Here is a 144,179-nt window from a genome sequence, read left to right on the forward strand (position 1 = left end):
GGAATTCTGACCCCAAGTCCAGGACTTAATCCACTATTCTACCTAGCTGTGCAAAGGGAAAGTAATGCAACATTTAAAAAATCTGAGAGACATTATTTCTGGTTAATTTAATGATTCTATTAATAATCCCAGTATTTTTAATAAAAGGTCAGTGACACTCTCAAATACTAAACACAATCATGGTGGTGAGTTAATAGTGGGATTTCTGGAGGGTGGCAATTAACTCTGATTGGTTAATAAGTAATAAGAGAGTGAATGTTACAATGAGGAACTAGACTTATATTAATGAACTTTGATTATGTCATTTATTTCCAGCTACTCCCAGCTTCCAACAATCCAACAAAGAATCTACATTTTCCTCCCAGTCTGAACAGAAGAGAGTTGCATCTTAGAAGTCTGATCTAGTTGTAGAATGTTAATCCTATCTTCTATCAATCTTGTCCTTAAGAAATTAAACAAAGAAACAGGACCTGTAAAAAACAAAAACTTGCAACTCCCCAATTTTAATCATTGGCTATTAATATAAAAATAAATAATCATTTCTATCAGTAAAGGTAATACAAATTACAAAGTTCACCTGGGTTGTATATGTCTTTGTCTTTTTTCAATAATATCATTATTTGTCAAAAAAGTTTTGGCATCCATTGCAAAATTGGAAAACCTCAAAAAAAATAATGAAGATATATACAATTCTATCAGTTATCTCCCCAAATAGACTTATAAACCAGGAATGTCCTCTTAACTAGTAATCAAGAACAAAATATAATCATGTTTTAGTTTAATTCAATTAATAAACATTTATTAAATTGTATGTTTATATATAATGGTCATTTCATATATTAATCTGAATAGTGGCTTGTAAATTTATATCAAGAACTCACTATTTCTTAGTAATCGAAATTCTTTAAAAAGACAGCCAACAAAGTAACATTTCAATCTCATTAACTATAGTCACAATTTTCTCTGATTGTTTATGAATGTAGCTATATATAATGTTGCAATTTGGAGTAAATTCAATTTTAGTATGAGACTATATATTTAAATTTTTGTAATTTTTATTACAAAAACAAACCATCTAATACTTTGTGAAAATAAAACTTATTTTTAAAATTATATTCATAACTCAATTCTCTCTCACATTTTCAAGTAGTCTTGTGTTAAAATTAAATTTTTTTAAATTTAATATTCTAATAAAAAGCAAAAAGTCAATTGCATATTATAAGTAGCTCATTTTAAATAGTACCTTTTATTATACAAGTGTTTCAATTTCTGAAAAATTATAATTTATAAAATTGAATTTTGTATTTACTGTAATGTAAATTACAATATAAACTGTCATTATAAAAATGAAAAACAAAATGCTATTTTAGTTTTTTTGTTCCTTAAATTTTTTTATGTTTTTGAAGAATAAATGTTTTTCCCTATTCTGTGTTTCATCTGTATAATAGTAAAAGGTATATGTATGTGTGTTTGTATGTGTCCATATATATGTGTGTGTGTGTGCATGTGTGTATGTAAGTATATCTATATAAATACATACATTTGCATATCAGTACATATCCTGGGAAATTATTTTTAGCCTCTCTGTCTCTTTGTATCTCTCTGTCTCTATGTGTCTCCCATCTTCCCTTCCTCCTTTCTCTCTTCTCTTGTCTATCCTTGCTAACTGCCCCCTAACAGATATAGATATAAATTCTGATACTGATATATATCACTGGGACCCATGGCGTCTTGGTGGCCCTGTCAAAACCTCCAGATTCAGGCTATATTTGTTTTTGTAAGCGACTTCCCACACACTGAGCTGATTCTTCTCATATCTGGTTCTTATAATCTCACTTAAGTCAACTTTTCTCAACTTTAGTTTTTGATTAGCTCAATTTTTCTTTCTCTGACCTTCAAATTATCTCTATCCTTGATCCTAGAAAGATTTCATTTCTAGACATCCCAGTTATCCAGGATCACCCCATCTGTTTCACTATTGATGTGTTTCCCCTCCATTCATTGCATGGGGTTTACTCATCCTACATGAATTCCCACTTTTAGAAATATGCACAAAATAACTGAACTAAGGCCCCAAAGGGGAACAATCATATTTCTACAACAAAAACATGTATTTTCCTAGACATTCCAATTTCACTCACACACACAAAAAGCAAGTTTATATTTGTAAAAGCGTTAACTTTTGTCATAGCATGGTTCCTAGATTTTGGTTTTGAAAATCTGGCCAGCATAACTGGTATGCTGTATATATACATACTTCCTGTATAAATGCAGAAAAATCATTGTCAATCTTATTTTAAATTTCTATCTTCTCATCTCTACCCCAAAGCACCAAGAATATAATAGCCTCTTGATAAATCCCATTAAGTTAAAATTAAAAATGGGTTAAAGCACTAAAGAAGGAATACCAATCCATTATTGATACCCAAAATCTTTCCATAATAGCACACTGTCTCTTTGAGTAACATCAGCATGAGTCAGGGTTCTCTCACAGAATTCCCAAGAGAGAACCAATTTGAGGATTATAATGTAGAGAGTAAGTAAGAACAAATGCAAACACATAGAGTCACACAAAAACACACATTACATGTGTTCTGAGGCTCCCATTCAGCCTGATTAATCAAATCCCTAGAGCTCAGAAACAGTACTCTTTTATGGCTTTAGGGCTAACCCTGAAGTGTTGGAGGGATTTTCACTCGAACTCTAGGTTGGTGCCCCCATTTTAGTGTTCCTTAATATCAATCATTAATGATTAGTTCCAAATTTAATTTAATTAATTAGTTTTTACAATCGTATATTTACTAAAAAGATAGCATGATAGCAGAAGTATTTTCCTTATCTGGGGAATATTTTTCTACAGGTATATACAAATTCTGAAAGAATGTAGGTTCAAGATTATAGAGTGCATGTGTCAGAGTATCAACTCACAGTGTGTTTTTCCATTCTTCTTTGCTGAGATGTCTCTTATTTCCTGGAAATAAATCCAGACTGCCAAGCAGAAATTGCCATAAACTGATTTGTCACTGAGGACACTGCTCCAATACTAACAAGACATGAAGTTCAAAATCTGTTAAGGGACAGGTCGATTCTCCAAGAGCCTCCACAGCTGTGGATCATAACATCTGAAGGAGTTGCAAGGCAGCCTTTGCTGACACAGGTGTTGCAGACTGGAACCAAGATAAATTGGAGGCAGAGGGAAGAGGAGAGAGGTCAGGCAATGCAAAGGCCTCTCAGTCAGAGAAATCAGAGAAACAACAATGGTCTCTCAGTAACCACAAGAAGAGATCCATTCTGGGTTGGATTTTCAGCAACCACTGTCAAGTGGCTCCCGTGTATTCCAACAGCTCTCCCATATAGTCCAACAAAAATCCTCCCAAGCCTTTTAGACTTCACAAGCTTCTTTTTCCAGAAAATTGAGGTTGGGAGAGAATTAGGTCAAGGTCAAAGCTAAGACATCCCCTCCCCCTCTCCCTAAAAGCAGTTCCTCCTAAAGGGTTTTACTAGAATATCACACTTGCTTCAATCTCTGGAATGACTTTTCATTTCTTAACCAACTTTTGATTTTCTAGACAATGGGTAGGGCAGGACCATGTTTCTCAGCAAATTTGAACATTATTTCTATGCAAAATATGCCCCCTTCCAATGACTTTATAAATTTAGGCTAAAATCTATGGTTAATTAATTGGAACTTGTCTATGATTAATAATGATTGAGACTTTTCTTATTGTTTTAAATAGGATTGAGGGACTCAATTGATTTATTCTACTCAGAACATACACTTATACACATGAACATATCAATTTTTGGATCCTGAATCCCAGTAGAGATCCCATTGAAATCCACCTCTCCCAATTGTGTTATTGTCTATTTCTACTAGGTATCTGTTCATTGGCTGAGCACATCACTAGGAACATAATGTTTACACACCAGACCATTCACTTCCCTTCCTGATCCAGTAATAAACTCCTAGTCAAAAAAGAGAAATAGCTAAGTAGCACAGTGAAGAGAAGACTGGGCCTGAAGTTGGGAAGTACCTCAGATAATTATTCTGTATGACTCCAGGAAATTCATTTAATCACTGATTGCCTCAGTTTTCTCATCCATCAAATGAGAGAAATAATAGCACCTACCTCATAGAATTGTTGTGAATATAAAATGAAATCATATGTGTGAAGTGCTTTGCACAGAGTGGGTGCTATATAAATGTTATCTATTATTATTACTTGGTTGCAAAAGTGAAGGAGATCTGAGAAGTCACTGGAGAGACAAAATGAAAATAAAATAAAGTGGAATATATCTTTGAAAAAGAAATTCTGTTCATTTCTTCATGAAATAATGAAATTTAATTTCCCTGAGACTCAGTTTCCTCATCTGGAAAAAAGTGAATTTGCTTCTGAGACCCTTTTCTTTCAAATCTTGTGTTTTCTCCTTTTTAAAAAATCTCTTTGCAAAATATTCTCCTGAAAAATGTCAATGATAGCATATCAGCAAGATCTCATTCCAATGAAATTATTTTCTGTGATTCTCTGGGAATTGGAGTAAATAGCATATGAATCCCATTAACTGGAGAGGTGTTACAAATCCCAGTGAGTACAGAAATATAGCATAAAAAGATCCTGAGATGTTAGTACTATTGGTAAAAGATAAAATGAGCTGTTACTTGGAATTAGAACAATTCAGCAAAGGGAGATTGATCTGAACCAAATGTTAAAAGAACATAGAAATCAAGGAGTAGGTCAGATTTGGAATAAATCTCCCATGAAACATGGCAGTGAAAAGACCTTCCTTCAGAATAAGAACATCATTGATGTTTATGTTTAGTATTTATGAGGTTCCCACAATGAGTGATATGACATTTGTAACAAGAACACCACATGCTCCCTGTTCTCTCCCTGTTCTTGATTCAGTCTCAGGCCTTCGATTCCAAAGCAATGTCTCTGCCACTAGAGGAATGACCTCTGGTGAGGAAGGCACAAGAATAAGGACAGTTTGAAAATATAGAATCACAAAATCTTTGAGTTACAAGGTAATCCATTCAGCAGCATCCCTACAACATGGTGATTCACTATTTCTTGAAATATTTCATAAAGAGCAAATAGAGATACAGTGGATAGAGTAGTACCTGAAATCAGGAAAACCTGAGTTCAAATCTTGCCTCATACAATTATTAGTCCTATCTTCCTAGTCAAGTCTTTTAACCTCAGTTTTCTAATCTGTGAAAATAAGGATAATAACGTCTACTTTCTAGGATTGTTGTAGGAATCAAATGAAATAATATTTATAGAGCATTTTGCAACATTAAAATGTTTTATAAATACAAGCTATTGTCATTAATAAGCCCATTCCACTTTAGGCCAGTTCTAATGACAATGAAAGTTAATTTTTCCCTCCTTAAATTGAGACAAAATTGAACTTCCTTTAAAAAAGATTTTTTTAAAAATATTATTGCATATTCATTTTGATAAGGACTTAGGTAATATAACTTATCAACTGATAAGTAGCTTCATGTACTCTTTTGGGCCAAAAGGATGCAATCCTTGGTAGAAAAGAGGAAAAAACCAGTAGGGGAGAGGTTTTCTCCACTGGTGTGATAGGCAGGGATATACTGGAAGGATCACCGAAAGTGAAACCCATCTGAATTCACACCAGAGGCAACCAGATGGCATAATAGGTAGATCATTGGACCTAGACTCAAGAAGACCTGAGTACAAAGTTTTGAACACATAGAAGTTGTGTAACCCTAAGCAAATCAGTTTAACTCTGTCTCCTTCATTTTTCATGGGTAAATTGGGAATAATAACAGCACTTATCTCCTGGCGTTGTTGTGAAGCACCAATAATATTTATAAAATATTTTGAAAACCTCAAATCACTACATAAATTCTATCTATCATTATTAATATAATTGAATAGTATGTACATTCAGGTAAGATGTTCGTGTTATTTTATCATATTAGTAACCCATCATCATGGAATCCTGATTGGAAGCTTACATCCCATCAATGTGAGAAGATACAGGCAAAGAAATGCCCTCCATCACTGCAGATCATCAATTGTTCTGCAATTTAATCACAATAATATTTTGGTAAGATTAAAAATAATTAAAACATTATGATGGAAAATGTTTTGATACATAAATCACTTCACACATTATTTTATTTAATTCTCACAACAATCTTATGAGATACATGCTACTATCCCCATTTTACAGATATAGAATCTGAGTTCAAAGAATTTAAATGACTTATCCAGGACTTACACAACTAGAAATTATTTGAAACATAATTTGAACTCAGGTCTTCTTGCCTCTGAGATCCGCCTTCTCTTCATCATGTCATGCTTTCTCCCCATGGAACACTGAGATCACTTGGATTAATTTTCTGATTGTTAGCCTGGCTTTTGAGAAGTAAGGCGCAGAGAGTAATAATTGTAGGGAAGTAGCCTGAAGTAAAAACATATTTCATGAATTCAAACCTTTATCCAGATTTAAAGGGGCTCAAAAGAATAGCTCTAACAATAAAAGATCAGTTAGTTTACAGCAAAAAGCTGGCAAGATACAACCCAAAGAGTGTCCCTCATTTCCTTCCCTGAATATACCATGGTCCTTGATCTGAAATAAGCCTTAGTGCCAAACACTTCTTTGCCTGAGTATTTAAAAGGCAAAATAGGGAGTCTGAAATAGACTATACAATCAAATGAAGCATAAGTTTAAAAGAAATCTGTGAATAAGGGACCTTGCAGATAGCAACAGAAATCATGAGAACATTTTGCAAAAGCAGGAAGAAATAGAGAAAGAGAGAAATGGGCTCAAGACCAAAACACTGAATAATCAAAGAAATAAGAACAAAGCACTTCTATCAGTTTTCTCCTTTCCAGAGGGATGATATTGTACCACATAAACTTGAAGTTCCTTTTCAGCTCCAAACTTATCATTCTGCAGAAGCACACAATAGTAAGACACAGATGTTTACCCCTTGGGATGATGGGACAAACCCTATGCATAGAGAAGAGGACATTGTTATTTCCTATATAGTTTGATACAAGAATTCAATCTGTTAACCAGGGAAGAAATAGTTTTAGAAGGATGACTTGAGATTAACCCTAAACATAAGAGTCTAGGGACAGGAGCTTTTAGGAGAGAGAAAATAATTTTTTGAACTTTATATTTTTGGGAGAAAGGATAATTGAGGAATCAAATACAAGTTCCCTGAAGTGAAAACCAATTTTTTTCTTTGAATTCCCATTTCAGTACTCTTTTTTTGAGTATTCATGAGCATAGAAAAAGTCACCCAAGTCTCTTTACACATAGGAAGACTGTAATGTCTACAGCTGGGACTATCTCCAGAAGACACATAATGGTATCTGAGGAGCCTAGTCACTAATTCTACTTTTCAATTCAAGAAGTTCAAAGTTTTTTTTCTCCATTGTCTTCTAATCCAAATCATTAAAAAAAGAGATTGAGCCACAATGATTATAGGAGATAACATGCAATTATAAGTTCTGATGAACTCAAGAAATGGAATGAATTTAACCTGTGCAATTGATTGTTCATGCTTTTTGAATATGTCAAGTTTTTTGAAAAGAAGGGAGGTTATGTTAGTAGAATCCTGCCAAGAAGACAAGTACATCACTGATGGAGAAGTAAGTAAAAGACTTGTCTTGGAATCTCTGGGTCACTTCACAAAATACAGTGTTAACCCCAGGGAAGGAACATTTTGTCAATTCACTCTTCTGTGCTTTCACTCATTCACATCTGGGATTCCACCTTTGCCCTCCAGCATCCTGGTCCAATGCGTGCACTTTTGCCTGTTCATTTATTCTCCTTGAGCTACATCATTTGGCTCCTACTACTGCAAAGGCATTAGTACTTTCTGTACATTTTTTCAAGCACATTTTCCCCAAGAGAGTCTCAGGGAATGACAGGGTTGAAAAATCCAGTCACCTTAATATACCCTGTACATAGACATACCCTGCAGAGTTGAAAGTGGACATTGGACCTTCAGTGAATCTCTGGCTGAATTTATACAATACAATAGCTACCAAGGGTGGAAGACTGAAAGGAAATACTGTGAAATGAGGAAAATAAATTTATTTCCAGGTCTCTTGATCTATGTTGACCTGATAACCATAAACACCTGTTATTACAACAGTAAAGAGCACAGTGCCTTGTACTTAGTAGATGCTCAATAAGCGTGTGATGATTGATCTTCCAAATACACAAATTTGACCATGTCACTCTCACTTCACTCAAGAATTTTCAAAGAACTCTATTGTCTCTAGTATAAGATATAAAATTCTCATTCTGGCCTTCAAAACCCTTTATAAGGGGACTCCCATGTATATCCTTTCCATCATTATTTATTGTACTATTCCACACTCACTCTCTTTTCCAATTTTTCCCCATTGATGATATATCTCTATACTCTTGCTCTCTGTACAGCTTATCCCAAAATTGGGCACTCACTTTCTCCTCATCTCTGTTAAGCAGAATCCCTTGTTGTTCACTCATTTCTTCATGTCTGACTCTTTATGATCCATTTAATATTTTCTAGGCAAAGACCTGGAGTGGCTCATCATTTCTTTCTTCAGTTGATTTTACAGAATAGAAACTGAGGCAGATATGGTTGTGACTTACCTAGGGTCACAAAACTAGTAAGTGTCTAAGACTAGATTTAAGTTGTGGAATTTTTGACTCCAGACCCAGGGCTCTATCCACTGAACAGCCTAGCTGTCCCAAAGAATGCCTAGTTTCCTTGAAAACCCAAATCAGGTGGAACCTCCTCCATGAATCCTTTCCTGACCTCACTCCTCATTATTAGATCCTTATTTGCTTTTTAATTATCTTTCACTAACATATAGCTAGGATTTACTTATTTGGGGGAATGTTTTATGCTCCCTGTCCCAAGTTCTTTAAGAGCAAGAATTTTTGTTTTTATATCACCAGCACCTTCTATGGAGCTTATCACATAGTAAGTGCTTAATAAATACTTTCTGAATTAAATTAAATGCCACAATGATTTTGTACCATATCTTCATCTTCCTCAAAAGTGTTTATTAAATCCCCTGGAAATTGTGTTTTGAGAGGAGCTAATAATGATAATCAATCCTCTTATGACTTTTTCTAAGTGATGACAGCTTGCCTATATTCCCAAACCCATTATTTTCACCTTTTTATTGCTTCCTGAATTCTAATTCTTTCATTACCCTTTTTTCCTAATGCTATTTGCTACTAAGCAGCTAACAAGATTTTCTTTCATGCTATCAAAGCTTTCTACTTTGGAGTTGAGCATATAAAAGTTACAACCCCCCCCAAAAAAAAAAAAAACAGTCCAATCAATAGTGGTAATCTGAAATGGGAATTGCTTGAGAACTCCAGTGACATCACTCACAAAAGTGATAACAGATAACCTGATATCCCAGCTATGATTTGTTTTTAATTGTTGTCATATTCCCCCAATAAGAGCTAAAGAAAAATGTTAAGTGAAGCCAGGGAGTTGCTTTCATAAGCTATCATGGTTATCACTCTTTCAATGTTTTGAAGTCACTGGATGGAATGGAACATCTGTTTCTCGGCATAGTAGTGGAATTCCATTTTCCAGGATTACTATAATTTCCTTATCCATGAGAAATTCTCAATTGAAAGAATGCATCAAACCAGGAATATATGAAAATTCCATTTGCTGGAGAGTGAAACATTCTTTTAGAAAATTTCCAAATCAAAGTTAATTTAGTAATACTCAAATTTCCTTGTCTAGAAAATCTACTAAAAGAATAAAAAAAGGAATAGCATAGACACGATGATTAAAAGATTTTTAATTCATCAGAATGGTCAACAGATTTTATAATTTAGAAAAAAATCAGAATTACAAAGACCCTGACTAGCCCCCATTTTCATAGAATATGACAAGGAACCTCCTCTTTCACAAAACTGATAATTCCAATCTTTGTTTAAAGACTTAAAATGAGGGGCAATTCACTACCTCTTTGGCAGCTCCATTACACATTTGCACACCTTTGATTGTTAGGGAATTTTACACATATCAAAGTTAAATTTGTCTTTGAAATTTCTAAGTCCTCTGGGTTTTGTTCTTTTCGTTGAAATTGAATTATTCTAATCCATCTTCCATATAATCTTTTAATGAATGGAAGTAAGTTATTATGTATGCTCTAAATCTTCTCTTTTATTGAGAGAATATGTCCCATTTATTCAACCAATTCTTAAATGGCTTCATCTTGGGAGCATTCACCATTCTGGTTTTCCTTTTCTATACTTTCTTCAGCTTCTCAATTTTCTTTTTAAAATGTGTCCCTCAGGACTGAACATAGTACCCCATATGTGGTATGACCAGGGTATAGGGATGAATTATCACCTCCTTATGCTATGACTCATTGAAGCTCACAATGATCTTAGCTTCTTCCCCCAACAAAGACTCCTCCCAGATTTTCCTCAATGAAAATTGAGAAAATGAAATTATGATATCAGAGCAATAATACTGAGAGTTGAATGTTTCCCTTATGCTCAGCACATTTTCAGTCTTTATAAGATCTGTAAGATTCTGTAACTCTCTAAATCAATGTGATATTTTTGTTTTTGTAACCTAAATCATAATCATACAGAGCAGGGCTTCTTAATCTGAAAGTTTGTGTATCCTTGGATACATTTCAGATGGTCCAAGAAGTTAAATGTGGAAAAGTATACCTTTATTTGTACTAATAGCTTATTATATTGTTGCTGTTCAGTCACTTGACTTATATCTGACTCTTCATGTCCCCATATGGGGTTTTCTTGGCAAATTATAGAGTGGGTTTCATTTTCTTCTCTAGTTCACTTTACAAATGAGGAAAGCTAAGCAAATAGGTCTAAGTGATTTGTCCAGGGTCACACAAGTAGTAAATGTTTGAGGCTGGATTTGAACTCAAGCCTAGAGCTCTATTCACTTCCTTGATACCACAGTCCTCTTAGAGAACAAAATACAAATAACCTCCTCTGTGAATAGCAGTAGGACTGCCCCACTGTGAATTCAATTGGAACTGACCATTTGGGCAACAACTCTGAATATGTGCATGTATCTCTGTCTGTCTCTATCTTTGTCTCTGTCAGACACGTACAAGCTGTGTCATCTAAGACAAGTCACTTGATCCTTGCTGACCCCAGTTTCTTCAATTAAAAAATGGGGATAATTGTTCCTAATTTCCATTGTTGTTGTAAAGATAAAGTAAGTAAATATTTGTAAGTCACTTAGTAAACCTTAATGTTCTATAGAAATGCTATACATATATGTGTGTCCATATGTGTGCATACATATATATACATACACACATGACTAAAAATTAATTCTGGACTCAGAGGCTGTAATCAATTGCATATATATGCCAATAAGATCAAACCAAAAATAAGACCTTAAAATAGCTTTATCTTTTAAAACAGCAAAAAACTTCAAAACAAAGTGAATGTCCATTTATTACAGACTGTCTGAACACATTGTGGTCCATCAATGCAATATTGTGCCACAGACACACACACACACACACACACACACACACACACTATATATATATATATATATATATATATATATATAAATGTGAGGAAATTTGTAAGAATTATAGCAGAATGAAATATACTAGGAAAAGCAACATATACAATAATTATAATCACATAAGGGTAGCTAATTGGCAAAGGCCTTGAGTGAGAAAGATTCATCTTGCTAAGTTCAAATCTGGCCCCAGACACTTATTAGCTATGTGACTATGAGCAAGTTACTTAACCTTGTTTAAAAACTGAAGTTTCCTCATCTGCAAAATGAACTAGAGAAGAAAATGGCAAACCAGCCCAGTATCTTTGCTAAGAAAACCTCAAATGGGGTCCCAAAGACCCAAAGAACAACAATGACAATCAAATAAATGAAAATAAATGGCAGCTGAACTTAGATTAATTGCAATGGTCATTATTAGTCAGATTTCAAAATTTCTTTCCCTTCTTAATTGACATATGGAGGCTTTAATTATGGGTAGCTTTCTAATTCATTGATAGATTTTAGTTTTTTGACTTTTTACATAATTATGCATATATGTGTGTGTACATATATAGAGAGTATGTATGTATGTATATATATATAAAGATATATATAGTGCATGTGAACAAAAATATCAATAAAATTTTAAAAGAAAAAATGTTCTAAAAGGACCTGTCTCAAACCCATTGTTTTACATGTGACTACCTTCTAAATTTCTACTGACTTCTAAATCTCAGTTCAAGTTACTGAATTTCTTGGACCAACCTGGTCCCTGATCTTACTTGACTACCTGGGTTCTGTAAAGGATGAACTCTGGAAAGGTATACTTGAATCAAGGCAGCAGGTTGCTTATGGTTAAGCACTTGCTAAGTGTGATTGATGAGCTAATGGTTCTCTACTTAACATATACTTAATGTGATATGGTGATGTAATAGTTCTTCCATTGGCACATGCTCAGCTGCTGTAGTGGCATAATCATACTGAAGTATTTAAGAGCTCAGAGACTGGGATGTGGGAGTCTCTCAACCACAAACACAAAGAAGACTTTGGACTCTATATTTGACTATCTTCCTCATGAGTCTTCTGCCTTCATCACTTCTCTACCTAAAGACCAAGGCCTGTCAGAGATCTTCCACAAAGATAGCCCAGACACTACAGGGTTCAGAAAACCATTGCACCCAACCAGTGATTTCTTGTGCTTTCTTCCAGAACTCCCTCCATATCTTAGTAGCAGTTCCATCATGAACTTTCTTCTTCTATTTCTTAACTTAGCAATTATATATCCTAGGATAGACAAATTTAAAATAGTAGAATATGAACAAGAGTTTACAAAAAATAAAAAAAAATTCTTTTTTGGAAACAAATGTCATGAAAGTTATAATAGGATTTAACTGAGAAATTCCATTAGTTTAGTGCAAGGGCTGATGAGGAAACTTGTAATTTTTTTAGCCTAATTTCACTAGTATAACTTTTTTTTAGTCTACATTTTCCACCAGAGTGATAATTCAGACTAAAACAGGCTCAAGCCTTCACCTAGAATCTCTTGGACTTAAACTCTACCAGATTGCCTAATAGAGAATTATTATTCTTCCTTACCCCCATTCAACTCACTTCCTAGAAATGCATAAGGATTACAAAAGTCAAACCTTTTCCCTCCAGGGAGGAGTAGAAACCTTCAGATTCTCACTATTTAAGCATCTCTCTAAGGCAATCCCAATAAACTTTGGATAGAAAACACCATCTGCATCCAGAAAAAGAACTATGGTGATTGAATGTAAATCAACACATGCTATTTTCAATTCTTTTTTCTGACTTTTTTCTCCTCCTTTTCCCTTTTGTTCTGATTTTTGTCTCCCAACATGATTCATAAAGAAATGTGTACTAAATGAATAAATAAATGTAAATTTAAAAAAATATTTGAGGATCTCTAGGCTTTTCACCTATTCCAACAGGTCTAAGGATCCCAGGACCATCTGGTACTTTCATAAAATATCTGTGTGAGTCTCTGAGGTCTCTCCTCCAACTGCTTCTGATGTCCCTGGTCTGTTTTCCCCTACAGATTCTTGACAATTTCTGCCTCCTTGAACATTTCCCAAGTTGAGAGGAAGTTCGATAGCCCAATGCTCTTCTCTTAGCACTTCTCAACTGAAAAGAGGATTTTGAGAGGGGGAAAAACAGTTGTGTTTTAGAGCTTTCCCACTCTATACTTAGACAATTGTTTTGTTGTTCTTGCTTGTTTTCAGGGCATAAAGGGACCTTCTCCTATGTCACTTAGTATCACATTAACAACTGGAACTTCTTACCTTTCTACTGAGTCCTGGGTTAAGAAATAGCTAGCTCTCTTGACTTGGGGGGAGGGAGGGGGTGATCCCATACAAAAAATAATATTATCTTGAATACAACCACACCTGTCATTCTCCACCAACATTCCATTTCTTTACCTCCTCTCTTTTTTACAGAAGCTCCCAATGTCTCCTTTTCTGGAGACGTCACTTATAGTAGCAGCTCTGTAGGAGCCACTAGGAAAACAAACCCTTTTCCCCAACATATCTACCCTGGGTTCTATATCACATCTTACCTGTATATTAGAACTATTTTTTCTGGAGTAAGAAATCTTAACTCTTCACCCCGATTCTTTTCATTTTGGGTGGCACAGTGAACAGCCCCAGTGAGCAGGTATGGATGGGATATATCAAATTACAGATTGAAATTCATTATCTTTCCTTCTGAAATCATACAACTTCCAACTTCCTTAATAAAATCAAGAAAACTATCACCCACAATTCTTTCAATCATTCAAGTTCACCACTTTGATGGCATCTTTACCTCTTCCTTCTCATTCACTTCATGAAACCAGTCAGCTGCTAAATATTATCTTTTCTGCTGCCATATCTGTCCCATCTATCTCTTCCTCTCTATCCTCACAACTACCACTTTATTCAAAAAGATCAGCACCTTTTTTCCCAGGTGGACTATTGTAGTTATATCCTAACTGGTTTTTCTACCTTATCCTTCCCATCTCCAACCTATCACTTACACATCAGTCAAAAAGATACTCCAGTGACTCTCTATGACTTGGGGATCAAATACAATTGGGGGGGATCATATACAATTTTTACTTTATCTCATTCTTTCTTAATTTCTACTTTGTGTTTTATTAAAAATTACAAATGAGAAAATATAAATGTTATGTGAATATGCTTTTTTCAAAATTATATAGGACTGTTTAAAACATTTTGGAGACAACTGACTTCAATCTATATGATATTTTGTTTAATTGTATGTCATATCCTTATCAGTAAAACAACATTCTAGCATTTGATTATATGACTTATTAGATCCCTCATTTACGCAGAGTTAAAAGTCTGGACCAGATGATCTCAAAGGTTTCTTCTATCTCTGAGTCTATGATCCTATGACTTTGATTTGAATCTTGGCTTTGATACATGTCATATGTCCCTAAGAGCTTCCTCATCTGCCACAATGGGATAACAGTTCTTATACCATCTACTTTAAAGAGGAAAGGAACTTTCTGTTGCTTTTTTTCATCACAAAATCCCCTATAAATATCATTACTACTAATGATAATATATATGATGAATGTGATAGTTCAGTGTAATGTAATGCAATGCCTATTATAGCAAGGACTTGTTCACATGTGGTGAGCAGGGCATAGTTAGGGTCCCATTGAAAGATAAAACTGGGGAATGATATGAGCACCCACCCTCCATGCTTTCTATATCCAATTCCACTTTCTCAGTTTCACTCTCCCCTTGCCCTGTACTTATCCAGATCCTTAATTTTTTTCCAATTCTTTGTTGGCAAAGTTCCCCCACTGCTACTCTCTATCTAGGTCTGTCTGTCCCATTATTAACATATGCTCAAGACCAGAGATTTTAAACCTGGGGTTCAAGGATTTATGGACACATATCAGAAGGGCCAAGAACTTGGTTTGGAAAAAATATATCTATCTTTATTATCACTAACCTGTAACTAAAATTTTCAGTTTCCTTCAATTGTGAATGGTGGTACAAGCCACAGAAGAAAAACCATCAGCCCGCATCTGATTAGCAAGTATTTGTCCTTTAAGTGATTCAACAAACTCAGGCAAGTGGATTTGTTTTCTCTAGGGCAAACATGTTGTGCTGCCATAGAAGAGGGGAACAATGAATAAAATTCAATCATTTTTCTTGTTTTGGTCACTTTGAAAAAAAAATTGTATAAAACCTTTAGAATATAGTGTAGATTTGACCTCAGTTTTTTCAGAATAGGAGCAGGTTAATTGTATAATGCCTTCATATACTCTTACTGAAGAAAAGATTCAAAGTTGAAGTTACATATAAATGTCAAACACTTCTATAGTCACAGAGTAAGGAAGGAGGCATCTTATGTTTTGTGCTTCATAATTATATTTATATCCTCTTAGGCTATAGAGAATCTCTGTTCTACAAATGTTCTCTGGTTAAAAAAAAAGATACATAGCTCATGAAATCCTGGTCAATACATATCTGTATTTCTTTCAATAGTTATTTGGTCCTTAGTATTAATCCTTATCTCATTCCTAATCATGACTACTCAAAATTTAAAACGCTTTTAACAATATTGAAATGAAAAACTTTTTGTGAAATCCCTGAACACAACTTTAAGTCCTTCTTCCAATTTCCATGCTGTAGTCAGTGCTTCCAACATGTGAACTTCAAGTCATTCATCTATTGAATCACCACATTTGATGGCTTTATCTCCTAAAATATCTCTGCTTACTCTAAATTTCTTACTTGAGTTGCTTGAAAACTTTCCAAGTAAATAACTTTGGTGATGTGGGAGAGGGGGAGTTGACCAACTAGAAAAGGAGATAGAGTCTCAAAATTAAAAATAATTCTTTGAAAATTAAATTTTAGCAAGGGGAAGCTGGTGAAGCTATGAGAGACCAAGAAATAACAAAACAGATTGTAAAGAATGAGAAAATTGAACAGAATATGAAACATAAGAAAAAGGACATATTTGGAGAATATATCATAAAGAGAATACATAAGAATAATTGAATTGCCAGAAAGTTGTGACCAAAAAAAGAATTTTGCACAATAAGGAAATAATCCAAAAAATTGTCCCAAAATGATAGAGGGAAAAGTAAAAATAGAAAAAATTCTACTGACCACCACCTGAAAGAAATCCTTTATGGAAAACACACAGGAATATTATTGCCAAATTTCAAAACTCCTAGATAAAAGAGAAAACTTTGCAAGAAACAAGGGAAAAAAAAACAATTGAAATAGGCTGGAGCTACAATTAGAATTGTACAAGACTTATCAGCAACTATCATAAAAGACTGCAAGTCCTGGAAATGGAGTCATATTTACCAACAATCAAAAGAACTAGGCCTGTAGCCAAAAATATTACATCCAGCAAAATTATCAATAATTTTGAATGAAAAAAAATGGACCCTCAGTGAACTTGTAGCTGTTCAAGATTTTTTATCAACCAAACCCAAACCTAATAGAAAATTTAACATATAAGAGTAAATATCAAAGTTCAATTTTAAGAAACTCAACATGGACTAATTGTTTATGATTTTTTACACAGGAAATATAAAGTATATTCTTAAAATTCATATCAACAATAGGGTAGGTCAAAAGAAAGACTGGCAGAGTTAAAGTAAAAATAATAAGCATGTTATGCAAATGAGATGCAGAGGAAGAATAAACAGAGAGGCATTGGTGGGGAAGAAGGCTTATAGTTATGAAAACCTACTCACATTAGGAATGGGTTCAATAGGCAACACTTCACATATACCATGAAGAGAACCCTCAAAAATTTATAAATAAATAAGGAGGGAGGGATTGGTACATGGGGAAGTAAAGGGTGAGGAAAGAAGACAAGGAAAGATTCTTGGGTGGGGGGAGGTCAAGTAATAACAAGGCAAGTTATGGAGCAGAATTTAATTTATGAGTCATCAGGGATGGAGAAATATGTATGTGTATGTTTATGTGGTGTATATGTGTGTATGTATATATTGTCTACATACATATATATAAGTATATATTTTCCAAACTATAGCTTGGTTGAGGGTAGTGGAGGGGGTAAAAGAGTAAAAATGAATAAAGGGAATAAAGTGTTCAGCAGAGCACCAAAAAAAATTACAAGAAAGTAATGTAAAATGGACATTCATGAACATAATTTCTTCTATTTATATATATTTTCTTGATCTGGTAATTTGTTGTTATATAGTTTGAATCTTCCCTAATGTTCTGCTGGGCACATGGCAATGTTTGCTTTTATTTTCCTTTATTTTGTTTTATATTTTTGTTTTTCTTTTTTTCTTATTATGTTTTTTCAAATAAAATATTTTTGAAAAGGAATTCATTATTTAAATGAGATTAACAAAATAAGCTTCATACTTGAGTATTAATGACATACAGTTACATAATCTGCTGCAAAGCTATTTCCTAAATATAATAGATTGATGTCTGAAATATATATATAAAATGCCTTAACCTTAGTAAAATTCCAGGCACTATAACAATTTGTATGGGGACATACTTTGGAATAGGAGGACTTTTATAGTGTTTATAAATCAGTCATCTATTCCAGTTTCTGTTAAGAGCAGCCCTGGTAGTGAACCAAACAGTGGTTCCCATGATTCATCAGTTATTTTCCTACTCTCTCCCTCCTATCTTTCCCTTGACTTGATACCTGCCATTTCCTTTGCTAGCAGGTAGATGTGTGGGTAAAGAGGCACTCAGGCAGGTAGGTAATTTGTCATGTGGCTGGACCACTTCCCAAGAAGGTCATTATAAGGATTCCTGGGATGAGGACTCAAAGGTATGTTCTAATGCTAAAGGGGGGAAAAAGATCTAAAGATATATAGTAGAAGTCAGATGAATTTAAAGCATATGTTTCCTATTAGTTCACAAGTAAACTATTAAAATATGTTCCTCCAAAAGCTGTTTGATGTCCCAAGAGCTTCTGAATGTTTTATAAGGCATTTTCTCCATTTAAAAGGATGTTTAACCCATTGAGCAGAATTGAAACTCTAAATCTAGAGAATGAGTGCACCCTCAAATTTCTCTGATCCAACAAATCATTTTGCTCTCACTTCCTTCATTAGAGGAAATTGTTTGGTTTCAAAGAAAATCTGGTTGATTGGCTGTGCAGTGGAGAAAACAAGAGTTAGAAGAGTCAAGAAATTGTCAAAAATGTTATCTCAACAAAGTACTTGCTTTTTTTTAAGGTGAGTACTTTATCTCACTTTAGAACATCTCCTCCATGATGCTTTCATTCATGACTTCACAAAATCCTCATCTTAGGCTAAATGCTTGAAAAGGTACTACTAGTGGTGTAAGAGTTCACAGAATTATATGAATTATAATGATATTTATATTACAATTACATATGTAATTATCTCAAACTGGGAGGAAAAAAAATACTAGAAAATTAGAAATACTAGAAATCATATACTCCAATCTCTTTAATTCACAGATTAGAAAATTAGATCAAGAAGTTACAAATCTAAAGCTGGAAGAGATTATAGAGTCTATCTGAATTAACCCACTCATTTTGCTGATGAGGAAACAGTTCTTTTGAAGTAAAGAGATTTGACCAAGGTCATCAAGATAATAAATATATGGGAATTTGAACTGTCATCTTCTAACTTGAGAGTCAGTGTCCTTTCCATTATACTATGCTTGAGACCTGAAAAGATAGAGTGATTTGGTCAACGTCACATAGAAAATAAAATGTAAAGCCATAAAAGCCATAAAATGAACCCAGGGAGGAGGAAGGTCTAAGAAGAGTAGAAAAGGAAGAAGGAACCATGCTGGTAATGACTTTGAACTCATCATTTGATATTTCATCTGCGAGGTGATTTTTTGAGTCAATTGCAGCAATGATATGTCCTGCACATTAGGAAGATCACTTTGTCATTTGCATAGAGGATGTACTACAGTGAGGAGATACTTGCAGCAAGAAGGCCATTATAAATGGGTCAGATATGAGATTATGATAGCCTGTGCCAAGATGACAGTGGTACTGAAGGAGAAAAGGAGGAATGTACAAGAAATGTGATCGGAGAATGGGAAATCAGTTTTCGTATGTGAATGTAGCGTAATAATTCTGTGCAGTAGGAAATGACAAGTATGAAGAATTTCATGAAATATAGTGAGACTTACATGAATTAATGGAGACTGAAATAAGCAGAACCAGATTAATACACACAAGGCCTATGATAACATAAAGGAGAGGAACATTAAAGGAGAGAGAACTCTGAGTAACCATAATGACTTAATCTTGATCTCAAAGCATAGATAATGAAAAGCATCTCTGCTATAGTCAGAGAAATGAGAGGCTAAGGGAGCAGATTATTTCACATTGTTAGTTGTGGTTACTAGAATATCGAGGAGTTTCTTTTTGGACTGTTTTTCTTTGTTAATAGAGTTGGCTCATTTCTGGAGTATGGTTGGTATGTCTAGAAGTCCCTATGATATAAAAACAAAAAGTACTAATAAACATTTAAAATGAAAACACACTAGAAATAATTACAAAAAATTAGTGTGTTAAAAAATACTTCCTGAAAATTTTTTTTCCATTACTTCCTAATCAAATAAAGATGTGTAATTATTTTTTCATAAAAGTGTCATTATTAAAAGGTATCACTGCCAGAAAATCAGAGATCAGAACTGTAAAGTCCACATAATTTTATTTCATTTAGTGTGGGTGTGAGTAGCTATTGGAGAGAAAAAGTGGATTCTCATACAGTTTTTTTATTCTATGTTAATTTAAAAATAGTAATGCTTAACAAATATCACTATTTTATAATTTTCATAATCACTATACCTATCAAGGAAAATACAATATTCTGGCTTTCATTCCCATTCTAAATTTGCTGCTGACCTCTGTCTCCTTTTAGACCCGTTAGGGAAATCTGACTAATAGATTAGTGATGACAATGCCTAACATCTTAATCATAGGACTTGAAGTGACCTCATCCAGCACCAGGCCAAAAAACAGCTGCAACATTAGAACAGTACAATTATGTTTGAAAATACTGATTTCAGTAACCCTGGAGGATTCTGTTCTATATACTTCTGCTAAAGATTCTTTCCATGGACCCATAAATATTTGGAATGGGCTTGTTGGAACAAGAACTCTAGAAATGAATAGTATTAATTTTCATTGCATGTATGTGTGCACATGTGTGTGTGCATTTGCCCCCAACCACAAAAGACCATGCATTTAGGAACTATTGGATAGGAGCAAGAAGATACAATCTGAGCTTATTTACTTTTTTTCTCTTTTTCTAGAGATCCAGGGGATACTCAAGTGACCCTGAGAAGCAAGGGAACAATAGCCAGCTCTACCTAGGGTCAATAAAAGATAAACAATTACAACAATTTTCACATGCCCACCAAAAGCATAAGCAATGAATGAGATTGAGGGAAACTAGCATAACTAAGAGGTTTTTTTTTTCCAAATGGTAAACAGATACTATACCATAGTCTAGTGTCCCCCAGAATCATGGAGGACTGTGGTTAACAGAATTCTTTTAGATTATGAGCTATGGAGAATTTCCTTTGTCCTAAGGTTCTTTAATCCAAGAGCCTTAAATGAAAGGACATGAAGGTCTTTTCCCATCCTTCTTTATATGCCATTGGTGTGCCTCATAAGAAAGCTTTCTGATTAACATAAAAGATCGTGGTAAAAAAAAAAAACAAAAAACAGAAGCAATATCTCACTTTTCTTCTATGTAAACTAAATTGGACTAAATAAATAAAACAGATTAAACTGGAACTCAATAAGGGCTAACATAAAAGCTGTTTCCATTTACATTTTTTTGAGTTCCAATTTCTCTACTTCCTCACTCTCCTAGTCCCTTACTAGGACTCCTAGTCCTAGTAAATTGATATTGTTTATATATATACAATAGTACAAAATATATATCCACATTAGTCATTATAAAAAACATGAAAAAGTATAAATAGTATGCCTCAGTCTGAAATCACATGTCATTAGTTATTTTTTTTTTAAATGGATAACATTTTTTTAAGTTGAGGACTTTGTAAATGTCTTGGATAACTGTATTGCTAAGAATAGCTGTCATTCACAATTGATCATTGTATAATATTTCTCTTCCCATATACAATATTCTCCTGTTTCTGCTAACTTCACTCAGCCTCAGTTCATGTAAGTTTTTACAGGTTTTCCTAAAATTGTACTGCTCATCTTTTCTTACAGTACAATACTATTCCTTTACAATTATATGCCATAACTTGTATAGCCATCTCCTCAATTTTCAATTCTTAGACCCCATAAAAAGAACTTCTGTGATTTTTTTTTCTACAAATGGCTCCTTCCTCCCCTTTTTTTATCTTTTTGGGATACAAATCTAATAGTTGTGTTGCTGGTTCAAAGAGTATGCACAGTCTGCTTATCCTGTGGTCACAGCTTCAAATTGCTCTCCAGAATTGTTGGAACAGTTCACAACTTCATCAACAGCTCCTTAATTTCTTCTATTTTCCACATCCCCTCCAACATTTATCATTCTCATTTTGTGTCATATTAGTCAATCTGTTAGGCATGAGCTAGTACCTCAAATTTATCTTAATTTGCATCTTGCCAATGGTGATTTAGAGCACTTTATAGAAGTATTGATAACTTTGATTTCTTCATGTGAAAACTGAAACTGTTTAGTTCAAAAACTTCTCAGTTTTCCCAGTTTTCCAGCAGTTTTTATCAAATAGTAACAGAAGCATAGATCTTTGGATTTGTCAAAAACTAGATTAATTGATCATTTATCATTATATATTATGTATCTAATCTATTCCATTGATCTACCACTCTATTTCTTAACCACTACCAGATTGTTTTTGATGATTATTATTTTCCAATCTGATCACAGTTATCAGTGCTAATTATCCAGCCATTAACTCTGTCTAATATCTGAATTAGCCAAAGAGGATTGTTGATGTTTATTCTTCATTCTGAAAGATGGCTTATGACATCATAAGGTTGATATCTTGGTTTGCATGTGGTTTTGATATAAGTGAAACATTTATATGAGATCATACCCTCTCTTTTCCCTCCAGTCATTAAAGTCCAGTGTGAAGACAAAAATCAAGACAATTGTCAGTGATCTGGGATGCAGTATATGACTTTGACTTTTTAAAAATAATGTCCATTTATATTCTAGACCAACGCATTGTGTTTCAAATGGAACTACTCCACTAAGCCTTCAACCCCAAATTACTCTGGGAGCAAGCTCTAATTGAGCTTTTAGCTCCAATCCTTTGATATTTCTGGTGTTCTCTCTTGCCTTGATAATCAGGTCTTCTATAAAACCAAACAGGTAAGTTGTCTACAAAGTAAGAATTCTGTATTTGAAAAACAAATGTTATTAAAATTGCAATATAGTAAAAATTAGGTTTAAACTAGCATCATATGCCATTTACTATGTACCACAAGAAAAGAAAAATGGATATATGATGTAAAGGGCTGGAACTCTGAAAAGGTGTACTTGAATCTAGGTCAGCGAGGTACCTATAGTCAAACATATATTTAGTACTTAGTATGGTGATGTAATGGTTCTGTATGCTGTGTGTTGTAGTGATGTAATCGTACTAAGGTATTTAAGGGAGTCTCAGACACAGATCCTCTCTCAGCCACAAACACAAGAAAAGATGCCAGACTCCAGATTCCAGACTCTGGACTCCATCTTTGACCATCCTCATGGCCCTCCTGCCTCCTTCACTCCCCCACTAAGACCAAGGACTCGGTCTGATCCTAAGGTCCTCCAGAGAGCTAGTCCAGACATTACATATGAACTGATCATTAAAGATAATGCCATAAAAATTAGACCAGAAACACAACATTTTTCATTTATAGATATATGGGAAATACAAAAAAAAAAGGGGGGGAATACATGTTATCATAATAGAGAATTATAATTTCATGAAATTGAAGGTTTTTTTGCATAAGCAAAATTAATATAACTAGGCTAAGAAAATTATCAGCTAACTGAATAAAAGCTCTCTAATAAGGCTCTGATAATCAAGAAATAGACCAAAATTAACAGAAATTTATAATCATAAGTCATTTGTCAATATATGTAGTTAAAGAATATGAATGAATAGTTCTCATGAGAATTTAAAACTACTATACTTCTCCAAAACACCAATAAAAAGAGAAATGCACATCAAAACAACTGTAAGATTTTACCTCACATACTGCGAGTTGACAAAGATGAAAAAAAATGGGATTAGTCAATGCAAGAGACATTCTGGAAACTTGGGCACAATTTTGTATTTTTGGTGGAGATAGGGTGTTACCATTCTGGAAAGAAATCTGGAATTAAATGGAAAAAATGTCTAAAATGTCCACTTTTTTTACCCTGAGATTCCATTGTTAGACATACAACTCAAGGAGGTTCAGCCAACAAAGAAAAGATACACTTCACAAAAATATTTGTAGTAGCATTTTTGTGATACAAATTAGATACAAATTGATAGGTATGTAACTAATATTTGTATAGTTCTTTACAAATTCTTAATGCTGTTTCTATCTTTAGATACTTTTGTGATTTTACATTTTATATCTCCCAATGAAATGTGAAATCCTTGAGGACGGGGAGTATTTTTGCCCTTTATCTTTGAACTCCAGAACACAGTGCCTTGCATGTATTAAGTACTTAATGAATATCTGTGTTGAATTGGTAAAATAAGAGCTAAAAGGGTCCTTAGCAGTAATCTATTCCAACCTCCTCATTTAGTTTCTTTGAGTTGTCTAATGTATACAGGTTTTAAAGAGCAAAAGCATTGCTACATATTATAAGAAGGGATTTTAAAGCTTTTTTGAGCAAAAAAGAAAGAAAAATAGACCAAATTTGTGGGTGGAGTGGAAGAGAGGAGAAAGGAGAGAGAGACACACAGAGAGAAACAGACAGAGATAGAAACAGACAGACAGAAACACAAACTGCTCAATTCCAATTTTACTTCTATCTTCTCTATAAAGGAAATAGTGAAAGGATACAGCAATAAAAAGTAAATTGGAAGGCTCCATTATCAAAATGGTAGAGTCCAGATCAATCAATATAATAGTATCACTATTTTCTCTTCTGGTCAAACTAAATTTGGATCACTGTGATCATTGACAGCGTGGACACCATGCCATAAGACTATCACTTGGACACTTCACAAAATTCCCAATTCTTTTATTTTTGTCCACCTGCATTTTTGATTTCCTTCAAAGATTAATTGTATACTATTTCAAAGTTCGAGTCTTTTTGTACAGCAAAATAACTGTATGGACATGTATTCATATATTGTATTTAATTTATACTTTAATATATTTAACACGTATTGGTTAACCTGCCATCTGGGCGAGGGGATAGGGGGAAGGAGGGGAAAAATTGAAACAAAAGATTTTGGAATTGTCAATGCTGAAAAATTACCCATGCATACACCTTGCAAATAAAAAGCTATAAAAAAAACTATATATTCTGATGTTCCAAGAGGAAGTCCTGGATTTATTCATAAGTAAGAATAAACAAGCATTTTCAGTCTTGGAAAAAAAAATATCAGTTGGAGAAACCAGCTTGCAGAAGAGAAGATTGTAAGAGAGCAGGGAGGGATGCGATGAACAGGTTGAAGAGCAATGAAATAATCTAATTGATAAAAGACAGAATTAGGATAGTGGATGCAAACTTTGTTCAGTTATTCAGTCCTATCCAAATCTTCATAACCCTATAAACCAGAACATACCAGTTTAGTCCATTTAGTCTTCTTGGCAAAAAAAAAAAATAGTTTGCTATTTCCTTCTCCAGTGGATTGAGACAAACAGATTAAATGACTTGCTCAGAATCACATAGTAAATAAGTGTTTGAGGCCAGTTTGAGCTCTGGCCTTCATGACTTCAATGCTCTATCCACTGAGCCATCTAGCAGTCTTAAGGTAAAAACTAGACAAAGAATCACTAATTTTAGCTCACCATAAAGAAATGTTTTCTAATAATTTGTTATTGTTTAGCTGTTTCTCAGTCATGGACAATTATGTATTGTTGTATTTAAATTTTTTTGATGATGATACTAGAATAGTTTGCTATTTCCTTCCCCACCTCATTTTACAAATGAGGAAATTGTGGCAAACAAGGTTAAGTGATTTGCGAAGGACCAGATAGCTAGTGAGGGTCTAGGACTAGATTTGAACTCATAAAGAGAAGGCTTTCTGATTCCAGGTTCTTCACTCTATCCACCCGGCCACTTAGTTCCACTTCTAACATATAAAACTATTCAAAAGTGAAATGTGCAACCTCACAAAGGTCTTAGTCATTGTATGTCTTTAAGCAGATGGTGGATAACCACGTGTTAAGAATGTTATATGAAGTGGATCTGGAATGTATGATCTTGGGGATCCCTTTGAATTTTGAGTTAATATGAATCTCTGAAAATTTCCATCAGTATAGTAGTGTTAAAAGGATATATATATATATATATATATATATATATACATATATATATAATACACACACACATATATATGTATGTATGCATATTTTAAAATACTGAACATGACAGTATAACCTTATGGAAATATCACTGAATTTCCAATGAGAAGACTTCAGCGCTAGCCTTACTATTGATTTTTTTTAAAAATAACTATTTGTCCTTGAACAAGTTATTTAATTTCTTTGACTCTAAGAGTTTCCGCATTGGTAAAATAAGAATTGGTCTCTTTCCTGTTCCAAAATTCTATACCATGATTCCTGCTACACTAAAATAGGAGCAAAATATTTTGTTAACTCGAAAAACATACTTCTTCTAGAATCAGAAAAATAGATAGGAATAAAGAAATGGTTCTTTGCGTTTAATACCTCTGACAAGATACTGACACCAAAATCTATTAGAGAATTGTCAAAAATATTAATCATTCTTCAATAGACAAGTGATCAAAAGCACACAGTTTTGAAAAGAAGCAACATAGAGCTTCAATAATCAGTTGGAAAATGTTAGAACTTACTAATAAAATAAGAAATGCAAAATAAAATGTAGTCTTACACTCATTAACAGAATGTATAAAAGATGGGAAAACCCATTGTTAGAGATATTATGGGGAGAGACACATTAATTCACTGCTGGAACAGCTAAGAAATGTTTCATCTATTCTGGAAAACATTTTGAAATTATGCTCGAAAAGTTACTGAATTGTTTTTCATCCCCTTTGACCCAGAAATCCCACTACCGGGACTGTACTCTGAGAAGATTATGTATAGCAAGAAAAGACCCAAATGTACAAAAATGCTCTTAGCAGCATGATTTATGATGACCAAAATCTAGAAAAGCATGTGCCCAGTAGATGATGGATGAAATACAAACTACATTGAAGTATATGAAGGTTAAAAAGTGTTACCATGCCCTAAAAAGTAATGAAAATAAATTCAGGGAAAAAGGGAAGACTCATAAAAAGAGTTACTGCTTTAAAAAAGCAGAGCCAACAGAATGGTATACACAATGAATGAAGCAATGTGAATAAAGTCAATAAGGGAAAACAACAAAGTTCTGGTCAATTATCATGTTCAATGTTGAAAATGTACTGCTAAAACTAGCGGTTACATCCCTACTTTTTGTTAGTAACCCATAATCAAATTATTTTCTAAGAGAATGTACTTTGTAAATATATATATATATATATATATGTAAAAAGATATATAATGTATATATTTAGTATATATAAACCTGCACATTTATCTGAAAGCATCTTTGTTTCAAATATAAATATATCAACAAATTTAATTTGTAAAAGAAAAATATATTCTGTTTCTTTATGCTGACTATAATTTTAAAATAAAACTGGCTTTAAAAATATGTTATCCTATTCAGATAAAGATTTATTTCTTTCATATAATTTTCACATATATCATCTTATTTAATTCTCATGAATGTGAAAAAAAAGAAGACTAGGTCCTACTACACATGGGTATTAAACCCAAATTTCCTGTTTTGGTCAAATATTCTTTAAATTCATGCCTTTCAGGAACTGAATGAATAAATAAAGAATCTATTAGTATTTACCATATGAAAACCATATGAAAATACTAGAAATCCAAACAGAAAAGCAAAAAGAGAAGAAAAATAAAATCTGCTCAAAAGGGGTTCACATTTCTAATGGGGAAAACAACACATATGGATGGTCAGAATTTCAAGCCAGGAAAGAATCTTCTGTTCTCAAGGTGCAACAGCAAAACAGATAGTGATGTCTCTTCTTTAATGTCAGTAAATATTAGTTAGTAATGTTAGTAATATCATTCCAGTTTCTGACATTGAATCATTTGCAGTACTTTTGTGGAAAAAAAAAATCTTTCTTTTCAGGGCCTTCAGTAGCTATAGTGTAAGCACCTGTAGTATCAATTTCCAGAATGCTTCTTTACAGGCATTACTTCCAAGAAAGTCATCTTAGAAGGCTGCATCAGAATGTTAGAATATTTCTATTCCAAAGGTTTTTGGATTCAAAATCCTGGGTTGTGTCTGAGAGAAGAGAGTTGTCAAGGAGGTGGTAATGGTTTCCCTTGCCTGACACATGATGCCTCCTCTTCAGGGAGCACAGCTGCTTTAGTTAGGTTGGCTTTCCTACCGGGCAAGTAACAGTTGGTTGTTTATTGATGGAGAGATGTGTTCCAAGATTCTGAAGAAGTTGAGATTTCCTGACCTCAGTTATACTTCATTTTGGCAGATTCTACCCAGTAATTAACATAGAAACATAACTTGAAAGCAGGGGTGTAAATTTATTGAAATTTATTATTTAAAGGAAATTTTAGCTTAAAAATAACTGCACTGATCTATCTTATAGATTCCTTTCCATGGTAGAATTTATTAAAGACATAAAAGTTTCTAATACATTATGATGATAGCATACATATTGAATGGAAATTAGCAGAGCTATTCCTTTTCCAGAAAACCTCTGGGATTTGGGAAGCATCAAACAATGTCTCCCAAGCCATCCAAAAAAAAAAAAAAAACCCATCCAAGAGAAATACCCAAAAGGTCTCAACCCTCCTCAAAGAGGAAGCTTCACTTCTCTCCAGTTTTATGTTTTTACATAAAATATGTTATAATAATAATAATAATAAAAATAAAATGTTATACATTTTAATTGGATCTGTGATATGGGATATTCCTGGTGAAGAGATGCGCTCCTCAGTGCAAATCAATGCCTTCTCTGCAATTGCTGGTCTTAGAGAATCATCCCCACTGATTCAGTGATAGACACTGAATCGAGTTAAGTGATAACAAGGAAGTATAAGATCATACATCTCAAGCTGGAAGGCCATTGAGGTCACATATAATCCAAACCTTCATTTTATGGTATAGACATCAAGGCTCAGAAGATTTGCTTCTTGTCAAAACCAGCAGAATCAAGAGGGAGAATTTGAACATGTCCTTATGCCACAATCAATTGTCTTTCCATTGTCCCACACACAGGCAGCATTTTTACCCAAGTTTTCCTCATTCCAAGGCTGGTTCTCTACCCATTATATCATGGTATCTCTTATTCTTCTTTTAACCCAGTAAAGGAGTACTTCCCAAATATACCCCTGTGAATGTACATATCAGTAAAACAGGACATAGCAGATACAAAATGAGATTGTAGTGTTTACAATTGTCAGTGTCAATGCTAAATATTGCCACAATTGCTTCCTGGGCAGAAAAGCTCTTGGGTTCACAAGATTTGAGTTTCAAACTTGGCTATCCTACTTAATTAATTGTGTGACCTTAGACATATTACTCACCCCTCTGATCTTTACTTTCCTTAGCTGTAAAATGAAGATATTATGCTACATGGTTTCTCGAGTGTCTTCAAACAATAATGGTCTGTTTGGTGATCTTTTCCTCTCCCCTTTCCCTATAAAGTGTTAAGTATTACAGTCACAAAGCATAAATAATGGGCTTACCTGACATTCCTCCATTCCTATTGATAGCTGTGTCCAAAAATTCTATGCCTTCCATTGGAGTCCTTGGAGAACTCACACTATTTGGAAGCCAGAGAAACACCAACACCAAGATTTCCAAGAATATTCCAAATGAAGGTACAGTGTAGAAGATACAGTGGAAAAATGCTTTTCCAATTTGTCAGTTTAAAAACTAGTTGTTGGGCATTTTCTGCATGTACATAACTCTGTCCATGTCAGTACATAATTCTTAAACTTCTTCAAAAAATTCTGGTCACCCCCCCCCAAAAGGTTATAAACCCCACAAGGAAGATCAACCAGGAAAAGAATATCAGATTAGATAAATAGAGGGGTTACAATATGCCCTGTGATTTCACTGTAGTAAGAAACCTCACAGATTTGTCTAGAGTAAGTGAATCAGCAATTGGTTTTGAATCAGTTTTCAGTTGTATCTTACTCTTTATGACTCTACTTGGGGTTTTCTTGGCAGATACTGGACTGATTTGCCATTCCTTTCTCCAGCTCATTTTTCAGATGAGGAAACTGAGGAAAAAAGGGTCACGTGACTTGCTTAAGGTCACACAGCTAGTAAACATCTGAGGATGGATCTGAACTCACAAAAAAACTTTCTCCCTCTCTCCTTCCCCCCAACTCTTAAGAAAAGAGAAAAAACAGGGGGATGAATAAATCTATATAATTTTTGTGTATTTCAAAAGAATGGCAGGTTGTACAAGGTAGATTTCCAGTTTCATGCACAATCATCTTGTTAATTCTACTGTATTATCGGAATGCTTGTTTTGTTCAATGAATAGAACATCAAATAAAATTTTAAAAGATACATAGACACAAAACAGAAATACATAGCAGGCATGAAGGTCAACCCATGCAAAGGTATTGAAGCTGGATATGGAAATAGTTGTGTTAGAAAAACAGCAAATAGGCCAATGTGTTGAGACCTTAAAGCATGTAAAGGGAAATAAAGTATAAAAATGAAAATTATTTCATTAATGTCATTACTAGTTTAGATTGTGACACCTCTGATCCTTACTGTATATTCTTTTTTCCCTTTGTTGTAGCAAGTGTATTTATTTTTAATAAATATTGCTTTATGAATCATATTGGGAGAAAAAAATCAGAACAAAAGGGAAAAATATAATTGTAAATGGCTTCAATTTCCTCCTCTGAAAATTGTCTGTTCATATCCTTTGACTATTTATCAATTGGAAAATGGCTTGTATTCATATAAATTTGACATAGTTCTTTATATATTTTAGAAATGAGACCTTTATCAAAAATACTGGCTTAAAAACTTTTTCCCAGCTTTGTATTTCCTTCTTAATCTTTTTCTATTGGTTTTGTTTGTTCAAAAAATTTTACATTTAATATAACCAAAGTTGTCCATTTTGCTTTTCATAATGTTCCCTAGTTCTCTTTTGGTCATAAATTCCACCATTCTTCAAAGATCTGATAGGTAAATTATCCCTTGTTCTCCTAATTTGTTTATGATATCATCCTTTATGCTCAATTCATGTATCATTCTGACCTTATTTTGGTATGAGGTGTGAGAATTAGGTATATGTCAATTTTCTGATATATTATTTTCTAGTTTCCCCATCATTTTTGTCAAATAGTGAGTTCTTCCAGAAGCTAGAGTTTGGGAATTATAAAATACTGGATTGCTATATGTCTTGATTATTGTGTTGTGTGTATCTAATCTATTCCACTATCCACTACTCTATTTCTTAGATGATATGAAATGGTTTTGATGACTGCTGCTTTATAATATAATTTTAGGTCTGGTACTGCTAAATCACCCATCTTTTGTATTTTGTTCCCATTAAGTCCCTTGATATTCTTGACCTTTTGTTCTTCCAGATGAATTCTGTTCTTATTTTTTTCTAATTCTATAAACTAATGTTTTGGCAGTTCGACTGGTATGACACTGAACTAGTAGACCAATTTAGACAGAGTTACCATTTTTATTATATTAGCTCAGCCTAGCCATGAACAATTAATATTTTCCCAATTGTTTAGATCTTATTTTATTTGTGTGATAATTCTTTTCTAATTGGGTCCTTAATTATGTTCTTACTATATACTCTTTATGAATTTCTGTAAAAAAAAGTACGCAAAAACACATACATTTAATGATGGATACTTTCTTTTCTCCATCCTATCTTCGACCTCCTTGATGTCCTTCAAGTCCCAAATAAATCCCACTTTCGTTAGGAAGCCTTCCCCAACTCCACCTAATTCCACCATTGTCCAGTCAATTGTTTTTGATTTATCCTGTACATAGCTTGTTTTGTATATATTTGTTTGCATGTTGTCTCTCACATTAGATTATAAGCTCCTGAAAGACAGATGCTGTTATTTTCCTCTTTTTGTATCTCCAGTCCTCAGCACAGCTCCTGTTACATAGCACCTGCCAAATAAACATTTATTCAATGAATGAATGATTCAGCTCCTGATGTTAAGCTTCTTTGAACTTCACTAGGCTGATTTACATGTTCTTTCTCCAAGTTCATACTCTAATTTTCTCCACAACAGAAAAAACTAGAAGAGCATAAGTTATAGTGCTATAATTTGTAAGAAGTGTAGAACAGTGTGAAGGGCACAGGAGCTGGAGTCAGAAGACCTATATTTAAATCCCTACTCTGACCTTTATTAACTGTCCAATCTTGAGGCAGTCACATTAAATGCCCAGGATTCAATTTGCTTATAAGTATAATTAAGGGGTTGAGATACCTTGCAGCTCTTAATTATGATCTATGAACTCAGATATTGCTCTGCCACAGTGGAAGGGTTTTCTGAGTAGAATAGTGGATCCCATATCATCAGATATTAGCATGAACAAAGAACTGGAACTGATGCCATCTTTATGACCCTTCATTGACTCTTGAAGATGGAGGGAATGTAGAAAACAGACCTTGCTATGACTTATCTGTCTAATTTATGTGAGTTTATAGTCACCCAATACTCACTCAGGTACATTTCAACTGTAAGTTCATGTTCCAAGTGAAAGCTTTTAAAAGGAAAACATCATAAACATTTCATTTTCACTGTGTTGTCCCTCCCTCTAACCCTGCTTAGTGATTCAACCACAAAATCCAAACTTCTGGTCCAGCCCCTGCCTACAAAGCAGAGTAATGTAGAAACCATAAAAATGAAATGATTGTTGACACTTCTTTTTAACATCTGCAGGATTCATACTCCACAGCTCTCCCTTGGAAACTCATTCTAGTGTTTACTTGCCCTTAAACTAAAGTTGTTCTTCCTCACATCCAAGTACACTCTCCCAGTATAGAGGGAACTCATTGTCTAGACTTTCACGTAGCTAGAAGATTTCTGAAAAATATTCACTTTATTATTCTTTCATATATATTTTATTTTTTTTTATTTAATAGCCTTTTATTTACAGGATATATACATGGGTAACTTTACAGCATTAACAATTGCCAAACCTCTTGTTCCAATTTTTCACCATATATTTAATATACATGCTTCACTAAATTCATTGGTAACATCTCATCAAAGCATAATATGACCCTGGGTTCTTGAAGGTGTTAATAAACCATTAAATATATAAGGTATTATCTATTTGGAAAGATTTCTAATAAAGTCTTGGAGAGAGACTGTATATTTATAATTTGTAAAATAGCCTGCTTAATTTCAAGAAAGTTAAACATCTGAAGTTATAAGACAAAGGGATGGTTTGCTGTGATTCACAACAATGACTAAGACTTGGGAAGCCTGCAATCTACTTTCATGGAAAAAGATTCACTGCAACAAAATCTCAAATCTTTTGATGAATTGAACCATACTCGAAGCTGGTTTTTAAAATATCAATATGCTAATTGTAAATTGATCAAACTATTCTGGAAATAAAGCTAAGAAAATGGTTATAAACCTGGACCCAGAGATTCTATTGTTAAGTATGTATTGCAAGGAAATTAAAGGCAGAAAGACCCAGAGACAATAAAATAGCCAGAGCGATACTGATTCTGAGGGCAAAAGAAAAATTGGGAACAAATATATGACCATGATTTGGAGAATAGATGAACAAATTGTGGTATATAAATATGATGAAATATTACTGTCTTATTAAAGGAATGCATTGGAGAATTCAAAGAAGTACAGAAAGATTAATACAAACTGATACATGTAAAATTGGCAAAGCCAAGAAAATAATATACACAATGACTATGATCATGAAAATACAAAGCATGACATTACTAACAAAACACAACTCTATGCCATGAACTTATGATGATTGAATTTGGCTTCAAAGAAGTGATGATAAAAATATAGCCTCTTACCTTCTTTGTAAAGATGGGGGGTATAAATATGAAACATTACATACATTATCTATATTATCTGACTTGGTTGATGTATTTGTTAGTTTTGTTGAATTATTTTTTCTCCACCTTTCTTATTTTTTTGATTTAAATGTTAGCTTGATAGGTAGTAGCAGAAGAGAAACATATTTGGAAATGAATGAATAAAAGAATGAATAATCCATTTAAAAATATAAAAAGGAGACCAGAGGAAGGTTCAGAAAATAAACAAAGCAGAGTACTTTTAGCACTATCACATTTAATTTAATGTGTATTAAAAAGAACATGGTATACATGGTGGTTTTACAGTTTCACATGCAATTATCTTGTTCTGGCATTCTTTGTGCTTGGAAATATCCATGAAAGCCCATAACGAAAATAAAATGCAAGTTACATAATAAAAGATGCTAATACAAACTTTAAAAACAACACACATTTTAAAAATTAAAACTCTCTCTCTTTTCCTCCAGTCCTCCCCACCCTGACCCAAGAGAGTCCTAATATATAACTATAACTCAAGAACTGTTTTCCAAGGGTACCTGGTGGCACAATGGATAAAGTGGCAGACATCCGGGAAGCCTCATCTCCCTACATTCAAATCTGACCTCAGATACTTAATAGCAATATAAATCTGGTCAAATCACTTAAGCCTGTTTGCCTCAGTTTCCTCATTTGTAAAATGGGCTGGAAAAAGAAATTGCAAAGCACTCCAACTTTTTTTCCAAGAAAACCCCAAATAGGGTCATAAAGAGCTGCACAGGATTAAAATGATTGAACAATAACACACACCTGTATGCTTTTGGCTTGAATTATGTCATCGGTGTTGGAAACTAATGAGCTGGAAAAGGAAGCCATTCTAGTATTTTTGCCAAGAAAACTCCAAATGGGGTCACAAAGAGTTGGACTCAAGCAGACAATATGATTACTTTTCATATCTTTAATTATCCAACCCTCCAATTTCTTTCTATTTCTCTGAAAAACCAAGTCCTAGTTTCTCTTCAACTCTTAATGAAAAATAAGCCAGGTCAATTTTCTGAACCTAGAAGGCCTTGGTCTGGTGTCTCCTGTACTTTTTCAGGAGGAAAAAATGTTTCTGAGAAATGAGTCAGAAATGTTGAATAATTCCCTAGTGTGTTGAATTTGCTCTCAACCAGGCTTAATGTCTTGGCTCCAGTTTAGACATTTTGAATACAGAAGAAAGATCTAAAATTTTAATGCCTTAGGACCACTTCACAGTTCATAGGAAGCACCTTCCCTTTACAAAGCTTCTGTGTTAATCAGAGATGATTAAAACCAGGCCCATGAACCAGCTTCCTTTTAACAATTCTGAATGAGGAAAAAGTTGAATATTATAATCTCACCATTTTGATAAATACTTACCCTTTTCTATGAAAAATGGATACATGTTATGTAAGAAGAAAAATTCTATAACCTCATAATTTGCCCAGCTAGCTTACCTTTCAAAATATTAAAACATATTTTTTCTATTATGTTGGAGGGAATTCGATGGAGCCTCTTCTCCAAAGAATGAAAACAAATGGGAGCAGCATGAGAACAATCAGTTGGCATTTAGGAAGTAGCCAAAATAAGAAGAAGAACATGATGGACCATATTGTTGTCTTCCTCCCATCATTCTCATTTCCTCCCACAACATCTTCAAACTCATGGAAGTTTGGAGCCAGCTGAAGCCTTAAATTTTCAGTGTAAAGCTTTTGCTCTTTGGAAATGAGTAAGTATTACAAATCAGGAGTGGGTTTAATGTCTTTGTTGTCTAAATTGAAGAAAAATGAACACAGAAGTGTTTCTTGAGTATATTGTTTCATAAAGATGGTTGTTAAGCAGAATTCATTTCTGGGGGCCCCATCTCTGATAGGAGAGCAACCAGACTTCTGCACCACAATCAAGTCATCTCCTCACTATGCTGACCTTCAAACTCATCCACCCCTGTTTTGAGTTCCTGTTTCTGTGCCACCTTTCATCTTTAAAATGTAAGCTTCTTCAAACAGGACAGCTTGGAAGGATATAGGATGAACTGAGGAGCTTTCTTAAAAGAACATTGCATATGACAAAAATCTATGGTTTCAAGTAAAATTCTTTTTATATTCTCTATATACATGGAAAATAGCCATTAAATTCAGAATAGTTATTGTTTAAAGAAGCTAAGTTATTTAAATGGAACTTGTGTTTGTATCCCTAGGACTAAACACAGTGCCTGACACATAGTAATTGCTTAATAAATCTCTGTCTCCCTCTATCTCTGTTTCTGTCTTTGTCTCTCTGCCTTCCTTTGTTATCTCTCTCTCTCTCTCTCTCTCTCTCTCTCTCTCTCTCTCTCTCTCTCTTTCTCTCTCTCTCTCTCTTTCTCTCTCTCTTTTCCCATCTCTCTGTCTCTCTATTTCTCTGTCCTCTGTCTCTTTCACACACATACACACACATACACATACACACACAAACATACACACATGCTCCTACACCTATTTAAAGATTATGGAACAAACCACATCAAATTTTTGAGCACCTCAAAAAAGGTAATATTGCGTATGATGTCTAAATAACTTTTCGAAAATATAATTACCTTATTAAATAATGAAACAGCATCTCTTTCCAAATGAAATACTCCAGATTATGAACCTTGATCTGGCATCACGGGAGCTGGGTTTGAATCGTAGCCCTGACATTTGAATAACCTTTGCCCAACTACTTCATCTCTCTGGGCTTCAGATCCATTATGTGTAAAATGAGAAGATTGAAAGAAATGATATTTAAGGCTCCTTTGAGCTCAAAATCTTAGAATCAATCAATCAATCCTGAATCCTGCTTCCAGACCCATCTTCCTTAAGTATGTCTTTCATCAGGACTTCTCTCTGCTTAAAATCTTTCAGTATTCCATATTTCTTATCAAATTAAATCTAAACTCCCATTCCTGACTTTGAAGTTCATCTATAATCTGGTCCCAACTTTGCTTTGACCATTCACCAGAACTCACCTTTGTGCTCTAAGCAACCCTTTCACCTTCACACATATAAGCAAAAAAAAAAAAAAAAAGAGGGCAATTTGTACATTATTTTTTAATAATACATTTTATTTTCAAAATGCATGCAAAGATAGTTTTCAGCATTCACCTTTGCAAAACCTTGTGTTCCAAATGTTTCCCTCCTTTCCCCACCATCCAATATATGTTAAACATGTGCAATTCTTCTATACACATTTCTGGAATTATCATGCTGCACAAGAAAAATCAGATTAAAAAGGGAAAAAATGAGAAAGAAAAAAAAAGCAAGCAAATGACAAAAAAAAGATGAAAATATTACTTTGTGTTCCACATTAGTTACCACCATCCTCTCTCTGGAGGAAGATGGCTTTCTCCATCACAAGTCTATTGGAATTAGCCTGAATCACCTCATTGTTGAAAGCAGCCACATCCATCAAAATCAATCATTGTATAATCTTATCATTGCTGTTGTACATTATTTTCTCAGAATAAAAGGGAGCAAGATGACTTTTAAATCTATATAGATTGGAAAATTTATAAATCAACTTGAATATTTCACTAGTTTATTTTTCTCACTAATGAAAATATCATTTTAATGGCCAGATCACTAACATGTGATTATACTTATACTAGCATTAGCAGTATATTGATAATGAAGATAAAATATCCTTTCTAGTAACCAGATTTTCATATAGAAAATTTATGTAACATATTGAATAGAGTGCTGGCCTTTGAAGCATAAATACTTCAAATCTTGTCTCATATATACTGCACACATGTGTGTTTGTATATATTGATGTGTATACCTTAATTTTTTTCTAAGATAATATATACACTTACATAGTCTCTTGTATATGTATGTATAAATATGTATGAATGAAGAGAGAGACAGAGAGAGGGAGAGACAAAGAGAGAGTCAGACAGACAAAATCAAAGAGAGATAGAGGGACAAAGGCAGAAGAGAAAGAGAGGGACACAGAGAGATAGAAAGAAATCAAGAATCAATTTAACATTAAGAATAGGTGGAACTAATCAGTCATTCTGAAAAAAAATATGGTAAATATTTGAGGGATGCCAGGAAAGTCACAAGTCCCAGTGTCCTTTCATAATCTGTCACTAATGCATAAAATTCTACAATTAATTCATTGCAGCAACTATTTGTTAAATAACAACTATATGAGAGGTATTGTGCTAAATACCAGAACTATAATAACTGAAAAGAAAATGTATCTCTGATCTCAAGGAGAAAGCTTTCCACTGGTATATTAATTATATGACAAGGTTTTGCTCTATATTAAAATCAAAACAGTCTTGGAAACCATATTAGTCATTATCAATCAGTTTGAAGGATCTTCAGGTCAGGTTTTAATACAGAAGTAGCTTGAGAGGGTGTGATCATATTGAGACACAGGGCAGGAGGAAGTGAATGGTATTTTAAGGAAAGGACTTTGGAGAAAACTGTAAACAGAGCCTCTTTTGAAAAAATTAGAATGCTCAAATTTTATAACCTCTCAATGGTAGACAAGCAATTACTCTCTTAATCTTTAATCACACTGGCACTTTGAGACTCAAAAGGACAACTAATACTTCTCCCCTAAAGATTTTAGAGATCCTCCTAATGGGTTAGGGTTGGTTCATAATACAATAGTTCACAAGCTTCTACTGATGTGCTCTCCACTGAGTATCATTTGATATTAATTAGTCAGCCAGAATACACTGGATTTTAGGATGAACATTTACTATAGTGTTATATTAAAAATAATTAGCATGAACCATAACCTACCAAAAAATAACAGCGTGTACATTATCCCAGAAGACTTTAGTGTCTAATGGTCATTCTATGGGAAATGGTCTCAAGTTTTGAACATGTGGAAAAGGAATAAAATGAAATATGTGGTGTGTTCTGCAAAGTGTAAATCACTCTGTAAATGTTATTATTGGTATTTTCTCAGGATCTATGACATGGACAAGAGGAAAGGATTCAGAAGATATTGTCAATATCTTCTCATTGTTCTTATAAAGAATCACCATTATCCCTCGCTTTGTTACTTTCTGTACATGACCTCATTCAGCTTGCAGCAAGGTCTAACCAAAAGGACCCCTACACATATACACACACCAGGGAACACAAGCACCAACTCACAGAGAAGACAACTAAGAAAACCAAGTGGCCGGAATCACTCCATTCTGTCATAATGCCACCTGGTTCTCTATTATTCCCACTTTCAAAAATAACTATCCCCCTAAAATAACAAAATGGGCTATCCTTTATCTCAAGCAAAAAAAGCTTTACTTCCTCCAGTTTTTAGATTCAGCTTCGGAGTGAGACATAGGTACCCTGTTAAGGGTTATTCATGGCAGCTGTTGCCTTCCTGTCCCCAGAGTTCAATTGCCGTGCCTTTCTTATTGGGATAGTGAGAGATGTCTGTTCCTGCAGCAGTCTTTTTAAAATTCTATCACATAATTTTACCCAGAAAAATAAGTACACAGCTATTTTCATGGCAGATTTATAGCACATGGAATGATCCTGTGGCCAGTTTAAACACAATTTAGCCAGGAAAAAGGCAGACAAGATATGAGGGAGAACATGACTGAAAGAATTATGAGAAATATTTGTTTTTATTTTTTTAACATGTTGATTTTTATTAATATTGTTTCCCATGGAATAAAAAAAAATACCACATTTACAGGGAAGTGAGTGGTGATGAAGGCAAAGGAAGAAAGAACATCACAATGTCTTGGACCACCAGCCATGTCTGTTTTGACACTCATCCACCATCTCTCCTAGAGAGCTTAGAAAAAGAATATTTCAGAGCTTACTTTGGGTCATATCAGATGTAAATCATTTTGAGTTCTGGGATCTGGCAGTATTCACTACTTTCTTTGAAGAGGAGAGATGAATTTCATTTCTGGTAACAACCATGATAGTTGGATTACACTAACAATCTGATTGTCATTTATTAAGTGTTATAGGCCTGGCTCTATGCTAATTTAGGGGGACATAAAGGCAAAAACAAAATGGTCCTTTCCCACAGGGACCTAGCAGTCTACAATAATAATAACAAAACTATCTCCATTGCTTTACCTTATACCTAAACTATTATGGTACCCTAATACTCTCCTTCCCTCACACCTCTCCACTACAGAGCATCCTCTACTTAGCTACCAAATTGCTGTTGTGACAGTAATATCAGACCATGCCATACACACAGATTTACCCACCCATTCAATAAAATCCAGTATTTCAACTGGGATGAGCTGACCAGGGTTAAATTCAACAGAAATGTTAGCTCCCTAGTGACAGATATTATGTTTTTACTAATGTGGCACAAGATCCCTTTCTTTTAAAGTTACCATATCAATTAATCAATCAGCAAGCATTTATTAAGTGCTTATTATATGTCAAGTGCTATGTTAGACACTGAGAGATACAAAGACAAAGATAGAAACTATCCCAACTAGAGTAAGGAACCTAACACAACTAATTACAATGACATTAAAAATGTCACTGACTTTTTTTTTAAATGAAGTATATGACCAAAAAAGAAATAGAGAATAATATGAAAGGCAAAATGGACAGCTTTGATTACATTAAATTTAAAAGTTTTTGCAAAAACAAAACCAACAGAAACAAGATGAAAGTGGAGGTACAAAGCTGAGGAAAATCTTCAAAACCAGTGTTTCTGAGAAGGGTCTCATTTCTAAAATATATAAAAAACTGTATCAAATTTATAAGGATATGTCATTCCCTGGTTAATAAATGGTCAAGGAATATGAACAGACAATTTTCAGATGAGGAAATTAAAGCCATCTATAGTCATATGAAAAAATTCTCTAAATTACTACTGATTAGAGAAATGCAAATTAAAACAACTCTGAGGTACTACTTCACACCTCTCACATTGGCTAAGATGACAGGAAAAGATAATGATAAATGTTGGGGGTGTGTGAGAGAACCAGGACACTAATGCAATATTGGAATTGTGAAATGATCCAACCATTCTGAAGAGCCATCTGGAACTGTACTCAAAAGGCTATAAAACTGTGCATAGCCTTTAACCCAGAAATGCCATTAATGGGTCTGTTTCCCAAGGAAATAAAGGAAAGGAAAGGACGCATATGTGCAAAAATGTAACATCTCTTTTTGTGGCAGAAAAAAATTGGGAAATGAGTAGATGCTCATCATTTGGGGAATTGCTGAAAAATTGGTGGTATACAAAAGTATTAGAACATTATTGTTTTATAAAAATGATGAACAAGATGATATTAGAAAGGCCTGGGAAGATTTACACGAACTGATGCTGAGTGAAACAAGCAGAATCAGAAATACATTGCACACAATAATAGCAACAATGTGCGATGATCAACTATGAAAAACTTGTTTTTTCTCAGCAGTTCAGAGATCCAAAGCAATCCCAATAGACTTTGGACAGAAAATGCTATCTGCATCCAGAAGAAGAACTATGAAGATTGAATGTAAATCAACACATGCTATATTCACTTCTTTTTTTTCTGTTTTTTTTCCTCTCCCTTTTTTTTCCTTTTGTTCTGAATTTTTTCTCCCAACATGATTCATAAAACAATGTGTATTAAAATAAATACATTTGATGAAAATAAATAAAAATTAAATTTATTTTAATTTATGGAATAAAACAAGCATTTCCATAATGTAATAGTTTAAAAAGATTATTGTACATGAAACTGCAAATCTACTATGCACAATTTGTTATTTTTTCAAATATACAATAAAATTATTATATAATTTTATTTTTTCTTCTATCCATTTTAGAAACTCCTTCCATTAAATATAAATAGGTATATATGTATAGATGTAAAATTATACTATACATACTCTATTAATTCTCTCTTTGGATACAGATAGCATCTTTCTTCATATATCCCTTAAAGTTAAGTGGGTATTTACCATAAACAAAGTTACTTTACAAATGACTTTGAGTGAATAAGTTATGTTACTCTATCTGATATTCTCTTGGTTCTATGCATTTCACTTCATTTTTCTGTGCAAGTCATTCCATGCTTTTCTAAAAATCAATGATTTCTTCATTTCTTATTGCACAAAAAGTATTCTATTACAATCATATACCACAACTTATTTAGTTATTCCCTGACTGATGAGCATATCTTCAACTTGCAGTTCTTTATCATCTCAAAGAGAGCTGCTATAAACACTCTACAATATATAGCTTCTTTTCCTTTTTCTCTAATCATCTTTAGAAACAGATCATTGACTTTTTAATTGTTAAAATAAATTATTATACATTCTCATAGTTTTTGATCCCCTCACCAATTCCAATAGAGCATATTATTATCTATATGCTTGTCAAGTGGCAGCATGTTATTGTGGCTAGAAAATTAGCCTTAGTAGCAGGAAGATCCACCATATAAGTTCCATTTGGGCAAGTTATTTAGCTTCTCAATACCCTAAATAATTCTCTAAGATAATAAGGCTTAATGTAAGGAAAGACTTCCTGATCAATCAAAACATGTCAGTCTCTAATAAGAGAGGGAGTGCCCTTACCTGGAACTTCCATATATCAAGGCCATAAAATGCTATCCTTATCCTATGCTATTCAACAGAACAGATTTCAGCAAAATGTATGTGAAAGAATAATAAATGGCAAATAGTAAGAATATAATAATACTTTTTCATTCATTTATTTAATTACCATAGATCATAGAAGTGGAAACATTCTCTACCAAGGCAGGAAGCAGCTAATCTTTCTGTAACCCAGTAAATAAATCTGAACTAGTTGAAGGCGTCATGTAGAGACTCTTGAGTAGCCCATATGAGCTCAAACAACCAGTAAAGATCCAAGAATCTCAATCATCCTAAAACCAAGCCCAAGTCCCAAGTTTTTCTGTATTAATCCATGTTGTCAAGTTTGTTCTGACCATATAGATGTTGATTCAGTCTTCACCTAGAATTTTTCAGGAGGCAGGTAGAATTAAATAACTTTCTTAGAGTCACATAGCTAGTAAACATCTGAGGTCAAATTTGAACTCAGGCCCTCCTGATTCCATAGCCGTTGTTCTAGCTATATTTTTAAACTAAAATTACCTTGTTTTCTAAAAGGGAAAATAATGACATAAATCAAGCCAGGGGTGCATTGCACATAGATTATAAGTGAAAAAAATATGAACCTAGTATCAAAACTCAGGTCTCGGTCCAATCTTGGTGAATGGACTGGGGCATGAATATAGAAATGATCCTCTCCAATGTCCATGTCTTTGGAAGCCAAAGTAGATTAGAGTGTGGGAAGACTTAGTCTTCAAAGTACAACAGTGATGACTGACAAGCACCAGATGGAGTCAATTAACCCTTCTCTTTATTAATTCCACAAACTCCATTCCCAGCTACTCCATCTCCATCAGCCATTTCTATTAAGATGAATAGCCAGGGTCTGGCCCTACATGACAGTCTCCCTAAGTTCCTAGGGGTCAAGCCCTATTTTAACCTTTTAAAGAAAGCCAGACTCAGGCCTATGAACCTTTTGGGATATCATTTTCCCTGGAGGTTCCAGTCTGAGTTTGTGTCATGGCCTCATAGATTACTGTGTATTTAAAATAATAGCATCATCTTCTAATTGTATAGCACTTTATAGCATTTAAAGGAATGAATACTTTCCCTGCAGGGCTGCTCTTTTATTGTTCAGATTTTCATCCTGCCTTAGTAACCCCCTGGAAATGACAGATACTTACCAATACTGACTGGAGTACTTTAAGTCAGAACTATTCCTAATAAATGAATATTTCATTGGACTTAATGACAATTGACAGTCTTGAATTGAATGACTTCTATTCCAGAGGTTGGACAATACACGTGATGTCCAATCCTTATTATTTCAAATTCAATATTATTGGCAGGTACCACATTTGGGTGTAGCATGCATGCATGAATAAATGAATGAATGAAATGAATGAGTAAGGAAATTAATTAAATAACTGATGAATAGGGAATTACATAACAATATGCAAATGTGGAGTAACTCAGAGACTCCATGGAGTTCTGTCCTAGAAAGTACTAGGATGGAATGTGATTCTGCCCAACTCGACACAGCTGGGAAAAAGGGGGTTAGATTAATTTCTAATTTGGAGTTGAAAAGAACACAACTCCAAAGATTAATAAAACTTATTATTACCAATGTTTCAGAGGCAAAGTGGGCTGTTCTGGTTAGTCTAATTTTGGAGTCAAAGACTAAACAAAAAACCTCACTATTTCAACTTCATTTAATTATAATCTTTCTAAGATGAATAAATCCATTTTTCCCCAAGGACAATTAGAACATATTAATTCCATTTACCAATCCATATTGATGCCTTGGGAATCCTTACCAGGTTGCTTTTTTAAATTGACACTTCAACTTACTTATTTCACACTTCCCTGTGGAATATTGTCCTGTCTTGATCTTGAATCTGGATGACTCCTTTAGACTTGAAAAAATAAACTCCTAACTATCTATGAACAGATATGATGCTGTCACTAAATGACTTTCTTTGGGGGAATAAATCATTTTTCTTTCAAACTCAAACATTATTTTAAATTAAAAGGTGATCTGGCCCTCCTTACCTTCCTTGGACCAATTTGGGAAATGATTGTCATTTAGGAGAATAATGCTATTTGTTCTATCTGTCCAAGTGTGCCAAATTAGGAGCAATGTTTAGAAGACAGATTCTAGATTGATATAGGGAAAAGCTTTTATATCATCCAATCAAGCAATAAACATTTAAAGCATCTACTATGTACCAAGCACTGTGAAAGATATTAAGGCTATAAAGATAAAAGTCCAATAGTTCCTGACTTCAAAAAAACTTATAATCTAATAAAGAAAACTATGTATATATAAAGAAATATTTTACATGCATATATATACATATATATATATATATGAAATATAAAAGATAAATTTCCAGAAGACCCCATAACCTGGGAGCAGAAAAAGACCAGTAAAGGTTTCAAATAGAGGCAGATTATGAGCTGTGTAATTGAAATAACATAAGTTTCAAAAAATAGAGATAAGGAGGAAGAGCATTCCAGACACTGGAGATGAATATTTAGATGTAAGAAACAGCAAACAAGCTAATATAGCTACATCATAAAATCCAAGTAAGAGGGTGATATGGAAGAAGACAATAGGAAGGGGTTAGTTTGTAAAGCACTTTAAATGTCAATCAAAAGAGTTTAGGTTTGATAGATTTCATCCTAGACTTGATAGGGTGAGAATAGAGAGTCATAGTTTAGATTTTTCCAAGAGCACATTTGGCTCTCTTGGAAGGTTACAGGATCATAAATTTAGAGCTGGAAAGGGTTTAAAAATCATCCAGTAAAATATTTTCATTTTACTGATGTGAAAATTGAGGCTTGAGAATGTTAAGTGACTTGTTCAAAATCACATAAGTACTAAGTAGCAAAATTGAACCTATGTTCTCTGATTCAAAAAGAGGGATTCTTTCCATTACATCATATTGCCTCTCAGAAAATGATGTGCCCCTTCAAGTGCATGATGGATGACTAACTGATGAGCATGCTGCCAAAGAGCTTCTAAATCAGATAAAAATTGAAATATATTCCTTCCTATCTGGGATTCTCTAAGTCTAAAAAAAAAGATTCATTTTAGGGGCTGTCATTTTAAATGTAGTTTGTATCATTGAATTGGCTTCTGGAGCTCTATTCTTATTTCAGTACTGATCTTTTGTATGACCTTTGGCAAGCATATTCTTGTGTCTATGACTCAGTTTCTCCTGATCTACTGGGATTAATGTTGGCTATCAATTTGACATGTACATTGAAGGTCATAGCTGAAAGGTTAGCCAGACGAACAAACATTCTCTTGTCAATCCTAAACAAGAGATGCCGAGTCTTACACATAAGGATTTGTTCCTAGGAAATGAAGCATTTTATTTTCTCACATTTGACCATGTCAGAGTCAGTCATGCTGCACTTTGCAAATATCTCAGAGATGGCTACAGTCACTGTAGCTTTAGAAAAATAATCTACACATCTCATCTCTCCCTCAGTATGTGCCCAGAACTTTCTAACTGCAAATGGAGAATCTGACATGAAAGAAAACACTTGGTCTCTAAGCCAGAGGAACTCAATAGCCTTCACTCAGATACCTGCTCTAATTAAGTAAGTCTGGAGTGAGACACGGAATGTGAGAGTGGTAAGACAAGATGTAAGTTCTAGACTAGGGATCCTCTAGTTCTGAAAGGATTTGGAAGCATTTTCCTCAAAGCAAAGTGAGCAAAGAGGTTCTCAGTGAGGAGCTTGGCCATTGCTTGAGTTATTTCTAGATTTCATCCTCTCTACAAGCTACCTTCATGTATCTAAGCCATGAATGCATCATAATGCAACACACTGAGCATCTAATGATAAACACCTCTACCATGGTCAAGATTTTCTTCTAAATGATGGAGATACAAAAGCAAAAGCAAAAGTTTCATTTTCAAGGGGCTTGCATTCTATTGTAGAATTCAAAAATGTAAGCAAGAATGTAAAATAAATAGAAGATAATTTGAAGATAGAGAGCTAGATATACACAGAGAGAAAGAGACAGAGAGACACATAGAGAAAAACAGAAAAATAGAGACAGAAACAGACCAGCAGGACCTAGAGGATCAAGAAAAGCATCCTGAAGGAAGTGGCACTTGAGTTAAATCATTTAGAAAATTAAAGATTGTGAAGTACATAAGTAATTTTATATATAGATACACAACACATATGTGTATATATATATATACACATATGTGTATATACCTATACATACATATTTTCCTGAAAAGTCATGAGTTAGGTGTATTTATAAGAAATTTTATCATTAATCAGAAACTCATTAATAAACATAATTATTTCCATATCCAAATAAGGCTCTAAAATGTTCAATTTATATCATAAATTTATTACAATCGATATATATATATACACACACATATGTATATATAAATATATGTGTGTGTGTATGTATATATATTTTTTTTCAAGATCAACCAGAGGCTGTATGTCCAGAAAGACATAAGTTCAAATATATTTACTATTGTTACCTAAATGATTTGTTTTGTGTCACTCTGTGGTTAAAAGGAATTGTTGTTAAAATTCTGCTGACATTCATACCTAATGTGTCTAAAGCTGACTGTTTGAACAGCTATAACAATGCCCTTCATGGGAGAGAAGCTACCAGGAAATTACTTTCCTAGTGTGTTAATGATAATCTTCCACATATAGAAAACAAATTCCTTTGTCTATCTCAGGAAAATGTTGGCATAGTTGAGTTCTAACAAGGAACAGTATTAGTGTATTCAAATTTTAAGTGGTCATTACTTAACCCCATATACTAAATAGCAAATACAGTGATTGTCTCTGTGGTTTGGTTTTGATAAAAAGAAAATAGGGTAGCTGGAGTGAAGTATTTCCTATCCCCTTCTCCCACTTTTAGTAGCAACAATTAATCATAACAAGTGTACAATGAATATTAAGTTTCATTAAAAGAGGCCAGATGTCGTTCCAAGTGGTCCATATAACATGCTTGTTAAAAATTGTCCATTTATTCTTTTGTTTTTCAAATTCAATTCAATACTTGTTAAAAATCCATTTCTATTTGCAAAAGCCCTAGTGGCTAGCAATCTGAAGGCACAAATGAAAAAGTTCTTTTCCTCAAGAAGCTTAGCATTCTACCAGAAGAATCAATATGTAAATATATAAATAAAAGATAATTTGAGAAAAAGACATCACTAACCTTCTTAGATCATGAAAGGCTTCCCTTAAATGAGCAATGGTAAAGGAAGAAGTAAAGGAGGATGAGTGATAGACTTTTATAACAAATTTTACTTCTTAAGTTCTTTTCTTCAGTGAATTTACTTCTTTTACCTTTCAGCCAATTCTGGTTTCTAATGTGTTATTTTCTTCAGGACTTTTCTATGTCCATTTTATCAAACTATTGATTCTCTTTTCATAATTTTCTCTCATTTATTTTTCCAATTTTCCCTGTACATCTCTTATCTAATTTTAAAGATATTTTGATCTGTTCCACAAAGTTTAATAGCTTTCTGTCCAATCCACATTTTTTTTTTTAATTTGAGCCTTTCTTTGTAGTTTTTTTTGACATCCTGTCTTCTAGTTCATTTCTTAATCTTCCCTGTGACTAAATGAATTCTGATGGTCAGGTTGCTTTTTTTGTTGTTGTTGTTGTTTGCCCAATTTCCAACTTATTTTTGTCTAGGGGGCATTGTCTCAAGATTTAAGTCTTTCTTGCTGCTGTTTTCAGAGTTTCTGGTAGTCTGAAATTTTTAAGTGCTTCCAAAGTGGTTTTATCAGCTCACCACTTCCTAGACTGTTATTTTCTAGCCTGTTTAAAAAAAAAAACACAAAAAAAAAACTTGTTTCCCTATAGTCATAAGTGTTAGCGTTCCATTCTGCCTTGAAACTGAGACCAAGACCTCCTGCTCCCTTATGAGTAACCACCAACTCTCTTCTCTATACCTTGGATTTGTGGCCGCTGTTTTCTTGTGGTCAGAAGTGCTCTTGCTTTTTCTTCCTGGAATTATATATAGGCAATTTTAACAAAGTTTTTAATCCAGTGCCATCAAAGGGTCCCCATGACTATATTTCTGATTTATTCTTTCTGATTAGTTGTTGAATCCCTTTTACCCTCTGTGGGCTGAGAGCCTCTGAAATTACTGCTACTAATTTTGCTGCTGCTGTTGCCATGCTACAAACAGTACTTAGGGTCAGTCACCATCCCAGTTTCCTATATATCTCTTGACAATCTCCAAAGTTGTCTTGGTATGAAAAATGTCTCACCCCAATATTTTGTGGGCTCCACCATTACAGAATTTGATTTGAAATATTATTTTTAAATTGTTTGGAGAAGAACATTGGGAGAGTTCAGCTGAGTTGCTACCTATATTCCATCATCTTGATTCTACCTCTCAGTTTGTATCTCAATATAAGCCATCTCTTCTTACCTCATATATTTTCATTCTCTCTTAATCTTTTTATTTTTGATCTCTTCAATTCCATCCCACAGACAGAAGTCAAATTATTTATTCTAAAATCACAAATATGACTTATCTCCCCTACTATTTAATTTTCCTTATAACCTCTAGAATAAAATACATAATTTTTGGCCAACATTAAAAACCTTCTATAATCTATTTCCTACCTATACTTTTAATATTATTTCATATTTTTCCCTCTTTTGCTCAACATTACAAAGAGGTCTTCTAGCCATATGGCATTCTATCTCCCAAATCTTTCCAAAAGTACCCCTTACTCATCATATCAAGATGGAATAAACTCCCTCCTCACCTCTACCTTGAAGAATACATAGGCCATTCCAAGTATTGCTCAGTTACCACCACTTTGAGGAGTATATGAAATCTCTTTTGACACATGTCCCCTCACTATCTCCCATACTCTGAATTCTATTCCTCAAATTTAGCCAATTCCCTTTTCCTCACCAGATATTAGTATTCTCTTACATTAGCAATCATTTTATATTGCATTTAGTTTTCCTTCATTTATATTGTATTTCCTAGTCTCTGTATCTTTAGCACTTAAGACAATCCTTTGCACAGAAGAGACATTTAACAAAGATGATTCAACTATTGATCCATTTCAGAGGATTTCAGTTCTAAGTCACTTAAGTGGCTTTTTCTATATTTGTGCCTGGCTTATTTTTTGTTTCCTTCAGCAAGTCTTGTTATTATTCTACGCTTTAAGCTGGGTGCTGTTCAGCACCAAGTGTACCAAAAGGCTGTTTAGTAATGATTCTATTTCATAAGATTTCCAAATTAGATTTATGACAGCTTGTTCTAATTCCTGCCCATTCTTGACTGTGCTTCTCTTAGTGGTTGTATAATCTTTGCAATCAAAAGGCTTTAAAAAAGACCATAACAAAGTGTCCAATAATTTGGCTCACTTGTACTTTTATACCCTTTCAGAGTTAAACAGTGATCCATCACCTAAGGAAATGTTGCCAAGCATGGAACCATCAATATTAGCCCAGTAGATTGCTATAAAGGGAGAGTAGTATGGTGGCAATTCCTTTCATGTATGAGTTGGGCTAGATGGCTCCTGAGGCCCTAACGATTCTTAAATTCTGCCATTCAGTGATTCCAATTATCTCATGTCATTGAGACCAAGGTAATGTGTTTAAGTGTTGGGGCTAGAAGGAAAGATTTGAGTACATATACTCTCTCTCCTGGCATGGCATTAGCCATTGACTCCATTATGATAAGTTCATCTTCCATCTCTTACAAATTAAATAGACTCAAGTCCAGCCTGATGCACTGCTATACTATCACCTCACACAGAGTGGAATGTAGGACCTGAATATCAAAGCATCAATTTTTTTTGGTAACTCTGTCTTTCTAAATAATGTCCTATCCATTAACCTGGGATCAAAGTCCTGATTTAAAGAAACCACCGTGTCCGCCCAAGATGGAGGCGAGGAGGCACACAGCTGTGTAAGCGCATTTTCTCTCAGAATCCATCTCATTACAATCCTCTGAATTAATGCCTGACTGAAAAAAAAAACCCACAAACAGTTACCAAGAGAAGACATCCTTGAGATTCACCAGGAAAGGTCTGTTTTGTCGAGGCGAACGGTTTTGGATCGGGCCAGGAGGGAGCAGCAGTGAGAGCCGGCAGGCAGCCTGGGAGCAGACCGGGGGGGTTGGGTGGATTCAGCCCTGGGGGAGAGCTTCACACAGAATTGGATACTTTGCCCGGCAGCAAGTCAGGCCCAGCAGAAAGCTAAAAACACTGGAGGTGAAAAATACAACCCCAAACAGCTGGAGTTCCTTGAGACGCCACCCCTCCCCCACAGCATTCAGCACGCTCTCAGAGCTAAAAGGGGCGCAACATAGTCCGTGTGCCTCACTGCTGCCCTCCAGTCAGAGGAAGCCGGAACACCACCCAGCCCCTCCCCCAAAAAAAGCAGATTCCATTTGGGTTTTTCCTTTTTTCTTTTGCTAGTTTGTTCTGATTCTTCTCTGAAAATGAGCAAAAGTTAAAAAGGACTTTAACGATTGACAGCTTTTATACAGACAGAGAAAGACTCTAAACCCTGAGGAGACTAAAACAGATTATCTTCAAGTGAACCTCATTAGGAGGGATACTGTTCCTGGCAATGAATCTCAAAAGAAATTAAAAAGGTCTCCAAGAAAAACTAGAAGAAAAATGGGAAAAGGAGAGGGAGACTTGGCAAGAGAGACTGGAGAAGTCATTCCACTCATTTAAAAAGAGTGGATAAAGAAAACAAACCTTGAAAAAATAGGATTAGTGAACTGAAAAAGAAAAATGGCTCTCTAAAGAATGAAATTGGTGAAATGGAAAAAAAAGTCCATAGAACAAATTGGCAATTAGAAAAAGATATTAAAAAAGGAGGAAGAAAACACTTATTGAAAAAAGAATAGAACAAATGGAATTGAATGACTAGGAGAAAAAGAATCAGCACAAGACCAAAAAGAACCAAACAATGGAGAAAAATGTAAATACCTTCTGGGAAAACAACAACCGGAAAAACAGGTCAGAGAGACAATCTGAGAATCATTGGACTGAAAAATACGATGAAAAAAGAGCCTGGACACTATTTTCCGAAATTATCAAAGAGAACTGCCTAGAAGTCATAGAAACAGAGGGTAAAAAATTGAAAGGATTCATCGATCACCCACGAAAGGGATCCTAAAATCATAACACCAAGAAATAAGTGGCCAAATGGAACCTCAAACAAAGGAAAAAATACCCGCGGCTAGAAACCCAATTCAAATATAAAGGAGCCAAAAAGGATCACCCAAGATCTAGCAGCATCCACATTAAAAAGATCAAAGGGCCGGAAATGATATTCTGAAAGGCAAGGAACCAGATGCAAACCAAATAATTTATGAGCCAGAATGAGCATCTTTTCCAGGGAAGAAGATGGTCATTCAAGAAAAGTGAATTTCACCTATTTTCGGGAAAACCAGAACTTAACAAGAAGTTTATCGAAAAAGAACCAAGAAAAAACCTAAAAGGTAAAAAAAAAAAAATCTGGGAACTAATTTCCGTAAAGATGTATAAAAAACATGTATACCTTGTTCTAGAAATTGGAGGTGGAAAGGAATTGATCAGAAAAGGGTAAAGTGGGGGACTATATCTCCAAAGAGGCAAAGGAAACCTATTATATCTGAGAAAAGAATGGAGGGGATGAATTAGGGGTATTTTACTGCCATAAGAATTGACTTTAAGAGAAAAATTTTAAACAATTCAATATATGGGAAATTCTCCCATCCATTGAAAAGTGAGAAGGAAAGTGAAAAGGGAAGGAATAAGCAAAGAAGGAAAACCAGAAACTGAGAGGGAAAGGAGGATAGGGGAGGAACCGGGGGGGAGGAGGGACCCAAAGGGGAGGGCTGTGAGAAGGTGGGCCAAGTTTAATACGGGAAGGGGTTTGGGGGAAAGAAGGGAGGAAAAATAGGGGGAACAAGATGGCGAAACAGAATTGGTAATTTTAACCATAAATGTGAACGGGTAAACCCCCCATAAAGAGGAAGCAATTAGCAAAGGGATTAAAAGCCGAATCCTACAAATGTTGTTTACAGGAAACACACCTGAAACAGGGAGAACATGCAGAATAAAGGTAAAAGGATGGAGCAAAATCACATGCTTCAGGTGAAGTCAAAAGTAGGGGTAGCCATCCTGATCTCAGATCAACAAAAAACAAAAATTGATCTAATTAAAAGAGAAAGGGAAGGACACTATATCTTCAAAGGGTAGCATAAATAATGAAGCAATAGCAATTTAAAATATATGCACCAAGTGGTGTAGCATTAAATTTTAAAAGAAATTAAGAGAGCTGCAAGAAGAAATAGATATCAAAAACATAATAGTGGGAGATCTCAACCCTTTGACTCCTGAATTAGATAAATCAAACAAAATAAATAAGAAAGAAGTCAAAGAGGAAATAGAATATAGAAAGTTAGATATGATAGACCTCTGGAGAAAACGAAATGGAGACAAAAGGAGTACACTTTTCTTTTCAGAAATTATGGAACCAAAAAAAAACCATATTTAGGACAAAAAACTCAAACTCAAAAGCAGTAAGGCAGAAATAGTGAATGCATCCTTTTCAGATCACGATGCAAAAAATTACACCAACAAAAAGGGGAAAGTAGACCAAAAAATAATTGAAACAAATAACCATACTAAAGAATGATTGGGGAAAAGCAAACATAGACATAATTAATAATTCACCCAAGAAAATGACAAAATGAGACATCATACCAAAATGTGGGATGGCCAAAGTATAATAAGGGGGAAATTTCATATCTCTGAGGTTACTTGCATAAAGTAGGGGAAAGAGAACGTCAATGAATTGGGCTTACAACTAAAAAATGCTAGAAAAGGAACAAAATTAAAAACCCCCAGTCAAACACTAAACTTGAAATTCTAAAAAATAAAAGGAGAGATCAATAAATTGAAAGTAAAAAAACTATTGAATTAATTAATAAAATAAGAGTTGGTTCTATGAAAATAACAAAATAGACAAACCCTTAGTAAATCTGATTAAAAAGGAAAGAGGAAAATCAAATTTTAGTCTTAAAAATGAAAAAAGGAGAACTCCCACTAATGAAGAGGAAATTAGAGCAATAATTAGGAATTATTTTGCCCAATTTTTATGGCAATAAATTGACAACTTAAATGAAATGGAAGAATACCTTCAAAAATATACCTGCCCAGATTAACAGAGGAAGAAGTAAATATCCAAACAGTCCTATCTTAGAAAAAAGAAATAGAACAAGCATTAACAACCCCAAGAAAAATCCCCGGACCAGATGGATTTCATGTAATTTCACCAAAATTTAAAGAACAATTAACCCAATGCTATATAAACTATTTGAAAAATAGGGAACTAAGAGTCCTACCAAACTCATTTTATGACACAGACATGGTATGATACCAAACCAGGTAGGTGAAACAGAGAAAGAAAATTACAGACCAATTCTAATGAATATCGATTAAAATTTAAATAAAATATTAGCAAAAAGATTAAAAAATCATCCCCAGGATAATACACTATGATCAAGTAGATTTATACCAGGAATGCAGGACTGGTTCAATATTAGAAAACTATTTTACATAATTACTATATCAATAAGCAAACAAAAAACCATTGATTTCTCAATAGATGCAGAAAAGCATTTGATAAAAATCCAACATCCATTCCTAATAAAATATTTGAGAGTATAAATAAATGGACTTTTTCTTAAAATAGTCAGGAGAATATTTAAACCACAGTAAATATCTGCAATGGGGAAAACTGAATCTTTCCAGTAAAATCTAGAGGAAGCAAGGTTGCCCACTGTCATCATTATTATTCAATATTGTATTTAGAAAACACTACCCTCGGAAAAGAGTCGAGAAAGAGATTAAATGAATCAGAATGTCAGTGAGGAAACCAAACATCACTTTTGCAGATGATATGATGGTATACTTAGAGAACCCTAGAGATTCTATGAAAAAGCTATTAGAAATAATCCATAACTTAGCAAAGTTGCAGGTTAAAAAAAATCCCCTAAACCTCGATTTTTATACATCCCAACAAAATCCAAACAAAGATACAAAGAGAAATTCCATTCAGAATAACTGACAGCATAAAATATTTGGGAATCTATCTTCCAAAAGGAAAGTCAGGAATTATATGAGCTAAATTACAAAAAAAACTTTACAAAAAATAAAGCGACTTAAAACAATTGAAAATGTCAATGCTCCTGGATAGGTCGACGAATAAATAAGATACAATACTCCCAAACTAATCTATTTATTTATGATACCAATCAGACTTCCCAAGAAAATATTTTAATGATCTAGAAAAAAAAAAAAAAATTCATATGGAATAATAAAAGGTCAAGAACTCAAAGAATTAATGAAAAAAAAAATCAAATGAAGGTGGCCAGTGTAAATTCGATCTAAAACTATATTATTAAAAGCAGCAGCCCAAAACCATTTGATTCAAGAAATACATTAGTTGGATCATGGAAAGGTTAGGTTAAAGACAGAATAGTCAACTATAGCAATTTAGTGTTTGACAAACCCAAAGACCCTCCTTTGGGAAAGAACTTTATTTGACAAACCTGTTGGGATAATAAAAATTAGAAATTAGGATGGACCCAAATTAAAACAACCAAGATAAGATCAAAATGAGTCCATGATTTGACATAAGAATGAGAAAAAAAAGAACTTAGATTTAGTAAAAAAATTTGTGACTAAAGAGAACTAGAGACCATTATTGATCACAAAATAGAAAAATTTTGATTACATCAAATTAAAAAGCCAAAAAAAACTAATGTAAAAAGATTAGAAGGGAAAAAAAACTAAAAACTTACAGAAAGGTTCTGATGGCCTCATTTAAAAATATAGACATGATTAATTTATAAAGAAACCAAACCATTCTCCAATTGATAAATGGTCAAAGGATAGAAAGACAATTTTCAGAGATGAAATTGAAATCATTACCACTCATATGAAAGAGGTTCCAAACAATTAACGAGAAATGCAAATTAAGACAACTCTGAGATACCAAAACCTGTCGTTGGCTAAAATGACAGGAAAAATAAGATGAGTGTTGAGGGGGATGTGGGAAAACTGGGACACTGATACATTGTTTGGAGCTGGAATGAATCCAACCATTCTGAGAAATCTGAATTAGCCCAAAAAGTTATCAAACGTATACCCTTTGATCCAGCAGTGTTTCTACTGGGCTTATACCCCAAGGGATACTAAAGAAGGAAAGGGACCGTATGGCCAAAAATTTTTGGGCAGCCCTGTTTGTAGTGGTGAAGTGGAAACTGAGGGATACCCAAATTGGGAATGGTTGAAATTGTGGTATATGAATGTTATGGAATATTATTTTTGTAAGAAACACCAGCAAGATGAATAGAAAGTTTTGGAGAGAATGAACTGATGCTAAGAAATGAGAGAACAAGAGAAATTTATACATCAACAAGTAATGAAGATGTAATCTGATGGAAGTGGATTTCTTTTGACAAAGAGACCAATTCAGTTTCAATTGATCAATGATGGACAGAAGCAGCTACACCCAAAGAAAAAATATTGAAATGAATGTAAATTGTTTGCATTTTTGTTTTTCTTCCCGGTTATTTCTACCTTCTGAATCCAATTCTCCTGAGCAACAAGAAAACTGTTTGATCTGCACACATACATTGTATTAGGAATACTAGGGACATATTCAACATATATAGGACTGTTGCCATCTAGGGAGGGGGAGGGGGGAGGGAAAATCGGAAAGAAGGAGGCAAGGGATAATGTTGTAAAAAAAAATTACCCTGGCATGGATTCTGTCAATAAAAAGTTACTATAATAAAATAAAATAAGAAGCCACCGTGACATCTGAAAGGGAAAGGGACTGATAACAAACCTATTGGGAAAAGGAAATGGGTCAAGACCAGACCTTCAAATCATGTTGTTTTCCCCATATCACAATTTAGCAATGTTGACCCAACTAAAACATTAGCAGAGAAACTTAGAGGAGGTAGAATTCCTGGACAAAGCTAGTACAGTATTACCATCAAGCAGATTGTTCCAATATGTTTAAAGATGTTTACGAGACAGAGAGGTATGTTCGCTGGAGATTTCTTTAAAAACAGCCTCTTTAACATTAGGAATGTAGCCGAAGTCTTCCATAGTAACAATGTCATCCTTCTAACTGAATGAATATACACAACTGACTTGTAACTTTTTATATGGGATCCAGAGACTGTAATGGAGACACATGGATAGAGACAGAGAGACAAAGATAAAGAAAGACAGACAAAGGGTTTCTTCATTTGTCATATAGATCTCAGATTATTACACTAACTCCAAGAACATTCTCCCAAAAGGAGTGAAATATAGACAGAGATGTTCAGGTCTTCTTGCTGAGAAAAAACATCTTCTTGGCATATATTGGCTAGATATATTATTGGCTAGAATTTATCTTTTTTAAATCACAGTTGAAAAAAAAAGAATAATAACCTTGAGTATGATGTGGGGGAAGGGGGAGGAGGAAGCTTTGGCTTATTATACACTTACTATAGAATAATTCAAAGGATCCTAACTATGAGTAGGCTTAGTCAAAAATAATAAAAATGACAATTCAATTTATTTATACAGTCTCATACCAACTAAACTGCTAAAAAAATATTTTATAGTGCAGAAAAATAGCAATAAAATTCATTTGGAAGAAAAAAGTCAATAATGACAAGAGAATTAATGAAAAAAGAAAAGTGATTTAACCATATCATGTCTCAAATTATATTATAAAACAAAAATCATCAAAAACAACCTGGCTGGCTAAGAGAAAGAGAGATGAATCTATAGAATAGAACAGGTACACAATATAATAGCCAAAGCAACCTAGTATCTTTTTTTTTCTTTTTTGTTGAGGCAATTGGGGTTAAGTGACTTGCCCAGGGTCACACAGCTAGGGCGTGTTAACTGTCTGAGGTCAGATTTGAACTCAAGTCCTCCTGACTTCAGGACTAGTACTCTATCTACTGTGTCACCTAGCTATCCTCTCTAGTATCTTTTAAGTAAAAAGATTCCAGCTTTTGGGACAATAACATCATTTTAAAAGTATTATATTATAGCTTTTTATTTACAAGACATATGCATGGATAAATGCATTGACCCTTCAAAACCTTCTTTCCAACTTTTCCCCTCCTTCCTCCCCACCCCTCCCCTATATGGCAGGTAGACCAATACATGAATAACTTATCATTTGACAAAAAAAAATATGATGGGAAAATTGAAAGTCTACTTGTCAGAAACTAGTATAGACCAATACCACACATGATATTGCAAAATATGGTCAAAATAGCCACATGGTTTAGATATAAAGGGTAATATGATAAGCAAATTGGGATAGCATAAAATAGTTTACCAGTCAGATCTATGGATAAAGGAAGTATTTATAATCAAACAAGAAATAAAAACCAATATGAGATATAAATGAATAATTTTGATTGCATTAAATTAAAAATGATTTGCATAAACAAAACCAATGTAGTTAAGATTAATATGAAACCAGAAAATTGGGCGAAATGTTAGTAGTCTTACTAATAAAGATTGAATTTCTCCATCATTTAGAGAACTGAATCAAATTTATAAAAATATGAGTAATTATTCATTTGATAAATTGTCAAAGGATATGAACAGGCAATTTTCTGGTGAAGATTGTAAAGTTACCTATACTCATATAAAAATACTCACTGTTGATCAGAGAAAATGCACATTAAAACAACTTTGTCATATCACCTCACACTTATCAGATGGGTTAATATGATAGAAAAGGAAAATGATAAATTTTGTAGGGCACATGGAAATATGGGGACAATAATGCATTTATGATAGAGTTAAGGACTGATCTGATCATTCTGAAGAGCAATTCAGAATTATGCCCAAAATGTGATAAAATTATACATAATTTTTGATTCAGCAATACCACTATTAGTTCTGTATTCTAAGAAACCAAAATAAAAAGGGAAAGGATCTATATGTACAAAAATATTTATGATAGCTCTTTTGTAGTGGAAAAGATTTGGAAATCAATGGGATGTCCATAGGAATGGCTGAACAAATTGTGATATATTAATATAATGGAATACTATTGTGTTATAAGAAATAATGAGCAGGTAGAGTTCAGAAAATTTTGAAAAGACTTATATTAACTGATGCAAAGTAATGTGAATGGAACCAAAGGGACATTGTACACAATAATAGCAACATTGTGTGATGGTCAACTGTGAATGGCTTAGCTATTTTGAAGCTAAGAAAAATTCAGTAAACTTATAATGAAAAAGCTATTCATTTCCAGAGAAGTAACTGATAGAGTTGATAGAGTTTGAAATCTAAGTTGTAAAAGCAAGCTTCCAGATGAATGGATTAAAGATTACATCAGTGCTACCTATATGCTACCTATATAACTGAGCTCTTTCTCTGAGTATGGGAAGTCAAGAAGGCCATATCATTGATGTATTTAGTTCTTAGATGGATTTGACCTCACTTCTCATCATGTTTTTTATCCACAATTCTAATGTACACATTTTGTGGATGATGGAGAAACATAATTATGACTGGAAATTATAACTTCTGTCCCTTCTTTCTGGCCATCTCCTCCTCAGTCTTGCCAACTGCTTTGCTACTTTTATCAGATATCATGTCTGTCATCCAAGAACACAATACCCTTATAAATAACTACTTCTCCAAGACCACTTTTTCAGGAAAGCTCCTTCCCTTCCCTCCCAGTTCTAGAACCATGAAACATGATGAAATCGACTCTGTCATTTATCCTTTATTAATTTGTTCCTATATGGTCACATTTAGTATCCCTGTAAACTTCTGGACCAAAGGGTCACTCCTAATCACCACTTCCCTATGTGTATTGTTCTCTCTCACTCAAATCTGACCCCCTTGATGAGAAAAATCATTTTAATTTTTTTCCAATGCTTCCCAGATTAATACAGTGCCTAAGACATAAAAGATAATTAATTTACGTTTAGTGATTACTTAGCAAATATTAAGTACTTAGTATGTTTGCTCATGTGTGTATCTAGAGATTTGAAGGTTATGAAACATTTTATAAACTTATTTTGAGTCATAACTACTATGTAATGTAAATATCATAGATATTTTTATTATGTTTACTTGACAGAGAAGGAAAATGAAGTTCACAGAATCAAAGTGACCTGCCTAGGGTCACATAGCTATCTCATAAATATCAAAGGAAATATCAGAAGACTTTTCTGTCTCTTAAGTGTAGGATTCTACCCACTCTAGAATACTGTTTGCTAACTAAGCTTCTGGTTATCCAGACATTGGCAAGAACTTTCATGTACTATACTGAGTATGAAAGTGACACTCAAAACTGATACTCTCTCTCTCTCTCTCTCTCTCTCTCTTTCTCGCTCTCTTTCTCTCTCTCTCTCTTCTCTTTTCTTCTCTTTTTCCCTCCTCTCTTACAATTCTTCCTCCTACTTATAGACCAGGATGGCCCAAGATATACCAGTTCCTTTTCTACTGCCTGTCTCTTACCCTAGCAGAAATGATGTTGCAAAATCATACTACTACTACTAATAATAATCATATATTATAATAATAATGATCATAGTGATTTTATGTATTAACTCATTTGATCCACAGTGACTAGATGACATTAGTACTCTAAATCATATTATTCTTTTAGAAACGAGGAAACTGAGGTACAGAGAAGTTTAGTGACTTGTCCAGGGTCTCACAGCTGGTATAACTGGAGGCAGTTTTCAAACATGGGCCTTTCCTAGCACCAGTTCCATCCTGTCTTTGATTGTAATCTACTGCCTTACCCTATTGTTCAGTTTCCTCTTTCTTCAGCTGCTTCCTCCTAAACCCAATATTTCTAGGAAGAATCTTAAGAAATCTCCCTTGGGAGATACAGTTGGCTACCTCCTCCACAGCCACACTTCACAGTGACTCATAATCCCTACTCTACTGAAATCTGAAGTCTCAAATAGCTTGTACTGGGATTACAAAACACTTTAAAATTTGTTAACGCAATAAGAACTTGGTCTTGTAGGGAGGAGATATTTTTCTGAGCCCTTTTTTGCATATGGTGAAGCTACATCCTGTAGAGAAGGCTGAAGTGCTTTGCTCATTTCCATCCCCAAAGGAAAGAACCATGAGAAATCCCAAGCCCAGTAAAAGCCAAACATTCATAAAGTCATCAGATAAGAAATCTTACTCACCAGGTGGTAGGGAGCAGAGAGTCACCATGAAATGTGAAATTAATCCATTAGGCATCTCTTTTTTTCAGGTGTCTAAAAATTAACACAGTCTTGCCTTTGCTAGATAAACAGTTTTAAATAGCTGAGTGAATGGAGATTTTTCTATCTTACCTTCAAGAAAGATGAATACCAGTCCCTTGTACTTTTTAGATGGCTCCAACATTAAAAGTAAAGAGCCTATGCTGAGGATGCTTTTTTTCGTGCCAAGTTTTTACCAGCAGAAAGTTATACCAGAGAGGCTCATAAACATCATTCTAAGTTAAAAGGTTCAAGACACAAGGCAGACTTCTCAACACAAATGGATGTCCTATGAGCTGTGGGAAAAATTAAAAGCTACCTCCAGGGAGACACTTAAGAGGAGAAGCCTGAGAAAGGGACGATGTGATAAGGAATGGCTTCCATGGAATCACACAGAGGAGGTCAAGTTAAATAATTAAATGAAGTTCTTTGATGGCAGTATTAATAATAACAACAATAATAATACTTCTTTGTGTAAATATAGTGCCTTTCTTCCTGAGAGTACCATGATATCCTATTTTTCAGCTTCAAAATGAACAAGGTCTTGGGAAACTACAAAATGACTGGAGAATCTTTTGTTTAAAAAGATGTTGGATTCTCTAGAATCCTGGATTCCTAAGAGGTAATGTAGGAAGTGGTTGTTGTCCTTTGTTCTCAAAGAGCAAAATGATATCACAATTTTCAGGTCAAGGTACAGTGTGTCCAACTGTGGCCAATCAGATCAGAATTATCTCAGAAAACTACCACAGGATAGGCACAAATAGTCAATTTGAATACTTGGAGTGGAGTTGTCTCCCACTTTATACATTTCCCATCTCCTTTGTTCTACCACAATTCTTTGCTCATGGAGTATAACTCTTTCTTAGATGGGGGCATGTCGTGTTAGATAGTCTTATTCTAGTGTCTCCCATGTCTTGCAATTGATTCAAAAGTTCTTCAGAGAGACCCTTGAGAGTGTCTTTGCTTTGCTTTTTCGAATTTCATGTAAGCACTTTCCTTGTGTGAGTTCTAAATAAAATAGTCTTTTAGGCAAATATACTTTTGGCATATGAACAATGTGGTCAGACCATCAGAATTGCACTCTGTATAGAAGAGACTGAATGCTTGGTAGTTCAACTCAAGAAAGGACCTTAAGTGTCCAGTATCTTATCTTGCCAGGTGATCTTCAGAATCTTCCTAATTTAATTCAAATGGAAGTGATGCAGTTTTCTAGAATGGTACTGGTTTCACAGGTACACAATAATGAGATCAGCACAGAGGCTCTATATTACTTCCATTTGATAGCAGCCTAATATCTCTTCTTTTGCATACTATCTTTCAGATCTTCTCAAATAGTGAGTTAGTTCTAGCAATGTATGAGTCAACTTCATCATCTATGTATCTATCCAAACTTGTCTACAGCTTTCAAAAATTTTCCATTTGCTATAAATAATGGTTTCACATATGAATGGCATGGTTCTGGCTAGAGCAGAGCCTGTGTTTTCTTGGTCTTATTAGGCCAAAATTAGCATAAGCAGCAGGAAATTGATTCGTACTCTATTATATCTCATTGTCAGAGGCTGCATGGAGTACACAATCATCTGCAAACAAAAAGTCACGAATCAACTCTTCTTTCATGTTAGCTTTTCAAATTAAATAATTTATTGTCAGCACTAGAGCTGACCTTGATGCCTTTTCCTGCTTGTTGAAGGCATCCAACAACATCAGATAAAATATCATTCTAAAAATCATAGAAGAAAGCTCACAGTCCTGTTTCACTCCATTGATCATTGAGAAAGTGCAAGATCATTGTCCATATCAAGAACCCAGGCAAGGATACTGTTATGAAACTTTTATACAATGCTGATGAATTTTTCTGAGCAGCCAAATTTTGCTATAATTTTTCAAAAGCCTTTGCAAATGACATTATCAAAGGCCTTGGTCAGATCAATGCATGTGGTGTACAGATCTCTGTTTTGCTTCTCGGATTTCTCATGGAGTTATCAAGCAGCAAAGACCACATTAATAATCCTAATTCTCTTCAGTCCTTTCAGTCCAATCCACACTGGATTTCAGGTATATAATCATCTTCCAGGTGAAGAATTGCCTTATTAAACAGAACTTTGGCAAGAATCTTGCCAGCAATGAAGAAGCAAGAGACCCCATTGTGGTTACTGTAAGCTAACATATTTCCTTTTCCTTTATAGAGATATGCAATGGAATGATCCTTGAACTACTGGGTAATAACCTCCTATTGTTATGTAATCTGGAAATTTTTCATCGGCTCTTATATGAGCAGTGGACTCCCTGCCTTGCAAATGTCACCTGAATAGAATCAGCACCAGATGCTTTGTCACATAAAAGCATCTTAATGACATTCAAAACATTTTTTATTTGGAAATTTATATAGAAAGGGATTGACTCTAATCTAAGGTAAACAGATCAGAAGGTAAATAAATCATAAAGTAAACAGCCAATGGTTTCAGCTACATCTTCATTCCTGAGCTTCAGAGAAACACCTCTAATTGCCTTCTGAATATCTACAACTAGGTATAGTGGCTGCAGAAGAAGTTTAGCAAGTGTATAGAAGAAAATACCTTTCCTTTTAAAATTTATCCTGCATGTTACTACTAGGCTTATATCCCAAAGAAATTTTAAGGAAGGGAAAGGGACCTGTATGTGAAAGAATGTGGCAGCCTTCTTTGTAGTGGCCCAAAACTGGAAACAGAGTGGATGCCCATCTGATCTGAAATCAGATTTGAACTCAGGTCCTTCTGACTTCAGGGCTAGTGCTCCATTCACTGCACCATCTAGGTGTCCTGAAATTGTCTCTTAAAGAACCTCTTTTATCCCTTTCTTTTCTTCTCCTTTCTATCCTATATACTACTACAAGATGGATGTTCTTAATACACAAAACTCATCATGTCATATCCCTGAACAAAAATCTTCTCATCTTATCATAATTGGGCTGCTATCTGGTATAATAGATGTGTCAAGTGGGGAGTCAGGAAGACTCATATTTCTAAGTTCAAATATGGTCTCATACATTTACTATGTGACCCTACACCACAATGAGAAGGTCCAAATTCCTTGGCCTTAGACTCAAAATCCATCACAATCTTCATATACAATCGGCCCCAGCTAAACCTGATGATCTCACATTCCCTGAACTTGTCTGTGATCTTCAGTCTCCCTCACTGTGGTCCAATCATTCCTAACTTTTTCAATATTCTCCATCAACTATCTCCTATTTAATTGTTATCTCTCCTCCAAGGACTAAATCAAATGCCACATGCTCCAAGATTTGTTTTTTCTTGTTCCACACATCTGTTTCATATGGATGCTCATTCCACCTTGTTCATATCTCACAAGCACTTAATATATCCTATTTTCAAAAGTTATTTGTATATATATCTTGTCTCCTTTACTAGACTGCAAGTTCTTTAAGACCAGAAAGGATGACTAATTTATCTCAATATTTCCCTAACAGAGGATTCTGGGAAGTTGGCAGACTAGGTCAGAAGATTTCAAGCTCTCTGGATTTCTGCCCCAAACAGAACAAATTATCTCAGGATGAAAAAACAAAGAAGACTCAGAGCAGAACTGAGGTCCTGCTGGAAATGGAACAATGTGAAGAGCAAATGCCTCCAGGCTAGCCCTCTTCATATTCCCCCTGCCCAGAAATAGCCGGGAGCTATATAGTATATAGTAGGGAGCACTAGGGTTAGTTGGGTTTGCCTGGGGCATCAGCCTGGACCACAGGAACTTTTACCTCCCAGATGGGATACCATAGGGAGTCAGAAGTCTGAGTCTGGATAGACTGAGGGAACTTTGCCTGATTGGGAATACCTGACCTAGCTGTGCTGCAGAGGCTGGGGCCTGAGTGGGAAGGAACCAGCACACTAGGAGTGCAGAGGCAGTGGGACAGGTATGCTTCTGGCTGCAGATACTTGCAGGAGGGTGAAACTCTTCATTTGAGGTTAGGATTGTAGTGGGCTCAAACTCTGAAAAGGTGTGCTTGAATCAAACAGGAGAGCACTTAAGGCTAATTACTTATTTGATGTGAGATAATGGCTCTATAAGCATATACTTACATGATATGGTAATGTGATGGCTCTCCTCATGATTGGTGCTTGCTGAATGTTTGGTGGTAAGGTAATTGTAGGCAAGGATTAGAGGGCTGAGGGAGAAAGGTCAGGGTGACTTAACTGCAGGACAAGGAAAGAGGCTGGAGACTCTGGACTCCAGAATCCAGGATATATCTTTGGCAAGCTGTGGGGCAGTTTGTCTGCCTTCTTCACTTCTTCCCCTAAAGACCAAGGGCTTCAATTGATCCTGACTCTGACTGATCATGAGGCCCTCCAGGGAGCAAGTCTAGACATTATACAGGTCAAAGGGGAGAGCTGAAGTGAAATTACAGGCACCATCCTGTCACTCTATGGTAGGTGCTTATACTTCTCATTTTAAAAAAAATGAATAGGCAAAGAAGAAAGAACATGGTCATAGAAACTTATTATGGGAATATGTAAGACTAAGGTTCATCTCCAGAGGAGAACATTAAAATTAAAAAAGCACCTTTCACCCCAAAGAGTAATGTGAAATGGATCCCTGCCTAGAGAGAATTTATAGAACTCCAAAAAGACTAACAATCAATTAAGAGAGACTTAGGAAAAACTAAAAAATACCCATCCAAGAAAAACAAGAAGATTATGAAAAAAAAATCTTATAAGTAAAAGATTGATAACAGGTCTGGAAAAAGATAAAGAGAAAATATAAGAATAATTGGACTACTTAAAAACAGTGACCAAAAAAAAAACCAAAAACAAAATAACAAAATCATGAACACAACAATACAAGAAATAATCCAAGAAATTTGCCCTGGAGTAATAGAATATGAGAGAAAAGTACACATAGAAAAAATTATCCACCTCACCACCTCAAAGGGGTCCTTTGTGGAAAACACATAGGAATATTATTGTCAAATTTCAAAAATCCCAGGTCAAAGAGACAATTTTGCGAGAAATAAGAAAAAAAATTAATATTCTGTAGCTACAATGAGAATTGTACAGGATTTATCAGTAGCCACAATAAAAGACCACAGGCCCTGGAATAATATTTACAGGCAATCAAAAAAACTAGGCCTGTGGCAAAAATAAAATATTATGTCCAGCAAAATTATCCACAATATTAAATGAAAAAAAAAATGGATATTTAAGGAACTCACAAATTTTCAGGACTTTGTCTCATTCGAATCTGAACTTAATAGGAAATTTAACATGTAAGAGCCAGCATCAAAAATTAATTTCAAAGAATTCAACATGGACAAATCATTTATGTGTTGTGCATGGTACTGTATGCCATGTATTTAAGATTGCCATCAGTAAATGGAAAGTTCAAGAGAAATATTAGGGCAGAGTTGAGTATGACACAAATCTAAAAATCAATACTATTTAGAAAAAAGGTTAAAAATATCTATTATATTATACAAAAGGGATACATGGAAAGGACCAATACAGAGGTGTTAAAGAGTTGAGGAGGACTCATAGTTTTGAAAACCTCCGCACTGCAGAATGTGTTAAATAGGAATTCTCTCTCTCTCTTTCTCTCTCTCTCTCGCTCTCTCTCTCTCTCTCTCTCTCTCTCTCTGTGTGTGTGTGTGTGTGTGTGTGTGTGTGTGTGTGTGTATACTATGAAGGGTAAGGACTTATCAAAATCTATTAAAAATAAGGGGGCACAGAATAGGATAAGATGGAATATAAAGTATGTACAGATTTATGAGAATTGGATAAGTTATGTAGATTAATGGGCAAGGTATAAAAGATAAGTTATAGAGTAATGGTAGTGGGACAAGATGTAGAAATTAATGGAAAGGGAATAAAGAAGGGGGGAAGGGTACGGGAGAAGATAAGGGAAGGATCTATGGGTGGGGGGAGGTTAAATAAGAGTGAGACAAATTAAGGAGCAGAATTAAAGTAGAAGAATTAGCAGGGACAGAAAATAAGAGATATATACAAACACTACAAAAAGGATCAGGAGTAAAACATATTAGGAAAAAAAATAGGGCTAGTAATCATAGATCTTAAACAAAGCCAAATCTAAGATTCAATCAAAAGATTCAATCAAATCTATATTATATATTAGTCATATTAATATTGTTTTAGATGCATGTTTACATATGGGTAAATTTGTGTTTTTCTGATTATATGTAGATATGTATGTGTATAGATCTATGTATGTACATATATACATATATTGTATGGATATTAATACATATATAATATATATAAATATAATATATGTGTGTATATATAAATATATCTGCGCTTAACTATAATCTAATTGGGGGAGTTGATGGGGATAAAAGAGAAAAAAAATAAAGTAAAAAGTGTACAGCAGAGAACAAAAGAATAACCTACAAGGAAGAAAATAAAATATAGACATTCATTAACATAGATTTTATTATTATTATACATGTTTTCTTGAATTGGAAATTTATTGTTATAAATTTTGAATCCTCCCTGATGTCCTCTGATCACAACAATGTTTTGTTTTGTTTTTAATTTTCCTTTTCTGTCTCTTTTTTCTATTTTTTTATTATTTTGTATTCAGTTCAATAAATAAAAATATAATAATAAAACAAAAAATGTGTATCTCAAAAGCAAAATAAATAAATTTCCCTAATATATGCCATAAAGCTTTATATGTAGTAGGAATTTAGATGTTAAAAGTGAGGTAGATAGGCAAATATAGTCTAGTACAACCACTTTGAGCAACTGAACACCTATCTCCCAAGGGGACTTGACAAAAATAAAACTACTGGAAACATCTTTACAACTATCTGGGTGTTTTTCCCCATAGTACATATCCTTAGGACATACTGGAATCACAAAGTGAAGAAAATAATAATGCTCTGGCCTCCTTGACTGCTAGAACAGTCACCTAGTATTTCTATATTCACTGGTATAAAAAAAATCTCATAGTTCCCCTTTTCTACTTAATGAGTTTTGATAGCTTGTGAATAGGGAAATAATATTATGCACATATTCTGAAAAATTGGGTGAATAGCACCTGTAATAAACAATTAATTTAAATTTGACTTTTGGATTAGAGTAATTTTCACTGTGGATTTTTCTCCTTGGCTTTTGTTTATTTACTGAAATTTGACATAAGACAGAGCTCAGAATCTGGAAAAAACAAGGGACAAGGTGGTATAGAAAGAATGAGGAGCCTGGACAGAGATATAGGGAAGTAGAGCATTTATTAAAAACTTGTGCTGTGTCAGACACTATGCTAAGTGCTGACACAAATCCAAACAAATAATATAGGCCCTGACCCCAAGAAGATTACATTCTGATAAGGGAAGATAATAAGTAGAGGGAAGCTGGAAATCCAGGAAATACACCTTGGAATGCAAATGGCCTGGAAGTTTGATGGAAATCTTGATTTGAGCAAGATGATGTCTAAAGTGACCTAAAGTGGTTCCAGAGTGGGAACAAATAATCCAGTGAAAAGGGAATTGAGATGATGGCTTGAGTGGAGAAAGCATGGAGTATAAATGACCTGAAAGTTCAGTGGAGGCATGAAATCCAGCAACATAATGTTTCTTTTTACTCAGTTCTGAAAAAAAACGATGAGAAGAGCTGGGTAGCACAATGGATGGAGAACTGGGTCTGGGGTCAGGAAAATTTGAATTCAATCAGACCTAAGGCATTTTCTAGTTGTATAGCTTTGAAAAGATTTTTTAACATCTTTTTGTCTCAGTTTTCTCATCTATAAAATGGACAAAATAACAGCATGTGTCTTTCAGAGTTGTTTTAAGGATTAAATAAGACAATATTTGTAAGACATTCAGCATAGTCTATTGTAGGTGTTATAAAAACACAGTTATAATTATTGTTATTAGAGCACAGTGTCTTCTGAATATCTATTTTTAATGCAAAACATTTCCATAAAAGTCATATTGTAAAGAAAAATATAGTTCTTCCACCATAATGAAATGGGAAAAAAACCCTCAAGAAAAATAAGGTTAAAGAGGCAGGGGTAGGGGAAGCAGGAAGGAAGGGAGGGAAGGAGAAAGAGAGGAAGAATAATTTCAATATGTATTCAGACTCAATTACTTCTTTCTTTGGGTATGGATAGTTTTTTTTCATCATTAAATCCTTCAAAGTAGTCATAGATCATTATCCTATTAAGAATAGCAAAATAATTTACAGATGATCATCCCAGAACAGTACTATTACTATTGTACTATATACATTTCATTTTGCTTGAGTTCATAGAAAACTTTCCAGGGTTTTGTTTTGTTTTTTTCTGAGAGCATCCTCATCATCATTTCCCAAAGAACAATAATCTCTAAATGTCTTTATTGTACTTCTTGACTAGTGATTGCTTGTCTGGTTTATTCTTTTATGCTCTCCAGTATCCATGAAGATCTTTCTGTTTTTGAGATCCCATATTAATTCTTTTGACTTTCTCACTGACTGTTCCCTTTGCCTAGAATGTCCTCCTTCCCCACTTCTATCTTTTGGATTTCCTAGTTTCTTTCAAGCTTCACCTCAAGAATTATCTTTTTCAGGCGGCTTTTTCTGTTTCCCTCAGTGGTTAGTGTCTTTTCATCCCTTTTCACCTTGTTTTCACTCAGTATTTATTTTGTATACATTTATGTATGGAAGTGCCATCTTCCACAATAGCATGTAAGTTCCCAGAGGTCAGGTACCTTGAATCCCCAAATACCTATCTGGAACACCATAGCTACATAATAAGGATCAATTGCCTACTTCACTGATTTCTTTGCTTTGATCTCTGCATTCTCCCCAATCTGTGACTATGAGCTTGGCATTTCTTCTGGCTCTGTCTTTATCGCTCAGTATTAGGCACCTCTTTATCTGATTTATTCTCTTAATAGGCTCTTAGACTTTATACCTAGCCATGGCTCTTCCAATCCCAATTTCCAACCATGTTTCCATACTCCACTACAGATGTTTCTGACAGAATTATAGTTAGAAATATATCCATGTATAGTTTCTAGGAAAAAATAGTCCAGGTGCTACAGGAGTTGGCCTGCTGCCATATTTAGGCCAGATGGAGAGATGGGGAACTGAAGAATATAGGAGATCCTTTTTCCTTTTAGTACAAATTATAAAAAAGGATAATCATCTGTAAAACTAGGCTATCTTTGTTTCTAATCAGGGGCCCCTGTCGACAGGAACATCTGTCTTGAAGAGGTAGTACAGATGGGAGTCAGTATGGATTCCATAGCTATCTGAAGCCTCTTAGATTGCACTGAAAATTACAGATGGAAGCCCATGCTCCAAACAAAGCCACTGTGTGATTGGGGGCATGTGACTATGTCCTGTTCTGGCTGATTTGGGGGACCCAGAAACAACAGTCAGGGCACCAAAAACATTAGGAATGATATGAGGAGGGTGTTCTATTGGTAGGAAGCCAAGACATATCATTTGAGTCACAGGCTACAAAATGGAAACTGAAAAAAATGTATTGTGTGATGAAAACAAGTTTTTTTTCCCTCCAAATATGCAGGAAGTTCACCAGAAACACAGAAAGAAAATGTGCCATTGCTGCATTGACCAACAATAAAGGCAACTTCAGCATTTGCCTCTCCCTGGGATCCCCAGGTGCTAATACCTTTTCCTTTCTCATTATCTTTATTTCCTCTGTATGTCTCTTGTACATCCCTGGATATTTACATGTTGTCTCCCGGTAAGAATGAATATTTCTGGGGGCAGACTGGTTTTGGGTTTCTTTGTATCCCCAGTATCTATTACAGGGCCTACCACATAGTCAGTGTTTAATAAATGCTTACTAATTGGCTAACATTTAAAGAACATTTGAAGATTTAGAGAGTATTTTATATACATGACTCTTTTAACATATCTATGAGGTAAATGACATAATTAATAGTTTTATTCCCAAATATGAAATCCAAGAAATTAGATGACTTGTTTTTAATCACATAGCCAAAAAGTATGAGGCAAAATTGAAACCCAGATATTTCAAGTAAAATTTCAGCATTTTTTCCTTTCCTCCCCAGTGTCTGCTAGTGCTTCCTGAATTACAAATGTTCAATATCAAGACTAGTCAGCTAGTCAATAAAAGAAGCACTTATTAATTAATTAAATTAATAACTATTGATTAATTAAGCACTTACTATGTTCCAGGCACTATACTGAGCCCTAGATATAAGGAAAGGCAAAAATAGTCCTTGACTCCAAGGACTGTACATTCTTGAGACAATATGCAAATTAATAGATCTATTCAGGACATATACAAGATAAATCTGGAAGGAAAGACACTATGTTGTTGAGATTGGAATCAGCAACCAGATTATTATGCCATCTAAGCTGGTATAATTCTAATAGTCAATAGAAGATTTGACCAACCTTCACAATTTTATCGATGTTTCCTACCCACATTAGTACCCACTGTATATTGGTACTTGTTCAAGATGGTATGTATTTCAGACTCAGCTGGGAGCCAGAACAATCAAAAGGACACCAAGCCAACACCAGTAAAAATGATGAAGATGCATAATACATATCTGAAAATGGTCTTAGTTATGACACAACACTATTTCACCAGAAGTTATTGATTTTTTGATAAAGATTAATCCTAACAGAGTAAGATCAAGAGGTTTGGAGTTTATGCTCTATAAAGACTCCAATGTCGATGAAATTTTGTAAGAGAAATAATACAGTTCAGAGGGATAAGTAACTGATCTTTAAAAAGCCAGAGCCATAAAACAAACAGATCTTATGAAGAAGGTCTATGAGAGAACTTACTCTAGAAGCTATAGAAAATGAAATTCAGGAATATTTTCAAACCTTTGGAGAGACCAAAACTCTCAAGATTTCAGTGGATCCAAAGAAAACAAAAAGAGTATTTGTACTCATCATCTTTTAAAAAAAAAAGTCCATATTAAGAATACATTTTTATTTTTTTCGCATTCATGAATCTTTTACTTATTTTCTTCCCTGTCCAGCCATTCCTTCCCTCTTATTTCTTTATAGATTTTGGAGAGTACTATACCCTTCATGGTATATATGTAGTATTGCCTATTAAACCCATTTTCGATGTGACTAGTTTCAGAACTACAAGCCCTCCTTACCCCTCTAAGCCTCTCTGTCTATTTTCCCTCTGCACCTCATTTGTATAACATAATTACTATTTTTACATTAACTCTATCTAAATCTTTCTTTTGAGCTACTTTATTATTGATATCAATTTTTAAAATATGGTCTACATTTTTCATATAAAAAGCCCATAAACAATGTGTTCATTTTCAGTTACTTGAAACCAATCTTTGATGAAAAGGGTAAACTTTCCACCAATAAAAAAGGAAATTAGAGCAATAATTAAAAGCTATTTTGCCCAATTGTTTGCCAACAAATCTGATAATCTGTGTGAAATGCATGAATACTTACAAAAATATAGATAGAAATAGAAGTCATAGAAATGCTCTAAATCATTATTGATCAGAGAAATTCAAATTAAGACAACTCTGATGTACCACTACATACCTTCATAAATTGGCTAAGATGACAGGAAAAGATAATGATGAATGTTGGAGGGGGTATGGGAAAACTGGGACACTAATACATTGTTGGTGGAGTTGCGAACTGATTTAACCATTCTGGAGAGCAATATGGAACTATGCCCAAAAGGCCATCAAACTGCATACCCTTTGATCTAGCAGTGTCTCTACTAGATCTCTATCCCAAAGTGATAATAAAAAAGGAAAGAGGATCCACATGTGCAAAAATGTTTGTAGAAGCCCTTTTGTAGTGATACGGAACTTCAAACTGAGTGGCTGCCCATCAGCTGAATAAGTTATAATATTTGAATATTATGGAATATTATTGTTCTATAAGAAATAATCAGCAGTTTGTTTTCTTCTGAAAGTATGAACTTCATAAATGGCTGTTGATTGATTGATTTCTGCAAAGAAGCAATGCCATCCTGTCCTATTTTTGGCCCAAAATAGAAACTGAATTTTAGAACAGATGGTATGTAGTCCAATCCAAGTTCAAACAAGGTCTCTTTATACTGCACTGTTGCCAAGTGGTCATCCATTCTTCAAGTGAAGACCACCAGCAAGGAGGAAATCATTACCTCTCACTGCAGACAGTTGATTTTTAGATAACTTTAACTTTATTGTCAGTGCTCTTTTCCTTAGCAAGAACTGAAATCTGTCTCAGTATTTTGAGTCATAGCTCCTAGGTCTGCACTATGGAGCCAAGCAGTCCAGTCTAATTCCTCTTCCATGTAATACTGTTACAAATAATTGAAATTGAGATCATTCTTCTCTTCAATTCTTCTCTTCTTAATCAGTAGTCTAGCATTGATTAAGCACTTACTATGTGTAAGGTGATGTGCTAAAGGCTGAGGATACAAAGAAAAACAAAAACACTAGAAGTAAATATCTGTAATGGGCTGAGGCTTGAGTTGATGCACTGAGGTCCCAAGCACGTGAGGCTAAATAGTAATTGGACTATGCTCTATTAATATACATGCTTGGATAAAGAATGGCCCCCGCCCACTCTCTGTGCAAGTCCTGATGTGTTGTATAGGAAATGACGATTTTGATGGGTGGAGGCAGAGAGACAGGAAGAGAGGCGGGGAGAGATTGAGCCTGGGTTCTACGATCGTAGCTGCTGGTGGTGTGGCTTCTGGTCTAGCTAGCTTCTTGACTCGGCTGCACACATTGCTATTGCCCATTCCCTTCCACCTCCGATCTTTCTTCACTGAGAATAAAGACTGACGATTTTCCCCTAACCTGAATTCCTGACTCCAGCTGATTTTAAAATACACAGTCTTCACAAGTATCCCCAGATCCCTTCAATGAAATGTTATATGACATAAATCTATTAACATTCTGGTTGGTTTCTGAAGGCATTTAAATTTGTTAATGTCCAGAAAACAGTATTCTAGATGTGATCTGACTTGGGTGGATATCATCTATCTCATTTTGAATTCAGTGGTTATTTTAATTTAGTCAAAGATCTTTTATGATGGCTTATTATACTGGGAACTTCCAAAATTCATGGACTATTTTTCCCAACCTCAATATTTTTCAAATGAATTATTTCTAGTCACACATCTCTCCTGTACTTAGATAACTGATTTTAAAATCCTAAAATGTAGGGCATTGTATTTGTCTCTATTAAAATTTATATCATTAGATTTGGGTTCTTCTTGTAACCTACAAAAATATATTTGCATCCTACCTGTTATCTCACACCCTAACTTTTATGTCGTTTGCGTACTTGAGAAGCAAAACTTCCAGGCTTTCATTTAATTGATGAAAAGCACAGGACAAAGGACAGATCCCTGGAAAACTCCACTAATGATCATGCTCCAAGGTGGTAATAGAACCTTCAAGGATTCTTATCTAAATCTAGTTATTCTATCAATTTTGAATTTCCTACCTAGCATTGTGCAGCCACATTTTTTCATCTTTTCCAAAATAAAGTAAAATAAAATACTTTGTCAAAGACATTGCTAAAATCTAGAAAATTTATATCTCCAACATTCCCTAGATCTACTAACTTAGCAACTATGGTACTTTGTTATGATCTGTTCTTAGGAAAGTCATGATGATCACTGTTTCTCTTTCTAAGTCATCCATTTAATAAAACATTCTAGAGTTTAGTCAGGAATTAAAAATCAAGCTCATTGGCTTTTGTTTTTGAACTTCAGAAGTCTAAATTCTGTTCTATCATATCATTTTCCAATTAACTGTTAACTTTCCAAATCAACCCAATTCACTAACAAATCTATTTATTAAATGTACCCTCTGTGTAATGCATCATGAATACAAAGACAAAAAGAAAACAATGCTTATCCTCAATGAATTTGCATTATAATTCTGAAGGACAATATAATCATGAATGAGTATAATACATAATAAAAAATTAAGAAGTACAAAGGAGTAAACTCAGTGGAATAGTGAAAAGAATGCTGGATTTGAAGTCAATAAGATCTGAGTTCAAACCCTTCTTCACATACTTATTAGCTAGGTGACTCTGGGTTAGTCACTTTTCTTTTCAACCACTGTTTTCTCATTTATAAAATGGGCATGATAAAAGGTCCTATTTCAAAGGATTCTTGTGAGAACCAATTGAGGTCATATATTGTGAAATGCTTTGCAAATGTGAAACCATTTGTAAGAGTTAATTATTGTTATTTTTAGGGTGATATCAAATAGTGTCTTAAGAATAGAGAGACTTGTAGAATAAGGGAAGATATCTCAGTGGGAGTGCCACTTGAGTTGCTGGAAGAATATTGGAAACCCGAACTGAGTAGGGAGTGCAATGTAAGCAGACATAGAGAGAACATGGAAAATGCATGAGTGCCCGAGATGACATATCTATTTTATGGAGTAGCTCATAAGTTTATTTTGTTGAAATATAAATTAGATGAAAGGAAGTCATATTAAATAAGCCTGGGGAAATAAATTAAAATCATATTGTGGAGTATCACCAGTGTCTATGACAGTTTTTAATTAAATGCATTGGTCAGTTACTGTGAGGGTCTTCCTAGCTAATATTCTCTCATAATGGTTAATTTTTAGAAATATATGCTGAAAACTTCTTGCTTCTGTTCCACTTGATTGTTCTTCCATCATTCAGTTCCACAGCACTCAAATTCCTTGGAACATATTTGGAAATGAACAGATCATATGTTTCCCTGGTGCTTGGCAGATGGGATCTTTCCAAATGGAAATAAAAATTTGATTCATTGATTTATACTTTTTTTTTAAAAATCTAATTTTAAAAACATCAGAAAAAACAAACACCCCTGCAATTTTTCAATCAAGTTTACAGTGATTCTTTTTTTGGTAAAAAGTAGTGAGAAAACATCTCTCCTTCCACTTTCTTTGACTTTTCCCATTATTTCTGAGGATGAAGAATAATAGGTATGGATAGATATAAAATTGCATGCATATTTACATATAATGTCAGACTTTTTGATAAATTGGTTTTTATTATTTTTTCCTCTTTCTAAAATTTTTCATCATGAGCCATTGTCCCATGGGAGGGGAAGGAAGAGTTATTTGGTGAAAAAATATGAATAAATCTAAAAGATAATAAGATGGTATTAAAATATCAAGTTTAATAAAATTTTCAAATTAAATGAAAGTATTTTAATTCATTTATTCACTTTTTACTTACTATCTATGAAATCAATAAAGGATCAATTAAAAAAATTCTGTGAGAGCTCATGCACATTAATGGATTTGTGTAAGTTGAAACTCCATCTTTTCTCCTATATGCTAACCTATATGGCATCAAATAGCATAATCAAGGTCACTTTTTTAAGATGGGTCTTTGAAGAGGCAAGGTGATACAGTAGATAAAATATTGGGGCTGGAGTCAGAAATAACTAAGTTAAATCTAGTCTCATGATTCAGGCCAGTTCCAATGGTCTTGTGATGAAGAGAGACCCAGAAAGAGGAACTGTAGGAACACAACAGTATTTTCACTCTTTTTGTTGTTTGCTTGCATTTTGTTCTCATTTTTTTCCTTTTTGATATGATTTTTCTTGTGCAGCACAATAATTGTAGAAATAATTGCAGAATAAAAGAATCGCATATGTTTAACATATATTGGATCCATCTAGAGGAGGGAGTGGGAATGAGAAGGAGAAAATTTGGAGCATGAGGTTTTGCAAGGGTCGATGTTGAAAAAATTATCCATGCATAAGTTTTGAAAATAAAAAGTTTTAATAATTTTTAATTTAAAAAAAAATCTACTCTAAATCATACTCTAGCTGTATGACCCAGGAAAATTCACTTTACTTCTGTTTGAATCAGTTTCTTAATCTGTAAAATGGGGACAATAGCATTTACCTGGGTTGTTCTGAGAATGAAATGAGATAATTATAAAGTGCTTAGCATAGGGCCTAGCACATACCAGTGACTATATAAATGTTAGCCAGTGTTTTCCCTATCATGAGAAACTTGAGGTCAGTAAAAAACCTTTTTATTTCTCAAAATCAAACCAGCTTTGTCTTTGTTGTTGTTGTTGTTTTGCTCTGAACCTGGTTGGTTATCTATCCACTCTCTGTCCTAGATATACTCGTTATTGATTTGGCTCTCTGAATTTTATGCATTGGACCTTTTTCAACACTTAGTATTTCCTTTGTAGGTGTACAAACCAAGACACTTGTAATGAAAGCTACTTGGAATTATTTTAGTTCTTTTCCAGAAGACTAAGACTTGATGCCATTACCCCAATGTGATATGTAAACAAGACCATCTGAAGGATTCACTATCGACAATCTCGCTTTGATTTGGCCTCTGGACTATGGCAAATACCTTTGGTAATTGAATATCTTCCTGCTTTATACATTGACCTATGTCTGTATTAGAGAGTACTTTGGGTTATTGTATCTTCTAAGAAATTCTGAATGATTATGATCTACAAATGGAAGATATTTTGTCAAAAAGAAAGTCTTCAGGGTTGTGTTTTGGTGTACCAAATCAAATGCTCTTTTTATAATCATTGAATACTAAACACAATGGGATCTTACAGTCTTTACATCTTTTAGTTAATTATGCATGAGATGACAAAGATATCTCATTGTTGCATGTTGCTTCTGAAAATCTATTTGTCCTTCACATAACAAAATAGCCGATCACTATAACAATCTAGTATTTCACAAACTCAAAGGCCCCACCTTTTGAGATAAGAATTCACTATTTGACAAAAACTTCTTGGAAAATTGGAAACTAGTATGGCAGAAAGTAGGCATAGACCCACACCTAACAGCATATACCAAGATAAGGTCAAAATGGGTTCATAATCTAGACATAAAGAATGATGCTATAAACAAACCAGAAAAACATAGGATTGTTTACCCTCAGATTTGTGGAGGAGAAAAGAATTTGTGACCAAAGAAGAAATTGAGATCATTATTAATCATAAAATAGATATTTTTGATTATATTAAGTTTTTGTACAAACAAAACTAATGCAGACAAGATTAGAAAGGAAGCAATAAACTAGGAAAAATTTTTACATCCAAAGTATCTGATAAAGACCTCATTTCTAAAATATATGGTGAATTGACTCAAATGTATCCATCCTCCAATGGTCCAAGCCATCCTCCAATAGATAAATGGTCAAAAGATATGAACAGACAATTTTCAGATGAAGAAATTAAAACTATTTGTAGCCACATGAAAAGGTGCTCCAAGTCACTATTGATCAGAGAAATGCAAATTAAGACAACTCTGAGATACTACTATACACCTGTGAGATCGACTCCGATGACAGGAAAAGATAATGATGAATGTTGGAGGGGATAAAACTGGGATCCTGATACATTGTTGGTGGAATCAATTCATTCTGGAGATCCAACCATTCTGGAGAACAGTTTGGAACTATGCTCAAAAAAATTATCAAATTGTGCAACTGTGAATACCCTTTGATCCAGCAGTGTTTCTACTGGGGTTATATCCCAAAGAGATCTTAAAAGAGACCCACATGTGCAAAAATGTTTGTGGCAGCCCTCTTTGTAGTGGCAAGAAACTAGAAACTGAGTAAATGCCCATCAACTGGAGAATGGCTGAATAAATTGTGGTATATGAATACTATAGAATACTATTGTTCTGTAAGAAATGACCAGCAGGATGATTTCAGAGAGGCTTGGAGAGACTTACATGAACTGATGCTAAGTGAAATGAGCAGAACCAGAAGATCATTATACACGGCAACAACAAGATTATATGACAATTAATTCTGACAGCCATGACTCTTTTCAACATTGAGATGATCCAAACCAATTCCACTTGTATAGTGATGAAGAAAGACATCTATACCCAGAGAGAGAACCATGGAAACAGAGTGTGGAACACAACATAGCATTCTCACTCTCTCTTTTGTTATTTGTTTGCATTGTGTTTTCTTTCTGTTTTTCTTTTTCTTCCTTCTTGATCTGATTATTCTTGTGTAACCAGATAACTGTATAAATATGTATACATATATTGGATCTAACATGTATTTCAACATATTTAACATGTATTGGATTACTTATCAGCTAGGGAAGAGGGTGGGGGAAAGGAGAGGAAAATTTGGAACAAAAGGTTATGCAAGAGTCAATGTTGGAACAATTACCCATGCATATACTTTGTAAATAAAAAGCTTTAATAATAAAAAAGTCTTCTTGTCCTCTAATGCTCATTGTAGATGTCTTCTCACAAAATTTTGTTTAGGTGAGAGAGAAGCTATATAGTTCAATTGTCATTAATGCTCTCTTGGTCACCATATTTATTATTAATAAAATTGTAATTGATTCTATGTCTTAAATATATTTTGCTTCTACAGACAGCTTGTATATTACTCTCTTAATATCCTCACAATTTTATTGTCTCCAACATGGATCTTTTCTACATACTTGATCCAATCTGGCTATTTTCCCCATATTTGCTTTTTCTGGTATGTATGTGTGTGTGTGTGTGTGTGTGTGTGTGTGTAGGAGGAAGACAACAACACTACCTCCAAAGAACTAAAAATGGATAACATGAAAGTCCATGATACATCTGAGCAAGCAATAACATAATCAGTGAAGATTAAAGAAGAATAGGAGCAAAAGATATTACTAAGCAACTGTATGTCAGAAAGAGAAGATGGGTTGGCCATGTAGCAAGAGTGAAAAATGACAAGTGGATGGCCAGATAACTCTGTTAATAATCTTATAACATTACAGAAATGCAAATATGGCTTCCAACACATAGAATGAACCCAGTGTGAAAAACATATGAGAAAAATGGACAGTTGTACAGGTGTGGATAGTTTTCTATATTCAGAGAACCTTTGAATCCATGAGATCATAGATATAATTAAACATTTGAGAGATCTTTATAACAACCTTGTTAGATAAGAACTATTACTATCTTCATTTTCTACCATACGAAACTAGGATCAAAAGTAACTTAATGAGCTTCAGATAGTATTTAAGGTAGGACTTGAACTCAATTCTATCTCTTTATAAGCTTAGCTCTCCAGTCACTGGCTATCTCTAAAAGTTCTAGTTCTGTGCCCCATTAAAATATAAGTATATATTGAGCTACCAGGGCCACGTGACAGTGGCTGCTAGAGATCCAACCCAGACCTGAAGAATGGATCTCCTTGTGTGAGACGATGATACAGGAGACTGAAAGGCAGTTGCTGTTCTCTAACTTCTCTAAGATGCCATTGCATTGTCTGACCTCTCTCCTCTTCCTTCTGCCTCCAATTTATCCCATTCCCCGTCTGCAACACCTGTGTCTGCAAAGGCTGCCCTGCAACACCTTCATATGTTATAATCCACAGCTATGGAGGCTCTCAGAGAACTGACCTGCCCCTAACAATTCCCCTTTTTTTCTGTTAATTTCCCCCCACAGCTTGGGCCGCACACTGAGAAATGCAAGCAGCACTATCACTTCTGGATGGTTGTAGCAAGTGTTGATCTTATCATCGAGGCAAACTTTCAAATGGAGAGCAACTATAGTCAGAACAGGCATTTAAGTCTATCATCTATCTCCTGGCTTGGCCTTTTGATGTGTTGGCCCATTTGATTACCCCGACTAAAAAAGTTTTACTGGGGCTCTTCTTCCTTTCCTTCTCAGCGGGTTACCGAAGAAACTCTGGAAGGATCCTTCTCATGAACAGTTTCTAGAATGCTGCTGCTTCTGGAATGCTGCTTCTTCTTCTTGTAATTCTTGTACTTCTTATATCCCATGTTAAGGAGCCATATGTTGAGCTACCAGGGCCACCTGACAATGGCTGCTGGAGATCCAACCCAGACCTGCAGAATGGATCTCCTAATGTGAGAAGATGATACAAGGAGACTGAGAGGCAGTAACTCCTTCAGGTGTTATGATACACAGCTGTGAAGGCTCTCGGAGAATTGATCTGCCCCTTAACAGGTGTAGAATCATAGAACTTCAGAGCTATGGGGACCTCAGAGACCATCTATTCCATCCTTTCCCTAAGACTCATGATATCACTGGTTCTATTTGAGAATGAAGACCAAAAAACAAACAATTCTATAATATCACCAATAAGTGATGATCTTACCTTGGTTTGATGAGGTTTAAAAGCTTCAAAAAGTGGGAATTCAGTACTTCCCAAGGAAACCCATTCCATCTTTTGGGTAGTTTATGCCCATTGTTCCTAGTTATGTCTACTTGGGTCAGCAAAATAAACCTAATCCTTCAGCCATATAGCAGTCCTTCAAATATTTGAATACTGTTAAATTTCCTCTTACAAAAATCTCTCTATCTATCACGTATCTATCCATCCAAAATAAATGCTCCTTTTGTTTCAACTGATGTTCAACCAGCAAGAACAAAAAACAAACAATTCTATCACCAATAAGTGATGATCTTACCTTGGTTTAAAGAAGTTTAAAAGCTTCACAATTTTAATTTCCCTCCTGTGAATTTTCTCTAGCTTATCACTGCCCTCCTAAAATGTAGTTTATTTAGCTAAAAATAACATTCCATATGGGGAAGTAGCCTCCAGTTTGGTAGGCATTATGACCCCTTTAATGAAATGTTTAGGTTGCACTAGTTATATTGGATACCATATTGCAATGTGGAATCACATTAAGCTTTCTTCAATTCACCAAAACTTCCCATTCTTTTTTTCCAGATCAGTTACGAACTGCTATCTAGTCACATCCCTAACTCAATATCATAATTGTTATTTTTTAATCCAGGATAAAATTTTACATTTATCCCTATAAAATCTTACCTTATTAGATTTGGCATATTGTTTTTGTCTAATTCAAACTTTTTTGATCTTTTTTGATACAAAAATGTTAACTAGGTCTTCTGATTCTGGGTCATCTGAAAAAGTATGGTGCCTGTGGCTTCCTAGATCCAGAGCTGGAAGGCAACTCAAGGACTATCTAGTCCAGCTCCATTATTGTATAAGCTAAGGCCTAAAAAACCCAGCTTTCTTAAAAAAAATAGCTTAAACAAGAAAAATTAAAACATTTATGCAAAGTCACACAGACAATAGTTAAATACCAAATTCAGAATGTAAACTCTGATTTTCTGATAACAAATCCAAAATAATCTTTCTACTGTGTCATGATGTCTCTCAGTACCTTCTTCATGATTGCTATGTAATTATCATGATTAAATGAGACCAAATATGATAATATTTGTAAAGCACTTAGCATAGTTCCTGGCACTATGTGACTATTTAATAAATGCACGCCTCCCATCTCATTCTCAAGGTTACTATGGCAATTGAATTAAAATTGAAACATTTGGATGCTTCTAAACAATGCCTTGAATTTTCATCAAAATCAACTTAACTAAGCAAACATTTTTTTTCTTTCTACTCTGCAGTGACACATAGTTCCGAAGATGTTTCCCATACAAAAATAAAATAAAGTATTTGTACTTTTGCCCTCAAGAAGCTTGCAAACTAGTAGGATCATAGCATAATCAATCAGATGTTAATAACAGTGAGATGATGACAAAATGGGGTTAACAATACAGAATGAGAGCATTCTCTCCAGAAGTCAGAAAGGAGGTTATACAGGCATGACCCTTGCCTTAGGAGACATGGCAAACCCAAAACATATGGTTTACTTTGTCAGACATGGTTGTTGGATTTGTCTTGAACACTAAACTCCACACATTCTGTCCTAACCTTCAGCAGCACGTATTGAAGCATTTCTCTCCTAGGCACAACTAATAGAGAATGGAATATGAAGAGGTCCTTGCAAAATGTAACCTGCCAAAGACCCTTGCCTCCTCAGCACCTGGTGGTCAATCCCTGCATCCTGTGTTAATCCACCAAGCAGAGTAATAACATGTACAAAGGGTGCCATGTGTAAACCTGTCATCTGTGAAAAGGCAAATCAGTGATCTGGAAGGAATGCAGAAAGACTCTCTTATCTATAGGAACTGAAGAAAGGGGATGCTGGTAGGACTGCTTTCCATCCTGCCAAAAGTGATATTTTAGTATCACTTTCCAAATACTCAGGTTCTAATGAGAGTTCCAGGACAGACACGTTTCCTACATACCTTGGCTCACAATTCCTTAGAAAAGACTATTCTTCCCTACCCCTCTTGAAAACAACTCAAAGAAGTCTGGTCAATGTCATCATTGTTGTTCCATTTCTTTTCTCCAGATCCTGATGGAATATTGTGCCTAAGTGATTTATATTAGAACTAAACTGAGAGATAAAGACTTTGTGTTCAAAGGACTATTGATAGTTTCAGAGGAAAATCTTGTTTTTCAGATTGAATGATTTTTATCATTGGGGAAGTACAGTTTAGTTTGAGAAGAGTAATGGAGAAGAGGTCAGGGAAATTTTCTGTATTCTTTCATTTCACATTCCTGCTTTTTAGACTCTCTATATGACACAATAAAATAATAGTACCACACATATAATTCTTTAAGATTTGCAAAGATGAAATGTTCCCTCCATGGAAAATTGAATTTTTTTTCATGTGCATATGCATACAAGTCAGCTCGGTCTGTTGGGTAGAGGGCGGGTCTTGTAGTGAAGAAATGAAATCATGGACCAGCTGGGATAGATATTAGCTGTGTGATGCTGGACTAAGTGGAAGAATGACTAGAGCACTGGACCTGGAATCAGAAGATCTCCATTCAGATCTAGCCTTGGAAACTTACTAGCTATGTAACTGGACAAGTCAGTTAACTTTTATCTGCCTCAGCTTCTTCAATTGTATAATGATAACAACACATATCTTCCAGTCTTCTTGTGAGAATCAAATGAGATAAAATTTATTAAGTTCCAAGTACATACTTTTATATAGGTACTATATAAATCGTTGCTCCCATTCTGAATTTTCTGAGTGACTTTTCATGACTATAAGCTATAAACTGGTGTCACTCTATACTGGTTGAGTTTCATCATCCAGATATACACTATACCAAAAAAAAAATAGGCTCTTATATGTGTATAAATTTCTTCCTTTCTGAAAACCATCAGAACAGAGACTTTTCAATTTTTTTTAATCTCAGTATCTAAGACAGTATTTGACCCATCATAGACTTTACTAAATGCTTAATGAGCAATCAATGGATTGATCAATCTATTGACTGGTCTCAAGAAAAAAAAAAGTAAAGTAGAATGTGACTGTTCTTGAGACTCCTTTTTGATATCTCTCAAATAACTAATGCCCCATAAATTTCCCTGGGTGCCCAGTGACCTTCAGAGCATTCCATCCAGCTGTGTCTGCACCTGCAGTGTGTATTATTCTAAACCTGCCCGATTTTCTCTCCTCCATACAATTACCAAGTAAATGGTTGCTATCCCATCCTTCAAAGCCCTGGCAGACAGCTGATTAAAAGGTTGAACCATCTTGAATCAACAAAGAGCTAGTGAAAGATAACAGAGCAGATAGAGGATGATAGTTCAGAAAAGCCTTGTTCAGTCATTGCAGCTCAGACTAGAGCAACACTTTGTTTGATTAATATTACCTTATGCTCTGCCCATTTCAGTAATATTCCACTATAGTTTCTGTTCTGCAGTGATATTTGTTTCCCCATTATTTATCGTGTCTAAATTTGGCTAAGGGCTCCCCGCTTTGGTGCCCCTTAAAATCTGTATTATTAGAATCTATCTAGCACTGAGCTGGTTAATACTAAACACCTGGTGCTCCAGAAAAAAAAAAAAAGTCTGCATTATTGATATTTTCTTCATCACTTCCTTCAGTCTATGTAATCAACAAAATAATAAATCCATTCCTGATCTGAGGCATTTTCAGATTTTTGAGATTTAAATGCTGATTGAAAGTTTAACAATGTTTCACTTGAGTTTGGCCTCCATTCCATTCCCCACTCAATTTCTCATGATTCCTCCTCAAAGACTTTCCTAAGCCCCACTTTCATGCTTTGTATTTCATATGAAAAAGATATACTAGTATTAGTGGACCCCAAACTCACTATTCCTTAACAGTGAAATATGAAAATGAAAACAACAACAACAAATCCTTTAGGACAAGTATGAAGGCAGAAACCTGCAATTCTTGCTATTGGAAAAATTGAAAATACTAGATGATTTGAGTTCAGGAAATCTGATATTCAATAGGACTACCTTCCATAAGCCATCCTCATTAAGAACAGCATTAAAGTATCATGAGTCTTTACACCTGGAGGCCATCAGACTATTGAGGCAGGAGGAAGAACAACGATTATATTGCTAGATTTCCCCTCCCTCAATTACCTTCTCCAACAATTAAAAGAAAAAGAAAGCCTTGTAACAATTATGTATAGTCAAGTAAAATAAATTCCCACATTGGTCATGTCCAAAACTATCTTATTTTGCACTGAGCCCATCATTTCTTAATTAGGAGACAAAAACATGCATAATATTATCATCAATGATCTGGAATCATGGTTGATCATTGCATTAATCAGAATTAAGTTTTTCAAATTTATTTTCTTAGATTGTTATTATTATGCAAATTGTTTCCCTCTTTCTGCTTTCTTTAAATTGCATGAATTCATATAAATCTGCCCAGATTTCACTGAAATCATCCCTTTGCCATTTTTTACAGTGTTATCATATTTCATTAAATTCACATGCCACAATTAGTTCAGTCATTTTTCAATTAATAGAAACCCCATTAGTTTCCAACTGTGTGTGTGAGAGACACACACAGAGAGAGACAGATAGACAGAGTTAGAGAGAAACAGATAGACAGACAGAGTTAGAGAGAAACAGACAAAGAGAGATAGAGAAATAGAGAGAGATAAATAGAGAAGAGAACAGATTCTATAAACATGTATGAGGTCATTTTCCTCTTTCTTTGATCTCTTTGGAACATAAATTAGTACTGGTATCACTGGCCATGAAAAATAGAATCTGAGGTGGAAGAATACTGAAATGGACATTTTTTGGTCAGGATTACAAATGTTTTCTAGAATGAATGAACCAATTCACAACTCATCTTGTTGTATATTAATGTTCCTGTTTCCCTATAAATCCTTCAATAAATGTTTTCTTTATTTGTCAACTGTTTCAATCAATTTCAAAGAACTCAGTATTATTTCAATTTTCATTTATTTAATGTTTTTTTTTAATCTGTGATAAAATAGTTTGGATTTCTGGTTTTGCCACTATCTGTTCATATCTATTGACCACTTATGTACTATAAAATGCCACTTGTTATTATATTTCAGTTTCTGTTATATTATGGATATTAGAGCTCCTGTTTATATCATGGACTCTAGAACTTTATCAAAATTTTTTACTGCCAAGTAATTTTTTTTAATATTTCAACTTGATTGGAGGATTTATATTCTTAATAAGTACTAAAGACCCCCAAAGAACTTTTGTTTACATGGGATATATCTATTAGTGTTTTACATATTAGAAATTAAAAGCTGTCCATATTATTATGAAAATAATGCCCCCTGCAAGGACATGAGAAATCAAAAGGCTCCCTGGATTACACTTTCAGCACTATTAAAGACTATACTAATCAACTCTTATAAGATTAAAATAAATTGGGACAAATATAAAATGCTAATATGCATTTTATAAATGAATTTCATAAGTATAACATAGAAAATATGTGACTTGACAGTGTGTTTCCTAAAAAAAAATCCTAAGATTTTCTGGTATCTCAAGATAAATATGAGTGAAAAGCATAATATGAGAGCCTAAAATGAATTAGTAAGATCATGAGCTTTAAGAAGAGAAGCAAAATATTCAGGAATAGGGAAGTTAATAATCATTCTGTCCTCTCCATGCCTGATAATACTTTATTCAGAGCACTATTGAGTTCTGAAAAATACTTTTAGGAAGAGTGTTGATCACCTGGAAAGTGTATAGAAAAGGATAGTGAAGGACCATTATGTATGAGTCTCAAGTAAAGGAACTAAGTTTATGTAGAACATAAAAGAAAAAATTTAGGACACATGATGTACTGTCTAGGTTTTTTTAAGGGTGTCATATTGAGGAAAGGTTAGGTTTGTTCAACTCGGTCAAGTTGGATGGAGGAGACAGTCAGGATCACAAAACTGAAGTGGCAGATAAAAACAGATTTAGGTCCTATGCAAGGAAAAATTTTCAAATGATGAGTTGACTAAGAGGGACAAAGTTCTTCATTTCAGATCTTCAAAAACAAAGGTTTGATGGTCACACATAGATAAGAATACACATATGTACAGATAAATATGTATATGTATCTTTTTACACTTTCCTCACAATCCTGTATTCTTTGATCCAATGACGCCAGCCTCCAGGTTGTTTTGAGAACAACGCATGTCATCTGTTAGCTTTGTCCTTTTTTCCATGGATGATCTCCACGCTTGGAATGTTCTCTCTCCTCATCTACATTTTACTGATTTCTCTGGCTTCCTTTAAGTCCTATCTAAAAATCCCTTCTTTTACAGGAAGCCTTACCCAACCCTTCTTGAATCTAATGATTTCTTTCTCTTATTTCCTATTTATGCTCTATATAGTTTGTTTTCACATATTTATTTAAACATTGTCTCTCCCATTAGATTATGAGATTCTTGAGGACAGGAATTTTTTTTGCCTCCTTTTGTACTCCTAGAACTTAATATAGAGCCTGATACAAAACAGACTTAATAAATATTTAATAAATGCTTGTTGATTGATTGATTTTTGTTCAGGTATTCTGTGCTTTAGAGAGCTGGAAGGGTCCTTTACAGCACAGAGATCCTATGACTGCTCTAACCAATTCCATCTATTTCTCACTCCTCATTCATTAAATTTATACATATATATAATTTATTCTTTATTATTTTATTTATTTATTATCTGTGCCAATAGGCTGGTACAATTTTATCCCAAGAAATGTGAGATTCAATATCATTTTACCAACATTCTTTCATGTGATTTTTTTACAATTACCCTGTGAGATAGTTAGTATCACCACGATACTCCCTTATTCACGGTGGAGGAAACTAAAGTTCTAAGAGAAGTAACTTATCCCAGCCATAACCAGTGAGTTGCAAAACTGGGAGTACAACCCAAATGTTCCTGATTCTGAATCTAATTCGTTTTCCCTTCTATTACCCCATATCACCTATTACTGAAACCAGCCAGTTTAAGCTTTTGCGTATGAAGACAATTGGGTCAAGCTGCCCTGGCAAAGATCTGTTCAGAACCACATAAGTCTACCATTGGGGCTCCCTCTTTATAACTGTCCAACAGAGAGGTGTCATAGGCTAAAATGATTGTCACTCATAGGGTGATGACCATTTGTTGGCAATGTACATCCTTCATCAGGGCCTCCAAATGCATCTGTTCTCCATTTAGGGCTTTGTTTTTAAAAAGGTAGCTTCTGAGGTCCAGCTGAGGCCTTTCTCCCCTTCCAGGGACAAAATAAGAGATAGCTTAGCCAAAATAAGCAGCTGTTGGTTAATTTAATCAGGAAAACATTTCCTTGAATTGATAGACCCTCATGATAGTCCAGTTAAGATGTAACTTTTGAGCTTTTCTCCTTTCTTTTATTATTCCTTTCCCACAACAAAAGATGAATATTTAAACCAAAGCAAATCATCTTTGCTTCATGCAGATTGCTTCCCACTAATGCTTCAGGGGCGTTGGCCTGAGATACGTCATGGTCCCTATTCACTGATAAACCTTGACCAACCTTTGGGAATGAAGTGGTTTGATCCAAGAATGCAATTGAAATAATGTGACTTTTGTGGTTTCTTATTTCTTAGAGTTCTAATGCTGTGAATTGGCCTCTAGATGTGGAAACAGGGGACTTCAGTTTTGATATTCCAAATAGGCTACTTACTAGCTATACTGTTTTGTCCACATTATTTAATCTTACTAGAACTAAGTTTTCTTATTTGTTAGGTAAAACAATTTAACTATGATTTTCAGGTCCTTCTTAGTTCTTGATCTATAATCTTATGATCCTCCTAGACTCCCTCCTCCTAGACTCCCTTGTCATCCCCAAGCTACCATTGAAAAGTTGCCAACATCACCAAATGTGGCTCTCTTCCTAGGCTATTGGTTAGGTTTGGCATGTCTTTGTTTTATAGGCTTGATTCCCAGAATTCCATAGCTCCCAAAGACAAAACAATCTGTTCACAACTTTCCTGAGGCAACCAGAGAGAAAGATCAATGAGGCATTATTGTAAAGAAGATAAAGCCCTGGATCTGGCATGAGAAAGATACCAGTTTGAATCTTAGCTCTTATTCTTACCAGTTGTGTGGCCATGGACAAATAACTAAACATTTTTGAGCCTCATCTAATAAGCCTAATTATTAACTAACTAATTCTAATTTGATTCTAAGTCCTATCTCAATGGATTATTGTGTGGGTCAAATAATATCATCTATAAAAAGTATTTTTGCTGGTCTTGATTGAATGAATGCAACATTCATTAAGTACTTACTTAAGCACTGTGCTAAATTCTGGGCATACAAATAAAAACGTAAAACACTCCCTGCTCTCAAAGAATTTGCATTCTAACAAGGAAAACAATACATATGGAAGATTTGAGCTGAAAGTCAGATGGAAAAGTCTCCTGGTCCTTAGGGTGTAGCAGCAAACAGATGGTTATTCCTCTTCTTTAGTATCATTTCCACTGATAAAATAGTATACGTTTCCAAAGCAGAACAATTTGATATGCTAAAGCTTTGGTGGCAAGAACTTTTCTTTTATTCCTTTTATTCCCCTAGTAACAGAAATAGAGATTGAAATCAAAATGGATCATTTTACATAGAAACTGTTCTCTATTCCCCCTTCCAAAAAAGCTCCAGGGGTCCTTATTGTGAGACATTATATTTATGTCAGTATTATTGTTATTATTAACATCATCATCAGAATGCATTATTCCCAGGGTCCAATAATTAGTTGAGCCATTGTTATATATCAGCTATAGTATCAGGATGGGACAATCAAAAGAGCAACTCATTTGGAGTCATAATCTAGGCTTCAGAGCACTGTTTTGTTATTTTCCAACTCTTTGACCTTGGGCAAAGTAGTTCCCCTCTCTGAGCCTCATTTTCCTCATCTTATCAAAACAAGGTATTACACCAGGATCACAGAATCAATGTGATCTTTCAGCTCTAAATCCAATTTGTCTCTTTCCTCACATAAATAGTTTATATAGTTGGAGAGGAACACACAATAAGTGCCAGAGGCATGCTGGGAAACTCTATTTAATACTAATCTGCTCACTGTCTTCCTTTCTTTTAAAAAATGGTGAAGAAAAATGTTGTCCAGTGGCATGTATCTCTATTGCAATTGATCATCCAATAAGCTTTTATTAAGGCCCTATTATGGGTCAGGTACTAAAATGACAGACACTTGAAAAATTAGCCTTGACACTTAAGGATCATATATTCTATTGGAGAAAACAATTTGTATGTAAGTATCACATTAAGAATTAATTGCGTTTCCTCACTAGGCTCCTTTGAATAAATACTTGGTGGTAGGCAACAGCTTTTCATCCTTCTGTGCTGCCCTGCTTACTGCCCTGCTTGACTTCTGCCCTTCTACAGGTGATTTATCATGACTACCTCATAGAGACACTCTATAGTATAGGAATATAAATAAATGATCATGTGGGTTCATAGCCTTCTATTTTCTTATTTTTAATTCTTCAATAGTATTTTATTTTTTCCAAATGCAAAGATCATTTTCAAATTCATTTTTGTAAGATTTTATGTGCTAAATTTTTTCCCCCTTCTTCCCTTATTTCCCTCCTCCACAAGACAGCAAGCAATCTGGCACAGGTGAAAAATCCTTTTAAACATATTTCCATTTGTCATGTTGTGCAAGAAAACTGAGACCAAAATGGGGGAATAAATGAGAGAAAAAAAGCAAAAAAAAAAAAAAAAAAAAAAAAAAGGTTAAAATGCTATGCTTCAGTCTTCAGTCAGTCTCCAGAGTTATCTCTCTAGATGCAGATGTTGTTTGCTATTCCAAGTCTATTGGAATTGTCTTGGATCACCAGGTTGCTGGGTTCATAGTTGATCATCACATAAACTTTCATGGGTCTTCATTTTCTGCAGACGCTATTAGTAGGCTTCAAATCCAGAAGATAAAGGTAAAATAGTTCCCTATAGAGTTCTTACTTGCAAAATTTCTTAGAAATTGGACCACAACAATTTAAATAGACTTATGACAGAGCCATCTGCATCTAGAAAGAGGACTATTGGGATTGAATGTGGATCACAACACTGTATTTTCACTTTTTTGTTGTTGTTTTGCTTGCTTTATGTTTTCTTTTTCATTTTTTCTCCTTTTTCATCTTATTTTTCTTGTATAGGATGATAAATGTAAAAATATGTATAGAAGAAATACCTGTTTAGCATATATTGGATTATTAGCTGTCTAGGGAAGGGGAGTGGGAGGAATAGAGGAAAAATGTAGAACACAAGATTCTGTAAGAGTGAATGTTGAAAACTATCTTTGAATATATTTTGAAAATAAAAAGCTATTATTTAAAAAAAAAAAAGAAAAAAAGAAATTGGGACAAAAGTGAATGTACAGGATGAACAAGACCAAGAAGCACTTAGTGAAAACTAGCTACTCACAGTCTTGCCCATATTGTAGTTCTCATTTTTTTCTCTTCTGTTCATAACTGTGAATGTGAGGTTGCTATATGAAAATGAAAATGGGGTTACTAATAAAATCATGCAAATACATGAAATTCATGAAAGTTAAACCCACAAATTTTGAGGACAGATTGTTCATACATTCATATATAGATAGAGAGAAATAGATAGCTATAGATATAGATTTATATAGATATATTCCATTAGAACTTGAGTTCTTGGAAAGTAAGGATAATTTAATTCTTTGAACATGTATTCCCAGGTCTTTGCCCAGTACCTGACCTATAATAGACACTTAAAAAAATCCTTGTTGACTGGTTGATAAAGCAATATATTTTATGAAGTGCTTTACATAAATTATCTCATTTTATCTTCACAATGACTTCATTTTACAAATGGAAAAAAATAGACTGAGAGGTTAACAGTTTTATTACGTGTCAGAAGCATGTTTGGAAATTCTCTGTTTAATACTGGTCTGCTTATTGTCTACTTTAAAAAAAACAGCAAAGTATAATGTTGTCCAATGACATGTATTTTCTTTTACAATTGATCAAACAATATATTTTTATTGTGTACCTACTCTAGGCCACATTCAAAGACTACAAAGACAATGTTTTCAAAAATACCTTTGGCCCTCAAGGATCGTACATTCTACTAAAGAAAACAATCTTTACATATACAAGTAAAAGCAAAACATGTACAAGATAATTTGGAGATAACATGTACTAACAGCTTGAGTGAAGAATAGTTAGTAAAAGCTTTCTGTATGGGGTGATGCTTGAACTATCTATTATTTATCTATCATGATAGATAGATAAATGTAATCCATATTTATGTACCTCCACTTTTTTGTCAAGAAAGAGGAGTTCGATTAACATATATGAATTTATCCTTATTCATTGAAACCATTACAATAAAGTCTCTGGTATCATCATCATTTGGGACATCACTTCTCTCCACATAGGACTTTAGAAAGTCCACGATTGATAACCTATATTAATCCTAGCTCATTTCCCAGTAGTTATTCATTCTTTTTTCCTGGAAATAATTGGGTAACACAACTAGTGAGTGTCAAGTGTCTGAGACTGAATTTGAACTCGGGTCCTCCTCACTGTAGGGATTGATGCTCTATCTACTACATCATCTAGCTGCCCCACAGCTATTCATTTTATTTTTAATATTAGCTTCTGATGTTGTCTCCCTTCTTAAGGCTGAGTACTGAAAAACATTCTGATGAAGTGAGAAAGATAAGAACACATGTTCAAAGAATGAAGTATATGGCAAGAGATGTTTGACTCATGTTTCATGACAGCACCTCCCTCTCAGGTGTCATCTTTGGACATTAGCTCCTTTTATCAGCAGAGAAGATGCTGCTGGCTTTCATTGTCCCTGCTCCTCCAGGCAATGCAGGCTCTACTTTCTAGATATGTGTTTTGGAGACTAGTCTTTCTGAGATTATTTCCTCCCCAGCTTAAGTAGAAAGCCTTCACACTCACCCTAAAACCTTTTATTCTTCATTTTGATCACTGAAGCATATATGCATTTCTCAACATTATCTATAGATCTTTAGAATTTAGAGAAGCTTGGAGCTAAAGTCTTCAGGTGGCTTCTTTCCAGGCTTTCAGGGAGCCCTTTGGTTAATCTATTCCCCAAGGATGGTCCCTATGTTCCTTTCCAAGTTCCCAGATTCCATTCATTGTATCGTTCATCCCTACCTGAGAAGCAGAAAAAGCAAAAATATTTGAGTGAGTAGAACTGTATTGTGTGCAACTTCTTCATAAGTATCACATGAAAGCCTCATTTTTAACTGTGATTTTCTCTAGTTGCCAGAATAGCTCTTTATCTTTTCCAACCTCTTTTTCACATCATTTAGAATGATATTAATATATAATTGAATTTTTGAAGTTTCCCATACTACTCTTTCACACAATGCTTTAAATTTCATGAAACACATATTTCATAGGTTTATTCATTTCATTTCATAGGGAAAAGTATCTATGGCATCATCTAGTCTGGTTTCATTATTTTTCACTTGAAAATTGAGGCTCTGTACAGGAGAAATATCTTCCCTTCTCTTCCCTAAGGGCTCTTGAGTATCAGAAAAAAAGACTTGAATCTATTTTTTTTTCAAAATTCTAATTTAGCTTTTTTGTTTTTCCATCAGCAGAATTTTTTTTCCTGTATTGCTCCCTTCCCCTTTCTAAAGAGTTACCCCATATAATAGTCATTTTTTTAAAGGAACAAAAACAAAAATAATCAATAAAATCAATCAAACAGATAAAAATCTGATAATATATCTAATATTCCACATTCATAATCTCCTATCTCTGCAAAGGAATAAAAAGAATTGTTTTATCATATTTTTGAACTGTTCTTATTCCTTATAATTTGGCAAAATTCACTTTTAACTGTTTTATAATAATTATTCTTTTCAATGACATTCCTGCAGTCATTGTGTATAAATGTGTTCTTAACTCCCCTTATTTCACTCAATCAATGAAAATATGGTCATGCTTTTCTTTATTCATAATATTATTGTTTCTTACAGCAGCGTAATATGCTTTTATATCTCCATACCAAAATGTGTTCAACCATTTGTTAATCCATTCTACTTTATTTCCGGTCTCTGTTACCACAGTTAAGAGATGCTATAAATATTTTTGGTATATCTTAGAATTTATTATAAATGATAAGATATATACTTAGCAGTGGGATTTCTAGGTCAAAGGACATAGATATTTTAGTCACTTTTCTTGCATAAAGTTCACGTGATTTTTCAACATAATTGTACTGATGTACAGTTCCTCCAACAATACACTAGTGTGCCTATTTTCCTACAACCCCGTCAATATCATCTATTTCATCTTGTGTTATATCTTTATCATTTTTAGGGAGTGAGGTAAAACTTCAAGGTTGGTTTCTTTTGGATTTCTATTATTATTAGAGATTTGGAGGAAAAATTGATAAGTGGACCAAGTCTTATCTACTTTTTGCTTTTTTACAAATTTAGAGCTAAAATGTTTTATTGGATTATAAATATATATATTTGAATATGATTTTTAATAAAATTATTTAAAATTTTTAAAACTATCCTTAGCTCACAGGTTATTTTAAAAAAGACAGCATGCCAAATTTGACCTGGAGGCTGCAGCTTGTCAACAGCTGATTTGAAATAGTCTTTTATATGGTTATTAATAGTTTGTAATTGTTCTTTTGAGAACTCTTTATGCTTCTCTTCAAATATTTATCTATTGAAAAACTCATATTCCTCTTAATTAAAAAAGGCATGTAGGTGATAAAGTGAAAAGGGCGCTAGACTTGGAGACAAGACCTGTGTTTAAACCCTGCCTTTGACCCTTAACTAATTGTGTTACCCTGGACAAATAATCTGTAAAGTTTCTTCATCTATAAAATGGGGATAGTAATAGCACTTCCCTTACATAGTTACTATAATGATCAAATAATATTCATTAAGCCTTTTGCCATGTAACATATTATTTTCATTTATTCCAAGCCTTATGTTCTTTCCATTCCATCATTTCTGTCTATACAATGAATATAATTTATAAAGTACTGTTTTAGAAAAGAAAAAAAAATTGAAAAAGACTTGTATTCTTGACTTCAGATAGGTTAAAGTCTAGGAGAGACTATTTTCTGGAACTTATTTTTTTCCCACTTAAACACATTTTTTTCCTAAAATCACATATGAATATAGTTTTAAACATTCATTTTTATAATATTTTGAATTCCAACTTTTTCTCCCTTCCTTTTTTCCTTCCCCCTCCCCAAGACATCAAGTATTCTGGTATAAATTATACATGTACAATCATGTTGAGCATATTTCCACATTAGTCATGTTGTGAAAGAAGGCTCAGAAGAAAGGAGGAAAATCCCTAAGAAAGAAAGGTTTCCCCCCCAAAAAAAAGTGAAAATGTTATGCTTCAATATTTATTCAGACTCCATAGTTCTTTCTCTAGATATGATTAGCATTTTCCATCATAAGTCCCTTGAAATTATTTTGAATCATTGTGTTGTTGAATGAGCTAAGTTTACTGAAAGAACAATGCATTGTTGGTGGATTTGTAAACCAATCCAACCATTTTGGAGAGCACTATTGGAACTATTCCCCAAAAGATCAATCAAATTATGCACATCCTTTGATCCAGTAATACCACTACTAAATCTGTAACCCAAAGTGACCACCAAAAAAGCAAAAGAATACACATGTACAAAACTATTTATGTGAAATAATAAATGCATGCTTTTCAGATCATAATACAATAAAATTACATGTAATAAAGGACCATGAAAAGGATTTATTGGATTAATTGGAATTAATTGGAAACTAAAATATGCAATCCTAAATAATGAGTGGATCAAACAACAAATTCTTTTTGTGCTCTTACAAAAAGACTTTTGGGCTTGAGACCAATTCATGTTACCTTTTGAGGTTTTACATGTAAGGATTTTGACATTGTTGTCTTCTTCTGAATTTATGGTTTGGTCTTTCCTGTTTCCATAGTTGCTACTGTCAAGGTTCTTTTCTGCTTTTTACTCATTTATAGTCTATTTCATGAATTTTAAAGTTGACCTCTGTTCCTGGAACATAGGAAGTACTCTCCCAAGCTTCTTGTGCTAGGGTTAGGGGCCTAGTCACTGACTTTCTGTGCCAAGGCCCCAGGTGCTCGCAGCTTGTCCACTCTATTGGGGAGGCCTGGCTTAGTCACTCATGTTGTACGGGGATTTTACGGCTGGCAGTTTGCCTTCTGCTTTAAGACTGGAGGCCTTGCAGCTGGCCTGCTGTGCCACTGATCTACTGAGCCAGCATCTCAGGCCCTGATCTCTGATGTGGTTAAGAGCCTCCTGCTGGTTTGCTGGAACATCATCTATCTGAACTAGGCTGTGATCTTTCACCCAAGTTTGTCAGACCAGTCCTTCTAAGGAATCCTAAGCTGAACATTTGTTTCTCTCCATCTTTTTTGTGAGTTCTGTCACTCTACAATTTATTTAGAGGCTTGATTTAACAGTGTTTCCAACTGAAATTGGGGAGAGCTCAGGTTACTTTTTGGCTTCTCTACATCTTCTCTGGAAATTAATTTTGAAAACAAACAAAATGAACAGAAATAATCAAGACTTACCCATAAGGACAGATTGTCACCTGACTTCATCTAGCCTTGTGAATAAGGCAAGGAAAGTTACTTAACACTAATTGGGAGAAATCCTGAATTTCAAAATCAAAGAAGTCTTGTACTTTGATTCAGGATCTGTGTCAAGAGGTTCAGCCCAGATGAAGAAGACCCACAAAGAAGAAGCATTGATGGAAGCCTCCAGTGCAGAATAGAGAAAGCAACACCCTAAAGAGTATGCTTATTTGTAATGGAAAATATACTGAAGGAGCTGAGAGAAAATTTACATCACACTATAACTGGATTAAGAACCTTTGGTTGGTACACAGCAACAGCAACTTTCTACAATAATCACTATGACAGATTTGGTTCTTCTCAGCAGTCCAGTGATCCAAGGTAAGCCCAATAAATTTTGAAAAATGCCATCTGCATTCAGAGAGAGAACTATGGAGACTGAATATAAATCAACACATGCTATGTTCATTTTTTTTCTCTCACAATTTTTCCCTTTTGTTCTGATTTCTCTCCCCCAACATGATATGTTAAAAAAATGTATTAAAAATGTATATATATATAGCCAAAATAAATGATGTTTTTACATGTAAATAGGGAAAATAAAAATTGAAAAAATAAAAATAAACTGAAAGTAATCTGTTTAAATGTTTAAAAAAAAGAACCTTTGGTTGGACTGAGACAGAGACAGAGGATTGGCCAAGATTGTGTGTAATATGATGTCTATGAACTCGGGGATCTAGCAGAATATGGGCATTGGACTGACCAAGGTAAACAACAATGTTCAAGAGGCACGTGTAGCATCCCATGCTCTTTACTAAGGCTAAGCTGAAAGGAGACTGAAAGGACACCCTCTATTGACTCACACATATAAAGGGAAGCTTTCCCATTCTTGATCCAGTTCCCCTAATAAGTAATATTTTCTACATTAATCCACAAATATTACATCCATCTTGCATGAGTGGGGTGGGAGAAGATTCTGAGAATTATTCTTGCATACATATCTTCCTTTGCTACAATTAAATATGTTACTCTAATTTGTGATTTCTGTGTGGCATGTGAATAAATAGTATATAATAGAATGCAAAGAGGAATCAGATCTTCATAACTAAAAATTAACCAAAAAGTTCACTAAACATAAGCGCTGCATTGGGGAGGTTACATAAAACATTTGTGTTTAGTTTTTATGTTTTATGTGTGCCAGTCATTTTCTTTACAACCCAAGTATTTAGTGCACTTGTTTTTTAGACCTTAATTAGCTTTGAGATCTTTATTCCTAATCTCCATTCCAGGGACTACATAAATAATTAAAACCAAGCATTACAGTGAATACCATCCACGTCAAAGGTCACAATTGTCACAGTCTCTTTATTAATTGGATATCCATACTATATTTAATCCCAATTTAACTTTAATCCCTTTTCGGTTTCTCCTTTTGGCCCTGGGTTAAGAGACGATCAGTGTCTGTGTATAGCAAACAGAGACTATAGCTCTATTATGGGTTAGAAATTCTGAGAAATTAAAAGTGATTTCTAATCTATATGCTTTGTTCTTTGAAGGAAAAGGAGGAGAAGGAGGAGGAAGAAGAGGAGGAGTACAAGAACAAGAAGATGATGAACAATAACAAGAAGAAGAAAAGGAGAAGGAGGAAAAGGAAGAGGAGGAGGAGGTCTCAGTTTGCACCATCCACTGCTAATTTATTGATTTGCTCATTGAGCACACTTCCTGGCTTCTTGATTTGAAGAATGGACGTACTTCCCAGTTTATTTGTTGTTGGATATGTGGTGAGTGTGTGTATGTTTGTGTGTATGCCCATGCATGTATATTTATGTATGTATATATGCATGTATGTGTATATTATATACATAATAATCATCATTATTATTATTGATCTTTTTAAAATTATTCTATATTCCCTAGGATTGCTCTGCCACAGACAAACCAGTTTTTGAAACAGAGATATTAAAAGGTTTCTTTAAAATAATCCAGTGTCCCATACCACCTAGAACCTAGTGATAATAGGGGGCAGCCTTTGTGGATCCCTAAGACGGCAACTTCAGAATAGAGGTGAGATTTAGACTTTGTAGAAGGAAATAATTCTTTACACTCTGGTGTATCCAAAAGAGAAATGAACAGTCTCAGGAAGCACTGTATTCCCCATAATAGAAAATCTTTGAGAAAATTTGTGGGAATGATATAGAGAGGATTCCTATTCCTAATAACCCAATTTTACACATGGATGAACTGTTAACAATTTTAAAAGTAAGTTACATTCAGCTTGTGTTGGAACTATGATTCCAACTAGATCTTTTTATTCTGTTGTCTCCCATACTGCTTTACTAAAAGAGTCAGTCTGTTAACACAGATTTATTAAATACTCACAATGTGCTATGGTTCTATGCTAAATGCTGGGGTTAGAAAGAAAGACTAAAAAGTACAACCCTACCTTCCAAGAATTTACATTCTATGACTGAGAATCATAACACCTCCATTTGCAACCAAGATGCCCCAAGTAGTAGCCAAGTAACTAAGGGCTATGAGTGTGCATCATTTATAAAACATAGAAAATAACATTTCATTCTCTATCTTCTAGTTTTGGAGTGTTTTGTAAACTATCTGATATTATATAAACGTGAATAATTATGAATATTATTGATTATTTGCGTAAGTGCTATATCTTTCTGTTATATATTAATCTCCATAATGAAAGGATCCTCACCTCTATAATTCACAGGAAATTATACATAATTAGAGAAAATATAACATAAATCACAGCTTTAGATGCTGATGTGTAAATGCAAAAGCATGGGTAATAAACAGAGTGAACCAAAGATCGTATTACAAAACAGAAAATGTAACTCATGAATTTCCCTATTTCATGCAATAAGACTAATGATGGTAACATCTTTCTAGAAGCATAAACCTCATTCAAAGGAAAAAGAAGAGCTCAAAGTCAGTTATGGAGTAGCATTATATATTAAAAGAGCTACATATATGAGGAAATCTCATGAATTCAATGGGGAAAACATGGCAAAGAACATTTGGGGAAAGATTAATAGAGAGAGAAAGAGAAATGATATTGCCAGATGAGAATACTACAGAGCATCTGGACAGAAGGAGGAAATGGATGAGTAGTTCAAAAAACAGAACACAAATCTAGCATGGAAGTATGATAGAGTGGTGATATGGGACTTGAGCTCTTCAGCTATTTGCCCAACCTCTGTCTCTTCCAAAAGCATCACAGCTGATAAATACTTAACAATCACTTTCATTTTCAAAAGTTGGAAAAAGTGATGATGACAATAGCTATTTTCAATGTGATTCTTATTGTACAAAGAAGAACTGGTTTCTAAAGAAGAGATGATGGGAACCTTGGGAGGGGCTGACCCCTTCCATGTAAAAAATTTGTGATAGGAAGAGAAGAGGTGAGCCAGAGATATTGTAACATTGATCCTAGATTTTAGGATAATGGATTCCATAAAGTTCAGAGGAAAGAAAGATGATATCTCTTGACCTAAAATTATGTTTGTGCAAATTCATGCTTGCATTCACATGTCTGCATATACATAGCACACACATGTACACATATACACATACATCTCAAACTTAGAGGGTCATTATGCTCTAAAAGATAAAAATCAAATGTCACAAACATTTTCCCATTCCCCAATGAAGAGGGAAGTGAATGCTCTAAAGTAGGGATACTTAATCTAGAATCCACAAAACTTGTATTTAAAAAAAAATTGTATTTCAATATAACTTTATAATTCTATGCATTTTATTTTATTAATTTAAAAATATTTCATTTATTTATTTATTTGAAAATATTTTCAGAAGGGGCCAAAAAAATTAATAACAAATACACCAAAACATTGAGAACCTCTAATCTAAAGAGATCATTGTAGAGCTACATAGACTTTATCAACCAATTAAATTTTTTTTTAAATGAATAAAAGTCTGGGACAGGCCTTACAATTTAACTCCGGTAGAGAACACTCTCTAAAGGAAACCCCTCCTAATCAATGTAAGGATCTTCTTTGCAACTTAAAGTCTTAAAGAGCTCCAAATCCACTTTGTCGATGACTACTCAGCATTTTCAACTAGATGTCCCATAAGCTTCTTAAATTCAGCAAGCTCAAAACCTGACTCATTATCTTTCCCCCAAAGACCAGGTCCTTTTATGAACTTACCTATTTCTGCTAAAGGAAATCCTAGCCTTCTAGTCACCCACACTCACAATCTCAAAATCATTCTCAAATCCTCACAATTCCTTGACCTTCATTTCTAACCAATTGTCAAATCTTATCAATTCTACCTCCTACAAAATTCTCAGTCCCTTTTCTCTGCTCACATAACCACCACTGTGGTTCAGGTCATCATCATTTTTGAGCTGAACCTCTTTAGTGGTTTCCCTGCCACTTCTGTTTCTTCTGTCCAACTCATCCTCCCACAGCTGCCAACATTATATTCCTAAAAAAAAAAAATCTGACTATGTCCTTCTTTTGCTCAATAAACTCTAGTGGCTCCTTATTGCCTCTGGGATCAAACATAAATTCCTCTACATATTATTTAAATCTCATCACAAAATTTTTCTGACCTACCTTTACAGCTTTCTTATGCATTTCTCATCTTCATATGCTATAGCTAAAATTGTTTTACCATTGCTTCCTCATTCATATTTGTCTTTGCATAAACTATTCCCCCCTCATTTGAAATGTCTAATTCTTAACACCCTTAGTACGCCGAAAAGATCAGTTCAATAGCCACCTCCCACAAAAGGTCTTTCTGATTCTTCTCACTTGATATTTTCACCTTTGACCCACAATATCTAAGTGTTGCAAAATAAATCCATTTATCTCTCAATATCCCCAGATAATTCTCAAAGATTACAAATGGGACAGTGTTTGTCAAACTGAATTGAAATAATAATAATAAGTACCTCACAAAGAACTCCTTATATCAATATGATAATGACTTGTATATGCTTGTACATATGTACACATGTATGTATACATATGTTTGTATACTCATATACACATATGTGCACATATGTACATACTTAATTGTTTAAAGGTACGTATATATGCATATATATATATACATATACATATATATATATGGAAGGCAATCTTATAGGGACGGTACAAGTAGTGGAAGTAGAATATGCTGATAAATTGTATAACAACTGGCACTTTGGGGGAAAAAATACTAAATTTAATCCGCATTAACATTTTCTCTATCATTTTCTCAAGTCTAAACAATCATTGAAACAATAAATCAAACTGATTGCTAGGGTTTATATATTTTTGAGATATAAATGCATACAATGAAAATGTAATAGTTGGCTATCAAAAACCTGCTGATTTTAGCATACCCCTCACTAGAGGGGAACCAGGAAAGGCTGCGCATAGAAGCTGAAAGTTGATTGAGCCTTGAAGGAAGCCAGGGAAGTCAGGAGGAAGCAATAAGGGAAAGGACTCTAGAGAGACAGTACAAAGACCCAGAAATGGAAAATGGAACATCCTAATCAAAGAATAGCAAAAACTTGATGTTTCTGTATTATAGATTATGTTTTTGTAAAAACTGGTATTATTATCTTTAGGAATAAACATTAAGATTTTTTTTATCCTGATATATTTAAAATATTCATTAATTCAATAAGCATACTTTGGCAGAAGGCGAGATTTTATTTATTCTGTGAATTTCTTTCCCAAATTTGAAAAAAAAACAAAAACAAAAACAAAAAAAACATGGCCCAGGAGGAACACCAAGAACGATTCTTTGAAAAATGCTAATAGTAAGTAGAATGAGGAGAATATTGTCCAAAGCAAGAGCAAGATTATATGATGATCAATTCTGATGGATGTGGCTCTTTTCTTTCCTTTTTTTATTTTTTTTATTATAATAATTTTTTATTGACAGAACCCATGCCAAGGTATTTTTTTAACAACATTATCCCTTGCACTCACTTCTGTTCCGATTTTTCCCTCCCACCCTCCACCCTCTCCCCTAGATGGCAAGCAGTCCTATATATGTTGAATATGTTGTAGTATATCCTAGATATAATATATGTGTGCAGAAGCAAACAGTTTTCTTGTTGGATGTGGCTCTTTTCAACAGTGAGGTGATTCAGGCCAATTCTGATGGTCTTATAATGATTTGAGAGAGCTATCTGCACCCAGAGAGAGTTCTGTGGAGGTGTGGATCACAATAGAGTATTTTCACTTTTTTGTTGTTATTTGCTTGCATTTTATTTTCTTTCCCATTTTTTTTTTCTTTTTTGATCTGATTGCAACATGGTAATTGTGGAAATATGCATAGAAGAATTGTACATGTTTAACATACATTAGTTTATTTGGCATCCAGGAAAGGGGGTGGGACAAGGAAGGGAAAAAATTTGGAACACAAGGTTTTGTAAGGGTAAATGTTGAAAATTATCTATGCATATCTTTTAAAGATAAAAAGCTTTAATTTTAAAAATGCAAATATATTATTAAATTGAGGAATAAGAAACCTCTAAAAATGCACGATTGGATAGGGACTTTTTTTTTAACACTATCAAGATCTGAGCAAAGAAAGAACATAATGTTGTCTTTTAACATAAAGGATTGAATAAAGCTAAGGACAAGGATTTTTACAAAAAAGCATATTGAAAACAAGTATATAAATAACTGACCCTAAAGCCATTGAGCATTCCCACTGGACTTTAGAAAGCTTGGTTAAGAGTGAAAGGTTCATACAATGAGCAAATAATGGTTTCCAAGTTTCTCTTCCTTTTCTACTTCTCACCATTTGACACCAGCCCAGGGTACTCTGTTTGTTTTTTTTTTTTTTGTTATGCCCCATCTTATTAGAACAGCCAAGTCCCAGCCTGATACTTGGAACCAACTCTGGCCCTGCTGTCATGTAAATGTAGGGCTAGCAAAAAAAAGGTATATTTTCAGAGTTAGAAAGTTTTTGGCTCCAATAGCTGTATAGAATCAGACTTCCTGGAAGAGAACTGATGAAAAAGAAGAAGAGGAAAATGAGGAAGGAAGAAGGAGGGAAGAAAAAGAGATACAGGCTGATATTTGTAAACTTTCAAAGATAGAAAGGAAAAGTAGCTAGTAAAGTTCCTAGTTCCTAAGGCTGTACTTTGAGGAAGATCTATGCTGTTAAAAAAAAAAAAAAAAAAAAACCTCTCCGCTATATCTTTATCCTCCTATCAATAATCTCTCTAAATTTTTCATTCCTCCTATCAACTCTAGTATGAGGGAAAGAATATTTTACTAAAGGTCATACTTCCTGCTCTTGTGACATCACTAAGGAGTGGGCATAGGAAAGAGCAGCAGAGCAGGAAGAAAAGCTCTTTATACAGTCAGAATCTAATCTTCTTTCAGAAAATCTCTAAATTAGAAAGTACTACAAACATCATCTAGTCCAAAGTACAGATTGTCCCAAAAATCCAAGTACAATTGGAACTTGGTGATATAATCCAGTTCCAATGGTTCTACTTTCTTCTTAGAAGCAGTCCTTGGAATACTCCAAGGTTTTTACTTTTTATTCTTGTCTAAATCTCCTCTCACCATCGAATATGCAACTCAAGGCACCATTTCTCTTTCTTTTCCTTTGCCCAATAAGCTAACATGGCTTCATTGAATCATAGATCTGCTAGGCCTGAACTCTAGTTATCTTTCCTCCCACCTTCTACTATAGCCAAGAAAATTAGTTGCCATGGTATATACTTCTTCTTTGTCATATACTCCAGAGTATAAGACACTGTTTTCTAGAGATAATTAACAAGGTAGAAGAAAATGTCCAAATTTGTGGAAAAATAAAACTAAAGGAAATAGTATGAAATCCATAGGAAAGGAAAAAATTCACTCCATGACTATAAGGTACTCAAGTTTGATTTAAAATTCCCCAGGCCTGATTCAGACTTCATGGTGTTCTTTAGGTCAGGGATGTCTAGCTTCTTTCACTGCAATCCTGAAAAAGATGTACATCTTCTGTCTCATGACCACTTGAATGTTCCAAGTTAAGTTAGTTCATTCATCATTTCCACAACCCCAGCCTCCCTTGCAATCTATTTGGAAGACTCTTGATTTTAAAATTAGGGGTTGGATGCCCTTCCCATATTTCTTTTTAAATATTTGCTAACAGATCCCTTCCTAGTTACCAGATGAAGAAAAAAGCAAGAAATCACAAAACAGACACAAGTCATATATTCCTATTACCTGCAGAATTCAGAATTATTAAACCCCCACAAAGTTTATAAATGGTAATTCCATACCAGTCATAAAAGGCAATCTCTTTTTTTGCACTGGGAACTCATTTTGTGCAGAACATACATTTGATATTTTGAATGAACAGTTCTTTGAACAGATGCCATGATTACCTTAATGCATAAGTTTTATATTTTGCTAGTGACCATATTGGAAAAAGAATACATGAAATTTAGTATTCTAGAAGAGCTGGAAGTCTCTCTCTAAGGATAGCAGGAATACAGGAGGATACTGCTCAGAGGGAAGGGTCTCATACTAGATAGCCAGTTTGGAAGTAAATGGGGAGTGAGAATCTTCATTAGTGTATCAAGAAGCAATTGTATCTGGGCTGGATATAAGAATCAGAGAAAGAACTGATAAATAGATGTAAAGAAAATTTTTCTATTTTAAAATTTTCATATATATATATATATATGGGTGTTGATGGCTACCATTGGAACCAAGATAGTAGCCACTGTATATATGTGTTGTGTGTGTGTGTGTGTGTAATGATAGCCATCTTTAGGATGGGGGAGAGAAGAAAAAAAGAAATTTACATGATAACTTTATTATATATTTTAAAGGAAAAAACAAGTTGCATGTAATAGATTTATACTTTTATGTGCAATTATCTTTTTATTATATTGTTATGAAAATGCTTGTTTTATTTCATAAACTAAAATTTTAATTTTTTTAATTAAAAAAAGCAGCATGGGATAGTGGGAAGAACATAGGATTTGGTATTTCAAGACATGGATTCAATTCCAAGAACAAGCATTTCTTTATTTTATGACTATGGAAAATTTACTACATTTTTTTCTAGACCTCAGTTTTCTCATCTATAAAATGGAAATAAAATTTGCATTACCTACCTCATAGGCATTCTCTCAGAAGAACTTTAAAGTACTGTACAAATGTGATCTAGAATTTCTGCTATGATTACACAGTGACTTGTTTACCAGTAAATAAGGGTGGGACTCGACTGTTTGAGCCCCATTGGTTTTCAGATCTACTCTGGGGGACTTATAGAAGCACATAGACATAAACCACACAGGTTGAGAAAATGTGATTGGATGCATTATGGTCCAGATTGTCAGCTGGTATGCCACATCAATGAGATCACAGGTACACTGAAGGACAGAAGAATTAATTTGTTTCCCAGATGTATCAAATCACCATGAAGCTCACAAGATATATACACATTTGCAAGCCATTATGATACATATGAGCTGGGTAGGGGGCAGGGATGCATGGATATAAAATATGGAAGTCATGGAAACCAATTTTAAGTACTAAGAAAGGAAACGAATCAGAGTGTTGTTCTCCATGTTACTACATGTTGCATGAACAGGACCCAAATATAAACAGTGGCTGACAGTTTTGGAATATGTGTTTGAATGCCAGAAATGGGATTTTAGGTACATTAGAAACCAGAGAAAATTTTTTGTGATGGGACTATAAGAAAATCTATTAGCCATAAACATTCTTCTAAAGTGGCAGCATGCTTGTTAAGGTTGGGGGGTGAAAAGATGATGAGTTCATTAGACACGAGATTCAGATTGACACAGGTCCAAGTGAAGTGACTGGGAGAAAATTTGATGGTATGCTTGGGAAAATGGGGCCAACACCTAATCAAGCAACTGACAGGTGTGGGCTGTAGTTGACAAGTGAAGCCAGAGCACATATAAATTCTTCCACAAGCATGTTAAAAGCCTATAAAGTAAACTGGATGAGTTGGAATGCTTGGCAGCTAGTCAGGGCTTTGATATTATTGGCCCACCAGTCGGTGAAGGGAAAGAAGGAAACTGATGAGGTCTGGGGTTTCCAAGCTACTCCAGGTAAGCTAAAGATGGGAAGACAAGACAATGTGTGTATGTGTGTGGGAGGGTGTATATGGGTGGGTGGGTAAGTGTGGATGTGGGTGTGAAGGGATTTGAGAAGAGTAGAAGAATGACTTAAACAATAAAAAAGAAAAAAAAAAAAACATTGGTTTCAGAAAATCTATGAAATCCCTATGGGGGAAACTTCAGGCATAAATAATGTAAAAGTCACAACAGAAATATATTCGAGGTCACCTCATTAATGTTAACTGAATTTGAGGAGCCCAAAATATGAGGTCAGGTTGTAATGATGGAGAGTTCAAATATCTATGCAGAGGTTCATCGAATATTTTGGAGAAGGATTTAAGGTACTGGATTTTATTTTTTTTTTAGGTTTTGGGCTGTGTGATAACAAATCCATGTGTGCAAGTCATACAATTGTTTTTTACAACCATAGTTATTCATTAGTCCAACCCTGATAGAATGGCATCTGGCATACCCAATATTACTGGTGAGTATGGGGTAGGTCATATGTGCTCGTAAAATGGGGTTTTTTGGGAAAGTTATTTTGCTATAAAGGCAAAGCTTACCATGGTGTACTGGATTGAGAGAGGGATTTAAAGCTAGGAAGACTTGAATTCAAGACCTACTGGTTATGTGATCCTGGGTAAACTATTTAAACTTGGAGTGTTTATCATATGAGATGTTATCATAAGATAACATCTCATATGGATAGAAGGAATTGTCTATTGGTTCTCTGATCTCATCTGAAAACTCTCTTTATCAAAGAATTATCTGGTCTATTCCTAGGTGATATTCCAAAAATAGTCAAACTGTATTTGACTCATTTATCATATAAAGAAGGAAAGAAACATTTATTAAATGCCTAGTATATGAAAAAATATCTCATCTGAGCCCCAGAAAATCCCTAGTAGACAAGTGCTATTATTATGCCCATTTTATAGCTGAAGAAATTGAGGTAGATGTTAACTGACTCTCCCTGAGTAATACAGATAATATCTTAGGGCTTTAGTTGAGCTTAGGTCTTCCTAACTTCAGGATCAATCCTCTATCATTGTACCACTGTTTTGTTGTTATTGTTGTTAAGGGACGTTTGACTCAGTGACCCCTTTTGGGACTTTCTTAGCAAAGAGACTGTAGTGGTTTGTCATTTCTTTCTCCAGTTTATTCTCCAATTTTCAGATGAGAAGACTGAGGCAAATAGAGTTAAGTGACTTTCCCAGGATCACAGAGAAAATAATTGTTGGAGGCCAGATTTGAACAAATTAAAATGATTCTTTCTGGTTCTCACCAGAGAACTCTGGTAGTGCTCTGTCCACTCTACCACATCACTGCCCCTAATGTAGAGGCTTTTGTTACAGACACAGAAAAGCACAGCCAACACCAACATTCTCACTCCTATTCTGGCTAACCCTCCTCAAGTTTATTGAATTTCTAAATAGTTTGCATGATTAAAGAACCAATAGACAAAAATGTGCAGGATATTAAAAAGTATTCACTTACCCTAAAACGATTAGAAGGAATCCTGAGAACTTCCTTTGAGGGAACTGAAGAAGTTCTGACTATTACCTAACTGATTCATTTAGTGTATAATCTAGAATGATTATGGACTTTATTTACAGAAAAGCTCAAAATATGTTGATTAGCTCCAAGATATTACAGCCTGAGCCTATCTCATAACATAATAACAATTCCAAATGAAGAAGAATATGACAGATCTGAGATGATAACTAAACCTTGATTAAAAAAGAAAAAGCAAAGAATAAGGACTTCCGACATAAAGCAGTAATACAGTTTAACTGGTTATCTTGAGAAAGAGCCACAATTCACCCTCTGTACACTCAAAGAAGTCTGGGGAGATTGTCTTCCTAAAGAAGAGACGATGATGTTACACAGTGATTTCCCTTCTCTATTTTATTTTCTTATTTTGCCTAATTAAATATTGTACTTTTTAATTTCTGGTTTCTGCTTGATCAGTTCACAAAGCATCAGATAGGGGCTCAAGCATATTTGCACAATTGTAATGATACAAAACATCCTGTTCACACTGAATCTAGGGTACCAAGAGTTTTCAAATGTCAGTGGGGCCCTTATTAAAGACTAGTTGGGTATATGACTTTGAGAAGAATGATAAAGGAAAACAAGATTTTGGGGACATGTTATCCTAATATCCAGAACAAAGATAAATACATAGAAATTTTTGTTGATTTGGCAAAAATAAAAAAAAAACATTAAGAGAAAGTAGTGAGTAATGAATTTTTAGCATGATGAAGTTGAGTGTTTTCACTTAAAAAAGCCAAAAAAACTTCATCATGCAGGTAATTGATTTTGGAAAAGAAAACTTAAACACAATTATAAAACAAAATGTTTGGGGAAAATGTCTGATTTGCTCTTGCAGATGTTAAGCATGCAAAATGGCTAAATGCTGAGGATTTTCATTCATAAAATGTACTCTAAATACAGATGGATGAATTTCAGTTCTGTTAAAGAAACTGTTGAAATTAATAATTAAGATAAGGTACATTTAATGATTAAATAAACATAACATATTATGGCAAATAAAACTTGATTTTAGTAGGAGGAAGCCATAGCTATCTAATATATTAGAGAACTTTAAACAAATAAATGTAAACATAATAAAGAAGAAATATATATAATGCATTTAAAATTTAAATATCATTGCTTTTCTTATTATAAATACAGAGATTAGAATAAAGATCCTTAATTCTAGAAAGTGAAGGTTGAAAATAAATATAAGACCTTTAAAAGACATGAAAAGTCTTTGTGGGGTGCACTTAGACTTACAAGCTTTAAAGGGAGTGATTTAAGATAAATAAAAGGAAAAAAGAGATTACAAAATGAGCTTGACATATTAGGAAACTGGTTCAAATGTTGACAAAATGATAATGAAAAAGAAAAAGTTATTTTAAAAGTCTTCTATTGGATTAAAATTTCTTCTTGGGTTAAAAATTATCAAATTCACAAATATAAGAGAAAAGAAGTATGGGTGTGTAGAAGTTAATCTGAGAAAAAAGGCCTTGGATGGGGGGAAGTTCATTAATTTTAAGTTCAATATTATTTAACATCATATGACATCCCAGAAAAAAAAATTATAACACTTTGCAATGCATTGAAAGAAATGTAGATTTCACAAAAGATGGTCAGACCATATTTGGAATATTGTATTAGGTTCTGAACAACATAATTTCAGGAGGGCATTGATGAGGTCAATAAACTAGTTAAACTAGAGTAGTGAAGAACTTCTCAGGTAAATTCCTTGAGGGCAAAGACTGTTTTTAGCTTTTATTTTATCCTTAGCATTTAACACAAGGAGATAGTAGACACACAGAAGGCTTTTAATATATGCGTGTTGATTTGGCTCAATTTGACACAAATCCTACAAAAAAGGAGGGAGTGATATATTATCTTGACTCTTGATTAAATGTTGAACCATCCCATACTACAAGTCTGGAGTCAGTCATTTTTTGGTGATTCACACGTGCCAAGGACTCTTCTTATTTTTAAATATGCTAAGATTTTAAAAAATGGTTTAAGATTTTTCTTTTTACATTGTTTTCTAGGTTATGATTAATTAGTTTTCTGAGATGACTTTTATTGGCCAAATTAGTAATTTTCCTATATATGTTATACTACTACATGTTGGATACCCTCTTATATTTATTAGCAGCTCTGAATGTTTTTCTTACACTGTGTTCATATATACAGTTCAGTAGCTCCTATGGTTATTTGAATGTTGGGACAATGATATTCTTTCACAGAAATTGAAACATTAACAATTATTGGTTGAAGAAGAACCTTTTGACAATGCTGATGGCTTTGTATGGGTTTGTACCTTATCAAGGGATAGTCTGGCAGAGCAGGAGTTCTTCACCTATGTGTCTGTGAACTTGTTTTTTTTTTTAATATTTTGATGGATATTTCATTATAATTCATTTCTTACAATCGTATGTTTCATTTTATACATTTAAGAACATTTTCTGGGGGCAGCTAGATAGCATAATGGACAGAGCACCAGCCCTACAGTGAGGAGGATCTGAGATCAAATCTGGATTCAAACACTTAATATCATGTTATCCTGGGCAAGTCATTTAACCCCAATTGCCTTACAAAAAAAAAAAAGGAAAGAAAATATAAAAACACTTTTCTGAGTAGGAATACATAGCCTTCATCACTTTACCAAGATGTAAGTTGATATGCAAAGGTTATACATTCTTATAGTCGGGAGATTTCAAAAATAGTCTCAAGAGTTTAGAAACTGAGAAAAAGTAGCCATATTATGTATATTACCGATAATTATGATGCATTTGAGCATTCCCAAAGACCATTCTTAATGGGAACATATAGGAAATATTTAGCAAAGTGATAGGTAATGACAATTATCAGGAATTTATGAGAATGCAAATGGAAGATCCTGCTAGTGAACAGATCATAGGATCATAAATTTAGAGTTGAAAGGAATCTTAGAGACATCAATTTCAAAACCTATCTTTTATAGATATAGAAACTGGGGCAAAGAGAAGCTACATGACTTGACCAGAATCATAGAACTAAAAAATATCTTAAGTAGGTTTTGATCTCAGGCCTCCCTGTTATCACATCCAGTGCCTAATCCACTGCACCATGATGAGTATCTTAGAGAAGTTTATATATTATCTCCAATTTATCATAAAGCTGTAGCATTAACCTTAACAAGTCTAGAAGCAGTTAAAAAAATCATGGTTCTTAATAAAATAAAGTTGACTATCAATAAAACTCTCCTGGAAGAGACAATGAACATTCATTAGACTTGCCAAGTTCACTGTCTTTCAGAAATACTGGTATCCTCATAATGCCCTAAACATATTATATTTCCTCAGGAAAGGTGCAAAGACCATAGGAAAAAAATTGGTGTTTGTACTTTGGAATTATAAGATTCTCAGTATCCAGGCAAAATATTTTTTCTTAGTCCTGTCCTGAAGATAAGTGCTCTCATCTTTTCTCTCAACTATGTAGAGTTAAAACCACTGACATCTACTGTTAGTAGGAACTACTGTTAGTTCCTTTCCACAAAACTCCCTATCAAAAGATTACTAAGATAAGTCTACAAGTATTTTAAAGAGACATGGTTGTAATATTCTCTGTTGAGGTTTCCTTGGGGTCTCTAGAGGCAGCTTTAATTTCAGCTTAGTAATCACCCCAAATGCAGCCAGGAGTTAAAGTCCAAATCCTTTATTGTCTCTTTCCAAGCCTTGTCTCCTTTCCTGCAGTCCGGTTAGCTTTCTTGGAGGCCTTCTATAGTCTTGGTTCTGAGAACTTGAGCTCCTGCCTGCTTTCTTTGGCTTCTGAATCTCCCTGACTAAATCCTGGCTGAGGCTCCAAGAGCTTCTAGTGTGCTTGTCTTTTATAGCCTTGAGAGCTTCTAGTTTATATGCCCCACACTGAGTATATATCAACCATTATTTGTTATAGGATTAAATCAATGCTAAGCTAGATTTAACCACTGTCTCCTCAATTCCACTTAGCATCTTGTTTCAAGTTCTGGCCCATAACTTCTCCTTATAGGATTAAATCAATCACTGGACCATACTAAATTAGATAATGATTATCTCTATCAATTCCACTGATTCAGTACCTTGTAAGAATCCTTTGTTTCAAGTTCAGAGTTCTGACCCATAACACATGGTAAGAGGGAATCTAGAGTCAAAGGACTTGGATTCAAGTTCTTTTTCAATTGCTTACTACATGGCTAAAAACTGGAAACTGAATGGATGTCCATCAGTTGGAGAATGGCTGAATAAATTGTGGTATATGAATATTATGGAATATTACTGTTCTGTAAGAAATGACCAACAGGATAATTTCAGAAAGGCCTGGAGAGACTTACACGAACTGATGCTGAGTGAAATGAGCAGGACCAGGAGATCATTATATACTTCAACAACAATACTAGATGATGACCAGTTCTGATGGACCAGGCCATCCTCAGCAACGAGATCAACCAAATCATTTCCAATGGAGCAGTAATGAACTGAACCAGCTATGCCCAGAAAAAGAACTCTTGGAGATGACTAAAAACCATTACATTGAATTCCCAATCCCTTTATTTATGCACACCTGCATTTTTGATTTCCTTCACAAACTAATTGTACAATATTTCAGAGTCTGATTCTTTTTGTACAGCAAAATAACGTTTTGGTCATGTATACTTATTGTGTATCTAATTTATATTTTAATATATTTAACATCTACTGGTCATCCTGCCATCTGGGGGAGGGGGTGGGGGGGTAAGAGGTAAAAAATTGGAACAAGAGGTTTGGCAATTGTTAATGCTGTAAAGTTACCCATGCATATATCCTGTAAATAAAAGGCTATTAAATAAAAACCAAAAAAAAATAAAAATTAAAAAAATTAAAAATTGCTTACTACACATGACTTTGGTCTAATCATTTGCATCTTCTTGACTCAATTTTCCCATTTACAAAATAAGTTAGGTTGGACTAGATGACTTCTAAAGGACCTTCCATTTTTAAATCTACAGTCCAAACACTACTGTGCTTTTAAAAACTGATAAGGGCATATATGTAGAGAAGCACAATGTAATGTCAGTTTAAATTCTTATCTTTGTCTGAAAATGCCTTTTGGTGCCTATTATAATGCTTTTTTTAGCAATGATGGGCCCTTTGAAATCCTGGAAACTTCACTTAGTAAAATTCAAAAGAAAAAAAAAGATGAGTAGGAAATTCTTTTCAAATCCCATCATCTCTATAGATATAATAATAAGAGGAAATATGGCCACTGTGCTAAGTGATAAGGATAGAAATAAAGGCAAACAAGCCAGTTCTTGCCCTTGAACATTCTGATGGGAGAAGACAAGATACAATTATCTCTTTCACAAAGCAGAAATTGTGAGTGCAGCACCCCCATGATCCGTAAAATCTGCTAAAAAAATTTTGGGGCTCTCCATTGATTCCAGAGAAGTATGATTTTTTTTCTTTGATGGGATGTTGATAGTACTTTATCATAAAATTTGGGTTAAGTATTTGGTAATAGGCTCTGGGTTGTCTACTGGTCTTCACTGTTGTATGCAATTGCTACAAAACTTTTTAAAAATTCTCATTAAATTTCATATTCAATCCACCATGTCAAACTACCATAGGTCAACCATGCAGTATCAAAACTGCAATGGGGAAAGGCACGATATGGAAGGGGTAGCATATATATATGGGAAAGTGTTTTGGAAAAGGAAGTCAGAGGGATTATAATTGCAATAATAGCATAATTGATTGAAATGTTTTCAGAAATAACAATATTGATTTATTTGCTGGGTTAGAAAGTGAGAAGAGGATATGCATGAGACAGAATGGCATAGATATGATCTAGGACTTGTTAGATGTATGATGAATGCTTCTTGATTTGTTCATCATTCCTTAGGGAAAGTACTGTTTCATTTCATTTATGCATCATATACTGCTTTATTTACTACAATTCTTCCTTGATCCATTATTGTATTTGGCCTTGAAGGTGATATGACTAGAGTATAAACCCTAATAGATGTTCCCAAGCTACAAAAGCAAGGAACAGAGTACATTGATTGTAAGAGTGTCATTTAAAATAGAGAGGTTCTCCACCAGGTTGGCTGCTAGGTATGTATTTTTCAGCTATAACAACTCTCAAAAGCCATCCACACAATTTCAGAGTTTTAGTACCTATATTATTAAAGTAAGTAAAAATCCTGATGACATAAGAAGGTTTTGAAATATTTCAATATGTCCCATTCAGTGTACAAAGCAGTGTCTTATGCTAAGTATAATTGGACCATAGATTTGAAGTTCAATGGGTCATCTAGTCAACATTTAACAGATGAGGAAAGTGAAACCCAGAGAGATTAAGTGAATTGCCTAAAGTCACATAGGTATTAAGGGTAGAGCTAGTGAACCCAGGTCATTTAATTCTAACTGCAGAATATAGTATGGGACAATTGATATTTTTGATTGATTCATTACAACAATTTTTCTGAATTTTTACAATTGAGTATTTAAGCCAAATCATTTTTCCAGAGCTGCAGCTGCAATTCAGAATCTTGGAATCAATTTGGTAAACCGATTCCCCCACCTGCCTTCCTAAATCTTTCAAAAGAATCTTTCTGAGTTTTAACTCTGAGAGAACAAACTTGTTATTTTAAGAGACTGTCAATCTCTTTGACAATTACCTACAAATCAACTAGTGCCAGTCAGTCAATGACTGAGCTGGAAGATACAATAGAATAAGTGTCATCCTCACCTTGAGCTCTCAGGAAATGTCACATCTCAGTTTCCTCTTTCCCTGTGCTATAGAGTGAATCAGTCTTCAAAATCATGAGGCTTTTCTACACAGAAGAAAAAAGCCATCAATGCAGGGAAGAGATTATTTCCCTACTTTGCAGATTTGTGATTTCATGCACCAGTTGTATTGTTCAGAAGTTTAAAATCTGTTTAATTCATGGGAAGGGAGTGTTGGGGAGAGAGGGGACCAGTCCATTGGAAAGATAAACAATATGCTATGGAAACAGAACAAATTGACATCTTATTTTCTAATTGTCAGCTAGTTATAATGATATATGACCTAAATAAATGCATTAAAAAACCTCAGAAGTTAGCTGAATGCCCCAACATTTTGTCTTTAACTAGAGATAACCATTTGTCTGAGATGTTGCCGAGAGAATACTATTTTGTGAAGGAAATGGAAGACATGACCAGTGAAGATCCTGATAGCCCTGAATTCTTGTGATTCTCTGAAGATTTTTCTGAGGACTCCAGCTACACACAGCTGTCCCTTCTCTAAAACTGTTTTGTCATTAGCATTAGTATTTAGAATTTGGTATGCATTTACCTCTTTCATGTATAAGCAGATACTACATAAATGTCCTTTTGAGACCCTCCCAACAAAAGTTATATGTTATAACCCACAGTAAGGGCATGAAAACAGAGGTTTTTTTAAAATAATTACATATAAAAAAGTTAACTTTTTTTGAATTTCGAATTCTCTATCTCCATCAACTGCCCTCTCCCTGAGACAGTATGCAATTTGATACGTTATACATGTGCAATCATATTTCCATATTAGTCATGTTTTAAAACAAAACAGACCAAGGAGGGAAACATGAAAAAAAAAATAAAGTGAAAAATAGTAAGTTTTAATCTGTATCCAGACTCCATCAGTTCTTTTGCAAGAGGTGGGTGACATTTTTTTACAATTTTTTAAAAATTGTCTGGGGTCCTTGTATTGCTGAGAATTGCTAAGTCATTCACAGTTGATCATTGTATAATATATTTAATGCTACTGTGTACACTGTTCTCCTGGTTCTATTTATTTCACTTTGTATCATCATGTAAGTCTTTGTAGATTTTTCTGAAATCATCCTATTTGTATTGCTTCATAGTACAATAGTATTGTACAATAGTATTCCATTACAATAATATACCACAGCTTATTGCTCCATTCCACAATTGATGAACATCACCCTCAATTTCCAGTTGGTTGCCATCACAAAAAGAGCTGCCAATTTTATTTTGGTACAAATAAGTTCTCTCTCCCTTCCTCTTCCTCCTCCTCTTCCTCCTCCTCCTTCTTCTTCTTCTTCTTCTCTCTCTCTCTCTCTCTCTCTCTCTCTCTCTCTCTCTCTCTCTCTCTCTCTCTTTCTCTCTCTCTCTCTCTCTCTCTCTCTCTCTCTCTCTCTCTCTCTCTCTCTCTCTCTCTCTCTCTCTCTCTCTCTCTCTCTCTCTCTCCTTTGGAATAGAGATCCAGTCGTGATGTTACTAGATCCAAGGATATGGACAGTTTTATAGCCCTTTGGTCATGCTTTCAAATTGATCTCCAGGATAGTTGGATTAGTTCATAACTCCACCAACAGTGTATTATTGAACCAATTTTTCCACTTTCCCTAACCTAGAGTGATGATGTTTTAAATATTATTGTGATGGAATTATCTGCTCTTTGCAATACTGTATGACTCAGAATTCTTTTTTTTAAACCCTTGAACAACTAGATAAATTATACCTGAAAGTCACTTTTGTCTCCTGGGATATATTAAAAACACCTTGACAGCAGAAACTTTATCTAACCCTGTATGGGGAACATATGGCCTGCGGACCACATGAGGCCCTATAAAATCATTTGCTAGGGCAACCACAAGTGATGATGAGCTGAATGCTAGTTACAATAACCTCTTACTGCTTGAATTGTATATGCTGATGATTTTGTATGGCCTACGAATGGTATTATAAATATCCAAATGGCCGTTGGCATATAAAAGCTTCCCCCTCTCTGACTTATATATTCCTAGCAGAGGACTAGGCATATTTGAATAGGCTATTTGGCCTCCCTGAGATCCAGCTTCTTCATCTGCTATTAGGATTAGGGAGTGGACACAGCATTTATTGTACGCTAGCACTGATAATAGTACATATCACAGAAATTGCAATGGAAGTAAAATATATGTATGATCCAAGTCCTCAAACAGTTAAAAGTCTTATTGGCAAACAAGATAAAAGTACAAGTAAAGAACTATGGTAGATAATAAAATATAAATTGCTACAGATGTGTAGCGAGAGAGATTATTTTGTCCTGAAATAATCTTGGGAAAATTTGGAGAAGAGGTATCATATAATCTCAGCAAAGGACACATTGGTAACAAAAAGGGGAAAAAATTTTCAACATGACATAAAATTACTACTACAAAATTATAGAATTTCAAAGTTAGAAGTGACTATCTAGTCAACTTAGTGATTATCTAATCATCTCTATAGCCAAAAAAAAAAAAAGATTTCAGATTACTCCATAAATGACAAACTAGTGTTTCCTTGAAGATTTTCAAATGGAATTCTCCTACTTTCATTACTTCTCCAGGCAGCCTGGTTCTACAGAATAGTTCTCATTGTTGGTAATCTTTTTTCTTACATAAAAATTAAATTTTCCTTCTTGTAGATTCTAGTCATTGTTTTTAATTCTGCCCTTTAGGACCAATAAGAATAAATCTATTCTTATTTCCATAGGGCAGCCATCAGCTACTGAAAGATAGTTTTTATTTCCCCCATGAGTCTTCTCTTCTCCAAGATAAATACTCCTAGTTCTTTCAGCCAGTCCTTATATGGCATGAACATGAGGAGCAAGAAAAAGAAAAAGAGAGGAGAAGGAGAAGAAAGGAAAGAAGGATGAGGAGAAACTACAACAAGGAAGATGAGGAAAAGGAAGAGGACAGGAAGAAGGGAAAGAAGGTCATGATGATTATAATAATAATAATGAGAATGAGAACAAGACTTTGAAAGTAAATAATCATCATTTCTTTAGTGGGTGATAAGTTTTTAAAGCATGAAGTAAACATTTTGTGTAGTCTCCACCATTTTCTTGATGAATCCACATTGATCACTATGTCCAGGTTCTTTAAAATGATCTGTCCTCAGACTCTATTGGTAATGCCTAGACCTCAACTGTCAACCTAATTTCCTACACTTCTGCAAGCAAATCCATTTGATTCAGCCATCTGTTCTATAATTTCTTTGTCAAGATATCACTGGTTAACACCCCATGTCATTTAATGCTAATATCAGTCATGAAGAGACTTTGGATTCCACTCTTAGATCTTAGTCATTTCATAAGCTCAATTTATGTACTGATGTGTAGTTATTATATTATAACAGTATAACAACTTGATGAAAAACCATTTCTATTATTTGGCAGAAAATAAAGATGATGATAATGATAACTAATATTTATCCAATGATAAAAGATTTTCAAAATGTTCTACACATTTTATATAATCTTCCCATTAACTTTGTGAGGTAAATATCACATTCACTATTTTATAGATGGGGGAAATGATGCTCAGGTAGGGTGAATGACTTTTCCAGAGACACACAGCTAGCAAATATCTGAGGCAGGATTTTGTTCTGTTTTGTTTGTTTGTTTGTTTGTTTGTTTTTAAGTTCAGCGTTCTATCTATGCTACATGGGTAACTTCAAAGGAACCACACTCAAAATGGTATCAGAGCTCTACATTTTACCACAGCTTCTTCTTCCCTTCTCCACTCTACCACCATTTATGAGGAAGAAATATTTGCAAATTGATGGCCAACGATCAATCTGCCTAGAGCTCAATCCCATTGCCTATTCAGCTCAGCCTTAACATATTGAAAATAATAATAATTCCTAGTTACTGATCTTATCATAAAAATATAACATCAAATACCCTCCTCCCACATAATTAAACATTTCCCAACCTGGTCTAGGCCCTTTTTTCTAGCTACACTCACAGATGGTGGAGGAGCTTAGAAATTGTAATTATTCACTTTCTTCCTCCTTCACTGCCTCCACAGGGTAGAGCATAGCTATCTTTAGCCACTTTAAGTCCCCAACTCTATGAGCTGAATATCAAAAGCCAGAGTCCAGCTAGATAAATAAATCATGTGCCTATGGAGGGACTCTCACAAGCTCCCATGGTCAAGCTGAGTTTCCCATGGATGATAAACATGGGGTTGAGAGCATGTTAGAAACCTTTTCATACTTCTGTGTTGGAGGAGAGGGGGAAGGGAGAACTTCATGGAACAGAGGATGGTCTGAACTGAAATATAGCCTAACCTACAGTTCTGTACTGTGGGAAACATCTGGAAAGTCTGTATATTGTCATTTATGGAAAATCTTTACTGACAACCCATATAGACCTTGGAAAAAGGCAGAGACAAAGAATAGTCCCCATGTGGAGAACCCAAGTTGTTCTGATGAGTCAGTAAGGTCACAAAATGTTTATGATGTTAACATGCAAAAGCACATACAAACAAAAAAAAGTTTATCTACATTATCATAACCACCGCCATCATCTTCTTTATCATCCTTATCATTACTAATATTAATACAGCATTTTAAGGTCTGCAAAGCAATTTAGTTTTTTAATTCTCATTTAATTCACACAATAGTCTAGCGAGGGAGGTGCTATTTTCACTTACTGAAAGAGATTGTGATTTAGCTAAAGTCATAAAACTAGTAACTGTTTTTGGTACAAATCATGGCTTCCTGATTTCAAGACCAATAATTTATACACTGTACTACCTTAGGTCTCTTCAATAGTTACATGAATCACTGATTATGCAGCTCCAAGTAAGCAAATGTTTGCTGAATAAATGCTTGTTCTCATTCATCCTCTGTCCATTTCCCCTGCCCCATCTTTATTTCACAATAATTCTGGTAGCACATGCTACAAGCATCTTACCTAGCAGTCAAGAAAAGCATTTTATGTGGCTTCATGAAGTCCTTGAGTGGGAAGAACTAAGTTTGGTTCTCTTCTCATGACAATTAAGCTGCAGTACCTGCATGAATTTAATGGAAAACATGGCAAAATTCCTTCTTTCTAAGTCAGATAGTCATATTTACTTGGAATTCTCCCTCTGCTCTTTGGAGAGCTTTTTAATAACAGACAAAATAATTTGTGTCCTTGAGTGAAAAAGGAGTTATCTATCTTCTAAAATTGGCCAATGGGATATCTATTCTAGCCTCTATTTCCTTTTTGTGGTTAGAATAGCTAGTGTTTTCCTTTGTTGCATCCTCTGATCATGTTTATAGTGTACTGCAGAAGGGAATACACATGTTCAATTCTACATCAGAATAATAAAAATAATAAAAAATAAAATAATAAAAAGTGGCATAACCACATAAAAATATATAATTAAAGCCTGTTAACCAACAAGAAAAGGGAAATGGAAGTGAGAGTTATGAACAAGAATTTCAATAGCATCTCATATTCATGATGTTAAGTGCTTTACAAATATTATCTCATTTGAGTGTCATGATAATCCTATGCTATTGTTGCTGTTATTATCTCTAGTTTATAGTTGTGAAAACTGAGACAAATAGAGGTTAAGTGACTTGCGCATCACCACACAATTAGTTTTTGAGACTGGATTCGAAACATGTCACAGAAGCAGCCATGACTTCAGTCTTTAGCTCTGTGGCTCTCTCCTCCTCAGACTTTGGAGATGAACAGGAAGCTGATAACTACCCATGATGTATCAGAGGGAGACTGCTTCTCCTGATGCTTCTCACTCTCCTTCATTAAGCATTTCTTGGGGTTAAATAATCTTACATTGTCTATTGTCCAGACTTCATGTTAGTTTTAGCATTCAGCATTAGAATGCTTTACCAGCTTTACCAGAATGCTTAACTAGAATTCCACAACTTGCCCAATTCATGAGGAATCAATCTGGACCTGTCCAAATATCAGTTATACCAAATCCTATAGATTCTGTCTTGAATGCATCAGAGATTAGTCCCAGACGGGGAAATGCCTTAATTGGTCACCACCACCTGCTGAAGTCTCATTTTTTATCATGCCTTGTAAATTTGTAAGGAGCATCCATTTAAAATGGATATTAAGTAGGTGGCACAAAGGGCTTTCATGGAGATATACTGAAACTGGAGACCCTAAAACTAAAAGTATCTCTAAAAATTCTAAAGAGGGCTTTCATATTGGATTACTCTATTGCCACAAAGGGGACCTATGGATGAATTGCTCAAAGCCCTAAAAACTAATTTCCTTTCATCTTCATCTCTCTCTTCCCCATGTAAGTGGTACATCTGAAAAAAAAAAATAACTAGGCTTTCAAATCCATTCAGAACCTTCCTCCTTCCCTTTCACTTATTTAAAAGCCAAATTTAAAAAAAATATAAAATTTTTAATCCATTCAATTAATGAAGCCTTTTTCCATGATATGAATCCTTTCTTCATTAACCCATCTCTGCCTTTCTCCAAACCTCACTTCCTCATGATCATTTTTCTTTTTACCTCCTGTAAACATTCTGGTGGTATAAATTATCACTTTTCTTGGGCTGTTTACAGTCTACCTTAGTCATTGTAGAGACAGCACAAACTCTAATTGGCCTCTTGTGTGGTGGAGAATGAATCCCTGTGATCAGGCACTCTTTAATAAATAATTCTAGCCTCATAATTCAGGGAAAACTTCAAGCATTTCTCCTTTGGTGAGACCTAGTTTAGTGCACAAAAACATATGTGTTTCCTGTCCCTCTTTATAAATCTATTGGCCTATTTGACTAATTTAAACAATCTATAAATTATACACTTGTCCTTGAAAGAAAGGAGAAGGGGTTGGGGCCTTTGATAGATGCTTTCTTAGGCGGCTTGAATTCATCACAGAATACTCCACTTCAGCAATAGGACTGTTCTGCTGAATGGACAAAGACCACAGCACACCCTGATCCATGTGGGTTTCTCTACTTATTTTTTTTTCTATTGTGAGCTAAGATCACTGGGCCAGGCACTAGGAGGAAATACACTAGGAGGAAAAGGGCAACAGTTCATATAGCTTTAATAGATGGTTGAACTTAAATAACCCAGAGATCTTGGTCCTCAGCTTGTTATTTCTGACAACAATGTTTACTCCCCCTATTTGCCCCCATATCTTCCTTCATCTTAATCAAATGTTCTGATAAAGAAAAGTTCAAACAGGGTGGGTATGGACTCTCAGAGAAAATGAGCATGTGTTTTTTTCTACCCAATGCAACATAGGACATATCTGAAGATAGTTGCTTCTTGTCACTCAAAGTCTCTGGTCAGCCACACTAAATAAAATCCAGATTGAGTGACCAAGGTGAAAAATCTGTTTTGGGGGTTTAGCATTCACAACTTGTAAGATTCATTCACTTATTTCTACACTTTGGGAAGAAGGGAGTTTAACTCTCTACTGGATAATACTTATTGGATTATAATAAGGCACACAACTGGAAGAAATGTTAGTTATTATTCCAGTATAACCTTTTATTTGGTGGATACAGAAATAGAATCTTAGAGAGCCTAAATGGCTTGCTTTAAGGGTACAGAAATAACAAGTAGCACAGTTATCAGTCAGCCTAAATGGCTTCTTTTGAGAATACAGAAATAACAAATATCATAGTTATCAGTTTTTGAAGTCCAGATTTTGCTGTATCATTTAATTTGATGTTTGTTTCTACGGGATTTCAGATGACAAGAAATTTTTAAAAACAGGGCAAGGAATTTTTGCTAGTAGAATAGTAGCTGCTGGTGCTTTTTACTGTGAGATAATCCTCTGTTTGCTTTCAATAGGTCATATATTTGTATCAATATGTTTATATTTATGTATATATATATCCATATTTGTATAAATGTTTATATATATGTATATGTGCATGAGTATATACACACCTATATATAATATGCATGTATTTGTGCATATTAATGCATATATACAATATATAGATATTGTATATGGGAATGTCTATATGTGGGCATGCATATGAGTATTGTATATGACGTGTGTTGTATGTTCACCTATATGTTTGTGTGTTTCTAATGTGTGCGGGGATCTATGTGTATATATAATAAATAACATACTACCTCTCACCCTCCCTCCCATTATAATGTAAGCTCCTTGAGGTCACAAATGACATTTTTGCCTTTCTTTGTATCACTAGTCTTTTGCACAGTGTCTGGCTCAATCAATGCCTTTTAACAGACTACCATCTTACTACTGAGAGATTATTTATTTGGTGTTTCAAAGAGATGTCATTCTTGTTTAAGAGCTTCTTTTAATTCCTGGAAATTCAAAGAGACCCATGGATTGAGAATTTGTCGAGGAAGGACTGCCTTTGACCCAAATTAGACAATCTTCAACTATCCTTCCCTACTCTTCCTTTTCTTTTCTAATACTCTATCAGATACCCAGAGTATTCAAGGTCTCCAGGTTGTCATATTCTTTGGTTCTATCCTTCCTTGCTTCTAGAGAGCTCCATATTTTGTGATGACCATGTATTTTAAAATGAGCAGGAGTCAGTACATTCAGGTTAAGGGTAAATCCTTGATCTTTATTCTTTGTGGAGATGAAGGGGAAATGGCTATAGGAAGTGAAAGCAGTAGTGACACAAACCCGGCCAGCAGTCTCTCTACCTCTCTCCCTCCACCCACCAAAATCATCTTTATGTCATTTCCTATACAACACATCAAAACTTGCGCAGAGAGTGGGTGGGGCCATTCTTTCTCCAGGCATATATTAATAGAGTAAAGTCCGATTGCTATTTAGCCTCACGTGCTTGGGACCTCAGTGCATCAACTCGAGCTTCAGCCCATTACATCATTTTATGAGTTTCTACCCATTTCTTCACCCTATGTCCTATGTCATATATGGAGATCATACTTCAGAGTTGCAAAGGACTTTAGAGAAAATCTTTTCTTTTATAGATGAGGAAATTAAAACTCAGAAAGATCCTGGATCTGTCTATTATCAGAAAGGTAATAAGGTAAATTTCTAGGTCTTCTGATTCCAAAGCCAATTTTGTTTTTCCCTTTCAGCACATTATTTTCTGGAAATATTTAGATAAATGAATCCATGTAAATGGGAGCTGATAGCCTGTTTACCTCTTAGGATTAGGATAAATCGTTTATATTTTTGGAAAATGATCTTGCTTCTCCTATAGAAAACCAAGTAAAGGTATTGAAGATTTCCAGAAGGTGTCTCTTCCTTTTTGGGGAGATCAATTCTGTAAACGTTCACCAAAAGCACAGGCATTTAATGTCATAAAATTCAGAATGGAAGAGAAGTGCAGAGGAAGGGCACATCAAGGAACAAACAGAAGTATTTCTCTCCATGCCCAAGGAAGAAAAAAACAATTATATAGGCATGTACAGAGCTCCATAATTTCCTTTAAAAATTAATTTCTTCAAATTTTGTGCTACTAAATAAATGATGAGTTCTAATCCATGGGGATTAGATATAGATGCAAATACATATATATCTTGATAGATAGATTGATTAATAAATAGATTTCTAGATAGATAGATCCAAATTTTTTCACTATACAAATTCTCCCTTTAATTAATTGAATTCCAGCATAAGTTTTCCACAAATTAACTCCATATTTTTTCAGAGGTCTCCATTGCTCATATCAAAAAGGGCATCTCAAAAACTTCCTAGATAGAGCACATTATGATTAATGAGGTTTCCCTTAACTTCACTCCTTTATCAGTACTTCAGATTCATGTTCCAGGGGGCAGAAAGTAGCTACCATCCTCAAAGGATCTAGATCTTGCCAAATACCCAGAAACATGTGGTCAAATGACTGGAATTAAATGTCACGTTCTCACTGTACTTCCTAAATGAACACACAACCAATTCCATGTTTCAAACATGAACTTTGAAAACAATTAATTGTATTAAACTCAGAGTGCCATCATTGACAAAATCATTGTCCATCATCTCCTAGATATAATATGACTCATAAGAATTAAAGAACATTTTAAAAATATTTTGCTATGTTCAAAACTCACATCTTCTAAACCTATTGCAATGAAAAGCTCAATATTGCCACACCTACTACTGGAAATATCCCAAAGATATTTTCTTTGAGCCTTGAGAAGAGGAACTTACAACCCAATATTTTCATTCAATTAGAAAAGTAGGATGCAACAGAAAAATAATGTTTCCCCCCCCCCACCCAGGAGCATTTATAAATGAACTTCATCAGTATATAAAATGAGAAGGATGATCATGATGATGATCATGAAGATAATGACTCACATTTTTGAAGCATCATGAGTGGAAAATACTTTCAGACATTTAATCCAATAGTGAGGTAAAATGAAAAATAGAAAAAGCCTTAATGGTATCATAGTATCATAGATTTTGAGCTGAAAAAACTTAATAGGCTGTATAGCTCAATTCTTTCATTTTTCAGATGAAGAAAACTAAATCAGACAACAAAGCCCAGAGAAATGAAATGACTTGTACAAGCTCACATAGTTAACTTGAGAGTATTCATGAGAAATTCTCTTCTAAACATTATATTTGGTTTGATATATCTTATAACAAAAATATTCATATACGTCTATGTGTATATATATATATATATATATATATATACTCACACATATATGTATTGTGTATATGTGTAAACCTATGTATGTGTCTTTTTAAATGACACATCCAGAATCTATGCTGGGTTTTTTCCAGTAAATTTATTTATTTTTAGTACACATGACTTTACGAATCATGTTGGGAGAGAAAAATCAGAACAAAAGGGAAAAACAATTGGAGAGAGGAAAAAAAAACACAAAAAGGAGTATCAGGTGGTGATTTGCATTCAGTCTCCCTAATTTTTTTTTTTTGAATGCAGATGACAAGTTGTGTCCAAAGTCTATTGGGATTGCTTTGGATCACTGAACCACTGGGAAGAACCAAGTGTTTTATAATAATTAGTTGATCATGGCACATTCTTGTTGCTATTGTGTACAGTGTATTCCTAGTTCTGCTTGTTTCTCTCAGCATCAGTTCATGTAAATCTTTCCAGGCCTTTCTCAAATCAGCTTGTTCATCATTTTATAGAACATTAATATTCTATTATCTCCTTATATCACAATTTGTTCAGCCATTTCCCAATTGATGGCTATCTACTCCTTTTCCAATTCTTAACTACCATAAAAAGAGCTGCTACAAACATTTTTGCACAAGTAGGTCATTTTCCCTACTTTAAGACTTCCTAGGGATACAGACTCATCAATGACACTGCTGGGTCAAAGGATATACACAGTTTTATAGCCCTTTGGGCATAGTTCCAAATTGTTCTCCAGAAAGGTTAGATTATTTCACAATTTCACCAACAATGCATCAGTGTCCCGGTATTCACACATCCCCTCTAACATTTATCATTATTTTTCCCTGTCTTCTTAGCTAATCTAAGAAATGTGAGGTGGTATCTCAAAGTTTTTAATTTGCAATTCTGTAACCAATATTGATTTAGATCACTTTTTTCATATAACTATAGCTGGCTATAATTTCATCATCTGAAATTTGTTTGTTCATATCCTTTAACCATTTATTGATTGGGGAATAATTTGTATCCTCATAAATTTGACAGAATTCTTTATATATTATGGAAATAAGATCTTTATCAGAAACACTAGCTGTAAAGTTTTTCCCCAGCTTTGTACTTCTCTTTTAATCTTGTTTCTGTAGTTTTGATCTATGCTGTTAGTAGGACTTCTTTGCTTTAGGGAACCAAGATTTAAAAGTCGTTTATTTGTACTCAAAGAATCACATGATTTAGAAGCTGAAAGGGACTTAAGCAACATATTATTTACAACTCAAATGAGTCGCTACTTTCATGTACCTCAACAATGGTCATAGAAATAATTGCCCAAGCTTATTATATAGTTAACAAGGATAATTAAATGATTAAATAATTAGTTAAAATGAAAAGCTACCATGATTCAACTCAATAGTCTCATCCTCACTGTGACTCACACTACCATATACTCTCAACTGAATGACCTAGTCAAGCCAAATTCACTAGTCAATAAATGACAGAATGGTGAGAAAGGTACCAACTAATTTATTCTTCTCTTTCCTTCTCTCCTCCATCTTCTCAGAGAAAATATAGTTCTCAGGAAAATGCATTCCCCTGAACTTCATACTGACATATTTCAGAGAACAGGTTTCTATTGATGAAAAGTAAAGTGACTCTTTAATTTAAAATTTGTGTTGCTCAGTCCTTCCCAGCACATCTGACTTTTTGTGATGCTATTTGGAGTTTTCTTTACAAAGAAGCTCCATAAATTTGTCATTCATTTTCCAGCTTATTCTAGAGATAAGGAAACTGAAGCAAATACAGTTACATTACTTGCCCAAGGTCACATGACTAGCCATGTGACTAGTCTGGTCTGAGGCCAGATTTGAACTTAGAACAATAAGGCTTGTTGGCTTCAGAACTGGAACCTATTGAGCCACTTGGCTGCTCTTACTTTAAAATTAGTCATGAACTTAATGAATTATGTAAGATGCAATTGAGATGAAGTTCTGTTATGAATAAGGAAAGACTTGATATATAAAACTAACTCCCACCTTCTAAGAAAGTACATAGAGAAACATATCCACTGATCTGGAGAGCTACAAGAGCTTGGAATAGAGAAAGTAAAATATTGTCTCCTGCCTTGAGAATGGATGTGGAGACAGGAGTTGAGAAAAATGCATAAGAGTTGATACCTTGAGGTAGGATCATAACTCAAGAGTATATGATCCTTACATTTTACAAATGAGGAAACAGACCTATAGAAGTTAAGAGATTTGCTCAAGAGCACTCAACTAGTGACAAAGAAAGGTTTTGGATGTAGGTACTCTGATTCCAAAAGGATTAATGAAGTGAACTTTTAAGAACCAGATCTTATGAAATGATCTCATCCATTCTCATTCTCTCTTCTCTCTCTCTCTCTCTCTCTCTCTCTCTCTCTCTCTCTCTCTCTCTCTCTCTCTCTCTCTCTCCTTATCAAGGGCTGGATCAAAGAGTCTCCTGTTCTCTGGTTGCTACATGGAAGCACTGCTTGGTCAAGGACAGACTCTTGGACAGTAACCATTTATTAAACACCTAAAGTATGTCAAGTACCAACTGGTAATCTATTTCCATTCTCCTTTCTGAAATAATTACACTTCCTATTTTTAGGATTTTTGTTCATTTTATGGAAGTCATTTTTGCTGAAACTATATATTTTACTGAGTTAAGAATTTGCCCCCAATAAATCATATTCTTATTAGATCTCATAAAATTTCATCTTTCTCCATAAAGCAAAATTGTTTTGTGGCCATAACTATATTAGCCCATGCTTCAAAAGTTTAATCAATCCTTCAGTCATAAACATAAATTATTAAGGATTTACTAAGAGCCAGGCATTGTATTAGGCTATGGTCATATAAAGGCAATAGTCTAGCCTCAGGGAGGTTGACCTCATCTGATTTGGGGTACAATCCTTTTAAAATAAATCATTTAATCATCATTTCTAGAACTTTTGCTAAGAATAAGTGTCAAATTTGCCAGTTTCTCAGTTTTTGAATTGATTTCCTTGCCCTTTGTGAGACTCATGACCTTTGCCTGCCTCCAGTCCTGAATAATCTCTTCCATTCTTCAGATTTCTCAAAGATCAATGATTGAGATTCAACATTCACAGAGCAAAGTTATTTCAGCACCATAGGATGTAATCTATCCAGATGAGATGACTTAAATTCATCCGGGATGTGATGGACAACCTCTCCTGAGACTTGTCAAACCTGACAACCAATGCACACTTCGAGAGATTCATGGGGGAATGCATCATATTGTCAGAGGAAAAAAATCCTGCAATGAATCTGCAGGGATTACAAAATCCGAGGCAGGAAACTGAAGGACTTGTGGGCACAGGTGGTGTTTTCATCACTACTTCTAATTGAACATAAGGACTTGAGAAGAAAAGAAAGGACAATGGAAGTAAATAGTTGATACAGTAATGTCTAATAGATTTGGTTTTCTGGAACATAGTTTAGAATGAAGGATTGATGGGCTTTTGGCCAATTGAGAAGTATATCCAAAGAGGAGTGAGGGGAAAGTATTTTCTTGTTGACTTACAAGAAGAGGGCTTTCAATCAAAAATTAAGTGGTAACATGAAACATCCAATCTAACTGCTAAATCAGATACTGTGGAGAATAATAGGTATGACCTAGAAAGAGGAAGAGCATTAAAGGTGTCCAGCAATTCAGAAGAGAAAACAAATGAGATGAGAACCAGAAACACCACTCAGGATTCAACTGTTGATACACTAATGTATAGAGAATAAACAGTGGACTTGAGATGTTAGTGGAAAGAGGTTAAGTATAAATTCACAGCTATCTCCAAGACTTAAAATGATGGAAGCTATAACTGGGATATAGCAATGGAAGGATTGAATGAGATGAAAAAACATTAAAAGGTTGACAGAATAACACTGTGTTCAGGAAGGTAGACCCCTGTAAAGAGGTGAACATAGTCAAGACACCAAAAGGTTGTAAACATCACTGCTGGAAAAAAAAAAACTACTCACTTCACTGACATCACAAACTCATTCAAGTACTAGAAGAACAGTGATCTTTGGGAGAGTGAAATTGCTTCCACTAATAAACAATTATTAGACACTATCTACTATCTACTACATGCTAGGTTCTAGGGAAAAGGAGAAGAACAAAAAATTACTCACTTTCGATTTTCATGTATACTTTCTTCTTAGGGATGAGAAGGAACTAATAAGTACATAGATGATAAAAGATATGAGAAAAAAATAAAACATAGAAAAAAGTGATCTATGGCACATATGAAAAGAAAATTAGTACTTTCAGCTGGAGGCAAGTTATCAGAAAATGGTGGAGGTTTACAAATATATTTTCATGAGATATTAGGTATCATCAAGTACCTGCCAACTGGGGTCCTGAATGTGTAAAGATGCAGCACATAATATTGATGGGAGGATAACATCTGAACAGTAGAGAAATAGTAGCCCTCAGTTCTTGAACCCTAAGCGATAGTATACCTAGTCAGTTTTTGCAGTAGAGCACTGTGGGTAAAGGAGGAAAATTTCATTTTAAACAGAGGAAATATTCTCCGACTGAATTCCTCCAAATCCCAGATAAAATCCCATTTTCTAGAGGAATCCTTTGCTAATATCTTAATTTTAAAGACTTTCCTCTGTTGGTTAATCTCATCTTATCCGATCTATAGCATGTTTTAACATAGTTATTAGCAAATTGTGAAATCTTTGAAATTTGCCAGGATTGTCCTTTGTCTTTCTTTGTATTCCCAGCAGCAGCCCAGTGCCTGACAAATAGTAGGAGTTTACCATATTATTCAATTATTGTGGTTGTTGTTCAATTGTGTCCGACTCTTTTTGACCCCATGGAACATAGACTGATGATATTGTCTATAGGGTTTTTTTGGCAATGAACCTATATTGGTTTGCCATTTCCTTCTTCAGTGGATTAAGGCAAAAACAATTTAAGTGACTTGCCCAGGCTCACCCAGCTAATAAGTTTTTAAGGCCTTCCTGACTCTAGGCCCAGTATTCTATCCACTGAGCCAGCTAGGTGCTATTGATACTGATTCTCGAATGTTTTCTCTTGCAACTAACAAAAGTTTTATTCTGTTGTCTTCCAATTTCTATCATTAACTGACAGTTCTCATTCTCATATCCCCTCCCTACCTTTTACCTCATCAGAAAAAAAGCACCAAGAGGGACCATCATTCTTCACACTAATATGTAAATTATTCAAAAGTAAATATATGGCTTGAAAATTGAAACAGACAGACCAGAAGAAATTATTCCCATTCCCTAACTGGCCAATAGCTATGTGCATCTGGTGACTGAGTATGGGACTTAGAGACTTTGTTCCACCTCTGAGCAGCATTAATCATAACTATACAATGGTTGAATGGAAACCTTTCTTATTAATGTGCATTTTTCTTTTAAAGCATACTTGAGAGGTTTGGGCAATTGGAAAGTAATGAAAATTTGGCTGATGGGAGTGCTGATAAGGAGTGCAGAAAAACATATATGGAATAGGATCTCACTGATTCCAAGCACTAGTGCCCATGTCCACTTAGATGCAGTAAGATCTGCTTTGGGAACATGATTTACAGTGGAATTCCCCCTTCCACCACCAAGGTTCTCAAAATCCTGCTCCTGGATTTGAATTTGGCAAGAAGCCATTGTGAAGGGAGAGATGAGGAATGGATTCTATTTCATATGATTTTAACAAACCATAGTAGACTCATAAACTTTGAGATTTTTAGGAGCTAGAGGAACTTCAATGATCATCCAATTCAAGTCTCTCATTTTACAGAGCAGGAAACTATTGAAGAGGAATTCTATCTGACTCATATACTAGCAAAAAGCAAGTTTCACAGACAGGACTCACACTTCCATTTGTGCATTTCAGCATCAGTGTTCCCACTCTCCCACATTTTGATATAAAGTTTAAGTCCCATCTCCATTGAGCTATGAATTAATGATGTCAACTGGAATCTACAGTTTTCTCAAACCCCCTTTCTCCACTCTTCTGGAATGACAGACAGAAAAGACTGTAATCTTGCAGTCATCATTATCCACAGATTTTCTATTTAGACCTTTATTTGGGGCCCAACTCAAAAGTTTCTATCTAATAGACAAATTAGTAAAAAGTTCTCTTGAATTCTGAGGAAGGAATATCCTTTTATTTTCTTCCTAATAGGGGATGATCTCTTCCAGATATGCATCTCTAGGCCCTATCACTACACACCCACTAATACTGAAAAAAAGCAAATTCATTTTTGATATCATTACTTTGAATATTCCTGCCAATGATATACCTCATATCTCATTTACACATGCTCATTTTAAGCAATTCTTATCCCTGTCCTCTCACAAATTTACCACAGGGAGTCTACCCAATGTGTTGATATGCCCCCTTTAAAATAGCTAGCATTTTGCAACACACTTTACATCTATTCTCTCTCTCTCTCTCTCTCTCTCTCTCTCTCTCTCTCTCTCTCTCTCTCTCTCTCTCCTCCCCCCAGAAAAGTGGGGTTACAGGGTCATACACCTAGGAAGTGGTAAATGTCTGAGGTCAGATTTGAACTCAGGTCCTCCTGGTGTTCTCTCCACAGCACCATCTAGCTGCCCCACATCATTCTCTTATCTAATCTCTACTACAATCTTTATTTTATAGGTAAAGAAACTGAGGCACAGAAGAACCAAGCCCAGGGTCACACAGCTAGAAATGTCTGAAGTAGGATTCAAACAAAGGCTTCTTGATTTGGAGTCCACTGCTCTTTGTATGTATTGTTCTACTTAGTTGTCTATCTCATCTCTTCAATTATCTCTCTCTTACCACATGACCAGGACATTTCTCTGATGCCTTTCTCATTCTTCTTTCCTTCCAGTGCAACTTCCAAATTCAAAACTTATGCTTTAAATTTTTTTTACATCTATCTTTGTCTTCTAATACTCATTTGGACATTATAGTATCCCACAACTCACAATCATATGACAACAATATTAATAAGTGTTGGTAATGAGTTTTGCATTTCAGGGAAATTTGGGGATCATTAAAGAGGTTTTGTAAATTCCTGAAAGGAATCTCTCCTGCTCTTTTCTCTTCCATTCTGCTCCAATTCATCTATTTAAAATATCTTTCCATATCTGTTCCATTTAGTCTAGCCTGTACCTGTATAGGAATTCTCTTAAACTTCCTTCATAATCCCCCATTCCTTTGAAAACCTTAAGTAGACTGTCAATGACAGTCTGTCCAGAGGTCATTGAGGTTAAGGATTGAAAAAAGATCATAGAATGGATGACTATTAGGTCATTTGGTGACCTCAGAAAGAACAGTCTCACCACAATGCTTTGTTACAGTAGAATCTGTCCCCTTACTTTGTTACAGTAGAATCTGTCTACTCTGATGGCTCAGAATGTTTACAATCTAAACTTTATATTTGCTCCAATTCCCAAAGCAATGCTCAGCACACATTAGACATAGATTACATTATATTGAATTGCTTTAGACTATATTGTGTTTTGGGTTTTTGTTTTGTTTTATATCCTAATTCATAGCATTATATTGCATAAATCTTGTGATATTATAATGTATATTGAATTGTATGAAAGTCATCCATAAATGTTGAGAAGTTTGGGTGTCCTTGATGCTATTATTGTTCAAGTTCTTTCAGGCATGTCTGACTTGTGAAACTATTTGCATTTTTCTTTGCAAAGATACCAAAATGATTTGCCATTTCATTTTCCAATTCATTTTACAGATGAGGAACCAAAGTAAACAGGCTCAAGTGACTTGCTCAAGTCACACAGCTAGTAAATCTCTGAAGCCAAATTTGAGCTCACATATTCTATACTCCAGCCCTGGTGCTTGACCCACTTTACCACCTAGCTTTCCTTAATTAGGTCCTATCTCTATATTAATTTCTTGTTTTTAGTTATTCCCTCCCAACATTTTTATAACTGGAAAAATTGAGGAAGTAAACTTTATTCTCCCTCACATAGCAGTTGCCTGATGACACTAGACTCCAAACTCAGAAGGCCCCGGCTCCAATTTCAGGAAGCTGGACCACACTGCTTCTCCTCTAAAGGAATTTGGTACCATGGAGACGTCATAGAAGAATTTTTACATGAAAACATTCTACTGCATTACACCTCAAACGGCATGTCAGCACCTCCCTAGTGTTGTTTCAATGGCTCACGTAATTCAACCCACTCCCATAAAAGAGGAGTCTAACTTTATACTGGCATGGTATTGATTTATTTCCATTTAAAATAATCAGGGAGTGGTTGGAGCACTTGGGCTTGGATCAACCATCTAATTGTCAAGAGAACACAAAGAAAATAGGAAGTTCTATTGCCTGTTAATTTGAAAGCTGCTTCTGGCACAAAGCGATGGAAGCTTCATAACAGCTCCAATGAGCCTTTCCTGCTGTGTGTAAGTCATGCTTAAGGTTTGCACACTATACAAAGATTTTATTTTCCACTTTAAGATTCTTTTCCATATGTAGACATTTCTCCATTATAGGATTTGGGACCATGGAGGTCTGGAGAGTATGGTGGTAATGATTTTTCTCTCAGGATCCATGAAGCAGCCTATTGCCAAGCACATTAGATTAAATGTTCACCATCTGGTCCTAATGACATTTGCACTCTTCTACAGCCATGAGTGATGCCATATCTCTTGTCTCTTTTATGCCTCTCTCTGTGTTTGAATAAGTGACAAAGTGTTTTCCCTCCCTTTAGTTAGGGGAGAAAGAAAAGCACTGTGGTAGAGGGAATAGGGCAAAGTTTAGAATTTCCCTACCCTTCTCCAGGCTGTGTTCCTAGATTGGCATTATTCATTCATCAATAAAATATTCATTAAGCACTTACCATATGGAATGCAATGTATTAGTTTCAGGGGATATGTTATTAGAAATGAGACTCCAACTTCTGCCTTCAAAGTACTCTCAATAAAACTATAACCCATTCAAATTCAAGATACTCTGGAAACTCAGTGTGCCCACTGAAAACCATAGCTCATGAGCCTCCACCAATGTGTTTCTTTTACTAATCAATGAAAGTACAAAATTAATGTGTTGTCTTTGAGGAAAAGAAAAGAGAAGAAAGGGTGTATGAGCTGCTTATGATTGTCATGGAATTAATAGGAAAGTTCTCGATTTCCCAGAATGCAATGGATAGAATACTTGTGCTGAGAATTGAACTTATGCAATCTTTGCTATGGGATCTCTAAGGCAGGAGAGAAAGAAATCAAGATGGGGGAAGGGAGAGACAGAGAGAGAGAGAGAGAGAGAGAGAGAGAGAGAGAAAATAACAGCTACCATTTGCCCAATGAGGTGTACCAATTTGAATGTTTCTTGTCAGATTTCTGGAAGTTTTGGCCCTATTCACTAGTTGATGAACTAGGTGTATGGAAATGTAGCATATCTGAAAGTGATGGTTCTTCTGGATGATCTCATATACTTGGAAAAATATTGGAAGAACACAAAGATTAGAGAACGTGATATTCTGGCTAAAGGAATACCCCAAATCAAGTCTTTCCAGATGCCATTGTTTCATGATAGCATTGTTACTTTCTGTATATGCTTTAACCATATATACCATGAAGTTATGTGAAAGTTTTACTAGAAGAGTATTCAGTTAAGCTCCAAACTTCTTGGGTTCATTTTGTATATATTATATATAAACTAATACAAAGTGTCCAAAAGTTTCAGTGCTATTATAAACTATTAATGTTTTAAATTGCAATAAGACTTTTCAGACCTTTCAGATATTGTCTCCTCTCGTTACATTATAAGCACCATGAAGTCGGGGACTACTGAATTTTTCAGTATCCCTAGTACTCAGTACATTTTATAAATATGTATTTATTTATTGCCTGTGTTCCATTTATAATATTTACAATATTATTCCTAAAGGCAATATGGTACTGTGTAGTGGCTTTTAAATTTATTGGTCTCAAGTTTTCACTATCAAAAATCAATGAGAATTGAAGCCCTCTCCTCCCAAAAAAAAATATTTATTTTAGATGGACTATTACTATTTACAATATTGGAAATTAAAATGATTTATTGTTATTATAAAAATAGTTTTCACCTTAACCTTAACCACTGAAGGCTCTTATTGGATGTCAGATATCCCCAGACCACACTTTGAGACCTGCTTGGACTGACCTTGGAGTCAGAAAGAGGTGTATTCAATTCTTAACCCTCAAACATTCTAGTTGTATGACTATGAATAAGTCATTTAACTTTTCAGTGCCCTGTCATATTTCTTAAGATTGTAAATTTGAGATGGTGATTTGTATCAGTGTCAGGGATTTCCATGTGGGGGAGTTCCCCAAATCAACTAAATCATAGGTATTTTCTCTCTCTCCCTCTCAGTCTTTTTCTCTCCATCTCTATTTCTCTGTCTCTTATCTCCTCTCTCTCTATCTCGGTCTTCTTATGTCTCTGTCTCTTTTTCTTTCTGTCTAGGTTTTTGTCTTTTTCTTTCTGTCTCTGTCTCTGTCTCTCTATTTTTCTGTCTCTGTATCTCTCTGTGTCCATCTCTGTCTGCATGTCGATCTTTCAGTCTCTGTCTTTGTCTGTCTCCATCTCTCTGTGTGTCTCTGTGTCTCTGTCACTTTCTCTGTGTCTGTGTCTCTCTTTGTCTCTGTTTCTGTCTCTCTGTGTCTGTGTCTGTCTGTTTCTGTGTGTGTCTCTCTGTCTCTCTCTGTGTGTCTCTGTCTCTGTGTCTTTGTGTCTCTGTCTCTGTGTCTGTCTCTCACTGTCTCTCTGCCTCTCTCTGTGTCTGTATCTCTCTGTCTCTGTCTCTCTATCTATCTTTCTGTCTCTCTCTTTCTTCCCCGCTAGCCCCTTCCTAACTCTATCCCCTTCTAGCCCAAAGAGATCCATGGCATACACACACACACACACACACACACACACACACAGGTAAGAATCCCTCTACAAAACAATATCCTAATTATCCTCTGCTACTATTTACTCTGATTGTAGAATTAGAATTTAGAGTGGGAAAAGATATTGTGACATGAGTATGGACTTTGATTTAATTATAAAGTTTTAGATTTGGAAGAGAGGGATTGTCATACAAATCTATCATTTTACCAGTGAGGAAGCTGAAGCCCATGAAGGGAAAATAGTAGAACCAGTTTTCTAACTTCTACTCCATCGATTTCCCCCCACTCCACAACACTATCAAGCAGAGGGTTAAATATGAAGGAGGATGGAAGGAGGAAGTGGAATTCTTCAGGAAATGGGCAGCCTTGACCCTTCAAGCCAGGCAGCATGAATCCTGCAGGGCCCCACAGTGCAGCTGTGAATGGAAGGAGGCAGGATTGTAAATAGCACCCGCTGAGCGGCTGCATCTCATTAGCTGCCCACTCCTGGAAAAGCATCAAATGGTTAATTGTTCTGAGATTTCCTGTCCTCTTGCCTTTCCCATCATTGATTAACTAAATGTCACAGACACAACAAAGGAAAATAGTCCCCATGGTCAAGGTTCCACTCAACCTCCCTGTCTCCCTGTTGTACCCAAGGACCAGTCTCAGTGGCCAAGGTTCTCCATGTTCACCAAAGAAAAGAGTTCCAGGAGCCAGTCCTGGTTCAGTTGCTAACTAGATGTGTGAGATTGGAATAAATAATAATTCCGATTCATAGAACAACTCACCATTTACAAAGTGACCCCATAATAGCCCTGGAAAGCAACTACTAGGTAAATTATCCTCCTTGAACAGATAAGAAAACTGAGACTGAAAGAGGTGACCCCATCTCTAAAAAGCAGAAGAGCTTAGATTCCAACCCATCTTTGAATTCTATGGGCATTTATATTTCTATCATCATAACTATTAACATTTACAGAGTGCTTTATAGTTTGAAAACATAAAGCAACTTTGTGGCAATATAAATATTTAACTGAATAATGAGTTATTAAGTGGTGATTTATTAAGCACTATTCTGAGCAAGTCATTATCTTAGCAAAAATGAAAATGAATTAGTCTTTTCCCTGAGACAGCTGATATTCTCATCCCAACTTATATGTGAGAAAATAGTCATAAGTACTTACTGAACATGTCATTTTATATGGCTAAGAAGTTTTGGAGATAGGATTTGAACTCGTCTTCTTAGCTGTGTAAGTTTAAAATTCTAGCCACTATATCCACACTTGCTTTTCACATTTCAGTTCTTCCTAAACACATTATCTTTCTGGATATCAGCTTTTTTTTAATCAATGAGGGAGTTTGTATAGATAATATTCAAGGTAGCTTCTATTCTTTTTTTTACCCACAGAAGGAACTTCTAGGATGTGAAATGTCTTCATATATAAAGATCCATATGGCATGTTTTGGTTTGAAGGATTGTTGCCCCCAAATATCTACCTCACTTGCCTGAACCTAGTCCCTGAAAATTTCACTATCTAACAAAATAACTTATCAAGGTAGAGATGTTTGTCCTTTGGGTTAAGGAATCATCCCTGGTTCATGCACTTTGAGAACTGAGGACATCTGATCTTTTGTATGACTACAACTGACTAGTGATAATAGCACCTAAGTTTGTATGACACTTTTTATTTTTCAAAGTCCTAACATATTACCTCCTTTGATCCTTACAATCAATTGCATTATAAACTAGATAGGTATTGTTTTCCCCATTTCACACAGGAGGAAACTGAGGCCTAGAGAAATAAAAAGATGTGTAACATCTCACAACTAGTGAGGGACAGAGAGGGAATAAAAAGCTAGGTCTATATTCCTAGGCTCTTTCTCTTCCTCTTCAGCTCCATTTCTTCTCTTCGTTCAAGTATCCACTAAAATCTCACCTCCTACATAAAGCTGTCCCCAGCTCCTCCTAAGGTTAGTGCTATCACCACTGAGATTATTTCCAGTTTTTCTCATCTGTATTATTTATACATGATGGTTCATATCTTGTCTACCTCCTTACATTAGGAACTCCTTGAGAATTCTTGTATTCCCAGCACTCAGTCCAGTATTTACTAGATAGTGATGAGGTTTAGATTTGGGGTACCCAAATGAAATTAGGGTTTTTGGTGGTCAGGGAGTTAAATGAGGTCTAGTGGCAGTGCAAGGGTAGGGAGTTCTGAGAATTCCCTTTCTGGGGATGCAATTCTCTGTAAAGGAATTTACAGACCCAAAAACCTAGATTGATAAAAGAGGTTTATCATAGGGATTGGAAGTAAGGTTTAAGTCTAGTTAAGGAAATAGATGATGGTAGAGAGAAAAAGGCACCGGAAACAGTATTTCAGTGGTCAGAGACTCTTGGTGTGCCAAGCATAGGACTGGCATGTTTGGAACCTCTGCAAAGAGAGGGTTTTAGTTTGGCTCTTTTATAATAGGGGGCTTTGGCTACAAAGCTGAAGAGGGCTCGTGGGTGGAGTCCCAGGTTTGGAAGCTCTGTTTCCAGTCCTGTCTCTGACACACACTAGATTTGGGACCCACGTCAAGCCTTGTGCCCTCTCCATGGCCTGGGCATTTCTCAAAGATTGTGTTCTTTTTTCTAGGTAATGAAATCACATTTCCAGACCAAAAAAAAAAAAAAAAAGATGCAGTCAGTCTACAAGCATTTGTTAAGTACTCATTAAGTGCCAGGTTCTGTGCTAAGAGCTAGGGCCACGAAGAAATGTAAAAACTCATTCCCTGATGTGTGGGATGTGTGCTAGACCCCCTTTCCCAAATTAACTAATCAGATACATCTTCAGGTACAAAGAGAAAGCATTTATTTAGTCCCTGCAGGGAGAGGCCCAAGCATACCTGGAAGACATATTAGTTCCCACCCTGTGCTTATCGATCTGACCAGCAGCAAGTAGTAACTGCTTAACTAGCAAAAGACCCAGGCCTTCAATGGATAAACTAAAAGGAAGTAACCATTGTTGACCAATGGTCACCAGTGTTGCCTTCTTCCTGTGGGTCATGTCACTTCCTATAACTTTTTGTCACTGACTCAGAGTCTGACCTTTAGAGACCCCTAGGTTTTGAGATCATGTAGCTTCCTGTAACCTGAGGCCCAAGGTCTGATCTTCCATCTCTAAAGACCTCTGGCAATAGGTATCACGTAACTTAGGCCTAAGGTCTGACCTTCTCTATCTCCTAGACTTTTTGAGAAATCTCCACCCGGAACCATTCACTGACCTCAAGGAGATTGCCTTCTAATGGGGGAGACAAAATGCCAACAATTATTCATATATAAGATCTCTAAGAGGTACTAAATACATCTTGATTGAATTGTTATTGTTGTCCTTTATTCTCAAAGGGGACCAACATGACATCACTATGTTACAGTTCATAGTGTGGCTATTTCATGGCATATCATGATTATGGCTAATCAGACTGATATTGATGTAATATGATTTTGAGGGCCCCTGATTTTGTGGGGGGGGCGGAGTTCTGTTAAGTCAGTAATTCTAAATCTTCTGGCTTTGGAGTCTGCCTCAGGAAACTCCCATGCTCAGTCTGATTCTGAATAGACAGACCACTCTTTAGTCAGATAGCTTCTGGCCTCAGAATAGTCCCACAGATCAAACTCATGAGACAATAGTGAATAGACCACTCCTGAGTTCATTGCTGAGTGTCAGATAGATAATCTGCTGGTCAGTGATAACTAAATTCTGGAGACCACTCCTCTTGGCCATAGAATTAGCATGTCAGTGATAGAAAGCTGGATAAATGTGCCTCCTTGCTTCTTTTTCTTTGCTAATTTTTTTTTTTGAACTTAGCCAGTGAGTAATCATATTACAATTACAATAAACTTTGCTCCTTGACTTGGAAATGGATTCAAGCCTGCAAATTCTTTTGAGACACCTCATGATACTGGTCTGTGACCCCAAACTTTTGGGGTCCCCTTCCCAATCTCAAATATATGAGCTCAGAATGCTCTGCTACAGGTCAGACACACAGTATATGTTAACATTTGGGATAGATTCTCTATATTTGTGCATTTCAAGTTTCTGAGATACTTCAATTCTGTTTTGCTAATAGAAAACAGCACCCTCTTTGATGAGGGCATACCATTCTGGGCAGTCCTGTGCCACTGTCTCCCATGTCATGCAATTGGTTCCAAAGTTCTTCAGAAAGATCTTCAGAATGTTCTTGTATCTCCTTTTCTGAGTGCTTGCCCTGTGTGAATTTTCTATAAAATCCTCTTTTTGGTAAGCACATATGTGTTTGGCATTCAAATAATATGGCCAACCCTTTTGAATTGTGCTCTCTGTGGTAGAGTTGGAATGCTTGGCAGTGTAGTTGGAGAAAGGCCCTCGGTGTCTGGAATCTTATCTTGCCAGAAGATCTTTAGAATATTCCTAGACAATTCAAATGGCAATGATTCTGTTTCCTGGCAGGGCACTGATAGATTGTCAACATATCACAAGCATTCAAGTATATAGCACAAGGGTTCTGTAGACCTTCAATTTGGTAATCAGTCTATTACTTCTTCTCTCCCACACTTTCCTTCCAAGTCTCTCAAATAATAATTTATTTTGAATAAATTTGAATTATTTGACCAAATATGAATTGAATTCAATTCTCCAATGGAATTGAAGTCTCTCCACTTGCTCTCAGTTCTTTTTCTGATAATATTCTGGCCCATCTGACAGTCAGTGCCTTCATGATTTTTTATGTTCTACAATTCTAAACTTGCTTTTAGATAGGTAGTGGAACAACAAGACAAGAAGCATTGATTAAGCATGTACTAATGAAGAGGGAACCCCAAAATTGAAAATCCTTAAAGGAGAAAACCTCCTTCAATTTTTGCCTCAGTGAGGGGACACAAACAGTTTCATATTTTTTAAATCTGGGTGGGGTTGCTCAGTCCCGAAACCCATTGAATTCAATTCTAATTGTAGCCCTAGCTAAATATCTATCTAAATGATTCCTTCTGTGTCTAAATTCTGTGATCTCTAATAGGAGGCAGAGATAGAACAAGTCAGGACAAGCCTGAGGTCAGTAAGTCATATAGTTTGTCTAATACATACAGTACATAAATGGAAATAAAGTGAGTCAAGGATAGAAACATAGGGGGAACTGCATTGAACATCATCTTGAATGTCCGTTGTCCCTGCTTCTTCCTTTCCCGACTGCCAAATTCAGTATTCCCTTAAGCAGATAACAACGGTATTTAATAACTACACTCCCCTTTAAAATGCCCCATCAGTCCTGCTATCCCAGCTTGCTACTTGTTAATATCCATACTATGTCCACATGGGGAAAAGTTTCCATAATATGTTGAGATTCCATGCTAATATCCCACTAATATAAACAAAATAAATTTCTAAACAAAATATAAACAAAATAAACAAAAAAAATCTCTCTTCCCTTCAAAGCAACATCTCTCTTAATCCACAAATAGAATTAGCAGAAGGCATAGGTGACTGTGAGGAAAATAGGATTAATCAAAGAGCTTTAATCAATAAACAATCATTTATTAAGCGTCCCTTATGTGTCAAGCACTGTGCTGTCATGGAATGTCAAAGGCCAAAGTGAAATAACCAGCTACTCTCAGGGAGAATTCATTCTAATGTGGAAACAGTTTACCCATGAGTAGCTATATACAAAACACATACAAAGTAGATGCAAGTTAACTTTCTGGTCATGTGTAGCTATATACAAAACACAAAGTAGATACAAGGTCACTGTGGTCACAAATGGATATATAAAAAGCTATAACCAAAACACAAAGGAGATACAAGGTAAGTGTGGTCACAAATGGATATATAAATAAAACACATACAAAGTAGATACAAGGTAACTTTCTGGTCATGTGGAGCTATATATAAACACAAAGTAGATACAAGGTAACTGATCATAAATGGATATATAAATAAAACACATACAAAGTAGATACAAAGTAACTTTGTGGTCATGTATAACTATATACAAAACATATACAAAATAGATAAAAGGTAACTGGGGTCATAAGTGAATATATAAATCCATACAAAGTAGATACAAGATAACTGTGGTCATTAAGTGGATATATATATATATAATGTATACAAAGTAGATAGAAGGTAACTTTGTGGTCATATTAAATATATACAAAATACATAAAAAGCAGATACAAGATAATTTTGTGTCAGTCAGTAAACATTTATTTAGTGTCTATGATACTACAGTGATCTCCAAAACAAAGAAAGCGCAAGAAAAACAAAACAAACAAAACCCCTGTTCTCAAAGAGTTTATCTAACACCCATTTTATATATATATATCTAACATATCTAACATATATATATATATCTAACAAGGAAGACAATATATAAATAACTGTGCAAATAAAATATAGATAGAATAAAGTAGAGATAATACATAGAGGTGTGACACTAAAAGAAAAATCAAGAAAAGAGAATGTGAGGAATGAAAACATTCCAGGCACAAAGTTAACCAATGAAAATGTTCAGTTTGAACCCTTTTCTTCCTGACTGCCAATCTAGCACTTAATCCAGGATACCACCTTGTTACCTTATTTCAGAAGTAGCAAGGTACCTGGAGAAGTGCCTTGCTTAAAGAACAGCAGGGATGTCACTGTCAGTGGATCACAGAGAATGTAGGGATGAGGTATAAGATAGACTGAAAAGATAAGAAGGGGTCCAATAAAGAAGGACTTTGAATACCAGCAGATGATTTTATATTTGATTCTGGAGATCAGAGGGAGTCACTAAGAAATTATTGAATGGGAAAAGGGGCAATCCTAGAGCTAATAAGGAGCCCTGGAGTTTTGAAGGGAAGTTTCCCAACATGACATAACTTTCTGTCTCCCTCCTCCCTCCATATCCATTTTCCCTTGTTTGGGAAAAGTGGTCCTGGCTTACCAGCCATGCAACTCAGGCTGCATCTGGAGTGAAAGTGAGAGTGGCATCTGTTTCTATTCTTTGCTCACACCATTATGATTTTTTCGCAGTGTGTTTGTAGACCAGAATGGACACAGTGGAGACTTTATTCGAGGTTTCATTGATTGCCTGGTTTAATTAAGCCCCTCAGCATTTAGAAGATAAAATGCAAAACTCAGGAATGTTGGGAAATGGGGGCCAAGTGTGTTGCCACATAGTGCTGGATTATGTGACCCTAGACCGGCATGGTAGAATGACTTTCAAAACATTCTTCTTTTTATTATTTTTTTTTTGAGAAGTTAGAATGTGAGTCACAATCCTCCTGGTCTCCCAAGGGGTCCTTTGCAAGAAGAACTGCAAAGCACTGTTCAGCTAATTAAACTTCTCTGCCTTCTAAAGTCAGGCCAGATGACCCTATCTCCCCCACAAGTTGACAACCTGTTAAATGGTAGACAATGTTGGATCCATGAGAGACTACTGCCCCCTAGAGTCAGAAAAAATTATTACAGGGACAAGAAAGGGGGAAAGGCAATTCTGTTACTTAGGTAATATGTATGTATGGGCTTTCTCCCATTAGAATGAGAGGTCAAGGACTCTAAAAGTCATCTAATCCAAGCTCCTCATTTTACAGATGATGAAACTGAGATTTATGGAGATTAACTGTCTTTGCCTTGGTCTCTTTGCAGATCCTGGGATGGGAGTCAGGGCAGTTTCCCAAATGCTACGATCAAAGAGTGAGATTGGGGAATCATCTCAGCTCTTCCAGCTTTATTGACCAAACTACTGTGAGCCACAGTTCCCTTATCTGTAAAATGGGGATGATAATAGCATCTCCTTCACAAGTTGTGAGGATCAAACAAGATAACATATAGGAAAGCACTTTGCATACCTGAAAGCGCTAATTAGAGATTAGTGTGCCAGAATGCTAAAAAAAAAAAAAAAAAAACAGTGGACCCGAGATTCTGAAATATTGCAAAGACAACAGAGAAGGTGAATGACAAAGACTATATAATCATAATCATATGCCATCTTTTGGGTGTGTTTGCCTCTCATTCCCTTCTTTTGTCTGGATTAAGTTATAGATTCGTCTAAAGGCCAATAAATATGGGATACTGGTATATATTTGTTGTCAAG

The sequence above is a fragment of the Sarcophilus harrisii genome, chromosome 2 (genome assembly GCF_902635505.1).
Source record: "Sarcophilus harrisii chromosome 2, mSarHar1.11, whole genome shotgun sequence".
Lineage (NCBI taxonomy): Eukaryota > Metazoa > Chordata > Mammalia > Dasyuromorphia > Dasyuridae > Sarcophilus > Sarcophilus harrisii.